General features: G+C 36.6%; 1 long non-coding RNA gene, 1 other non-coding gene and 5 pseudogenes across 5 annotated transcripts; 4 read left to right on the top strand and 3 right to left on the bottom strand.

Moving 5' to 3' along the window:
- Positions 1-28821: 28821 nt before the first annotated feature.
- LOC131039265 (NAD(P)H-quinone oxidoreductase subunit 5, chloroplastic-like) lies at positions 28822-30519 on the bottom strand (annotated as a pseudogene).
- Positions 30520-32354: 1835 nt separating this feature from the next.
- LOC131039234 (NAD(P)H-quinone oxidoreductase subunit H, chloroplastic-like) lies at positions 32355-33533 on the top strand (annotated as a pseudogene).
- A 1-nt stretch (position 33534) lies between these two features.
- On the top strand, positions 33535-34290 carry LOC131039266 (NAD(P)H-quinone oxidoreductase subunit 1, chloroplastic-like; annotated as a pseudogene).
- A 10268-nt stretch (positions 34291-44558) lies between these two features.
- Positions 44559-46048, top strand: LOC131039212 (NAD(P)H-quinone oxidoreductase chain 4, chloroplastic-like; annotated as a pseudogene).
- Positions 46049-49856: 3808 nt separating this feature from the next.
- On the top strand, positions 49857-60197 carry LOC131039267 (cytochrome f-like; annotated as a pseudogene).
- TRNAF-GAA (transfer RNA phenylalanine (anticodon GAA)) lies at positions 56012-56084 on the bottom strand. Its single transcript has one exon. It is a non-coding gene; the product is annotated as a tRNA-Phe (tRNA).
- A 6122-nt stretch (positions 60198-66319) lies between the features above and the next one.
- Positions 66320-129610, bottom strand: LOC131039298 (uncharacterized). Of its 4 annotated transcripts, none has more exons than XR_009104612.2 (9): positions 129203-129610; positions 125074-125144; positions 124845-124942; positions 121951-122021; positions 121722-121819; positions 118692-118810; positions 118498-118568; positions 118295-118366; positions 66320-66751 (listed from the first exon to the last, which is right to left on the bottom strand). It is a non-coding gene; the product is annotated as an uncharacterized LOC131039298 (long non-coding RNA). The 4 variants fall into 4 exon arrangements; XR_009359265.1 differs by having other exon boundaries at positions 121951-122009; XR_009359267.1 differs by lacking the exon at positions 118295-118366.
- Between the last annotated feature and the right edge of the window lie 14569 nt (positions 129611-144179).

The raw sequence follows: 144179 nt of genomic DNA, 5'->3' as shown, positions 1-144179 counted from the left end.
AACTTATGAAAGATGATGCTCAGACAATCGAAGTTGCCACAGATATGATGAAAATATTCCAAGAAAGGATATAGTTCATTTGGAAGACAAAATCCTTGACTACAGATGATTTCTCAAAAGTAGCCAGGATTGAGTCAATGCTCACGGTTTGTTCTAATCATCTGGAAGCGCACAAGGAAAGGGTGACACAAGTAAATATGGATAAGGAGGTTTGGAAGCAACGAATTCAGCATATTGGACTCCCCTATTTTCAAGTCATCCTAAACTTCTTGATGACACATTTAGAGTGGCATGGCATGCGCAGTTCTGCGACAAAGCAGGATAAGCCAGTGGCTTCCTTTGCCACGGTGGAGTCATGATCAATTAGGGGATGAGCTGTCAGCCTTTCTATGGTTGTTATTTTAGTTTCTTTTGTTTTAAGAAAATGGTTTCTTTAACCTCTAGTTAAAGTGAAGTTTTAATTATTATGTAACAAACTATGAGCCTGGAGGCTATTTAAGCTAGGAAGTAAGTTTATGTGACAAGCCGAAAAAACTATGATTTTTGAAGGAACAAACAAAAAATCTATTTTCGGTGAATTTATTAAAATGGGAATGACTGGTTTACCAATGAAATGTTATGGTTTGCAGTCTTTAAATTTGTGTGTTTGAGGAATTGGCGATCTTTATTGAGAAATTTGCTAATGTGCATAATATCATTTTGTTATCAGTTATTCCTATGTTTTTTGAATTCATTGTTACCATCATTTACAAGTAAATTCATTGTGGATTGAGTTGTGTTGATCCCCCTTGTCCTGTGATACATGAGAGAGAATCGGTCATTGTTCATACTACTATGCATTTGCTTTCCTTTGAATTTATGAAATGAACATGTGTGGAAATAGGAGTCTATGAGCTCTTATTTGGAATTGATCTTTAGAATATTCTTTTGGTTTTATTTTAAAAGCATTCCTTTGTGTTGATAGATGAATGTTGAAGCCTTTTCATGCTTTCTGGTTAAAAGTGTATTCATTTCAAAAAAATTTGCATAAAATTCATTGCAAATCATACGAGGAGCTACCCTCTAATGTAGAGGATTGATTTGTAATTGGTTCATCCAATTGTTGGCTTATTTGTTTTCTTTCATAAAGGGGTGTATAAGAGTCATATTATTATTCAAAGAAAGCAAACATCATAATTTGTAGAAAGGGGCAAATTTGTTAACCAACATAGGTTCAGAAAGATTATTCGCAAGTGCCACAGATTACAAGATATGGCATTTCAAAGTTTGATATTTTTTTGCACTTAGGATACTCGAGGGACGATGTCGGTAGGGTATGACCCTGAGCGTTTGATCGAGTGGGGGTGAAAAATAGGAGGATGCTTGGGGTAAGAATGCCTAAATGGATGTTTTAAGAACTGACAGTCCATGCCCATGATGAGCAGAATGAGAATTTGGCTTCGTGGCAACTTTTCATTGAATGCATCTGATGATTTTTGTATCAACTGAAAAAATGATGCCCTACAAAAATCGCTATTAATATTAAAAATCTGAGATAGAATATAGTAGATGGACCTCATGTGACCTTGTAGGTTCAAATGGATCATTCACAAGTTTCATAGATTCTGAGATACAACCTTTCAAAGTTTGACATTTTTTCACACTTAAGGCGCTCGAGGGACTACGTCGGTAGGGTATGGCCCTAACAATTTGACCAAGTGGGGGGGGTAAAACAAGAGTTTGCCTAGGATAAGAATGCCTAATTGGATGTGTTGGAACTGATGGTTCACACTCACAATGAGAAGAATGAGAATTTGGCTCTCTTGCAACTTTTCATTGGATGCATCTAATGATTTTTGCATCAACTAAAAAATGTTGCCCTATGAAAACCGCTATGAATCTTGAAAATATGAGACATGTTATTGTATATGTCCCTCACGTGACCTTGTAGGTTTGGATGGATCATTCACAAGTGCCACATATTTTAAGATACAACCTATCAAATTTTGACAAATTTTCGCACTTGGGGCACTCAAGGGATGACATCGCTATAGTATGGCCCTGAGAATTTGACCAAGTGGGGGGAAAAATAGGAGCATACCTAGGGTAAGAATGCCTAACCAGACATGTTGGAATGGATGGTTTGCACACATGATGAGAAGAACGACAATTTGGCTTTGTGGCAACTTTTCATTGAACGCATCTAACCATTTCTGCATCAACTAAAAAAATACTGCCCTATGAAAATCGCTCCAAATCTTGAAAATTTGTGACAAAATATTGTAGATGGACCTCACATGAACTTGTAGGTTCAGAAAGATCATTCACAAGTTCCATAGATTTCAAGATACGGTCTTTCAAAGTTTGACAATTTTTCGCACTTAGGATGCTCGAGGGATGACGTCGGTAGGGTATGTGGTGTAGGGTACCTCTTGGTTTTGGATTTTGTTTCTTGTTTGTGTGTTAGTAGATGGTTTTTGAATTAGTGTGGATCTTTGGAACCTATGAATGTAATAAAGAACCCCTTGTAAGGTCAGTTGGCTCTAGGTCATTTATAAACCTAGTGACCAAATATGACCATGGGTCCATCTAGGGTAGGAGGTATGTTGTTAAGTTGTCCCCTAAGTTTTTTTAGGCTTATTATTGGTCTAAAAGTCCATTAGGGACTTTGAAATGTCCAAATTGAAAAATTGTCAAAAGATGTAAAAAGTTGCAAAAGTTGCTAAGCAGCATTTCCCCACCAATTGGCAAAGAAGTTCCAATGGTCCTAACTAGTTTAAAATAAGTTGCATTCATTAGGGGAAGGCCTATTTGTTCCTTAGATTTCATCTATGAGCTAGTTGGATGATGAATGTAAGAAGTTGGTGGTTTGAATAAACAAAAAAACCTCAAATTTTGCCCATTTTCACTGGTTTTTTGTATTGTATGATCTGATAGAACATTGTTTGGCATGCAGTTTTGAATTGGTTGGATAGTGGTGTGAGTGCAGGTTCAAATGCAAGTGGTCTGACTTGAATTGGTGGAATCTCGAGCGAGTTGTAGGCAGTTTATCAAAAAGTGTCACTCAAGGACCTGGTACATAGGGTTTTACCAAAAACATGACCCTAACCTACAAATCCTATTGAGGAACTCATCGGACCTTTGGGAAATTCAGGTTGAGGGTGTGTATATTATGATTCCAAAGGGGTGGAATCTAGGAGTGATTTTTGGTGTGGTTTCCACCATACCCTGGTTAAACAAAACCATGTGGTTAGTCTAGCATTGAGGAGGAATGAGAGAAAAGTCACCTAAGGAGAGTTTGGGAACCGGTCTAAAGGTGATTTTGGTTCATTAGATACCTAAGGAACATTCCCAAGGGGTGAGTTAGATTGTGAAACCCCATTCTTAAGTAGTTTCTTTGGAAAATGGACCTAATTAGGCCTATTAGGTCTGTCAACCCAGTAGGTGCTTAGGGGTGTTGGAGCAAGGTCATAACTCTATATCTTAGAATTGGATGTAAGTCCCAAAAGGGTAATCTGAAATGTAATTTTTTCCTAGGCTTCTTTGAAGGAAATTTGAATTATTTGAGAAATACCGATCATATAGGGCTACAAGGAATAGGCCTAATTTGGGGTTCCTTGACCCGGGTGCAGTAGGAAGTCTTCAAACTTGGGTGAAAGGAAAAGGATGAGTGTCCTTGGTTATCAAATATCCCTAAACCCCCTTACAAAGTGTTGTGGTTGATTGATTACATTAGTGTGTGTGTAGAACCCTAGTTGTGGGTTGAGATAAGCCTTGTCTAGGCTTAAAAGGGTGAATTGGGTCATCTTACCTTCTTGTTGCCCACTCTGCATCATGTGGTATCAGAGCCTTAAAATTTCTTGAGGGTGGAAGAAGGAGGTTGGTAAGATGTCAGAAGGAGAAGACACTAGTGATGGAAGAAGGATGACCAACGTTGAATTGGCCAAGTTGGTAAGAGAGCAGGTGACAACCAACAAAGAGAAGGGGAAATAATTGGATAGGTTGAAGGGTAAGATGAATAAGAAGCAAGAAGACTTTGAAGAAGAAGAGGAAGAAGGGAATGATGATGATTCCCTTTTTCAAGCAAGAGAAAGGATACCTATAGATCAAAGAAGTTTCCTTGAAGCCCTTGAGAGAGTAGGTAGCAGAGATGACAAAGCAAGCCTACCTGTGTTTACTGGGAAGATGAACTTAGAGGAAGTAATGGATTGGTTGGAGGCCTTAGAGAATCAATTTGAGTGTGAAGATGTGCCTAAGAACCAAAAGATGAATACTGCTAAGTCTAAGATGAAAGGATCTGCCCTTAGTTGTTGGAACTTCTTGCAAAATGAGAGAGTGGAAGAGGGAAAGAACCCCATCTCATCATTGAAGAGGATGGTTGCAGAGGTAAAAAGACAATGTGTACCCAAGGATTATGAAGTGACAATGCACAAGAAGTTGCATAGCCTAAGACAAAAGGATTTGGATGTTAGTGGATACATAGAGGAATTCCACAAACTATCCTTGAGAGCAAGAGTGCCAGAGAATGGGAAGCAAAAGTTGGCAAGATACATGAATGGCCTCAAGTATTCCATTCAAGATGAATTAAGTCTCTTCAATCGGGAGATAGTTCACATATGCTATCAGATGGCACTGAGGATTGAAGAAAAGTTTAGAAGGAAGGGAGACCAGCAAGGTAGAGGAAGAGGAGGTAACTTTAGAGGAAAAGGTAGATTTGGTGGAAGAGGAACATCTCCTAAACCACAAGGAGAGTCAAGTAATCATAAATTAGAAGGAGAACCAAGTCATGAGGGTAGTTTCAAAGGAAGAAGACCAAATGGCCGAGGTAGATTTGGAGGTAGAGGAGCCAATGTGTTCACCGGAAGGTGTTTCACATGTAATCAAGTTGGCCATCAGTCATTTAGATGCCCAGAAAAACAAGGCTCTAACAGTCAAGCTGGAGAAAGGAGAGTTCATTTGGAACAGGAGGAGGACACCCAAAGTATGAAATCACCTTCAAGACATGCAGACCCAGAGCAAGGGGAGTGTCTGATGTTCCAAGGGACCCTCTTGAAGGTACCAACCATCAAGGAGCCACCACAGAGGAAGACATTGTTTAGAACTACTTGCAAGGTAAGTGGAAAGGTATGTAGAGTCATTATGGACTCAGGGCCAACGAATAATCTTGCTTCAACTAAGATGGTCGGCAAGCTTGGATTGAAGAAATTTCATCATCCCTGCCCCTACAAAGTCCCTTGGTTGAGCAAAGAGCAACAAGCCTTGGTAAGTGAACAAGTTTGGGTTGAACATCAAATAGGTGAATATAGAGACAAGATCTTGTGTGATGTTGTTGAGATGGATGCTTGCCATTTAGTCCTTGGAAGACCATGGCAATAAGATGTAGACTCAAGACATGATGGGAGGAAAAATGTCTACAACTTAACTAAAGATGGTGTGCAATACACTATGACACCACTACCAGATGATGGTAAGGAAGTGTCATTTAGTTTTATGTAGACAATCAGAGAGAAGGGTACCCCATGCTTTGTCATAGTGGTGAAGCCAAGAGAAGAAGTGAGAAATAAAATGGAAGACAAGGTGCAAGAAAGGACTGCAGGTCCTAGGGAAGTGAAGGAGTTGTTGGAAAGATACAAGGGTATAGTTGCAGGAAGCAAACTAGAGACCCTGCCACCTTTTAGAGATGTGAGTCACTGTATTGACCTTATACTAGGCTCAACATTTCCCAACAAAGTAGCATATAAATTGACCCCTGATCAAAATGAAGAACTTGCAAGGCAAGTACATGAGTTGCTAGAAAAGGGATTCATAAGGAAGAGCATTAGCCCTTGTGTTGTCCCTGTAGTATTGGCCCCTAAGAAAGAAGGTACATGGAGATTATGTATGGACTCTAGAGCCATAAATAAGATCACAATCATGTATAGGTTCCCTATGCCTCAGATAGAGGACTTGATGGACTATCTATCAAGAGCCAAGTACTACTCTAAGGTGGATTTGAAGAGTGGTTACCATCAAATCAGGATAAGAGAGGGAGATGAGTGGAAGACAACCTTCAAAAAAAATGAAGGACTTTATGAATGGCTAGTTATGCCATTTGGCCTCTCAAATTCCCCTAGTACATTCATGAGACTCATTAATGAAGTCTTGAAATCTTTTATAAATCATTTTATTTTTGTGTACTTAGATGATATTCCAATTTTTAGCAAGGATAGGGATGAGCATCTAACACACTTGGATTTGGTATTGAAAAGGTTGAATGAAGAACAGTTGAAGATCAATTTGGAGAAGTGTGTCTTCTTGCAAGAAGAGTTGGTGTTTCTTGTTTTTGTAATCTCCAAGAGCAATCTCAAGATGGACCCATCCAAGGTGGAAGCAATCCTCAATTGGCCTACACCTAGAAATGCAAGTGAGGTAAAGAGTTTTCATGGTCTTGTAAGCTTCTATAGGAAGTTTATTAAGAATTTTAGTGGTGTGTGTGCACCTATGATTGATACTATCAAGGGGGGTAGAAAATGTTAGTTTGTATGGACTAGTGAAGCAGACAAGTCCATTGAGTATTTGAAAAGGAGGGTAGCAGAACAACCTATATTGGTTTTACCTGATTTTCATAAGGTTTTCACCATACAATGTGATGCAAGTAACAAGGCAATAGGGGGAATCTTGAGCCAAGAAGGTAGACCAGTAGCCTTCTTTAGTGAAAAATTGAATGAGGCTAAAGTAATCAACCTATGACTTAGAGATGTATGCAATGGTCCAATCCTTAAAGAAATAGAGGCATTATTTGTTGCCAAAGGAATTTGTACTCTATACTGATAACCATGCTATAAGTTTCTTGAATAGGTAGGACAAGTTGGATCATCAGCATATGAAGTGGATGGAATACCTTCAAGCATTCACTTTCACCATCAAGCACAAGAAAGGAGTAGCAAATAAGGTAGTTGATGCCCTTAGCAGGAGGAACTTGTTAGTAAAAGAGATTCAGTTCGAGAGCATAGGAATTAATTCCATGAAGGATATGTACCAAGGAGATGAGGATTTCTAAGAAGCATACCAAGTGTGTCAGGAAAAGGGTGACAAGTACCACAATGAGTTCTCATATTTTATTTTGCAGGAAGGTCTACTTTTCAAGGGAAGTCAGCTTTCATTCCTAAAGGTTCCATGAGGGAAAACATTGTGAAAGAGAAGCACTGTGGGGGATTGGTAGGTCATTTTAAAATTGACAAGACCCTTGAGTTGGTCAGGAGATTCTATTTCTAGCCTAAGATGCAGACTGAGATCAGAAAGTATGTGGAAGGTTGTGTGATCTGTCAGAGGGCCAAGGGTAGCAGTTCAAATGTAGGTTTGTATACTCCTTTGCCCATACCAAGCAAGCCATGGGACTCAGTCAGCATGGACTTTGTATTAGGACTTCCAAAGACTAAACAGGGTCATGATAGCATCTATGTAATTGTTGACAGATTATCCAAAATGGCTCACTTTCTACCTTGTAAGACCACACATGATGCATCCCATATAGCAGGTATATTCTTCAAGGAGGTTGTAAGATTACATAGTTTGCCACTGTCAATTATCTCAGGTAGGGATTCTAAGTTTCTTGGACATTTTTGGCGAACTCTTTGGAGAAAGTTGGGTCCCAATTTGTCATTCACATCAGCCTATCATCCCCAATCTAATGGACAGATTGAGGTCATCAATAGGTCACTTGGAAACCTATTAAGGTGTCTAACTAAGGATCAAGGAACTACATGGGATTCAATACTTCCTCAAGCAGAATTTGCTTATAATGACTCAGTGAATAGAAGCACCGGTCACGGTCCCTTTGAGATAGTGTATGGATCACACCCTAGAGGTGTATTGGAGTTAAGAGATCTAAAATATTTGGACAAAAGAAGTGCACAAACAACGGACTTTGTAGAAGTAATGAGGGATATCCATCAACAAGTCAAAGATAGGTTAGAACAAACCTCAGATAAGTACAAGCATGCAGCAGATAAGAAAAGGAGAGATTTGCAGTTTAAGGTTGGAGATATGGTGATGATTCATCTCAAGAAGGAGAGACTCCCTAAGGAAAAATACACAAAGTTGATGATGAAGAAGATAGGCCCTTTCAAGATCATTCAAAAGTGTGGCAGCAATTCCTACAAGATTGATCTCCCACTGGACATTGGTCTCTCTAGTACTTTCAATATTTCAGATATCTATGCATATAAAGGTCCTGTTAGTGATGTGTGTGATGCAGGTCCAGATGATTCCAGTAGGGAAGAGATGTTACAAGACCTACCTAAGCAACCTAAGCTTGCAGTGGAGCATGTACTTGACAGGAGGGTGAGTAAGAAAACAAGGAGGCATACTTATTATGAGTACCTGGTACAATGGAAGGACAAACCCTTAGAAGATGCAACCTAGATGATAGAGAAGGCTTTGGAGAAGATTGGATGCAAGGTTCTAGATTTGCCAACTCAAGAGACTTGAATTTTTTCTAACCCCAGGAGTATGGTGCAGAGCACCTCTTGGTTTTGGATTTTATTTGTTGTTTGTGTGTTGGTAGATGGTTTTTGAATCAGAGTGGATCTTTAGAACCTATGAATGTAATAAAGAACCTCTTGTAAGGTCAGTTGGCTCTAGGTCATTTACAAACCTAGTGACCAAATCTAACCATGGGTTCATCTAGGGTAGGAGGTATGTTGTTAAGTTGTCCCCTAAGTTTTTTTAGGCTTAGGATTGGTCTACAATTCCTTTAGGGACTTTAGAATGTCAAAATTGAAAATTTGTCAAAAGATGTAAAAAGTTGCAAAAGTTGCTAAGCAACATTTCCCCATCGATTAGAAAAGAAGTTCCAACGGTCCTAACTAGTTGAAAATAAGTTGTAGCTATTGGGGGAAGGCCTATTTGTTCCTTAGAGATCATTTGTGAGTTGGTTGGATGATGAATGTAAGAAGTTGGTGGTTTGAATAAATAAAAAAAACTCAGATTTTGCCCATTTTTTATTGTTTTCCGTACTGTACGATCTGATAGAGCATTGGTTGGCATGGAGTTTTGAATTGGTTGGATAGTGGTGTGATTGCAGGTTCGAATGCAAGTGGTTTGACTCAAATTGGTGGATTCTGGAGCCATTTACAGGCAGTTTATCAAAAACTATCACTCAAGGACTTGGTACAGAGGGTTTCACCAAAAATATGACCCTAACCTGCAAATCCTATTGAGGAACTCATCGGCCCTTTGGGAAATGTAGGTTGAGGGTGTGTATATTGTGATTCCAAAGGGGTGGAATCTGGGAGTGAGTTTTGGTGTGGTTTCCACCATATCCTAGGTTAAACAAAACCATGTGTTTAGCCTAGCATTGAGGAGGAATGAGAGAACAGTCACCTAAGGAGAGTTTGGGAACTGGTCTAAGGGTGGTTTTGGTTAATTAGGTACCTAAGGAACATTCCCAAGGGTTTAGTTAGATTCTGCAACCCCATTCTTAAGTACTTGCTTTGGAAAATGGACCTAATTAGGCCTATTAGGTCTGCCAACCCAGTAGGTTCTTAGGGGTGTTGGAGCAAGGTCATAACTCTATCTCTTGGAATTAGATGTAAGACCCAAAATGGTACTCTGAAATGTAATTTGTTCTTAGGGTTATTTGAAGGAAATTTGAATTATTTGAGAAATACCGGTCAGATAGGGCTACAAGGAATAGGCCTAATTGGGGGTTCCTTGACCCAGGTGCAGTAGGAAGTCTTCAAAGTTGGGTGAAAGGAATAGGATGAGTGTCCTTGGTTGTCAAATATCCCTAAACATCCTTAGAAAGTTTCGTGGTTGATTGAGTACATTAGTGTGTGTAGAACCCTAGTTGTGGGTTGAGATAAGCCTTGTCTAGGCTTAAAAGCGTGAATTGGGTCTTCTTACCTTCTTGTTACCCACTCTGCATCAGTATGACCCTGAGAGTTCGATTGAGTGGGGAGAAAATTAGGAGTATGCCTAGGGTAATAATTCATAACAAGACCTATTAGAATCGATGGTTCATGACCACAATGAGAAGAACGCGAATTTGGCTTCATTGCAACTTTTCATTGAATGCATTTGGCGATTTTTGCATCAACTAAAAGTGTCGCCCTACAAAAACCACTCTGAATATTAAAAATTCAAGACATGCTATGTAGATGGTCCTTACATGACCTTGTAGGTTTAGACAGATCATTCGCAAGTGCCACAGATAATGAGATATGGCCTTTCAAAGTTTGACAATTTTTCGCACTTAGGATGCTCGAGGGACGATGTTGGTAGGGTATGGCCTTGAGCATTTGATAGAGTGGAGGGGAAAATAGGAGCATTCCTAGGGCAAGAATGCATAACTGGACATTTTGGAACCAGCGGTTCGCACCCACGATGAGAAAAGGATAGTTTGGCTTCGTGGCAACTTTTCATTGAATGCATCTGATGATTTTTTGTCAATTGAAAAATTGTTGCCCTATGAAAATTTGCTCTGAATCATGAAAATACGAGACAGGATATTGTAGGTGGTCCTCACGTGAACTTGTAGGTTCAAATAGATCATTCACATGTGCCATAGATTTTGAGATACAACCTATCAAACTTTGACAATTTTTTGCACTTAGAGAGCTCATGGGAGGATGCCGGTAGGGTATGGCCCTAGGCATTCGACCGAGTGGGGGAAAAACACAAGAGCATTCCTGGGGTAAGGATGCCTAACTAGACATGTTGGAATGGATGATACAATGCTTTATGAAGCATAATATGCCTACCTTAAGTGAGGGTGAAGATATTTTGCACATGATAATAATATAAAGGAAGGTAACATGTGTATCTTTCAGCAACTGGATGACAATCAAAACAAGTTTATGTTTAGAGTTTATATATTTAGGTCTTAAATTTAATGAGCAACATGTGGAAATGGACCTCTTCACAGTATCTCCTTGCTGAGATAGCTTTAATGATGGGGGATTGTTGCTAAATGTAGCCAATGAATTATGAAAAAATTGCATTCTATTGTAGTTGTCATTACTAAGCATCCATGTTATGATTAATAATAATTCCAATATGGTAATTAAATTTGGCGAAGTTGCCAAAGGCACCAAATTTAACACTTCGAATTTAGATGGAATAAATTATATCGAATCTCAAGATTATACAAATAGCATTCTATTATTCATTATTTAACCATTGTTAATTACTAAATTCAAGATTAAAGTTTCAAAGAATGAAGCCATGCACATGAGAAACAAGTTATATCAAATCTCAACTTCTATATATGAAAATGTTGAATAATTACAAGTGTATGCCCATATACAAAAATGGCATAGATGGCAACTCAAACAAAATGTATGTCCATATACAAAATATACATGCAAACTAGACATGTAAGTATCCCAAAATGTCTCTATTACATCCTAAAATAGTTATGGATCATCAAAATCGATCCTCTTCAAAGCACTCCTTGGCTTTGAAGGATCCTGCATAAGAAAAATCAAATCACAATTGAGATTATTTATATAATATAATTTACATTTGAAAAGTTAATATAAAAAATTAATATACATTGAACTATAATAGAACTTTAAAATTGAATTCTTGATTATCTTATCTCCACGTTTTCTCTAAAGATGGTCATGAGTCCTAAAATATGTCTTTGATCGAGCAAGGTTGTCATCAAGATTTTCGTAGACAACCTATGTATATTCACAAATATAACATTGATACAAGTTAGCATATAATTATCGATGAAGGGAGCAAATTATATCTACTAAACAAAAAATAAAATAAACACATGTACCTGAGGCATCTCTTCTGCTTCTTCAGGTATTGTGGGTCCAATCAACAAGGATGTGAATCCAACAGTTCTTTGTAGATAAAGACGACAAGTATATGAAAATATCAATCTATGTAGAAATGTATAATCATTATTCAATCATTTTTGCATTCAATTACCTTTCCCTTGTCTTTGATTGTGTTACCAAAGCCTAGATCGTGTGGCACCACACTCGTGCTAGGTGTATCCTACAAGAGTAAAATAAGATAAACATGCAAGTTAATATATAATTTAATTAATGACAATTTAAATAACAAGCATGTATACAATAAAAAATGTAAATGATTAGGTGCAATAATATATGTATCGTATAGCTATCAAGGTCAAATGAAATGGCTCTCAAAGTGCTACCATGGACCTGTGATAGCTCCTCCTCATACATCAACTATTAAATAGACCATGTATATAAACATTAGTACTCAATACTATGTCTTATAAATATTCATTTAAAATAAAATGTATTATAAAATTACAAGTTAAGTCTTACCACTATATCGTCAGTGTATGATGAAGGTACCTTATCGTATCTAGCATGCGAGGAATCCCCAGGGTGTGCTCCAGTCCCTATCATCACATCTAGTGCATCGGGCATATCATGCACCTTGTAATCAACAACGTCCATGGGAGGATCAACAAGCTCTCCAATATGACCTAAGCATACTTGATTGCACATAGCACAAGTATGTTACACACGAATATGTGGAGCTAAAGAGGATATGTCAACACCACCAGATCCATTGCTAGCATTACCAAAAGGCTGAGCTAGTGCCCCAGCTTGAGAAACCAAAAGGCTACGTAGAGAGTGAATAGTTGATATAGTTCGTGACACTACTTCGACAATAATATCTGGATGTTGTACAGGAGGTGGGGGATCAATGTGAGGAGGGGGAACACATGGGACCTATAATACTTGAACGACCTCAAGTCTATCTTGAGGCATACCTAAACCAACACCCTAGAAAGGCTTGATGTCAAAGTATTCGACATGCTTACCCAAAACAAACTCATCATACAATTTTTTGATAAAGTAAAATGGGACATCAAGATTTTTGTTAGGTGGTCTATCAAAAACCATCCTCTAATGATCCCCAAAAAATTTTACAATATCATCATTTTGACACCATTTGATGGAAATTTTTATTTTTTTCACATTTACGGGTTGTCGAGTGCGAGGATTAATAAACAAGGCAACACTATCAACTTTGGATATCTCAATCTCCTTCACCTAATCATAGGTCAAACCATCCACATATTTATTCCTCATGGACTCTCACCACTAAAGAATAAAATTGTGCTAAGTGGTGACAGTTTCTACATTATTCATTATGGCATTAAGTGCAAATAACATTGGGGCTAGACGAGGGATTCTGCTATAAATATTATGAGTGCCCCTTAATTAGTTCAAATTTTGATCGATTAAATCTTGAATTGAGGGGGGTTCGGTAACAAAGGGTTTGGTGACTGTGGTGGTTGTGGTTATCCCTCATTTTACCTGATTGAAGTTGAAAATTTGAATTAAATTAACAAATTTCAAACAACAATATATTTGAAATGAAAAACCTAATTTCCATCAAAAAAATTAAAAAATAAATAAAAAATATAAAAAATTGATGAAAAGACAAGAAAATTGGAAAAAATCTTACCTGTGAGGAAGATCTCACAAAAAAATTGCTTTAGAATTGGATATCGGATTCCCTTGTTTCGCGTAGTCCGTGTGTAAAAATGACCCACGACTTGTCTCAGCAGGGTATAAAAATACCCAAAGGGATTGAATATATGATCCTTGGACCTTTATTCCGATTATATTATATGATATATTATATTAAATATATTATATAATATATAATATAATGTAATATATATTATATATTATATTATATATTATATAATATACAATATAATATATCATATAATATAATCTATAATCTATAATATATTAAATAATATACTATATAATATATAATATATTATATATTATTCATATATAATATATTATATTATATAACTTATATATATGTGTGTGTGTGTGTGTGTGTGTATATATGTGTGTGTGTGTGTGTGTGTGTGTGTGTGTGTGTGTGTGTGTGTGTGTGTGTGTGTGTGTTTATATATATGTATATATGTGTATTTATATATTCTCACTTACATACTCTTATTTCAATAAGTCAAGAACGCAGCTTTATTCATCTGTTTGTTCTTGTATTCTCATAGCACCCTAAACTTTAACCTAACCCTTGCCACCTCATTATCTGTTTCTCCTTCCTCCCTTGTTCTTCCCCTTCCTCGCCCACTATCTTGAATTCTCTCCCTTCCTCGTTAAATTCCAATGTACTCTTCCGACTACCATCTCTTGCAATTATTTCAACTTTTGGAAATCCGATTGCACTCGCCCCGATATTAATACTATCTCTGGCTCCAAGGCTTCAAACATTCCTTCACACATGTCATTCATGCAAGGCCTTATTTATACACTAGGCCTGTGCGGCGCTGGATTATGGTACTCATGAGTAGGAAATGGCAATTACTTCTTTGTGAGTTGGTACTTTGGCTCGGTTGTCAAGTAACTCAATCCAACGCTTCATTATGATGGATAATTAATTTCGGCTTAAACAACCCATCCATTATTCGTGTCATGATTTTCTATCTTTTCGGTCGACTTTTTTGGCCTTTATTAAAGCTCCTTTCTTCATTTGCAGCTTGTAGTTTTGATAGAGAGCTCATATAGGTCATAATGGACACGATTCTTAAGCTCAAATGTTCAAAGAGACAAATGGTTGTATCTGGTGAGATTAAGGCAGCCCGTTTGAAAGGTATTGTCAATTCTCCTCATGACCTAGTTATTAATGCCATTCTGCAAATCATAGGGGAAGATTTCATTCACAATGAGGACGGAACCAAGCGAACTCTGATATCTTCTCTATGTTTTTAGCAGTAGTGTTTCATTTTGAGCCCAACAGAGAGTTCATTAGGAAGCTATGCTTAAAGGTTTTTAAGTGCAGTATCTTGGGAGAACTAGACTGAGTAATGGTAAACGTTACCAATGATCTTCTAGCCCCTAAGCCTCGGCATTATGATATCCTAATGTGGAATAATCATCACATTCCTTGATTCCCAATTCTGGCAATTGATGACCCTGCAAAATTCACAAACAACCGCCCTATCATTCAGAGGAATATTAATTTCCTTGTGGTGGCTTCATTTGAAATTACCCCCGTATAAGCATTGGTTGGTTGTTTACCTGCGGGACGAGGGACTAAGCATCGTACTAGCAAAAGGTTTCACAATGGAGGAGCCTAATCTGGAGTTTTCAGCCTCCCTAAAGATCTTACCCTTAGATCATGCAGGGAACAAAGGAAAATGGTTTTCCTCTTGTAGTTAGATTTTGTGAAAATGTGTGGGATTTACCTTTTTAGACATGTACCCAAACTCAGAATTACTTTAGTAATTATCTATAGTAGCTTGCTGACTCATTTTTGAAGTATAGTAATCTCCATGATGCTCTCTGTAACTATATATATGCTTCCTTCTGTTGATATACTTGTATTCAGACTCATTATATATATATATATATATATATATATGTGTGTGTGTGTGTGTGTGTGTGTGTGTGTGTGTGTGTGTGTGTCTACTTTAAATCTATCTTGTTTCGATGACTTTAAGCTTTATTAGATAAATTCAACAGTGTACTAGTACACCACTCATCACAATTACGATATGTATATATATGGGTATACATATATGTATGTATATATAGATTTCTATTTCATTAGTATATACATATATATATATATATATACACATAGATATAGGTTGTATATATAGTATTCTATAGAGATATATATACATCTGCATATATGTGGATATACATATGTAGATATACATATATATACTCATATGTATATATACATATAGGTATATACATTCTATCATTTTCAGTACCAATTCTGTCAGTTCAATCTTAGCTGTATCTTCATTTTTGGCTTATCTATTTATTTAGATCAACTTTTGCTCCTTATTCATCTTTTAATCTAATAATTTATAAATTTATACTACTCTCCACCTTTGCTATGCTATTTTCTTTATAAAATAGACATCCCTTCTTGTATTCTGAGATGGCTTTGACTTCGTTTTGTCTTTTCTGCTCTTCGAAATTAATCTTCAGCGGCCCACGGCTGTAAAGGCCCTAGTCCGGTTGGTCACGTTTATTCCTTTCTTTATAAGGCTCTTTAACAAGTTGTCGATGCAGGTATCAGCCTTTATATTTATTATCAGTCTGACTTAAAATTGGCCAGTTTTAGGCACTCAGGAAGCATTATTGGTAGACGGCTCTGTATCTGAGGTTTGCTTTATGAAGTTGGTTAGGCTAAGCTTATTATCTTCCCTTGTTCGACAATTTCATTCATGCTTTTCAGTTTAATTCCTTTCTAGATTAACATGAATATCCAGGCTGCAGGAGGAATTTTTTACAGTGATTCGCAAGATCCATAGGCAATTAAGGAAACCATGCTCTGATCAATGCAACCAGGTACAAAAGCATATGCTTTTTGGGGTTACTACAGAACCGACTCTTCCACAGATGGCAAGGCTCTCCTATTTGTTACTGGAATATCATCATAGAAGGTCAAGGTTAATCACGCTGTATGGGGGGCTAACACAATATGTAATCACGCAAGTAGCCAACCATTGGCCCATTTGGCTCTTCAAGATATGTATTGATGATATAGGATTTTATCCTTGGGCAAGACTAGAGGTTTTCTTCATTCGGTTCTTTCCTACCGGTGCCCACACTGAACTGAACTTGTATCAAAATGTAGTCATTTCTTTTAATTAATAAAATTATACAGTTACAGCCCATTATCGATCAAAAAAATAAAAAATAATAACCAATTTAATTTATTCCATCATTAAAAGGCAACTCAATTAGTTAATAAATAATGCTTTTATTTAATTTGTGTATACAAAGCACTAATATTTATTTATTTATTTAAAACCTTAGTATTAATTTATTACTCCCAAGTACAAATAATTAAATAAATTACTCTCAATATAAATAAAACTTATAATAATAAATCAATAATTAAACACTACCAACATAATAAAACATTAAACCCAAACTCAACACCTAAACAGACACATACAACATACCAAAGACATTGGACAATTATCTATGTGGCATTCTGACTAGATTAACAAAAGACATGAGACATTACTCTAAAACCAAGTAAGGCAAGGGTGACACTGACGGACCTTCTGACTATCTCCACAACTTCCATCGAGATAATGTAGGCATGCTCAGGACTTGTGAAGCTAGGTGGAGTTGATGTCTTGTACCTACAATCCTGTGTCACCAAGAAAACATACATACATATATCCAACATTTACAGGCACATCAGTGGAGGAGAGTCGTGACATTCCGTGTCTCTTCGAAGTGAGTGACGGAAGATCACCTCCTCGCACCCCACACATACATGAAAATGCACACATGATATATCTCATACATAAAGTAAATATGTCAATCCATGGTCAGTACATAAGCATAAAATCTACCATCTAAACATCCATAAAGGTATAATGCATAACCAACATTTATTAAATCCAAAACATCATAGCATAGTATCTTGATAGAAGTCATCACAACATAGAGTATCATCCAACCACATAATCAATAGAAAGTCTCAACCAGAGTCAAACTAGGTAAAATAAAGTTTGATCAAGGGAGAGGCATTACAAAGATAGGGAGAGGAGGGGAAAGGGATCTAGAGAGAGGGAGTAATTAGATTGAGGGGGAGAGGGGAGAGATGGAAGTTAAAACAAAGGGAGAAGGAGAGCAGGGGAAAAGGAGAGGGTGTGGGCAAGGGAGAAGGGGGAGAAAGTGAGAGAAGGGTCAAGGGAGAGGGCCTTGCCCACCATCTCTCCCTTTGCTAATAATTCCATCTCTCCCCTCTCCCCCTCCCCCTAATTACCTTTCTCTCTCTCCCTAGATCCATTTCCCTTTCTCTCTCCCTCTCCCTTTCTCTCCCTCTTTATTGATACTTCCATCTCCTCCCATCTCTCCCCCCACCCCTCTCTCTCTCTGTCTCCCCCAACACCTCTCCCTTTCCCCTTCTCTCCCTCTCTCTTTTTTGATACTTTCATCTTCTCCCATCTCCCCCTCCTCCTAATCACTCTCTAATTACTCTCTCTAGATCCATTTCCCCCTTCTCTCCTTATCTAGATCTCTCTCTCTCTCTCTCTCTCTCTCTCTCTCTCTCTCTCTCTCTCTCTCTAAACAAGGTATCAGATATCGAATATTATCCGCTATCCAATACCTTTGAGAAAGGGTGCCAACCAAATTGTTAGCGCCCATATGAAAATATATAAGATGTCAGACAATATCTGATATCCAATCATATCGAATATCGTATATTATCTGATATTCGATACCTTTTATTATTAATATATTAATAATATATAATAATATGTATATATTATAATATATAATATAATATTATATATATGTATTATAATATATTATATAATATATATAATATATTATTAATATATTATATATTAATATATATTACATAGTATACAATATATAATATATAATATATTATTAATTGATTATATATTATATATATTATAAATTATATTTATAGAAAAAATAATAAAAAATCGAATACAATTTATAGAAAAATAAACAAAAATAATCGAATATTCGATATTATTAGACAATATCAGATATCCATTACCTTTGACAAAAATTTGCAACCTTGGTATTTGCCTGGAAATTGCTTTGGAATTTGGCTAGGACATGCCAAACCTGGAAAGTCAATAGAAAAACATGTTTATGAGTTTTCCTTGCTTTTCCAGACTTCGCCCTGGTGGCTGACTAAAGTCGTGATTGATAAGCTAATTGAAAAACATCTATAACTTTCAAACAATATCACATTTTTTGAATCCAAAACATGCATCACATTTTATGCTTTGCATACTATAAGATCTAAAAAAACAAAATTCATAAATTTGACCAAGTTATGGTGGTCAAGCATACGAGTTTTTATATTTCTGAAAAGTTGTAGTAAAAAATTCGTAATTAATTATTTACTTCAAAAAAATTACAAAAAAATATGTCACATCCAGACATGAGTCTTCTACTTATATCTAAAATCTTATTAAAAAATATTATGATTTGATTATGGTTAGGGTGGTCAGACATACACTTGCTGCTTATTTTTTCCTAAAGTTTTAGTACTACATTGAAATTTCAATTTTTCAGCAAATAGATTTTGTATTTTTCAAAAAAAAACTAGTAACTTAGAAACTACATTCAATTTGCTACAGATTCTATTCTTACATATCTTTGAAATAATGTTGATAACTTATTCAAATTTTTACGTCAAGTTGCCTAAGTCTATTTTTCTAAATTTTCATTGCCACTTGAGGGCCTATTTGGCCCACCATGATCCTGCACATACCCTGCATTAGTCATTTTAAAATGTCTACAAGCATTTTTTCACTTTTTTCAAAAAAATAGTTTTCCACTTAGAAATATTAATAACAATTCATGTGCAAAGGCCCCTCCCTTATCTCTCCCAGGCATCCACTTTTGAAGAAAATAACTTAACTTTATAATATTTAACATTAAAGTAAATATTAAATTATAAATTTATAAATTTAGTGCAAATATTAAAATAATTCCAAGCACATTATGAAAAGGACAACTAAAGTATCTAAAAAATGAGACTAAACAAGTTGAGACATTACTAGTGTTGAAGAATGATGTTCGGTGTCAAAACGAGCACATACTATAAATATGAGTGTTCTATGAGAACCAAAGAAAACAAACCAAAAACATGCAAAAAGACAAGTGTCATGCAAGCACCTATAAATAAAATCTATTGTTGAAACATATTAAAACTAAAAATTGAACTTACTAAGAACATTGGAACTCTCCCAACACATCTAGTGACCTATAAAAAACCCAATAGAAAAAAATGCCATAAAAATCGGGACATTACACTCATGCATGGATTAGTTCCATCACTTTTCAAACATTTGATCATTTAGAGACTATTGATTTAATGGGATCAATAATGTTCCCTTCATCCATATCCATTATTGGAACCACAAATACATATTCATTTGCTTCTGAATCATACCTCATATGAACACAGGTCAGTTGATCGAAAATATTTTCATTTGAATTGCATGTAAGTTCACTAAGAGCATTTTCAACAATTTGATCATCTCTATAGAACTTATCATGTTCTATTTTGTATTAAGTTCTTTGTATACCCTCTCTATTTAACGAAAAATTATAGTTTGTTCTAGGTTGATCCTTTTTTCAAACAATAATAATCAATAAATACTTTATTCAATGTGGTAAAGTTTTAATTGTTTATGTTGTACTTTTGTGAAAAAACTTATTGTATGTCCTCTATATTTTACTAATCTTTGCATGTGAGAATTTGAGAATTGGGTAGAAATGTTCAATCAACATTTCACTTGTTTACATTAAGTTTGTGAGTTACAATGGTCATGGACTAGGATCGATGTTGTTTAATAGTAAAAATTAATGATCATGTTTCTCTTGTTGACATCTATTACAAATAGGACCTTCAATTACGAGTATAATGTTCATTGCATGATACCTTTCATGAAAAATATAGCACATACTTGGTGTAGCATGTTTATCTAGTACATGTCGAAATATCATTCCTAATGTATTCAAACAAATCTCAACATTTCCATCATTATTAATTATTCTTATATCACTTCTATTTTGTGTTCTTTGCAATTTTCTTCATCTTAGTTGAGATGTTAACTCCTCTTGTAAAGTATTATTTTCTACATAATTTTGAGTATCAACATCCATTGCATCTTGGACTCTATTATTTGTTGTTTGCAACACATTAATATTGTAATAAAATTCATCCCTTCAAAACTAACCTCAACATTCCCCTGAGATTGATGTTGTCTTCAAACTAATTCATGATCGTGCGCTTGTATTTTTTTTCCTTTTATATCATTCAATTGATATAAATGCATCTCTCTTTGCATTCTTCTTCTAAATATATATTGCTCTCCTTCAAATGTTTGTATACAATGTGTTATCATTTCATCTATGCGTTGTCTCGTTTCTACTTAAATCTATCCCCTATCATATCTTCCCTACGTTTAACACATTGTTGTCTGTTATTTTAGTTTCCATGATTTATTGTGAGATTTTGCCAAGATCAAGAGCTCAATGAAATGTACAAAATAGAGACATAATATGGGACAAGAATAAACTGTATTCTCATCAATGGAAAATGATCAATAATCAAGATTCAATAGTTACATACAATGTAGAAGAGTCTGCTTATATAGGCAAGGCTAGGGATATGTGAGCACACAAACATGACATGTGGCTCAATAAGAAACAAGGGTCGGTAGGAAATAGGTGTGGGTAGGTAGGAGAAATAATATAATAGTCCACATGAGGTGGATCACCCACTGAATGTGGAGTGTAACAACAAGAGTGGAGTGTAACAACAAAATCAACACCATAAAAGGTGGAATTTCTCCTACACACACTATCCCAATGTGGCACAAACACCCAAGTGTCTCATACCCAAACTACTATGAAATGCATTATCCTAAGTAAACTTAAGTAAAGTGTAATAATATCCATGATGAATAATAATTTACACCAACATTTATTACTTCCTATCTTTGTGTATCACTCATTTGTTCATATCGTTGTATCATATAATTTCAAGCATATTCTCTTCTTTGTTCTCTTTGTCTCTTTATTTTTAAGACTTCTCACTTTTTTTTATGCATCAAACATTTATTCATGTCATTGTCAAATATATTTTGAGCATATTCTCTTTGATGTTCTCTTTGTTTCTCATCTTCAAATTTTAACCTTGGGTGATGCGTGCTACAAATTAAATATATAAGTAGTTTAATTTTAATATTTGTATCATCAAAAAGTCTAGGATATATTAAAAATGTTAATTAAACTAATATGTAATAAATAAATTTTATTCTAAAATCTATTAAAAATAATGTTTCATAAATTTTTTAAAATTACTAAATATTAGTCACATCACCCTAAATCTTCATTAGAGTTTAATATTAAAAGATAATTATATTAAATTTTAAACATTTTATATATAATATATTTTTTTATAGAAAAAAAGTATTCCATGGTAGGTTTCTCTTGTGCAAACCATTTTTTTTATCAGCAAGCTACAACATCATCCTACTAATATTATATATTTGAAAAAGAAATTATATCAAAAGTTTTTCCCAAAAATAGCTTGCCATCTATGACCAACAAACTGCCATGTCTGCATGTTGCCTAAATTTCACTCACTCCATTTAATATGGGTCTTACCTCGTAGTTTTATAAGTTGAACGAGACTCATTTAAGTCGTCTTTCTAAGCTTGTTGGATTTTTGAGTCAGTTATTGAACCCCTGACAAAGTCCGACAAGTCATTTTGAACTAGTCCAAGCCCTTTTTCCTTTAGTCTTTTGAATTTTATTGATCTTGGCTGAGTTCCACTTCAAAAGTCGCTCCCTGACATCTACTTCGACCCTTTGTAAGTCTACTCCCTTTCTTATTCCAATTCTATCGCTTTTGTCTTAGTTCCAACATTGTTGTGTTGTTCCCCAACGCCCCATCTTACACTTAGTTCTAAGTTTCATCTCATTTGTCAGACTTCAACACATAAGTTTGAACTTAACTTTTGTTTTGTTTGTGAATCTTTTGTTCGAATCATTAAAGTCTTACGGTTCAACACAAAATGTTTGGCTCATGATGGTTCTTGAACCATTGTTAGAGCCCAATTGATCAAATGGTACAAGGCACAAAAGAAAGTAAAGTTCCAACACATTATAAACCAAGTTCAAAAAGAAAGGTCAGAACCTAATGACACTTTTAAAGATGTTTTATAGAATATTTCACCTTAAAGAAGAGTTCAAGCGCCAAGATCACTTCCAACAGAATATTATAAACTACTCTTTTCCAAGGCATGAAGAGATTAAAAGAAAAAAGACGTGTGAAGCACCGCTAAAGGTGAGTTCCAGAACAAATAGCAAAACCCAATAATACATTTTAAAACCTCATGAAGTAACATGATGGCACCACATTTCAAATTCAGGATATTTGATGTAGAGGCCGAAGTTGGTGTGCATTGATTAGACTTTTTAGACTAAGTTATTTATCTTCGTTTTAGCCCTCAAGAAAATCATTCGGAAGCTCAGTTGTGACAAGAAGAGGAATTTAGAAAGAAGATCGAGCATTGTGTGCAAATTCAGCAGTTCTGCCGACTTTTTTGAAAAAGGAAAGTAATCTGAAACTAGCAAGGTGCTCGCATTTCATTTAGAATTGGGTATCAAGAGTAGGGTGAAATAAGGTGGTTGCAGTTGAGAGGTTTTTTAGTTGATTTTTGTGGAAATTCTATAAATTGGAGAAAAATTAAATCTAAATACATAGGCTACGAGAATTTAAAGAGGTTGACTAGCTCATTACCAACAATAGTAGACACGAAGCTCAAGCATATCAATTTAGATAATTTTTTTGACCAAAAAAATGTGAAACCCTAACATGCATGTAATCACTCAGATGTTAATAGAAAGTGAGTTACTTGAAGCAACCGCTTTCCCAATTGCTACACAATGCACTAAACTGAGTGCATAAACAGATACAACCCAAATACTAGGGAGGTAAGAACAAAAAGATAACAAGGTTCTTATAACCCTAGACCGTGCTACCATATAAAACTATTTCCAGCTCCCGAATAGAGTGGAATACTCTCATTTGGACTTCATGTTAGCACACTGCGAGTTCAATGAAAAGAAAGGTCATTGGAGAAATATAATTTCAAAGGAATGGTTTGTCGTACCTAGGAGAAGGCAATCAAAGCTACCTAAAATCATCCATAAGTTTTACCTTAAAGGAGAAATTGTGGATATTATTGTCCATTTAAGGTTGAGAGGAGATGAAGATGCTCTAAACCTATATGAGTGGATATTCTTTTTTTTTTCTAGTTATCTGTGGTCCACAAATGTACCTCGATTGGGCAGAGTCAATTAGCGATCATATGCATACTATGTTCACCCAATTCAGATTGAATAGGTCCTCTAAACTTACCATACAATGATGAACTGAAATGGGATAATAAGTATCAAATGTTTGGCATAGGATTTACCAAAGGTTTATAGAATTTGGTGCTACGTGCCAGCTGAGTGTTAACTCTTGAATTTCATAGACACTTGCATTAAATTAGGCGGGATTAAGAGGGAATGATAGAGATTGGGGAAATTTAATATTTATTGCATGAATTTGGGTTCTTGATGTAATGCCCCGCCAAGAACCCTAAAAGAAAACCAAACAACTAAGCAACTAAGGGTGAATTTTTATTTTTTTATATAAGTATAAATCACATTAAGTGCATTAATACTACATTGCACAATAATATTACAAGCGGAAGACTAACACAAGAATTCCTAAACGGTTACCAACGAAGAATTAAACGATAGGTTAAATTCCATAATTAAGATTAATCCAATTAACCATCAATTACTCAAAGAACATAATAAACCATATACAAATAACGGATTTCATCATTTAAAGATTGAAAGAATTACAATATAATTTTCTCTTCAATAAAGCATACGCACAAAGCATAAGGATAACTGATAAAATAACATCCAAAACTTAAGATTACATTGCTCATAAAATACACAGCTTCCAATAATACATATTAAGCTTGCATCTTTACCAATTACAAGGTTACATAAATCCATAGATACAAATGACCACATAGGTCTCAAAAGGCAATAATCTTCAACATGAGATGATGCACGAATCACGAACCACAAGAACACCTGCAAAGTCAATCCCCGCATGAAGGCACGAACAAGAACATCCGATGGGAAGTGGCACTACCATCCGACCATGTGATCCCAAAACGGAATCACCCCACCGTGCTAGGAGATAGCAGAGGACCCTCAAGCAAGCATAAGCAAGATATGGACGACAATACAATACGACTCCACAATACTCTAGGTGAACTCGACATCACAATACACTAGTGACCCTAAAGAAAGAGTGTCATTGTATAGCTTATGATGGTTACCCTAAGTAGGCCTCCATAGGTCTCAGCCCCCATCTTGGGTTATCCTGATAACCTTTCCCGAACCCCCGATTCCATCTAAGTACCATGCGGACCCTACCAACCCTTCGTGAAGACAAGGTGGTCGGTTTGCCATTCCAAACCTTCCCACTACATCTTGAGCCTATACGAGCACTCAACCATGCACGGGGTACAATATCTTAATTAATATTAAAAGTACCCACCCCTTAATCAATTATTATGTTATCACTTATTATCTGACTTTCAAGGGGTTATCCTGCCAACCACTTCAGGTGTGGCGCCCACTCGAAAGCCACTCTCTCACAAGACAATAAACGAACATGCTCACTCTACAAGGACCTTATGGCGAAACAGACAACCATAACACCACTATCAAAATATAGGTGGCCAAAAACAAAGACTTACTAACCCTTGGTCAACCATAAGGAATGGACACAACATGGTTAAGACAACGAGGTCATAATACATCACCTGATCAAGAGGTACAAGATACGCCACAACAGGACGACTAAACATAGATGAGAAATTAGCAACAAAATAAATCCCTTGCAATAAAAGTTAAATTCACTAAGTTCAAACTCAGACAATCTTTGAGAATATCAACATCATAAACACTTGCAAATTCATCAATTGAGAATTAAATAAAACACCCCACATTTAATACATCACCCTAAAACGTCATTCAATTTTATTTATTTCCAATACAATAATCCAAACAAAATAATAAAATCCATATTAAATATATAACAATTGCAATATGAATTATATTAAAATATTTAACCTATTTCCAAATTAAATCTAATTTACCAATTAGATCACAAAACTAATGCCTTGATTGAAAGAAATAACTAGAAATATATATTAATAAAATAAAATGTAAACCGAAAATATAAATTTAATCGCATGTCGTTATTAACAGCAACCCTTTTTTTTCACTTAACAAAGTTGCGAGGAGGGAAAATCCAAAGGCGATGGCATTAGCCTACCCGCGGGTAGTGTTGCTACCGAATGGTAGCAGTCACTACCGTCAGTAGTGCTACCAACTGCTAGCAGTCACTATCGCCGATAGTGTTGCTACCATCCCACGTGGGGGGAGTTTTATATATATATATAATTAATTAAAATCAAAACCATTCCTTTTCTACACAAATCACTCGTAAAAAAATACAGTGAGCAGAATTTTATTCATGCCATGATATTCTCCAATAAGGGATTCTAGTAAACCAATAAAGCACAAAAGACCCAAATCTAAGGATCTTGGGCAAAATTTCAAAAGAATTTAAAGAGATAAGGGGGGATTTGATTTATTTCTCCATTTCTTCACACATAGGAAAAAATTGTGTATCATGCAAAGAGGCAAATTAACAAAATTTTGCCAACATAACCCCCAAATTTGGACAAATAGAAACTTGCAAACACTCAGAAAATAAACTCTATTCCATACTACACTAATAGAGGAAATAATCAAAAACCAATTTGTTTTGCAAGAACTTGAAAACACACAACCAACAGAAATTGGAGAAACTCTTCAACAAAACATATTGATTTGGGATTTAATTAAATCCAATAGAAAACTACTCTATTTTTCAAATCAAACTTTAAACAAGAACCTCCAACAAGATTTAACAATTTTAATCAAACACATAGGAAAAGAGCTCAAACATTCAAATTTTCATTGCAACACAAGAAGAAAACTACCCAACCTACAAAGCAATCCAGGAAGCAAATTTGTGGAAGTCATTCGCAGCATAAAGGGGCCGAAAGTCGAGACCAGACATCAGAAATTTCTTCCAATACAAACTAGAAAGACGGGTCGGTCTTTCTTGAAACCTTCCAAACAAATGAAGATAATCCAATAAAGGATTGTCTATTGTTATATCTTTGATATGCTCGAATCAATTGCTACGAATAGAACTAAAACACCAGGTCCTAGAATCACAAACTATAGGAGTTTCCTCTTCTTCTCCGTAGGAATTTATTAATTCTTTAGATAAAACGATTTTATCTAGTATAGAAGATAATCCTTTTTGCATCGTATCTCTTTTGAACTAAGGAGCAATTGTGATGTAATCAGAATTACCCCGATATATTGCCAACGATGGAAACTCTTCCAGAAGACCCTGTAAAAGACTCGAAGCTAAAATGAAATCATTCTCAATGAAAGGATCAAAAGGACTCCAATTCTCGTTATTTGATTCTGATCGAAACCAACAATCTTGAGCTATTGATCCGGCCAAGCAACCCAAAATATGATAGAATATGGTAAACTCTTTCACAGTTGTTCCAGCAATTGAAGGTTCTAAATACCATTGATGCAAATAGTTTGCCCTTCGACCCTGGAAATATAGAGTAAGCCTTAGGGAATTTTTTTACTACATTAATTTATTTTGTATAATAGCTTTCCCTATCTTATAGGGAATTCCTTTAAAAAATTCACTGAATTTCAGATTATAATTGCAAGGACCCCAATTTGATCTATACAAAGCTACCCCAATTATATCATTGTCTATAGCTGAAATATTTTGGCTCCTGCTAATTAGAAATATTTCATTAGCAAGTTTTGCTAGATCTCGCGTAGTAAAGCCTTTGGTAGTTAATCCAAATTCATCATAGCAGTTCCACTCTTTTTTCAAGTAGAGCCCTTTGTTACGTAAAAGCAAAGGAAATTATTTTTCTCGATGTGGGGCAAGCAACTTTTTAGTGTTAATAAATGTATCGAATCTTCGTTTACTACGAGGAGTTATTAGAACTGGATCAATTTTTTTTGGAATATGAGTTGAAGCAATAACAACAATATTTTGTTTGATGGTGGTTTATTTTCAACCATCAATCGCATTATATGGATCCCCGAGGAGTTCTATTAATAATGCAATAAGGAAGAAGTAATCATTCAGTTCATGAATGCTTCGAATCCATATGACGCAAGGAGACATCAATTTTGCCAATTTGAGTGCAAACACGAATTGGATTACTCTTCTCGCAAAATACTCTGGAGGGTTAGGATCCTCTACTCGGTCATACAAAAACTTATGAGGTTTTCTATCATAATGCGCTTTCTCATATACGTCTTTTGGCCTGCCTGACCAGCCAAGAGACCTAAGGATATTTTCATGCTCAAGGTATGATTTGTTAGCTAAAGATGTATACTCGGGTTCATAGTGAGACATAAGTTTCTGCTGCCTCAAAAAAATTTTAGGAGATATTCTTATAAAAGGTAAATAAGAATCTGCGAGTAAACTTTTAGCTAAGTACGATCGTCCAGTTTCCTTAGGCCCTACAACAAATTTCGATTCAAAAGGGACGGTACCGAGTAGAATGGGTAAAATCTCACTTGGTCAAATAAAGATGAGTCAATTGGCATCAAAGTAATCTTCTGATAAAAAGCTGCAAAGATCGGCATTTCTGCTAAAAACAATGAATTTAATGCGGAGTTCATTAGGCCTATTCTATGAGTTAGGCCTAGCTGAATAAATTCAGCTAAATATCGAAAGTAAAGAAGTCCCGACTGATCTCTTTTTTCAAAATATTCATGAAAGAAACCAATAGGGGGAGTTAACTTCGATTCAAAGTGAGAGATTTGTTCTTGTACTAAAAACAATCTATTTTCTCTCAAAAGGAAATCATCCACTTCAAATTCGTACAAAATTGTTTTTACAATTGAGTGAAATTGACTAGAGTCTTTTAAACGCCATTTAATATTTTTGACATACCAAATTTTCAATCGTAGCAATAATCCTATATCATCAGGATCCGATTCCATCTTGATATAGTCTAGAAATGTAAGCCAAGAACCATACCAATTTAAACTAGAAAAATTTCTAAGCATTCTAAAAGATCTAATCATTTCTCCTACTTCGTTAAAGCAGGAGTAATTATACTGCAAAACTTTGATGAGATAGAAGTTCCTATAAAACTAAACCAACAAACAGAGTAAATATTCCCAATACAACTAAAGGAAATAGCATTGCCTTGCCCGATTCTTTCGGATATGCAAAAGATCCTTTATAAAAGAAAGGATAAGTGACAACCAAACCTCTATTCTTTTTGTGCAATCCTTCCATCTTATTCAAAATTTGAAATGCTTCTTTGGAAAAAGAATTATTCCTTCCTATAATTTGATTCGACATAGAATCTGCTCTCATTCTATTTAATATCCTAGATTCCTCCTCTCCCCACATAGAAGTCGAATATAATGTAATATGGTTGTTATATGAATTAACTAAATTTACGCAGAAGTCCCCTTCAAAAGTAAGTAAATACATACGAAACATGTAAAAGGCAGTTAATCCTATACTGAACCAAGTTATCCCCAAAAAAATAGGAGAATATAACTTACTATCACTAAGAATTTGGTCTTTAGATCGAAAACAAGCAAAAGGTGGAATACCAAAAAGAGAAAGTGTCCCTAAAAAAAATGTGATTCCTGTAATTGGCATATATTTCCTCAAACCACCCATAAGAGCCATATTCTGACTTTTACGGGGGCAATATCCAACAATGGGTTCCATGGAATGGATAACTGATCTGGATCCTAGGAACAATAATGCCTTGGAATAAGCATGCGTAATCAAATGGGACAAAGCGATTCGATAGGAATCTATCCCTAGAGCTAACATCATGTAACCTAATTGAGACATAGTAGAATAAGCCAAGCCTCTTTTAAGATCTTTTTGAGCAAGAGCCATAGTAGCTCCCAATAGAGTTGTTATTCCCTCTATCCAAGAGATAAGATACATTATTAAAGGTAGATCTTTAAAAAGAGAAAACAATCGAGCTGCAAGAAAAATTCATGTTGCTACCGTAGTAGCGGCATGTATAAGAGCTGAAAAGGAGTAGGTCCTTCCATAGCATCAGGTAACCATACATGAAGTGGGAATTGTGCAGATTTGGCTATTGGACCTAAAAATAAGAGAAAAGCATACGAAGTAACAAAAAACAAACCAACCCCATCAATGGCAGTCAATTCATTTAATTTTTCAGACATATTGAAATTCGAAACTACCTGTTACCCAATAAAAACCTAGGATTCCTAACAAGAGTCCAAAATCCCCTGCACGATTAGTTATAAATGCTTTTTGACAAGCATTAGCTGCATTGGGTCGTGTAAACCAAAAACCTATCAATAAATAGGAACACATTCCTACTAATTCCCAAAATATATATATTTGTAATAAATTAGGGTTAATAACTAGCCCCAGCATAGAAGCATTAAAAAAAATAAGGTAAGCAAAAAACCTCACATATGTTTTATCATGAGACATATAATTATCGTTGTAGATCATAACCATGGTTCCAACTGTTGTGACTAAAACTAACATAATGGAAGTACGTGGATCAATCAAATAGCCCAACTCTAATGAAAACTTATTATTGATAACCCAGGACCAGAAATATCGATAGATGGGACCGTCGGTAATCTGTTGCAAGAACAAATTGAAAGAAAGAAACATAGCTACGCTTAACAGAAAAATACTAATAAGAGCCCATGTACGGCGAACACTCTTAGTTGCTCGTGGAAAAAATAAGGAGTCTAATCCGATTGGTACAGAAGCTAAAAGCAGAAGGAAAGGCACGATCCAAGCATATTTGTATATAAATTCCATAGGAAGATTAAATGATTATTCTAAATATTTTTATATTCCACATTCTTGGTTTCCAATCCACTAGATCCTGAAGAGAACAAAATAAAAATGATAGATCATGAATAAAAAAGAACGATAGAATATGGGATGGAATTCTATCGATTTCATATTGATTGACCTTTTTCATCTTTTTTCTACAAATACCAAATTGGAACCGATCAATACTGATACTAATCAAATATTTGTAAGATGAGCAAGAAGGAACTCTTTTTCAGTCTAGGTACTGGGCTATTAGTCATGTACACACACATTTTTATTTTATGAAATTTTCTATTGTCGATGAATAGTAGTGTTAAGAATGGAACTTAATAGAAAATGAAACCAATTGGAATTCTTAAGATAAGAAATAATTGAATCTGTTAAAATGACATATTGGCTTTTCATTTACTAAAAATTTGTGAGTATATACGTATGTAAGAATTGATGATTATTATCAATTTGTATCGTGGATCCCCTATTGCTAATCAATATTATATAATAAGGTTGCAAAATGCAAGAAAAATGTGATATAATATTCTAAAAAATGAATTTAAAGATATAATAAGTTTGCAAAATAAATAAGAAAATAGTATATAATATAAAATATTATATCTTTTCTAAATAAAATCAAGGTATAAAAATGGATACTATTCTTATGGTTGTACCAAAAAAACGCACCTCTAAATCAAAAAAACAAAATTGTAACAATGTTTGGACGAAAAAAGTGTATTGGGCCACAGCAAAAGCTATTTCTTATGTTAAGAGTGAGTATATTTATTATGAGTTTGAGCTTTATGATGATGGTGATTGGAAGATATTCCCTGCAGCTAATTCACCAGGAAGAAAACTCGAGGGTTTTCTTTCTTCCACAGCATCCTCCATAGCAGAGGAAGAGGATAAGCAGGAACGAGAAGAAAGAGGATGAGAAGAAGTCCTCTGGCTCGACCCAATTTTCACCACTATTTTCGACCCTCGATTTTATTGTGCCCAAAAAAGAAGATTATGAAAATGATAGACAAGAAGATCCCAAAAATGATGAATAAATTAGAGGAAGTGGTGTACACCCTCCAAGAGGAGCAATGGGAATCTCTAGGGTCTCTTGGAGGTACTTGGAAAGATGGTCGGGCAGAAGGGACACAATTCTATAATCCACTACAGCCCTTTCTCTGACCTTCAAGATGGGAAATTTATGAATCATTTCGTCATCTTTTTTTTCTTTCCCAATGGAAAAGAAAAGTGCATCATTCTTTTTAATAATCCCGGCTCCCACATTAAATCTTGCTGGTATGGTCGCTTTATTCTATGAAAGTTGTATTTTATTTTTTTATGTCGAAGATAAATTTAATCGAAACGTAGGAATATATGGACCATGAACAAAAAGAAATGGATCTCATTCTTTTTTCTTACTCTAAATGAAATAAATAATATTAAATTTCAGAATATTTTTTTTTATGATCAAAAAATTGTCCGTTCGCCCCTCTTTGATTCCTAGAGAACAAAGAGGATCTGTTGAATCTCAAGTATGTTATTTAATCGGTAGAATTAAAAGACTTACTGAACATTTGGACCTACATGGAAGAGACTACTCGTCCCAAAGAGGTTTGTGGAAAATTGTGGGTAAACGTAAACGACTTCTGATTTATTTGTTCAAGAAAGACAAACTTCGTTACAAAAGTTTAATCGGTCAATTAGATATGCGTGGACTGCATTAATTTTGAACGAAATTTTAAGATCCAATTATGGTTTATTAAATTCCGGATCTTAATGTCATTCTTTCTTTTGTTCTCATTGATTTTTAAAAAAATCGGGGAAGAGTTATGATTATGGTTGCTAGGGAGAAAGACCTCATGATGGTAAGTATGGGTCCTCATCATCCATCAATGCATGATGTTCTTCGAATGATTGTTACTCTAGATGGTGAAGATGTTATTGACTGTGAACCTATATTAGGTTATTTACATAGAGGGATGGAAAAAATTGCTGAGAACCGAACAATTGTTCAATATCTCCCCTATGTAACATGATGGGATTATTTGGCTACTATGTTCACAGAGGCGATAATGGTTAATGCGCCAGAAAAATTGGAAAATATTCAAATACCTAAAAGGGCTAGCTATATTAGAATGATTATGCTAGAGTTAAGTCGTATATCTTCTCATTTGTTATGGCTTGGACCTTTCATGGCTAATATTGGTGCGCAGACTCCTTTCTTTTATATTTTAAGAGAGAGGGAAATGATATATGATTTATTTGAAGCTACCACGGGCATGCGAATGATGCATAATTATTTCCGTATTGGAGGAATAGCTATATATTTACCCTACGGTTGGATAGATAAATGCTTAGATTTTTGCAATTATTTCTTCCCAAAAGTGACAGAATATGAAAGGCTTATTACATGTAATCCTATCTTTTTGAAACGAGTTGAGGGAGTAGGCATTATTAGTAGAGAAGAAGCAATAGATTGGAGTTTATTAGGACCCATGCTACGAGCTTCCAGAATCCAATGGGATCTTCGTAAAGTGGATCATTATGAATGCTACGATGAATTGGATTGGGAAATCCAATGGCAAAAAGGAGATCCGTTAGCTCGTTATTTGCTTCGAATCGGGGAAATGAAAGAATCTATAAAAATAATTAGACAGGCCCTAGAAGTAATTCCGGGAGGTCCCTATGAGAATTTAGAGGTTCGACGTTTCAATAAGGGAAAAGATTCACAATGGAACGATTTTGAATCTCGATTTATCAATAAAAAACCTTCCCCTACTTTTGAGTTATTAAAACAAGAACATTGCGTGAGGGTAGAAGCTCCCAAGGGGGAACTAGGAATTTTTTTTATAGGAGATGATAATATTTTTCCCTAGAGATGGAAAATTCGACCACCTGGTTTTATTAATTTGCAGGTCCCTCCTCAACTGGTTAAAAGGATGAAATTAGCCAATATCATGACGATTTTGGGTAGTATAGATATCATTATGGGAGAGGTTGATTGTTAAAATGGTGATTAATATAGCAGATCTCGAAAAACAAGCTATCAATTTATTTTCTCGATTGGGATTTTCAAGAGAAATCTCTAGTCTTATATGGATTATAATCGACATAATTATCCTTCTATTGGGAATTACAATAGGATTATTAGTTATTGTATGGCTCGAAAGAAAAATATCTGCGGGAATACAACAACGCATTGGACATGAATACGTCGGTCCTTTGGGAATTATTCAAGCCTTGACGAATGGAATAAAACTACTGCTAAAAGAGGATATTATTCCATCTAGGGAGATATTTGGTTATTTATTATTGGACCAGCGGTAGTGGTCATACCTATTTTTTTAGGCTATTTAGTAATTCCCTTTGGTCGCCACATTATTTTAATGGATCTTAGTATAGGTGTTTTTTTTTTTGGATTGCAATTTCAAGTATTGCTCCCCTTGGACTGCTTATAGCAGGATATGGATCAAATAATAAATGTTATTTTTCAGGTGGTCTTTGAGCTGCTGCTCAAGCTATTAGTTACAAAATTCCTTTAGCTTTATGTGTGTTATCTATATCTCTACGTGTGATTCGTTGGAATATGAGATTCATTTTTCCCTCTTTTTATTTCTACTAATAACTAAAAAGAGGGAAAAACAGAAGTGAATGGGATTTCTTCATTCTAATCAAAAAACTAGATAGTCATATGGGTGAGATCAAACAGTGTACAAATCTTGCAGTAAGATGATTAAGTCCTATCCCCCATGTACGAGAGTGAGAGCATGCACAATCAGTGAAAACTGTGTACCCCAGTTTATATATTAGCCATTGGGGCCCAACAGCGGGGAGGCAAAGGAAAAAAGTATGAAGTTACTGTCATATATGTAAAGTTATTTCAATTTCAATTAAAGAACAAGTTATGAACTATGTATGCTATAAATGTATATGAGGAATTATGTTGAAGTCTAATAATTCTGATTTTATCTACAGGTCTGAAAGAGAGAGATCATTTTATGTTTTCTATGTCTCCTCCAAATGAATTCAATTGGTATATATATCATTTAGGTAACCGGTCAATTGGTGTATTGACCGGTCATGCCTTTTATATCATTTAGGTAACCGGTCAATTGGTGTATTGACCGGTCATGCCTTTTAGGCATGACCGATCAATGCACCCATTGATCGGTGCCTTTGTAATTATACTATTAACACAAGGCTGTTTATCGGTTCAAAACCTCGATAGCATATTGTAATATAATATAATGATTGATCAAGATAATGAATCGGTTCATGTAAACACCGATAATTCAAAATGCACGATGTATGTAATCCAACCGGTGCAGTTGTTAACCACTGTTAATTCCAAATGAAGCGGTGTATGTATTAAGCCCGATAACAAATATGCCCGATGATTAAGCCCGATAACAGATGTGGATCGGTGCCAATAGTTATGCACCTGATAGCAAGTATGTATCGGCTAATAACCCGATAACTTATAGCATTTAATATGCTAAGCAATGTTTGTAAAATCCGATAATCATATGCAATATAAGTTTAGACATGAAGCATGTAAATAACAGAACAAGGAAGGTTAGAAATATCTTATCTTGCATACGCTACCATGCATTAACACTCCCTCTTAGCTTTGGAAGATAGATAAGGCAACCTGCATCACATTTCCTTTTCATAACTAAGATAATGTCAATCAACAAAAATCATTTATACATGAGAAGTACCATCAAGACATATGATACAAAATAGAAGAACATCACCTGAGTATGTGACATAAAGTATTATTTTAACATGTGATAAAAGTAAGAGAATCATCACCTGATCATGTGAGAAATCACCAAAACATGTGATTTGTAAGATTCATCAAGATATCATCTAACACGTGATTTTAGTATTGCCTAATACGCAATACTTAAGGATAAGAAAGGTTAGTTTCTCATCATATCCAAGTTGTGATAAGTGCAATAACATTTGTAAATGTTTATCACAACATAGTCATGGCAAATCCATGACTTACCAGAGATCCAATCATGATCAATGGTTGAGATATCACCTACACGTGATATCAGTATTGCCTAACACGCAATACAAGGATAACCATATGAGAAGTGTTTAATTTCTCATTATATCCAAATTGTGATAATGCAATAACATTTGTGCAAATGTTGTATCACAACATGGTCATGGCACATCTATGACTTACCAGTGATCCAACATGATTACTGGTTTGACTATCATTAGATCGTCACCTTATGATGTCTACATACAAGTGTTCAGTATCTGAAAGATCGTCACCTCTTAGATATGAACACAGGTGGCAAGAAGCCAAGAGATAGTCCAGACATGACAAAGAAGTTTACACATTAAACATCTTAAATATATGTAAGTATAGATTACAAAGCAGATTACCTTTCTATCATACCTAAACCCTTTCTGAAGTGATCAACCTTCACTCTGGAAAGTGGTTTGGTCAGAATATCTGCAGTCTGATCTCCTGTACACACATATTCTAACTTTATCACATTCATGTCAACCATATCTCGTACATAGTGATATGGAATCTCAATATGTTTGGACCTGTCATGAAATACTGGATTTACAGAAAGTTTTATACAGCTTTGATTATCACACTGAATAACTGTAGGTTTCATAGGTTCTCCAAATAATCCCACGAGCAATTTCCTTAGCCATACTGCTTCTCGCGCAGCCATTGAAGCTGCAATATATTCAGCCTCTGTGGAACTCTGAGCTACTGAAGATTGTTTTCTGCTGATCCAGGATATCATGGCTGACCCTAAACTGAAGCAACACCCTAAAGTGCTCTTTCTGTCAGTCACACTGCCAGCCCAATCTGAATTTGTAAATCCATGTAGATCTATGTCAACCTTTTCATATTTAAGACCAAGCTTTAGGGTACCTTGTAGATATCTCATTATATGCTTTACTGTAACCAGGTGTATCTCCTTAGGTTCACACATGAACTGACTTAAGACATTAACAGCATAGCAGATATCTGGCCTTGTATTTACTAGATACATCAGGGACCCAATCATCTGCCTGTATTGAGTGGGGTCAGTAGGTCTTGATTCTGCTGCTGCTTCTTTAAGTTTATGGAAGTTGGTTTCCATAGGAGAGGTCATGGGTCTGTAGTTTAGCATTCTAAATCTTGTCAATATGTCCAAGGTGTACTTCCCTTGGCTCAGTACAATATTATCAGAATTCTGCCATACTTCCAATCCTAGGAAGTAATGAAGAAGCCCCAAGTCTTTCATATCAAATTCTGTGGATAGATCTTTCTTGCATTGATCTTTTAGGTGATTATCTCCTGTAATTAATAAGTCATCAACATATAAAATTAAAATTAACATATCACCTTTATTTCTTATGAGGTAGAGATTAGGATCTGCATCATTCTTAGAGAAACCCAGCTTTGAGAGGTAGGTGTCAATTCTTTCATACCAAACTCTGGGAGCCTGTTTGAGCCCATAAAGAGCTTTCTTGAGTCTACACACATAAGACTTTGCATCATGAATTTCAAACCCTTCAGGTTGCTCTAAGTAGACTTCTTCCATGATCTCGCCATTTAGGAATGTTGTCTTAACATCCATCTGATGTACCTTCCACCCCTTTGCTGCTGCAATGGCTAGGACAGCTCTTACTGATGTGTACCTGGCAACAGGTGCAAATGTTTCTTCGTAATCTATTCCTTCCTTCTGTGAGAACCCTCTAGCTACAAATCTGGCCTTGTGTTTTTCAATACTACCATCTGCAGCATGCTTGATTTTAAACAACCATTTAGAAGACACGATAGACTTCTTGGTTGGCCTAGGAACGATCTCCCAAACATCATTCTTCATAATGGATTGATATTCTTCAGTCATGGCATCTATCCATACTTTATGTTTGAGTGCATCTGAAACATTGTTAGGTTCAGCTTTAGAGAGATCATTCATAAGTGCAACATAGTTGACGAATTTATTAGGCCTCTTGCTTTCCCTGAAGGTTCCTGAAGGAGCAGCGAACTTCTGAGCTTCTGCTATAGTTTTGGTGGCCCATAGTGGTCTTTTCTTGTGATTATCTATAGGTGGGTTTTGTGTTTCACTTATAGTTTCCTCAAGATACTCCCTCTGAAGCTCAGGAGTAGGTTCTTCTTCTAGGTTAGAAGTAGGATTATGAATTTCAAGTTCTATTGTATTTTGAGCCCTTTTGAAGGCTAAATCTTCTTCGAAGATTACATCCCTACTGAGTTCAATATTTCTTTGTCCTTGTACATAGATTCTGTAGGCTTTAGAAGTTTCACTGTATCCTACAAGTATTCCCCTTTTTCCAGAGGGTTCTAGTTTTAGTCTTTTCTCTTTAAGTACATGAATATAGACCGGACACCCAAATATCCTAAGATGGCTGATATCTGGTTTTGTTTTGGTAAAGACTTCCTCAGGAGTTTTATCTTCAAGGTGTGAATGAGGACATCTATTTTCTATGTACACAGCAGTGTTGGTTGCTTCTGCCCAAAGGTTCAAGTTTAGATTTTGATCTAGTATCATGGCTTTGGCAGCTTCTACTATGGTCCTATTTTTCCTTTCAGCTACTCCATTTTGTTGTGGATTATGAGGTATTGATAACTCCCTCTTAATCCCAAAATTTTTACAAAAGTCTTTAAATAGTTCTGATGTGTATTCCCCCTCATTGTCAGTTCTTAAGGTTTTAATTTTGTTTTCAGAGAGATTTTCTGTTAATGTTTTAAACTCTTTGAACCTACTTAGGATCTCTTCTGATTCTTTACATTTCAGAAAGTAGATCCACGTCTTCCTAGAGCAGTCATCAACAAAAATTACATAGTACAAAAATCCCCCTAACGAGGGTACGGACATAGGTCCACATACATCAGAATGAATTAACTCCAAAACTTTGCTAGTTTTCCTAGTACTATTCTGAAATGCATTTTTGGTATTTTTACCTAAGGCACACCCTTTGCAAGCCTCTGAATGATATTGCTTCAACTTAGGTAGACCTGTGACAAGGTTTCCCATGGTTGACAAAGCTCTATAATTCAGATGACCTAATCTCCTGTGCCATACTTCATTTGCATTAGTTGCTTCATGGATCAATGCTAGATTGGGCTCTGTACATAGCTCATACAAATAGCCTTGTCTTCGACCAATGACCTTAGCGTCTTTGATGGAGGATCTCTTTGGCCAAGCCAACACCTTGTTTTCCATGAAGGTCACTCTGTATCCTTGATCTTCTAGTGCTGATATGGAGATTAGATTTCTTTTGATGCCTGGAACATATAGTACTTCTTCAAGTCGTAGTGACATGCCTGACTTCAGTTTGATGGTGCAGGTTCCAATTCCTCTGACTGGATGTGAAGAATCGTCTCCGATGGTTACTTCCTCATCATCTTTCTCTATCATGGAATCTAGTATTTCTCTAAAGCCGGTGATGTGTCTGGATGAACCACTGTCGATCACCCATGAGTTAGATTTGTTTGAAGTATGGCTTGCAAGTGCTGAGTAGAGGACATAGTTCTCGGAGTCATTTTCTTTTCTAGATTTCTTCACTTTTGCAAATGTGGCTTCCTTCCCTTTCTCTGGACAGTTTGCAACATAGTGTCCGAATTTGTCACACCTATAACATTGAACCTATGATAGGTCTTTCTTAGAAGTGTTCTTGCCTTGTTTGGCTTTTCTTTTCTTGAATTGCTTCTTTTTGTACCTTTTATTGATGTTTGTATTTAGGACTTGCAAGTCTTCATCTATATTCTTCTGTTTTATTCCTACTTTGTTCAATCGGGATTCTTCTTGTAGACAGTCATCTCTTAGTCTTTCAAACTTAGGATATTTGGACCTTGCACTGATGCCTTGGACGAATGTGCTCCATCCACTAGGCAACCCATCTAAAGCAATGAGTGTTAGTTCTTTGCCTCGGATCTCGTAGTCCAAAGTTGCAAGTTCATCTTTTAGAACTGATATCCGCATGAAGTAGGCGTTGATTGTCTCCCCTTTGTTCATGGTGATATGATTTATTTCTCGTTTTAGTGCTAGAGTACGACTTGCATTTGATATCTCAAATGTCTTTTCAAGTGCCTTGAACATTTGATAAGCTGTCTCCTGCTTTCTAATGATGGGCATTATATTATTTCTTACCCCATCCACTATTATTTTAATAGCCTTATCATTTCCCTCGATCCATGTGGATTTCTCGGTTTCAACATCTGGTTGTGCACTTTCAGTTTGGACATATGAATCAACTTTGTTTTCTCTTAAAATCATTTTGATTCTAAACTTCCAAGCTGAAAAATCTTTGCTACCTCCGAGTCTATCTTCGAATCTGATAGCGTTGGCCATTATGGAAATGTGATGTAGTTTGTAACTTAGTCCTTGAATTTTATCAAAATTGAATAGCCTTAGGTTCGATTACCTTGGCTCTGATACCATGTAAAGTTATTTCAATTTCAATTAAAGAACAAGTTATGAACTATGTATATAAATGTATATGAGGAATTATGTTGAAGTCTAATAATTCTGATTTTATCTGCAGGTCTGAAAGAGAGAGATCATTTTATGTTTTCTATGTCTCCTCCAAATGAATTCAATTGGTATATATATCATTTAGGTAACCGGTCAATTGGTGCATTGACCGGTCATGCCTTAAAGTTATTTCAATTTCAATTAAAGAACAAGTTATGAACTATGTATATAAATGTATATGAGGAATTATGTTGAAGTCTAATAATTCTGATTTTATCTGCAGGTCTGAAAGAGAGAGATCATTTTATGTTTTCTATGTCTCCTCCAAATGAATTCAATTGGTATATATATCATTTAGGTAACCGGTCAATTGGTGTATTGACCGGTCATGCCTTTTAGGCATGACCGGTCAATGCACCCATTGATCGGTGCCTTTGTAATTATACTATTAACACAAGGCTGTTTATCGGTTCAATACCTCGATAGCATATTGTAATATAATATAATGATTGATCAAGATAATGAATCGGTTCATGTAAACACCGATAATTCAAAATGCACGATGTATGTAATCCAACCGGTGCAGTTGTTAACCACTGTTAATTCCAAATGAAGCGGTGTATGTATTAAGCCCGATAACAAATATGCCCGATGATTAAGCCCGATAACAGATGTGGATCGGTGCCAATAGTTATGCACCCGATAGCAAGTATGTATCGGCTAATAACCCGATAACTTATAGCATTTAATATGCTAAGCAATGTTTGTAAAATCCAATAATCATATGCAATATAAGTTTAGACATGAAGCATGTAAATAACAGAACAAGGAAGGTTAGAAATATCTTATCTTGCATAAGCTACCATGCATTAACAATATATACCAAAAATCAAGCAAAAGTAGATGGTGAGAAACACCAAGATATAAAAAATATTTGTGAAAAAAAAAGAAACTAATATCTAGACCAGAGATATTTCCATAGAAATGGGATAACAATAAGGACTTGACATTGGTAGGGATGATCAAGTAGTACTTCTCCAGAACCCCGATCTAGAATATCTTTCTATCTACTTAAAAAAAATGGCTATCCAGAACGAAGTAATCCTTTCCACAATTTTCTTTCTCCCACAAAAAAATACTGAAGGTTGAGATAGGTTCAAAAGCTCCTATTATTTGTAGCAAACAGAATCTCATTGGTTCGATTTATGAATATTCTAGTGCTTTTTTTCATTATGTTCTTTATTTCTTAATGACCATTGAGAAGCAGGTATGAAGTGAGAGTTTCACGTACGGTTTTGGAATAGAGATGAAAACAGTGATGTTTCTGTCGACTATAATTATCCAATAGTTCAAGTACAATTGATATAGTTGAAGCACAATGCAGATATGGTTTTTTAGGATGGAATTTGTGGCGCCAACCTATAGGGTTTCTACCTTTTTTCATCTCATCTCTGGCAGAATGTGAGAGATTGCCCTTTGATTTACCAGAAGCGGAAGAAGAATTGGTAGCAGGTTATCAAATTGAATATTCGGGTATCAAATTTGGTTTATTTTGCGTTGCTTCTTACCTAAATCTATTAGCTTCTTCATTCTTTGTAACAGTTCTTTACTTGGGTGGATGGAACTTATCAATTCCATTCATACCCATTCTGGAACAATTTGAATGGGATTCTATTTCTGGAATTAGCGGGGTCGTTAATATAACAATCAGGATCCTAATTATATTAGCTAAAGCCTATCTGTTCTTATTTATTTCTATTACGGCAAGATGGACCTTGCCTAGGATAAGAATGGACCAATTATTGGATCTTGGGTAGAAATTTCTTTTACCTATTGCTTTGGGTAATCTATTACTAACAGCGTCTTTTCAACTTATTTTATTGTGACTGACTCTCTTTTCTTCTTCGTGAAGAGGGTTGCAATATATCCAAATTTGATAGATCAAATCTATGAAGAGAAAGAAATTTCTATGAAATGATTATTCAAGGAGATTTTACACATGTTCTCCATGGTAACTAGGTTTATGAATTATAGTGAACAAGCAATACAGGCTGCAAGATACATCGGTCAAGGTTTTATGGTTACCTTATATCACATGAATCGTTTACCTATTACTATTCAATATCCCTATGAAAAATTGATTTCATCAAAACGATTTCGCAGGAGGATCCACTTTGAATTTGATAAATGTATTGCTTGTGAAGTATGCGTTCGTGTATGCCCGATCAATCTACCTGTTGTGGATAAGTCAGAATAGATATTGGGAAAAAACGATTGGAAAATTATAGTATTGATTTTGGAATTTGTATCTTTTGTGGAAATTGTGTGGAATATTGCCCTACAAATTGTTTGGTGATGACTAAAGAATATGAACTTTCGACCTATGATCGTCATGAATTAAATTATGATCATATTTCTTTAGGACGTTTACCAATATCGGTTGTTGAAGATTTAACAATTCAAACAATTCCAAGCTCAAACATATTAACTTAGTATGTCTGAAGAAACTACGAACAAATTTTATGTTTTAATCACTTCTACGATTATTCAGATTGAGCTCTGATCAAAGAGTATCTGATAAATAAAATAAAAAATTTGAGAAATTGGGAATTAATAATATTCCATTAATAATGTCACATGTGTGATTGATCGAAATCTATTATTGATCTATAGATTAATTAATCAGTGCCCATATCAAATGAAATTATAAATCCAGTATAGCATATAGGTAAATGGGGTAACTTTTTATTTAGTGAATGGAAGGAAATAATATTCAAACTTATTGTACACATAATGAATCAACCTGAATCGATATATGATCTTCTTTTGGCTCCTCTAACACTAAGTCTTATATTCGGAGGTATAGGAGTAGTATTACTTACTAATATAATTTATTCCGCTCTTTCATTGGGGCTAGTTCTTATTTGTATATCCTTTTTCTATATTATATTGAACACGGATTTCGTAGCTGTTGCACAAATCCTGATCTACATAGGAGTTGTTAATATCTTGATTCTATTTGTCGTGATGTTGATGAATAATCCGAAATATCCTAATCATGCCCTTCCCTTGACCGTCGAAGATAGCATTAGTTCAATAGTTTGTACGAGTCTTTTTTGTTCATTAATTACTATTAGCTTGAACATGTCATGGTTTGGAATATCTCTGACTCAAAAATTAGATCAAATGTTAGAACGAGATTTAACAAACAATATTCAATGTATTGGGGCTCATTTATCCACTGATTTTTTCCTTCCATTCGAACTTATTTCTATAATTCTTCTAGTCGCTCTTATAGGAGCCATTACTATAGCTCATTGAGAAGAAACAGTTTGAAAATGAAAGCTCTCCTGCGCATTAGTAGCAGAAATACGATGTTTTATCTTCATAGATCGTGAAAGAATCATTTTCTTCTTTCGATAATGGAAAATTAGAAACTTATTATAACTTTTGTTTGTATCTGAAGAGGTTAAGGTATGAGGAGTTTATTTATTATGCTCGAACATGCACTTATTTTAGGTGCTTATTTATTCTCTATCGGTATTTATGGACTAGTAACAAATCGAAACATGGTTAAAGCACTTATGTGTCTTGAGCTAATACTCAATGCGGTTAATTTAAACCTAGTAACATTCTCAGATTTTTTTGATAGTAGGCAAGTAAAGGGGGATATCTTCTTGATCTTTGTTATAGCTATTGTTGCTGCTGAAGCAGCTATTGGATTAGCTATTGTTTTGGCAATATATCGTAACAGAAAATCAACTCGTATCGATCAATTTAATTTGTCAAAATGGTAATAGAGATCTCCTTCCATATGAGGAATTTGTATACCTATTTCTATTCAAATATATACTAGACCTATCTCTCTAAAAATAGATCTAGATCTCTGTTTTATCTTTATTTTGTAGAGATTTATTATAAGTATTACAATCAATCAAGAGCATAATTCATATTGAACTCATTATCCAAATTCTCTGGATAACACGATTAGACCAGACTTGGTCAAATCTGTTTGTTTTATAAAACAAACAGCTAAAATCTGAATCTATTCATTATATCACTGATAATACAATTATTGATTTGCTTGATATTCATTCATAATATATCATCATTGACCATATATTAAAAAATATTATTCAATTAAAATCTTTTTATATAATAATGGAGTTCTTAGATTCAATGGCACATTCAGTCAAAATTTATGATACATGCATTGGTTGTACCCAATGTGTATGAGCGTGTCCCACAGATGTATTTGAAATGATACCTTGGGAAGGATGCAAAGCTAAGAAAATTGCTTCTGCTCCAAGAACAGAAGACTGTGTAGGTTGTAAGAGGTGTGAATCGTCTTGTCCAATAGATTTCTTAAGTGTACGTGTTTATTTATGGCATGAAACAACGTGCAGTATGGGTCTAGCTTACTGATCCATGAAAAAAGAAAGATAGTTAGATTCATCCCATACATATTTTTCATTCTCCTTTTCCTCTTTCACTGATCAAAACCCATACTCAACCCAAAATTGAAAAGCATGGGTTTTGATATCGAAAGTCTCTTTTCTCTTCATTATGAGTAATTTACCTTTGTTAACAATAATTGTTATTTTGCCCATATCTGCAGGGTTATTAATCCCATTATTTCCCCATTAAGGAAATAAAATGATTCGATGGTATACTCTAGGTATTTGCTTATTAGATCTTCTTTTAATGACCTATATATTTCGTTATCATTATCATTTTGATAATTCATTAATCCAATTGGAGGAGGATTATAACTGGATAAATCTTATCCATTTTCATTGGAAACTGGGAATTGATGGATTTTCCATTGCACTTATTTTATTAACGGGATTTGCAACTACTTTAGTTTCTTAGTCAGTTACTTGGAATCCGCGATTATTGCATTTCTTGATGTTGGCAATGTACAGTGGCCAATTGGGGTTATTTGCTTCTCGAGATATTCTTCTTTTCTTTCTCATGTGGGAGTTGGAACTAATTCTTGTTTACCTACTTTTATCCATGTGGGGGGTAAAAAGACGTCTATATTCGGCCACAAAATTTCTTTTGTATACTACCGGTGGTTCCATTTTTATCTTAATAGGAGCTTTAAGTTTGGGTCTCTATGGATCTCATGGACCAACCTTCGATTTTGAATTATTAGCTAAAAAAGATTATCCCATCACACTTGAAATACTATTATATTTAGGGTTTTGATCACTTATGCAATAAAATTGCCAATCTTCCCTTTACATACCTGGTTACCAGATACTCACGGGGAAGCACAGTATAGTACATGTATGCTTTTGGCCGGAGTTCTATTGAAAATGGGGGGATATGGGTTGATTCGGATCAATATGGAATTGCTACCTCATGCTCATTCTTTGTTTTCGTCATGGTTGATAATACTAGGAGCAGTGCAAATTATCTATGCAGCTCTAACTTCTATGGGTCAATGCAATTTGAAAAGAAGGATAGCCTATTCATCAATATCTCATATAGGTTTTGTAATTATAGGAATTGGTTCCATGACATATATAGGTCTCAATGGAGCCATTTTGCAAATGATTTCTCATGGATTAATTGGTGCTGCACTTTTTTTCTTGGTAGGAACAAGTTATGATAGGATACGTACTCTTTTCCTTGATGAAATGGGAGGAATCGCTATACCAATTCCTAAAATCTTTACTATGTTCAGTAGCTTTTCAATGGCTTCTCTTGCATTGCCAGAAATGAGTGGTTTTGTAGCAGAATTTATGATATTTTTGGGCGTAATTACTAATCATAAATATTCTTTGACCTTTTGGATCAATATTACTGCAATAGCGGCAATTGGAATGATATTAACTCCCATTTATTTGTTATCTATGTTACGTCGAATGTTCTATGGATATAAGGTTTTGAATGTCCCGAATCCTTATTTTAAGGATTCAGGACCACGCGAACTTTTTATTTTGATCTGTCTCTTTCTACCAATCATAGGTATTGGTCTTTACCTCGATCTAGTTCTATTTTTATATAATGCTAAGGTAGAAGCTATTTTCTCTCAATCTTTCTATTAAGAAATAATCATTTTTTTTACCTTCCAGATGGATTGGAAACTATCTAATAGGCTTAGTTCTGATTAATTAAAAAAGCAGGTTTTCAGGACCCGAAACCTTTAACAAGAGATATTAAGATAAGTCACCCACAGTGCTTAAGAACCGCATACAAAAAGACTGGCAAAAAGCCAGTAAACCGAAAGGACAACAAAACAAACAATAGCAAAGAAACTGAGAGGGCACTACACAGTAATTTTCTTCAATAAGTCCTCTGCCTTCATCACCAATCGTCGTAAGTAGCCCCGACAACTTTAAGGTCTTCCATATCCTTGTTTGGTTTTTTGTCCTTCTTTTTGCCTTTGGTACGGGTTATGGGACCTTGAACTTCCCCTGTTCCTTTCATTTTCGAGTTAATGTCCAGAATTTCCTTATCATCATCCAGCTTGCTGATGAGAGTGTTGGTGTTGTTGGTAGAAATCTTCAAGATGTTGAGGCTCTGTTCGGCAATGCTCTTCAGACACTCCTCTATTTTACCAATTTTGCTAACAGTATCCGTGAGAATGTGGTCGTTGGTGTCAGCAAGATTCTTTCTTTCCAGCAAATCCTTCTCAATTTTTTTGAACCTGGGATTGAAAGCATCTCTTATGTCTTCAGCTTTGGCGATGGTACTTTTCAGGTCCTCAATGAAGTTCGACATGGTTTTCCCTTCCCCTGTATTAATGGTTTCAAGGATCAAGATTCTGTTACAGAGTTTTTTATTTTCATCCACAGGTTTCTTGTTACCATTGATGAGCCACTTGATTGTTTCCATAAAAACATGCAAACCCTCGAGGGGAGGATTAGATGGGTGGTCAACTTTTTCAGGGGTAGCCATTTCCACTTTAGGGGTGTGCAGGGTGGTGGTGTCAACAGCCCTAAGAGCCTCTTCCAATGTCTCCTTTTTCGGATTCTGGTCGTTATCTAGGTCCCTAACCTGCTTTTGAACTTCCAGTTCCTTAATAGTCTCCTCTTTCTTCTTGTGCATATTTCTAGCCTGGGTGTGAACTTTAGTCCTCTTATTCAGCCGCTCTTGAGGGTACTCTTCCTCAAAGTCGTCTGAAGTCTCCTCTTCACAAGAAATGCTAATCAGGGGTTTACCTTTGGGCTTTTTGCCCTTGGAAGATGAGGGTCTGCTTTTGTTGTATTTCCTCTTCTTTCCACTATCATAATCTGAGACATCCATGTTGTCCTCAGTGTCAGTTGTGGGGTCGCTTTCAGATTCCTCATCCTCTAAGAAGGCAGGGTCAGACCCCTCATCCTCAGTATCCGCAGAGGGTTGCATGCGAGCAATTTGGTTGGCCTTAAGATGGTCATAGATGAGGACCATCAGGCCTTGGTGCATGGTCGTATCACCCCATGGGTTCTCTTTGTGGGCCTTGAGAGACGCATTCATCGAACAGAGCAGAAAATAAGAAAAATTTACCTTATCATTGTGCCTAAAGTGGTTCAGTAGGACAAAGTGATAACCATAGAATTTGGTGAACCTACCATCTAGCGTGATATATCGCATTAAAACAAAGAGAACTTCCCGCCAGGGTTTGGCAAAAGCCATGGGCGGGTAGTAGGTTTTGCTCAACTTTACCAGTCGTTTCTTCTCTTTCTCCGTGTCCGGGTATCTTTCTATAGCTTCCCTGCTGACTTTCCTATCTCTGTAGAAGTTGCACCCATCTCTTGTGAGGCCCATAGCTTGAGCAATTAGATCCTCGTCGATTTCCACAGTCTGATCTCCCATTCTCAGCATTCCCTTCTTCCATTTTTTACAGAAAAAGCTTGTGACTATAGCGTCGTAAATTGTACGCACTTGCTAAGGAAATACAATTTCACACCCAGTTTAGCACCCGCCTTGGCGCGGTTTGCATTTTTCATTGCATTTCCCCTTTAGCACTTAATTAATCCAATTAATTAGGTCTAAGGTCCTATTTCATCATCCTTCACATCATAAAGTCGGGCCCTTTCATTAAAGTGTGCCCCTTTTCATGTTATTCCTCCAATACATCATCTAATCAAAAACCCTAATTAAGTCCTATTTTGAACTTGGGGGCTTGATTTCGGGGGTCAAAACATCTCGAAATCACTTGTAACTTCGGGATTCTCTCTAAAATCATCATATCTGACGGCCCTGAAAATTTGGTGAAAAGTTGCCGGGACCATGGCGCCCGGAGTGCACACGGTCCCGGACATTTTTCCCGAAATTTTAGGAGCACGATCCAATCATAAAATAAAGCTTAACCCCAAGAAATTGGCGGGAGATTCAATCTCTAGGTCGGCCAAAAGACGAAATTGCGACCTAGGGTTTCATACATAAGAGCTCTCTTTCTTCATTTGAAGGGATCCGAATTTTGTTTTCAGGAACCTCATATGCAATGAAAGAGTAGATCTTTGAAGACTTCAACAACTTTCAACATCCCTCTATCAAGCATTTATAAAATCCATTCATCCATTTAGGGCTTGGAAGACATTGAAGAACAATAGGAGATTACCGACTGAAGATTGGCTTGTACCTCTCCCTTGGGGGTTGGGTATGATTTCGTGTTGTTTTCATGTCTTTGCATAAGCTTCAATATCTCATTTATTCATGCTTTAGATCACTTTGCATCTTGATTTAGAGCATTTACATTATCATTTACAAGCAATTAGGGTTTACTTTCTAGGTTGCTCTAGTTTGCTTACTTGCATTTTAGATCTTGCACACACACAAGGTCTGCACACACATTACTTTTACAATACAACTTGGCTATTTGTTGAGGTGGAAATCACCGAAGCGGGGGTTTGACTAAGGCAAAACCCTATATAGCCGCCCAAACACCTTTTTCAGATACAAGTGCAAGTTTCGGGACTCGGACGACGCCGCAGGTTGCAGATGCAGGAAAAGCAGGTCGAGACAGCACCCCACACCAAATTGCAGAGCAAAATACCAGGACAGGGGCGTGGGGCGCCCTGGTCCTGCCAGGACAGGGGCGCTGGGCGCCCTGGTCCCTGGGACAGAGGCGTTGGGCGCCCTGGTCCTCCTGACAGACAGCATTTCAGACAGTTTTCCAGAGTGCAAAACAGAAGTTTCAGGTGCGGTTCCGGGACAGAATCAGGACAGTGGCGCCCGCGCCCCCGTCCCGAACATTTTCAGTCAAATTTTGACTCCGGGTACGCATCTGCATTCTTGTTTTATCCTTGTGTTTACAGCTTTCCATTGTTTAAGTTCAATTCTGCAATCTTGTTGTTAGCTCATACTTGCATTTTAGGGTTAGGAATTAAACTTGCATAATCTTACCTTTCAATTACAACGAAGGAATAGAAATCCTAATAGGTAGCCCGTGGCTCTCTCTTTCACAAAAAGAAGTAGCCAATTGTGTGATACCTCTAGGCTCTTTCGTATTCCGTAATGTGTGTCAAAAGGTAGGATTAGGGCATGATAACCTAGTCTCGCTTTTTCTCCCACACAGTGACCATGTCATCATGACCATGGAATCTCTCCATGAATTTCAAGAGGCCACCCTTCTGCAGAATACCCCAAACCTCCTCCTTCGGTTTCCATTATTTACAGCTACTTGGTTCATATCCCCTCCTGTTGCCACCCATTTTGTCGTTGTTCAACACCAGATTTCGAAACTTGCAGAGCAAATTAGCCGGAAAGCTTTTCAAAACAATAAGAGTCACCCAGAAAGCGTGGGAACTTATTGCGATGAAAATATAATTAATGAATATCTCATTATTACAGTGACTCGAAGTACTCAAATCAATTCTTTTCATAATTTTCTTGTCCATCGATAATCTTAGGAGTACTTCTATAACGATCATGACAAATGATTTGCCTGACATCATCAGGGAGTACATGTTCTCTCGTCCACGTGGTCATTACTTCCTTATTAACTGTCGCGGTGGCGGCCCAGTCAACAGAACCGTTGGCCTCCCGGCAAATGTGGGAAATGTAGCTTTTTTTGAACGTACAAATGAGGTCTCTAGCAGAGGTAATAATGTTGTTGATCGACCAAGAAGGTTTTGAGACCCCCTTAAGACAATTTATGATATTGTTTGAATCCCCTTCGATCCAAAGGTAGGGACAATTCCATTTTTTGGCTAGGAGGATACCTTGGAGAGCAGCCATTGCTTCGGCTTTATGGTTAGTTTGAACCCCAATAGGGACAGCAACCATTTCCTTGCACATTCCTTTGTCATCTCTTTGAACAGCTCCACAACCTGAAGGACCCGGGTTACCTTTGGCAGCACCGTCAAAATTAACTTTGAACCAGCCTTGGGGAGGAGTTTGCCAAATAGCATCAAGCCTTTTATTATGAAAGAGGTTAGAGCTATCAGAACACTTAATGTTCCAAGCCCTAAGAATGATAGCTTCCTGAAGGTTGTTTGCAACACAAGGACCCTCATTGATCTCTATATTCTCATGAATAGCCCATTGGATTTTCTGGAAAACAATATCCTGGTTGAGTGAAACATCCCTGAAGATTTGGTTATTTCTTTCTTTCCAAAGACCCCACTGGATGTGAGGAAGCGAGAGCTGCCACAAATAACTCAAAAAAGAGTTAGACCATTTTATGTTCCAGGAGGAGAACAAATCTGAGATGGTTTTGGGGAACACCCAGATAATACTAAAACTAATGAGGAACCTTTCCCAAATGGAGGCTGAGAAAGGGCAGTGGATGGCCAAGTGATCCACAGACTCTTCTTCCTGAAGGCAAAGAGCACATATGTTGGGGAAAGCAAAGCCTCTACATTTCAAGTTGTCAAGGGTTAAGATTTTGTTGTGAAGGACGGTCCAGAAGAAGAAGTTGATCTTGGGGGTAAGGCCTCTAATCCAGACTTTAGACCAGATGGGATTCACTGAAGGATCAGGGGTAAGGATACCAAACATGGAAGAGACAGTGAGGGTACCTTTAGGATTATGTTTCCATATCAAGGAGTCAGCTTCATTGTTCAACTAGACCGCAAACAGATGAGTCTTAAGCTTAGAGAGGCTTGGGTGAATGCTTTCAATATTCTGCCATTCATTGCCAATCCAATACTCAGCAACTAAGGAGCCATAAGATCTAATACAAGAGGGAGCAAAGGGGGCCCATTCATTGATTTCTATCAGAGGTTTTTCAAAAAGCCAGGAATCCTCCCAGAATTGAACTTTCCTACCATTTCCAACTTTCCAGATCACTCCTTTAGCTATACTTTCTTTACATTTTGAAGCATAATTCCATATGTGGGAAGCATTAATACTAATGTCTGAGTTGATAAAAGAAGACAAGGAAGAGGAAAGAAGAGAGTACTTACTTCGCCAAATTTTACACCATTCAGTATCAAGATGGAACATTCTCCAGACTTGTTTGGACAGAAGTGCTTCATTCAGAGTACAGATCCTTCTCAGTCCCAACCCGCCATGTTTCTTCAGTTTACAAACTTGATCCCAAGCCACTAGGGACATTCTTTTCTTGTCTTCAACCCCAGACCAAAGGAATCTTCTTTGGATTTTCTTAATAGCATTAGCATACTTCACAGGAATTTTGAAAAGGCTAAGCGCATATATCGGAATACTTTGAAGAGAAGCTTTAAGAAGTTGGAGCTTGCTAGCCTAACTAAGGAGAGCTCCTTTCCATCTAGCTAACTTTTTCTGGAATTTGTCCACTAGAGAGCTCCAAAATGAGTCAAGAGGAGCAGTGCCCATAGGGAGACCAAGGTAATTTACAGGAAGATCAACAATCCTACACTCCAGGATTCTACCGATTCTTTGCTGTCTTCTCTCGGGAGTGTTGATGAAAAAGACTTCGCTTTGGGTCCAATTGATAAGCTGACCAGACGCAGAGGCAAACTTGCAAAGATTACTCTTCAAAATTTTAGCTTCAGAGATACTAGAGTCCCCCATGATAATAGTATCATCAACAAATTGTTGATGAGAACAAATCAGATCAGTAGAGGATGGGTGGAGGCCCTTAAAGGAGCCTTGCAGCACCAAATTATCCATACTCCTTCCAAAGCATTCTACCATAATAATAAAAAGGATAGGGGAAATAGGATCCCCTTGCCTCAGACCTTTGGAAGCTTGGAAAAAAGGGGAAGGTGAACCGTTGATAAGGACAGCAAAAGAAGAAGAACAGATAAGATGGGTGATGAGATCCACAACTCTGGAGGAGAAACCAAAAGACCTGAGGACCTTCAAGAGAAAATCTCAGTCAACCCTATCATAGGCTTTGGAGAGGTCAAGCTTAAGAATAAGACCCTACTTCTTAGCTTTAACTAGAGAATGGATGTTCTCATGGACAGTGATAATAGAATCTAGAATTTGACGACCAGGGACAAAACCAGTTTGCTGGTGGCTGATAATAGCTGGAAAGACGGAAAGCAATCTGGTCGTAAGAACCTTAGATATTATCTTATAAAAGGAATTGCAGAGACTGATAGGTCTGAATTTGTCCATGGAGTCGGCCCCTTGAGATTTAGGAATGAGAGCCAGAAAAGTGTCGTTGATTTCTTTCAGAAGTTTCCTAGCCCCCGAAAAATTCCTTGACTCCATCGGTAACATCTTTCCCGACAATGTCCTAGAAATCTTGGAAGAAGAACATTGGAAAACCATCCGAGCCCGGCGCTTTGGTACCATCAAAGGAGAAGACAACATTTTTTATTTCTTGATTAGAAGGAATGGAGGAAAGGGAAGCGTTCTTATAATCATCTATGAGACAAGGGATGTTAAGGAGAAAAAAAGATTGGTCTTCAGCATCCAATCTGTTATCCCTCTTTAACAGGTCCGAAAAAAAACTTTTGGCTTCCTTTCTAATTTCCACCTCCTTAGTAATCTCCCCTTTATCCACCACGAGTTTGGAGATCCTGTTAACTGCTTTATGCTTGATAGTCGACATATGGAAGAATCTTGTGTTTCTATCGTCTTGTGTTTCTATCGCCTTCCTTAAGCCAGATGCTTCTTGATCTCTGCTTCCAAAAGTATTCCTCTTTGGCAATGATGTCCTGATATTTTTTGAGAACCTCATTTTCTTCAGCAATGGACACAGTTCTGAAACCATCTTTCTGGATTTGAGTTTGAATTTCTTTGAGATCCTCCTAGACTTTACTTTTGGCCTCAAAAATGTTCCCAAAGCTGGATTTATTCCAGATTCTTATGTTATCCTTAATACTCTTAAGCTTCTTAACAACTCTATACATTGTAGTTCCTTCCACTTGGATGCTCCACCATTTCTGGATATTACTTTTGATGTCTGGGTGGAGGGTCCACATTTTTTCAAATCTGAAGCAGAAGTTTCTCCTTCTATTGATGGATTCAGCATTAAAGGTAATGGGAAAATGATCCGAGCCAACCCGAATGTGAGCCGACAGAGAACAGAAATAATGACTAAACCAGTCATCGGAAATGAGAGTCCTATCTAGGCAGACTTGGATGAGGTCAGTACCAGTTCTCCTGTTAGTGCAAGTATAATTACATCCCTGAATTTCCAAATCATTGAGGGCCTGAGAATTTATGAAGTCCATAAGGGCCAATATGCTTTCCAACTGGGGGGGCTTCCTCCATATTTTTCCTCTTCTCTCAAATGAGTGTTAAAATCTCCCATAACCAACCAGCTAAGATTCCTAAAGTTGTCCCTAGCTTGAATAAGATTTTTCCAAAAGGAATTTCTAGCCTTTAAGGTGTTGGGAGCATAGATGTTAGTAAGGACCCAAGTAGTACGATCTTTCAGATGCTTGAATTTGATACACAAGAAATTATTGTCCTGGATGATAATTTTCCCTTTGACAGAATTGAGATTCCAGATGGTAGCAATGCCTCCTAAAGCACCTTCAGAACTTCCACCACTGACTTTTCCATTTTTGAAAAACTTCAAAGATTCAACTTTCTCTTTACTCATTTTGGTTTCTTGAATTAGAAAGATATCAGGTTTACTATCCTTTATTATATTCCTGATAATGTCTTGCTTATGGGGGTTATTAAGTCCCCTAATATTCCAAGAAATAATCTTCATAGGTACTCACCAATTCCTAACTCCTTAAGAGTCTTATGGGTTCCATCTGCAATGTTCTTGTTGGCCTCCTTAATTCCAACTGTGTGGTTAGAGGGACGGCCTGGGGAGGAGGTATACCCGACATCCACTCGAGCAATTCTGCTGGATTTTCTTATGAGAGAAGTCGATGGAGTTGATCCTTTCTTATTCCTTTGCTTTGGTATTTTCCATTCGGCATCTGTCTCAGGATCCGATACCGGGTTGGATAATATTTTAGAGATTTCTTCTTCATTTCCCCATTTAGGAGATCTAGAAGCATTTGAGTCATTAAGATCATTGTTGGTTGATTTTGAGCTCCAGACTGAATCCGAGAGGTTCAAGCCCAAAATTGCACATTTTTGAGCTTCTTGGATTCCGAAGCTAGGCATGAGCGAAGAGGAATCAGTATTTTCTTCTTGGGAAACAGTGATTTCCCCTTCCTCTGGTTGATAATTTTCCTCTTGCAGCTCATTTCCTTCATAGGTGTCAGTCACCACTCCTGAAATGTTGATAGGGTGGTTAGTCTGGTCTTTCTGCTCCCCCGCTTGAGAAGTGATCGGGAGGTTGACTTTGTCTGGATCATTTCTCTGAGCTTCATGCATAAGAGGCCTGGAGATAGAGGCTGCTTCTGTCTTCTCCCCCAAGGGGTGATTGGGGATTTCATCTTGTCTGTCTAAGCTTTTCACTTGCCAAACCTTTTTATCTGGGGTCCTTTGGTTCTCAAAGGGGGGCTTGGATTGCCTGGATTCTGCCTTTGGGTTTGGTGGGACAATGACTTCGCCTAGTGCCCCGCTTGTTTACAATGGAAGCAAGCAAAGGGAATAGATTCATATTCAATATGTTGTTTCCATGTTCCCAGCTTTGAAACAAGATCTATCTGATCTGGCATATCTGCATCGTGGGCTACCCCTACACAAAACCTAGCATGAGTGAGTCTCCTTTTAGAGGCTGTAACTGGGTCTATAGAAAGTAGTTCACCAAAAGAGTTTGCAATTCCAGAGAAGATACTTTTAGCCCAATATTTAAGAGGCAGGCCTGGCAACTTAACCCAGACAGGAATTTGTGATAGAAGAGAGTCTTTCATATTCAAATTCGGTTGCCATTTACGGAGGACCAAGCCTGTCTTTCCACCCATCCAGGGACTTCCGCAAAGAATAGAGAGTTTATCTTCTCTGCACGAAAAAGAAAAGGATAAAAGGCCTTTGGGAAGGGCCGAAATTTCAACATTACCCTTAAGGGCCCATTTTCATTTGACATAGGTCCTAACAATTTCAATATTAGGACGCTACCCCATGAATTTACCTACCAAAGAGTTCGACATACTATTAATGTTGTGATCCAAAACCAGATCCGGAATAGAGATAGTGAACTTACCTTCAGAAGGATCAGATAAATTCTTGACAAGAGGGAGTGAGGATTTGCCAGTTGGTTTAGTTCCAAATAGAGAAGACCATTTTTTAGATTCTATTCCTCTCACCCCGGAGCCATCACATGGAATGGGCCCCCCGTAGTTCCCTTCCCCCAAGGGCCCAAAGGGACCCTCAGTCTTTTCTAGCAAGGTACCGCCAGTCTACTGAATAGCAGCAGCTTCCAGAGAGTCCGGAGGCTTATCCTTCTCCCCTATGGGACCAGATACCTTCTAGCCACTCCCATCATTGGAACCAAGGTTCCCGCCTTGCGGAGAGTTTGAATTTTGAATTCCCCTATTGTTGCTTCCTTCCCCCATTTTCCCCTAGTCAAAATTATTTTGTTGCATCTCATTGAAAAAAATCTAATAGGCCTAGTTATGCCCTTTTCTTTACGAGATATAAATAGAATGAAATAGAGAAAATTTCTCTCTAGTTCGAGTTATTTCAAGTAGTTTTTATTCTCTTTAAAATAACTTGGACAAACTCCCTATTGATTCAATAACATAGAATCACTACTGATTATTCTAAATCAATCAATCAATATATATATATATATATGCCAGGAACCAGATTTGAACTGGTGACACAAGGATTTTCAATCCTTTGCTCTACCAACTGAGCTATCCTGGTTGTTCCCCTGTGCATCATACTAGCACAATAACCAAACTCTTGTCAACTAAAAACAAAAAAGGTAAAAGACAGCATTGGAAAGAGTAGAAGCAATTATGCAAATAAAAACACAACATATATAATGTTGTGTACAATTATATACAAAGATAAAGATATATATATATATATATATATATATATATATATATATATATATATATATATATATATATATATATATATATATCTACAAAAGCAGACACAAATTGATCATACAATTAAAACTTCTGATGTTCTTAGTAACACGCCTAATAAATAAAAAATAGAAAAAAAAAAAAAAAAAAACTTCTTTGATGGGGATAGAGGGACTCGAACCCTCACGATCTATAAAACCAGCGGATTTTCCTCCTACTCCAATTTTCATTGTTGTTGACATTGACATGTAGAATTGGACTCTATCTTTATCCTCGTCCAATTATTACTTCCAAAAATTGAAGTAAACACAAATCTCTTTCTAGAGAAGCTCTTAATTGGAAAAATCCTTCAATTTCAATTTGAAGCTAGGCATAACAAACCTAGAACAATTAAAGCTCTAATCATTATTTTTGTTTATTGGTGATATATAATGCTTTTTCAAGTGTTAAATAAAATACAAAAGACATTCTATAAATAATGTATTGTATCCAATTCAAATTATGTTGATTCGTTAGAATAGCTTCCGTTGAGTCTCTGCACCTATCCCTTTCTCGGAAAGGAAACTATTGTCTCTATAAATCGGATTTGGCTCAGGATTCCCCATTCAAAATATCCCAGGGTTCCCTGGATTTGGATGCTATCACTTGGTAAGTTTCCATACCAAGGCTCAAAAAATTTAAGTTTGTAGCGTCTACCGATTCCGCCATATCCCCTTCTTGTAGAACGAAATCATAAAACAATAATTGCATCTCAATTATTTCATTTGCATTCGCATTATATTCTTTCTGCACTTTTTATACAATGTTCTTATTTGTATCCCCATCGTACACCACAAAAATATCCCTTTCTATACTTAGATCTTATTGAAATCATATTTCCGTTCTATAAGTATAGTCTATGAAAGGATGAGAAATCTAAAAGAATTTTTTTCTTCTTATTTCTTTTTTCAATAATATTGTTCTGCCTGGGACGGAAGGATTCGAACCTTTGGAATAACAGGACCAAAACCTGTTGCCTTACCGCTTGGCCATGCCCCATTGTTGCTTTATTTTAAGCAATTAATATCAATTGGCGCAATGTTTCATTTTAATTCATTCTTATCTGGTGCTATGCAATTATGCATAGAAAAATTGAAGGGGCATTTCTTCAGATCTATATTTATAGGGGGACCTAAAAAGAAACAAGAATATACATTCATTGGTCATTCTCTATCAGAATGGTTAAAATATTATATAAATAAATGATCCCTTCCAACTCGAAGACTAAAAGTCTAATCTTGCCAAAGAAATTCGATTGATTGGCCAAATACTTTTGGATCTTTACATCATTTTTATTCATCAGAGAATCAAAATGCTAGTTATCCTCAACCTCCATATTTGTCTAGACGATGCCACTTTTCATTTGAATAATCCCTTTTTTTCCAAATTGCCTAAAGCTTATACGATTTTCGATCCAATTCTTAATGTAATGCCAATTATCCCTCTGTTCTTTTTTTTATTAGCCTTTGCTTGGCAAGCTACCGTAAGTTTTCGATAACGAAAATCTTACAAAAAGTTTCTTGTATTCACTTGATACAGAAACAATTTTATTGTTTCAATAGTTACGTTCTAACTATTTCTATTGGATCATTTTCATTAACCAAATTGGTGTAAAACTCTTTTTCCTTGTTCTGATGTTTATTTGTGATACATCAATTGTTCTCAACAAATAAAAATACCTCGGATTAGTCAATATCAACTGCATCACAGTTGGTATTTGGGTTATTAGGTATTGATTATAATATGTTATATTTATTAATAGAGGTGCATATCTTTGATATTTATTTAAAGAACGAGTAAGGATGAGAATTTATCTATGTATTCCAAATTTTCTTCTATTTTAGACAGTTTATATACTTGTTTCTATTTTTTGTTTGAAAAGATGATAGATAAATTTATTAATTGTGATAATCGTAAACAAGTTTAGGATAGTTTAATTGGTACTTGAGTTCCTATTTATCCTGTTCAATTACGAGCAAAGAAGAAAAGAGAAACAGGATAGATTCAATTCTGAATCTGCTTTTTTTCTTTGCTCGGCTAATAAGTATATGATACAAAAATTGATGATCTATTCTGTTTTCTAATAAGAATCTCGGAGATTACATAATGCTTACTCTTAAGCTATTCGTTTACATAGTAGTGATATTTTTTTTTCTCTCTTTATCTTTGGATTCCTATCAAACGGTCCAAGACGAAATCATGGGCGTAAAGAATAGTGATGAAAAAAGATTAGAAAGTATAATAGTGATGAACAGAGAGAGAGGGATTCAAACCCTTGGTACAAATAGTTTGTACAACAGATTAGCAATCCACCGCTTTAGTCCGCTCAGCCATCTCTCCTAGATGGGAGATCTAAAATTTGAATATAGCATTTCACTAAATAAAGACCAAGATTTGTGAGAATCCGATTTTTTTTCTTTATTTCGTTCCAAACAATTTTCTGCTTTCTCTAGCTCGGCCAGTATCTGGCCAGGCCATTATCTTCCCTAGATAAGAATAATTGACCAAATTATGAAGCATACAGTGCTCTAGCTAATCAGAAAGCTAAAAATAATACTATAAAAGAAGCTAAAAGGGCTATCAAAATTTGACCTAGTGATATCATTTCTTTATTTCCTCTCCAATCACTTTTTATTATATAAGATAATAGATAAGCACTTCTAGTTATTTATTTTAATGATTCCAATTGTTTCAGGCTATAATCTGGATGAAATGTTCTAGATTGAAAATGGGTAGATCATATTGGAAGGGTAAAAAAGAGATTTCAAATACTAAGAGTGGATCCTTTTTATGAAAATGATCATAATTTTCATTTTCTATTCATAAAGAAAAACTATGACAAAATCACTTGAACCATTCTAAGGAATGTGTTAATAATTCTAACAGCTATTATAGAATGGTTACTAAAAAAAATATTACTTAAGTAATAGGGTATTATTTATAATATGCATAAAGGATTGTTCTTGCAAGAGTAAAAACAATACTTGGGGCGGATTTAAAAGGAACCATCTCCTATTCAATTTCTGTCTTAATAATGATAGATATAATGACTCGCACATCTATTGCAATTGCACAGCAAGCTTAGGAGAATCCTCGAGAAGCAACTGGGCATATTGTATGTGCCAATTGTCATTTGGCTAAAAAACCTGTGGAGATTGAAGTTCCACAGTCTGTGCTTCCTGATACCGTTTTTTAAGCAATTGTTAAAATACCCTATGATAAGCAAATAAAACAAGTTCTTGCTAATGGTAAGAAAGGAACTTTAAATGTAGGAGTTGTTCTTATTTTACCCGAAGGTTTCGAATTAGCTCCTTCAGATCTTATTTAACTTGAGATTAAGGAAAAAATAGGTGATCTTTATTTTCAAAACTATTGTCCCAATCAAAAAAATATTCTAATAATAGGTCTTGTTCCTGGTCAAAAATATAGTGAAATTGTATTTCCCATCCTTACTAATAAAGAAGCTCACTTCCTGAAATATCCCATATATGTAGGTGGTAATAGAGGAAGAGGACAAATTTATCCCGATGGGAGCAAAAGCAACAATACAGTCTATAACGCTTCAGCAACGGGTAAAGTAAGTAAAATTGCACATAAAGAAAAGGGTGGATATCAAATAACTATTGATAATCCATCAGACGGTCGACAAGTGGTTGACTTTGTACCTCCGGGACCGGAACTTCTTGTTTCAGAAGGCAAATTCATCAAGGCGGATCAGTCGTTAACGAATAACCCTAATGTGGGTGGAATTGGTCAGGAAAATGTAGAAATAGTACTTCAAGATCCTTTACGTGTTCAAGGTCTTTTATTATTCTTAGCATCCGTCGTTTTAGCACAGATATTTCTGGTTCTTAAGAAGAAACAATTTGAGAAAGTTTAGTTGGTCGAAATGAATTTTTAGGCGCATAAAAGTGAGTCTCCATCTTATGGATGATTAGTGCAATTATGTAAATAAAAATTACAATAATAAAGTCATACTTTTTCGGAGCCCTTCATTTGCCCCTTCCCTTTGTTTGAATATATTGATTGATTGTGAAGAATGAGGAGATATAAAGAATATGTGCATCTTTAATAATGAGTGATTCTGAAACAAACTTGTTAAACAGTGAGTTCCCTAGTTATGCACGACATTCAATATTATATACATGTTATCTTTTCTCACCTTGATTTATCATATTCCAAATAAATAAATCAAAGCATAAATAGAAGGAAGGAGAGAATTTGGTAATCTTGGCTTACTATTTTTGCTGATTTTATAACTTATCCTACTCCTTGAAAAAGTAAAAAGTAAATTATATATATATATATATATATATATATATATATATATATATATATATATATATATATATATATATATATATATATATATATATATATATATATTACTTTTTACCATTATCTCACCAAAATCAGAGGAGTTCATTCATTTTCTAATTTTATTTTTCCTTTTTGGACTGAAATGATAAAACGATAGTTCTGCAAAAACATTAAAAACTTTAGTTATGCGGGGAAAACTATAGTTCTGCAGGGGAAACTATAGGTCTGCGAAAAATTGGATTTGTTTTTTGCTGAGTTCCCGATTCTCCCCCAGTAATATTCTATTACCAGCAATAATACCGATTCTTCTTCCTTCCTCAGGAAGACCTGCAGTAATGCCGACTGCTCTCCACCGTTCCATAAGAACGATTGTATCCTCCTAAGTCAAATTAAATAATCTATCTACTCGTAATTCGAGTACATAAATAAAAAGGTGTAGTTTTTTTTAATTTCTACTAAATCAACCAGCCATAGCTGTGTAACCCTATTCCTAAAAAATCAACCCCTAAGTAACAAGTCCAAACTAGATTAAATCCTAGAGAAGCAACAATTGTCGGTTTTTCCCCTTTCCAACCCCTGTTTATTCTAGTATGTAGATAAATTGCAAATATAATCCAAGTTATTAGTGCCCAAGTCTCTTTTGGATCCCAGCTCCAATAAGATCCCTATGCTTCGTTGGCCCATACTGCCCCGGAAAGTATACCTATAGTTAAAAGAGAAAATCCTAGACCAATGGCACGATAACTCAATTGGTCTAATTGGTTAGCAAATAACCATTTACGATAATTTATAAATGAAAGGCCAAAAGTATGATTCAATTCCTTTTTTTTCTTGGTCGTGTGAATTCCCATTTTAATTGAAGAAAAAGGAATTCTTCACATTAATAAAAATCTTTTGATTTATTTGGGACTTAATGACCAAAAAAGCTATTGATGATAGGGATCCACATAAAAGAGTTGCATAACTAAGCAATATCATACTTACATGCATCATTAACCAATGAGATTGTAAAGCGGGTACTAACATTCTAGATTGTTGCATTTATCTGGAAGACCTAAAGTAGCAAAACCATGAGTTAACATAGCACTTGGCGCGGTGATTGCACCTAACCACCAAGCATCCTGGCCCCGTACTTCTATAACTATATGAATCATGGAGGAAGTCCATGAAAGGAACGTGAATGACTCATACAAATTACTTAACGATAAATGCCCCGAATAGAGCGAATGAGTAACTAATACTCTCGTTATACAAATACACGTCACTATCATGCCCTTTCCTCCCGAATTACTTAGTTCTTCACTTTTATAAAGTAAGGTTCCCCAATAAATGAGAGTGACAACAAATGTAAGAGAAAAAGAGACATGAGCTGATATATGTTCTATACATATGACCAGTGATTAGAAAAAAAACTGCAATAGCCAAATGGTGGTGTGCAGTATCGGTTAGCCACAGACCCCCCGTTGCATTGGATCAAGAATAGGATCGGATGGATCAAAAACTGCTAATTCATAAAGAGCCATCAAACCGGCCCATCCAGAAACTACAGTTGTATGCATTATATGCACAACGATTAACCGGTCAGGATCATTCAACACGACGGTATGGACACGATACCAAGGCAAACCCATGAAAATACCCCTTTATCAAAAAAAGTAGACACTAAGTAACTTTCTCGCATTAGAGATAGATTATGCTATGGAATTATACCTTTGTCTCAAAGGTGAACATCTATCTATTAATAGAACAGTTTCAAAAAAATAGAATTGAGAAGCGGATATATTTTATCATTTATGTATCAATATACAATGTGGTAATTGGTCCCATTTGTTTTGTATCAAACAAAGTAAAGTAATTAATTACTTTACAAAACACCCAATGAATTAGCTATTTTACGAAGAAAGGTACGTCTGCTTATTTGGTCTTATCACTCATTTGATCTTATAATCTATCTTTGTAATAGAAAAAAAACACTATTTAATATACTTTTGATATGATAATCAACTTTGATATGATAATCGACAGCTTACCCTCTTTTTTAGTCCCTTTGGTGGGCTTGTTTTTTCCAGCAATTACAATGTTTTTTCTTGTTTTCAATACTCAAAATGACGAAATTTTATGAATCTGATCAATATATCATACATATATATGTATATATTTATATTTTATAATATAAGATAAAACCTTGTTTAAATAGATCTAAATAGATTATTTTCTTTATTTAGATCTATTCATATATGATAAATAACAAAAAATGTAAATGTATATGGCATCATATGTATGAGACATATTCATACAGACCCGTGTGTGAAAGAATAAGTCTTTCTTACTTCTACTTCAAAATATGTTTATATACATTTGAATAGAGAGATTCATATTTTTATTTGACTGATACAATGAAGTATTATTTTGATAGTCAATAAGTTAAGGACAAAATTTCCATGTTAAAAAAGAGAAGATGAAAAAATAACATGGAAAAAGAAGAAGAATATATATATATATGTTTTTTTTTTGTTTTTTTTTAATGATTATATGTATATGGCTAATTTATGAATATAGCCAATTTATGAGAATGACTTCGGGGTGGGAGTCAAAATTTGTTCAATCCCTCAAATTAAATAGGACGTAATTTGTTATGAATCATCAATCCAAATGGCTATGGATAGAACCCATAACAGGGTCTCAAAAAATAAGCATTTTTTTTTTTTGCTTGTCTCCTCTTTTTGGGTTCACTAGGATTTTTTGTGGTCGGAATTTCAAGTTACCTTGGTAGGAACCTGATACCCTTGTTGTCATCTCAACAAATACTTTTTGTGCCACAAGGAATTGTGATGTGTTTTTATGGTATTGCAGGTCTATTCATTAGCTCTTATTAGTGGTGCACTATTTTGTGCAATGTGGGTAGTGGCTATAATAAGTTTGATGAAAAGGGAGGAGTTGTATGCCTTTTTTGCTAGGGATTTCCCGAAAGAAATCGTCGTATTTTCCTTCAATTTCGTATGAAGGATATTCAAGCGATCAAAATGGAAGTTCAAGAAGGTATTTTTCCTCATCGTGTTCTTTATATGGAAATAAAGGGCCAACAAACATCCCCTTAACTCGTATTGAAGAAAACTTGACCCTGCGTGAAATGAAACAGAAAGCTGCCGAATTAGCCCATTTTTTGCGCGTATCCATTGAAGGATTTTGAAATGAGGGGGGAAAGTCTTCTTAATATACAAATTGATAGATCTCATATCAGTAGATACCAGAAAAAGTTTTGACATAACATTTGTCTGGGGGGAAAGACCATATAGTCAATATATTTCCACCAACACGAAATGTTACTTATGGAACCATACCGATATTCTTTGGCAGTTCGCAAACACTCCATATCATTCTTTATCTTTTAGAAAACACGGATATAATATCTTAAAAGAATACAATGAAGTAGATGACTATTGTTTTTTACACCTTTTTTACATATGCGCCTGAAATATTATCATCTCCTCTATGTACCAAAGGGTCCAGAATTGAACTTAAATTTTCATTTATTTGCCACTCAAATTGAACTGACTCTTTGGGTCAAGAGTTAAATAAAAAAACAATAAATAGAAAATGAGTCCGGATCCAAGCAATTTTCAAAGATTGATCCTTTCTTTTTTACTCTACTTCTCAGTCGAAACAAATCATCTTTCATTTGAAAGATATTTTCTCTCAAGGTCGAAGAATTACACAAAAGATCATTCTATGGATCTCATACCTCGTTCTATAATTCGTACTTTGTTCAGATTTTGGACAAAGCTAACGAGTCAATCGAGCTCAATTGCGATTCACGAATTGGAAGTCGCCAAATATAAAACATTCGCTTCTCTACAATATCTTACATGTTTAATAGTATTGCCTTGGGCAATTTCAATTTCATTACAGAACAGTTTAGAATCTTGGGTTACAAATTGGTGGAATACTGGTCAATCAAAAAAAAAATTGATTATTTACAAGAAGAAAACGCTATAAGAAAATTTGAAAAAATAGAAGAACTATTCCTGTTAGAAATAATGGTGGAAGATTATTCAGAAACGCCTTCACACAATATTTGTGTAGAGATGCAGAAAAAGATGATCCAATTGGTGAAAATATATAATCAAGATTGTATCCACATCATCTCACATTTATTAGCAAATCTAATAGGTTTAGTTCTTCTAAGTGTTTGTCTCATTCTGGGTAAGAAGAAACTTGGCATTCTAAATTCTTGGATCCAAGAAGTCTTCTACAGCCTAAGCGATACAATGAAAGCTTTTTCTATTCTTCTAGCAACTGATCTATTTATTGGGTTTCATTCGCCCCGTAGTTGGGAACTGAAGATCAATTGGATCTTCGAAAATTATGGATTTGCTCATAACGAACGAATAATATCTGGTCTCGTTTCAACTTTTCCAATCATCTTAGACATAATTTTCAAATAGTGGATCTCCCGCCGTTTAAATCGTATATCTCCTTCACTTGTAGTAATTTATCACTCGATGAATGAATAACCAATGGTTTCTCCCCCATTTGACCTCCCCTCTTTTTTACTTTTTTTATTCCAAATCCAAATTCCTCCTCCCAAATGGATTTCCAAATTTTTGAATTAAAAAAAAAGCCTCCCCTCTTCCCATGAACTCACAAGCAATATAGCCAAAAATATTTCAACCTAAACTTTTAGGTTAAAAAGTTTTTCCAACCAATAAGAATAAACTATTTTTAAAAGTACAAGAAATCTAATTCCCTTTTCCATGCCACATTCCCTTTTTTTTTTTTAACATTTTTTAAACAAAATAAAAATCTAAAAGTTAAATAAAAAGGTAAAAAAGGAAATGCCTTTATTTATTTTCATTTTATTTTCCCATGAGACTTTAACTCAACATTAGCATTTAAAATCTAAATAGCAAAACATTTACTTATTTCTTTTTCCAATAATTTAATACAACCATATCACAATATATCATGCAAATTTAACCATTTAAATCTAGCAACTCCATTTATTTAATTAAATCAATAAACTCAAGGGCATATTAAATAACTAATTACACCAACACAAATAACATCATTCACTCAATTTAAAATTATTCAAATAATCGGAAGCACACAAAACGAGGAATGATCAAACAACGACTCACAAAACGAAAATACCAAAGCACTATGACTCGCATACTGGTCAGACAGGAAGGACGACCGATTGACAACACTCACATGAGTGTAACTGTAGATCAAATTAGGGTCCAACAACTATCTCCTCCACTCCCATTGAACAAATAAGGCACGCTCAGACCTGTGAAACCAAGTGGAGTCCATACCACGTACCTACCTAGTACTTGTACCTACAATGTCTTGCATCAACGAACCACACGTGCATATAGACAAATATATAAACAGACACGACACGCACACTGATGAAGGAGAATCGTGACGTTCCATGTCTCATCGGAGTGAATAAAGGAAAATCATCCCCTCACATCCCATACACTTGCAAACACGAAACATGTAAATAATGCATCACACATATAAAGTAAATGTGTCAGTCCATGTCAGTAATCCATAGTGTCCCACGGATGTTGGGGACGAGGACACGGGGGGACTTGGGCCTGGGAGGGGGAAACGCGTTTCCGTGGAACACTGGACTGGTCCATAAAAATCACATTTAACATAAGTAATGAAATGCTGCATGAAAGCATACACTACATATCAAGTTAAAGCATGTAATAACATCGTATAGAGTCTGAATAAAGTATAACAATAATGTATCCACTGAACAATTAACTGAAGTCAAACATGAGTCCAAAAAGTCTAATCGAGAAGGGGTACTACACTTGAACTTCCAAGCTTCTTCTTTGGATGGTAAAACCCAAATGCAAAAGCAATCTCATTCTCAGTAATATGAATATGAACATGGAATGATGATAGCAGAGAAATGTAGTAGCCAAGATCCACATCATACTTTCAATTCGAAAGAATCCAATGCAAGACCATTAATGCATTAGCTCCAATGAATTCAACGCCCGGCAGCATATTGAAGATGAAGGTCTTCAATCCCAAACAACACAGGAAAAATGGGAGTCAATGTCCCATCTTCACATCCCAATATGTGTCTAATTCGATCATTCAGATTTTCCAGCCCTGTCAATAGCCAAAGCATCAAATGCAGTTCGATTTTTCAAACACAACAGTAGCGTTTCCAGCCTCTAATAATTATTCAGATCCAACAAAAAACAAGTACTAAAGCCAAGTTTTGTGGCACTAGTAGTTGGCCAACCTCTTTACTTGTATACCTTGCATCAAGAGCTTGCATTGAATTTGACATTTAAACAATTAGGAAGATTGCAGGTTGCCCCTTTTCCATGAAGTCCTCACTTGTTATTATCTTATAAGCTTTCTTACTCTTTAATTCTTTGATTTTTAATGATCTGAAATTTTGGAGAGAGAGAGAGAGATTTGTTCAAGATGGAAACAACTTTGGAATTAAGTTTTGGTTTTTATGTTTTACATATTGAACGAGATCCAAGGTTGAAACCTAATGCCAATGCTATACCAAGAACAAGAAATCAAGAATTGCATAATTATAAAGATGCCTTTTTAAGGACAAGTGGGCTGACAACGCAAAAACAGGGAAGAAGAACTTGGCATTAAAAGCAAATGCAAATAAAATAGGAGCTGAGCCATGTATGCCTGTGCCAAATTTCAACCTTCAAAGAGAAAATCATAAAATAATAATTTTCCTGCTCCAAATTAATGAGCTTATGTTAATGATATACAATATCACAAGGCAGTTGTAGGAAAAGTTCAACGTGGTCCTATGTCAATCCACAATAAAACCAGATTCACAAAATGATAGCTCATACATATGATTACTCTAGTTATCCAGTCTAGTTCCTCCATCGGTTGAATTGCAGCATTTCTTTACTTTCAGTAAGTGTATGTGTTTCAATCAAATTGGACCCATAATTCCATGTATTGTTTGTCCATCCGTCCCTTCCCTCCTACCCTCTATCTCTCTGCCCCTCCCTCCTTTTTCCTGTGAGAATGATTATAATTAGAAAGAATTTGCATGGTTGAGTTGTTGCACTTGACTTGTTAATTCATACTTACTACTTCAAGTTATCTTAATGAGGCTTATTTCAAATCCGGAGAGGGTAAACGTTGATTAATTGTATTTCTTATTTTGGATAATAATTTCTCTCCTGATCTAGTTTCTGGGTAATCATATTGCTGGTATGCTACGTAGCTGAAGAGATGATTTCAGGATGGGATAAATGTATATATGGAAGCAGACTTATAAACCTTTCATTAGTGATATACCAAGAAGATGATACTATGACTGTTTGACTTTAATAAATGGTGCTTTCTGCAGAAAGATAGAATCTGTTCATTCCTTGGAAAAAGATTTTGGCTTCCCACCAAGTTGTGAAATCAACTAGAGGAGAGATCCTCTGTACCTATATGAGTTATATATGAGTTCTGTATGAGTAGCATAACTGGTGTAATGATGGCCTAAGCTTATCTCTGTTCCAAGATTGTAATTGGTATGAAACTGGTCAATCATGCTTTAATGTTGACCTATATCAACCAATGTAAGATGAGTCGTATCTGCAGAGTGAAAACAAAAATGGATTTGGGGTAACCATTACGGTGCTCTTGTAATGAAAACCTTATACATTTTGTTCTCCAAATCAGATGACCATGTTTGGTTTTGCCAAACCAGTGTAGGATGCATTACAGTGATCTAATTAAACCAGTGTAATTATTGGTAAGTGTGCTTAAAGGCAATACCGATTCTTATTCCTTCCACTAAACCCATTAAAGTTGATTTAAATCTGCTTGAACTAAGAGAAAGGTTAACCACCATAGGTTTCACTACATTGGTTTAGCATAATGCATAGAACACAAGAAATAAATTCTTTGAACCCCATAAAATTTCCTTTAAGATATAACCAACCTATGGTTCACCATGTCAGGAATTTCCACTAGTATAAAACAGTATCAAATGTAATATAAATTGTAATTTGTCAAACCATCTGCCTAAATAATATGGCTTCTGAAAGCATTGAGAAACCTCCATCTGATTAGAAATGGTATGAATCCATTACTTGATATTGGACCATGTTGTGATAAGTTCAGTTTCCATAAAAATAATATTTTCTCTTATGGGCATATTATGAATAAGCCTGCTATAAATGAGTAACCACTATGATGAAATGTATTCATTATGTGCTTTGTACTGAATTATGTTGTTCTTGAGCTCTGTTGTTTAACAGTCTAGATGATAATAAACTACTTAATGACGCAGGCTCACATATAATGTCGTTCTGCATCTTTCCAGGATTTTCACCTAACATGGGCGAGTCTGAGATGGCAATTCAACCCCCTGCATTCTCAGGGAGCTTTTTCCTAGTGCCACTACAAGAACAGTTCTCTTTTGTGCCAGTCAACAAGTGAAAATTACCATTTAAGTTAAGAGGAAAATTTGCCTCCTGATAATCTGACATTAATATGTTTGGAGAAGGAGAAATTCTAGGTTGACATATGCATTAGGGAAGATAGCACGAATAAAAAATGACTGAAAGTCACTGTCAATGTTCATGTCCTATTTAGCATCTTTCATTAACATTACCATGATTCGATATGCAGATTATAACAATACACTACAATGTGATATGCCAATAAGCTTGTATGAATATTGTAATGTCCTCTACTAGATATAGGCCTTTTTAACAACAATTACCTAATTTCAATACACTTATGACTTAATTAATTTGCTTGATTAGGAGGCAATTTCTATTCTTAACTTGCTAACAGTATATCTGAAATAGATATTTATCATAGTACTCAATGCAATTATCCTTCAATCTAATATCCTACTGCAATCAAGAATTCATAAATTTATAAATTAGAATTAGAAATTGAGACTTACCTTGTATTAGAGGAGTGGAGACTTATAAAGATAACCTGCACCCACAAGGAAACGCAAACACCTACAAGCATATCCATTCTTAATCAATCATAATCTACTCTAAGGTAACAACAGAGAGAGTGGGTATACGAGACATGAAAGGGTTGCTTGGGTCCGTTGTCTACCAAGTCCAAGGAATGGTTTCTTCTAACCTCCTTGCTAGATTTGGCAGCCCATGTTGCTGTCCCTTCCAAGCCCATTACCTATACACTGAGACATGAAAGGGTTGCTTGGGTCCGTTATCTACCAAGTCCAAGGAATGGTTGCTTCTAACCTCCTTGCTAGACTTGGCGGCCCATGTTGTTGTCATTCCAAGCCCATTACCTATACACATCACCATCTTTGTGAGTTTGGCATAGAGGTAGTAACTGGTTCCTTGACTCCATTGGTCCGTATGACCACTTGTGAGCCCCTCGTCACCACTAGGTTACTCCTCCATCCCTCTCCCACAAAATGGACTATCAAACACAGTTTCTAATGTATCTCTTAGAACAACTATCGTACTGATAATGTAATGTCTGCAGTAAGAGTAATGAATCTCCAATAACAATAGTGATTCTGCTATAAACCAGTAATGCAGATTATTGACATTCCTTAATAATATCTATGTTGATTATATAGTTGAAACCCTGTGTTAATTTTATATATATATATATATATATATATCATAATAGACTGACAGAAGTTCCATTATAACTATAATTTAAATAATATTATGGACAAGATTGGATATGACATACCAGTCAGTAACGATGTCTGCTATCCTTCTCGATGTTAGCAGATTGCCTTTTCCGCTGAAAGATAATCCACTCAGATCTGCAGGTCCGTCTTATTCTTATCTTCTTTCCATGTGCTTCTTCTATCGTGTTTCTTTCCTTTGAAACTTCGTATGAGTTTCAGAAATCTCTAATGGCTGAATTCAATCAATGGTTCTCTTCCAAGGTTGTTCCATGGTTTGATCTGGGTGCTGGCGTGATCCCTTATATCCTTCGCTAGACATTGGAGAGTCATGACCCTTCCCACGGGTTGCATTGATTGTGAGGGATGCGCCTTTTCACAGTTTGACCGTTGCCCCTTTGTTAATCCATGTGGACTAATCAGTTGTTAGGAATGTAATCGCACCTCTATTAACAAATCATTTATGATGAATATGGTCGCTACATTATAGAAGAGATCCGATCCTTTAGACTGATGCTAAGCCCGACTTTATGGGATAAGCAATTGTGTTTGATTCATGAAATTGTGAAGTCTTACTTTGTAAGACAATTTTAACGATTGGTTTGCCGTTCACCACGTATCAAGTCGAGAGCATGACAAATTAAGGAATGGGCTAGAAGTGTACTAACTTCAATGTATTATGAATGTAGATGGAATTAAGTATGATGGTCATTCATATTGCAGTCTATATTAATATTACTATTAAATTCTGCATAAGAATATTATCGGGCTTCATATATTAAGCAAATCCCCATGCATACCACCAAGAACCAGGATGTTAATCCCTGTAACTTAATAACAGTACTGATCTGGTCTGATCGTTGGTGATCTCCCTGGAGGCTTTAGATTCCTCTCCATTATATCTCTCCAAGTGGGGGAGAGGTCACATCCCTTTATTATGTATATCTTTTTGCAAGAGACGCACCCTTTCACCGTTAGCACCCTTTGAAAGTGTGCAACTCTTCATTCTGCCCTTTGAAAGGGACACAACCTTTCACAATTAGATCATCACTTCTTATTTAAATCAAATCTGCAATTTTGATTCCAAAACTATCCCCTTCAAATGAGTTCTCTTCTCCCTTTTATACCTCATATTTGGGGAAGTCACAACTTATCATTTCATACCTTTTGGCCATTCATTAACTTAGTTAAATTTTAATCATGTTTAATTATATAATTTTATATTTTAATTTTATTATTATTTATTATTAAATCATATTTCAAAGTGGCGACATTACAAATATCCTTGTTCCATTTTGATTTCATTCATTATTACAATATGTGACTAAAAAGTATCCACTGTACCTTGTGATGAGTAGAGGATTATCCATGTAGGAAAGTTACGAATTTTTGTCCACAGCTTTGATGAACTCTGCTATCCTTAATCTTCAATGAATTTTAAAGTGTTGGTAGAGAAATATAGTGATATAAGCATAGATAAGTTGCTCAGATTGATTATCGCCCTATGTTGAACTTCAGAGGACATGTTCCTTGAACGAGTATTACAGAATTTTCCTTCTTATAAATTCAGAGATGTCTTTCCATACTACTCTGCTTAGGGGACAGATCTGAGATATGTGCTTAAAGAATAATTAAGGTAATGACTAGATACTGTGAATAAATAACTTTCATGAGGTTGGAGTAGAAGGCAAGCCTTTCTCAATTTCTTCATAAATTATTGAATAACCAAGGCCTGCATGGGTTGTCGATGAGGTGACGTGAAGATAAACAAGAGTTCTCAAATGAATGAGATATTGGTAAGAAGGCAATAGTAGTAAAATGAATGACCTATAATAATAAGAGTTTTCAGACAACCCTAACCCTACTAGGAGGTCTATATAGTTGTGATTTGGAGCATACTAAATCAGGAAATGCATCATCAGTCACAGTACCAAACTAGGAATAAATAAGATAGAAGTTTCCTATGAGCAAGAATGTCTTCTGCAATATGTGAGAACAAACAGACCTCTCTATTAATACAATTGTATTCTGAATATGAAGATATTGTAATGTAATTACTAGAGCAAATGAGCTTGCTTAATTATGCAGGAGCATCCCAAATCAGCTCAAGAACCCTCCAAGTAGACAAAATATGAGGTAGATGTTTTTGGGTTCTCATATCCAAGCCATTAAGGAGCACACAAGGCAAGCTTGGTCCCAAGACAAGAATTGTGCATATGGACTTTGGAGGCACACATGGACATTGGAGGTCATGGCACAAACACTGAGTCATGTGAAAGATGTGGAGGAGAAAGAAGGAAGCACACAAAAATATCAAAAGAATTGCACAATGAAGGAGATTGTGCAATGTGTAGGTAGAGATCACATGGAGAAGGGAGAATTCTAGTGTGGAGATAAAGGAGTACATGAGCCTACATACAAGTACCATTACAAGGTATGCTTGCTCATCCTGCATAAATGAGATGGCATAAGGAGAAGAAACAGCAGAAAAAGCACAAGATATTGATGGCCTTCAGATTGACAAAAGCATTGGGATTGACACCCATGTTAGATAGAGAAAATCAACGAGACAATTAGTGTAGGTTGGTGCTTGGCAATATGACAACAATGAGTAAGAAGTAGATTTTTGAAATCCCAAGTGACTATTTAACTTGAAAAAAACAAAAAGGGGCTTGTTGAGCCATTGGGTATTTAGCCTTTTGGATACAAATAAGAAGGCCACTTGGCTTGGTGGGTGAAGGTTCCTTGGTGCCACATTCCCTTTTTCAAACTAAAAGAAGCATTTGAGGACCTATAGCCTAATCTTATTTCCTATGGGCAAGGGAAAAAAAATTAATAATAATATTTTATGCTATTTTCAAAATGGTGATATAAAAGAACAATTGATGAGGCTGATGGTATGTGATTAAGTTACCAATTTATTTCGGGTTTGATGATTCGGTTCATAGATTTGGGCAAAATAATTTTGGGGTTGGATTTTGTTGATGTGTTTTTTATGCACATGCAAACACAAAATAAAATACCCAAAAGTATCTTATCCTCTCTTGATCAAAGTCTCTCAAATGCTGAAGATTCGCACAAGGATCACTTGAGAAAACTCCAAGGTTCTTCAATGTCGGGTCACAACGTGTGGATAAGCACAGTTGGTCATTGTGATTGTTGTTCCTCCAAGGGGCCTTACATTGAATACTTCAATCATGAATGTTTGAATTGCTGGGACTTAGATTATAACTACTTGCTCGGAAAATAAAAAAAGGGCAAAAGGCATAGGGTTTAGGAAGATTACGCTACTCCTAAGAATGCAAGAGACAATGGATAATCTTTGGCGAAACCCCACTAAGCCTTGCTTTGACATGCAAAGCAACAACTCCATGAAGCTTAGTGCAATCTTCTAAGAAAATTAGATGATTTTCAAATCATTATCAAGCATAGACACCATTAATTGAATGCATATCAATGATTGAATAACAATTGAACTTAAGCTCATTCAAGTATTCCAGTTGACCACACAAGGCGAATTTGCAAATCAACAAACTGCTAGTGGTATGGATTAGGAGTTTCACCATGAATCATACACAACGCTCTATCATTCAACTTCCTTACGCGAAATTTATATGTATGCTCAACTTCCTTACCTTTTCATCAATCTCACCAAGTCTGGCCTTGTCCAAGGCAATCCCAGAGGATAAATAGGTCGTCTTCATGTAAAATCATGCCTAGGACCTCATCTTCCACCTATTGGACCAATCTTAAACCCTCAAAGATGATACTCACTCACAAAGCTTCATTGACTTCCTCAGACTCAGACCAGTCATCACCTAGCAACAGGAGCAAAATTTGACCTAAGGAAGACTTTCAAAGAGACCCTGACTTGGAGCATCTACTGACTCACCCTAGCTCAAGCAAAGCCTGCTATCCTAATGATCCCTCTGACAACTCACAAAATGCAAAGGCTAATAGATAAGAACCTAAAAGACCAAGAAAACAAACCCTAGAAAGCAAAAAAAAGGGGTACCCATTTGCAATGGGGCGATGTGTGAATACGTCACAACAGGTCCCTCCTCTTCTAAAACTGTTTTGAATCTGCCTTATACAACTTACATGTATTCTTTCATGAATAGAGACGACTTTTCAAAAGGTGTCTCAACCAATATTAATTAGTGTTATTATTTCTTACACTAATCACTGCCTCACCTTTAATTATAATTATTGCTCATTACCTCATTAATCATTTGATTAGGATAATCGTTGCATTATGTCATTCTGACTTTATCGACTCCCTCAAATAATTCTTATTGAATGATAACCTCTTAAATCGTAGCTCTCCTTGTATTAATCATTGCTCTATCGTCAATTCCAAAACATAGATGTTTATTCCTGAAATCATTCTTCTTGTATATCGATGTCGATATGGTCGCTGGTTCTTTATGTCCATCCTTGATTCTGCATGTATCGATAATGACTTATGGATAGTTCTTATTGAAACGTTCCTTCTTGTTCAAGTTCGATGATTCACCTTGGTGTATTCTAATTCGTAAATGAATAAGATTCTTCCTCTGTATATGTATATAGATCCTTGGAATAGCAATTCATGATCGTCCCTTCAGATTTCCTGGATTATGTTCATGTGATTTGTAACTTGAAGGTGTCGCTCTTGATAACTATTTCTTTCTAAATCATGCGTCCATGACTTCATAAGTCTACCACTCCATCTAAGCATTTAGTTCGAATTCCATATTAGAATGAAATCTCCCCTAGATTGCCTATGAAATGAATTCCCATAATAATCGATTGATCATATCAAATGGCTGATGTTGAACATTAATCCATTCCCGTCAATTCCTTATGCTTGATCCTTGCATACTCATTCTTTGAGATGATTCTTTTTTCCGAGCTTCCTCCTTGGCATATATTTAGTCAATAGTCAATTATATCATTCAGTCAATATACTATATCTCCCCATCGACTCTAATTTGCTTGCTCCTTTTTGAATAATAAGTTTAAATCTTTAATTAAAACTCGTTCAATCGTATATTGGCTCCTATTGTCCCCATGTCTTGAGTGGGCACATTACACATCAATCACACCCATGTTGTTACTGTTGTTATTGTTTATACCCATTTGATGAGCCATAACTTCTGCTATTTAGTTTGTCTCTCTATTCTACAGTCCGTTGCCCTCTAAGAAGGACATCAATCATGTTTAGAAAATGCTCCCCCTAGATCTCTATTACTAATATTTCTTGTTCTCTATGCTTCTACTACTCTATGTTCTACATACAAATTAGGATAAGATTTTTTCCTTTAGTTTTATATTATCCTTCTAATCCATATATTTTATTTCCCTTTCCATCCTCCTTTGTATGGCCAATATATTTTTTAAAATTTTAAGAAAAAAATTCCTTCGTGTTATGCTTTTCATCATTAGTTTTTTCACCTTCAGCCCTTTGTTAAAGATCTTACCTTTAAATTTCTTCAAGTTTATGTGACTTGTGCTCACCTCCCCTTCTACTTCACTTTTCTGTTTTTTTCTCATTTTCCTTTTTAACTTTTTAGTCCTTGAGACTCCATAATATTTTTTTCCTCTAGATTTGATAACCTTGCCAACTTTGCATATTTCCTCTTATGTCTTCTAGCTTTTGGTCTGTATGTTGCCTTCATCATTTGCTTTTCTCTTTGTCCCCCTAGGCCCCTCGTGGGATCTTACCTTGATCTTAGAGTCAAACTACCACCAACAGGTGAATGGCAAACATATTGTGACCTAATCACACATCACCCCATTCCAAATGGGGATCCCCCTACATTTTGGGTCCTCTTGGTCTGTTGATTGTGGTTCTTTGGATCTTTTCGCAGAAATCCCTTTAGTCTCCCTAGGTTGAAATGACCACCCCTATTTTCATTTTGAAAGAGACTTGCAAACTACTATGTGATATCAATTAAATTGCTTAATAATCAACATGGCATTTTATCAAACAGTTGACAAACATACAACAATATATGCAAAACCCGAAACTTCTTATTTGTTGTTAAATACTGATTTGCAATATAAATGTGCACATTCAACTGCCTTATGGGCTGGACAATTATTCAGGTTTGTATTCAACAATTACAATGCTTAGTTATGAAAATATGATTAAAAAACCCTGGAATTGAATGTTGTAGTGGTCTGCAGATGTAATGGTAGCCTTCCAAACTTCTAATCAGCAGGAAAAAACAAGTAAACTTCATACCAACATTGTTCATGCACTATAGCAGCACTATTCATGGCACTGTAGCATTTTTACTATTCAAGCGGCACTGTAGCAAAACACTATTCACTCGGTACTGTAGCAAAAACACTATTCACGCGGTACTGTAGCAAAATCACTATCTTCAACTCTGCACTTTCAAACCCCTGTAAAAACTTCATGCGAGAGCACCAGATGAAGCCCAATGTGTTTCCTGAATGAAAACACCATTAATCCTCGTGACTGTGTCTTTCAACAGCGAAGAGAATGCTAGCAAAGAGGGATTCTGTCCTCCAAGCCCAATCAGATCTCTACGAAATCCAACAACATAACATTAATCTCATCCAAGCATACCCAAAAGAGAGCTCTCAACCTCAATTTATATCTTCTTCCTGGATGCAAACACTTCATTTCCTAAATGTGGGATAATACATTTTAGAATAAAATATTATTTCCCACAATGCACACATTAAAGGGAACTTTTAATATTTTAAACATTACTTTATATTCCCAACCTTATAATATAACGATAAAGTGAAATATTTAATTTAACTAAACACTTTATCATTAAATATTAAAACATTGTTGATAATCCCTTTAAATCATTGTCGCCTTCAAATATTTTTATTGATAATTATGCCAACCAGGGAAACACTAAAACTTTCAAGTCACTGCTTGGAGACTAACTTACTATAAATAGTAAGTGTCTAGAAACCCTGTCAAAGCAGCACCGATTGGCCTGAAACTGAAAACACCTAGGCCAAAACACCTTAGGATCCCACCAATGTCCTTGTTAGCCTTCGGGACCGTGTCAAAATAGGCTAACGACACCCCATATCATGTTGTGCTAAAAAGGGGACATTGCATAGGTTCACAAATGTTTTGACAAATTTTGATCAAGTTTGGAGCTTGTTTTGTCTATTTTAGGTCTTTTGCCCTTCAGACTTAGATTTGAGGTCATTTTCTTAGGGTTTTGGAAAATCTAAAAGTAGCAATGAAGTCAGAGCCCTTCAAGAAAACTATCGGTGAAATTTGAGCAAATTCTAAGCACTTACTGTTTTTAGTAAGTTTTACTGTATCTCGGATTGGCCTAATTTTGCATTTAAACAAACTTACTATTTTTAGTAGTTTCTATATTTAGTAAGTCTATTTTTAGTAAGTGTCACCCTGTCCTGGTTTGCCCTAATTTGATGTTTGAAATTACTTACTACTTACTATTTTTGGCAGGTCTATCTTAGGCAGTTGACATGATACTGATGGCAAAGCATTCCTGAAAAATCTAAGTCCAAATCCGTAAAGTTGAAAAAGCAAGCAGTTGATCAAAAAATGGTTGTCTAGAATTCTTTCCTAAAAGTGGAAAAAGCATGAAAATTTACTCTTAAGACATGGAAAGTTTTCCCTCCCATGAGAAATCTTCCCCAAATCCAAAGACGGCAGTCAAAACTGGAAAGAAGCCAAATTCCACAAAGCAAGAAAGAATTTCCAATATTCAAAGAATTCCTTCATCCTAGTCAAATTGCGCCCGACTAGGATAAGGTGCCAAAGTAAGGGCATAGAGGAAAAGTTCAAAAATCTAAAATTCCTTCTTTCATGGAGAAATGTGCTTCAAGGAAGGTAGAGGGCGCTAGAAATGGGTTGGGGAGGAATTTCAAAAAATTCCAAATTTCCTTCTCCATAGTGAAATAGCGCCCAAGGATGAAGTAGAGCACTAAAGCATGATGAGGAGGAATTTTCCTCCAAGTGGAAATTCCTCCACTTCCTTAGAAATGCGCTCCAGGAAGAGACATGGCGCCAAAAGCTAAACAAGGAGGAATTTCCTCCCAAAGTCAAAAATCATCCTCCACAGGGAAAATGCACTCCAAGCTAGACTTGGGCGCCAAAGTGAAGTCAAGGAGGAAAAGCTATTTCTTCCAAAATTCCTCCATCCTAAGGGAAATGTACTCAAGGAGAGGTTTGGGCGCCAAATTTTTACTAAGGAGGAAAATACAAAACTCAAGAAATTCCTTCCTCTACACCAAAATGCTCTCCAAGAAGAAGCAGAGCATCAAATGCTAGTCCAGGACGAATTGTTTCACATTGTCCAAAATCCTTCACTTCCTTCAGAATATGCTTCTAGACAGGTGATAAGCGCCAAATGCTAGTCAAGGAGGAATTTATCCAAGCATCAACAATTCTTCCACCATAGCAAAGAATCCTTCACTTCATGCAATTTGCACACAAGAGAGAGAGCACTAGGATGGCATCAAGGAGGAAATTTTCACGATCTCGAAAATTCCTCCTTCTAGTACAAAGCACGCTCAAAGACAAGTAGAAGATGCAAAAAACGTGGTCTATGAGGAAAATTCAAAATTAAAAAAAAAATTCCTTCTCAAGGTGGAATTGTGGCCAAGGTGAAGAATTTCAAGGCATAGAAAAAATTGGTTAAGTGAGAATTTTCTCTCTCCAGAACTTCAAACAAGGTAAATTCCTTAGATATGGAAAAGTGGTTTGTTGATGGAAAAATCTCTCTTCAGGACAAGATGTGAACAAGAACGCGAAAAAAAAATTCCTTCAAGACAAAAATCTCTCTACAAAGGATTTTCTCTCTCCTAGAAATCCAAGCGTATAGGATTCCTTCAAAGGTGGACAAAATTGTTAAAATTCTTTCAAAGAAAATCTTTCAAAATAGCTTTTTGTGCGACCAAAATGGAAAGATTCTCGCAATAAATGAGTTGGCGACATGCAAAAAGAATATTCCTCATTTTTGACAAACAACTCGAGAGTTTATAGAAGTTTCCATTTTTTGAACTCAAAATGATGGCGTCTGTTTGCATAGCGAGTTGTCGAAGGAAACATGACGCATTTTAATGCAACTGCCAATTTTAACATCTCACCAACTTAGCATCATAGTGGGAGACTTCTATTTAAACAATGAATTGGAATTCAAACCTAGAGAGAAGTGGAGAAAGTCAGAAGCAGAGTTTATTATTTTTTAGAAGTTCTTGTTCTTGGAGGTTTTATCTTATTCTAAGTCTAGAATCACAGCATGGAATTCTTTCCTCAACGGATTCACTGAATTTATTTATTACGAATGTAATGTTTATTATTTTACTGTGCAAGAATGGCGGAATCCAGCAAGGCTGCGAACACCTCCCGACAGGCACAAATCAAGAATAAACAAAGAGGATTTCTTCCAAAATCAAAAGATTATTTCGAACTGGAAAGAGGTCAGCAACACCAACCAGGGAACTTTCAAGCTAGGAGAATTTAGAAGAAGAATTTATGGAACAACTGGACGTGCTCCGTCAGCCATTGCTACATCAAGAGTGGAATTGTTGCAGTTTTCGGCTTCCCTCCAGCCATCCAGTGTCCGAAGCTAATCATGGAGTGTGCAAAGCATTACAATGCAGAAAGAAGGGCAATTTTGGCACCAGATGACAAACTCCTAGTCAACTTCACAACTGAAGCAATTGGAGAAACATTTGGAATTCCAATGTACTAGTCCATGACGTACAAGAGCAAGGAAAGAGCCACAATGATATATGATACTGGCCTCGAGAGATGTGTTGGAATAGTTAACAAAGTCTGGATGCAGAGGCCAAAACTACATATTTCCAAGTTGCCCAAGCAGATCACCAACATGGATTTTAAGCAAGAGTATGTTGACCTTGTCCTGATGTTAAGCAGAATTATGGGATGTTCGCAGGCCTTCATGTTTGAACCTTGGATGTTTTAATTCGTAGGCGAAGTGGTGGAAGGTGATGGAATTATAAATTGGGCAAAGATGATCAGCCACAACTTGGACGAGCAACTGAAGAATTTAAAGCAATCCCAATCCTTTTATATGAGCTCATATATTATTTATCTACTGGCAAGAATGGGCAAGTTCAATGGATTGCCAGAAAAGGGACCCATGGGATGTGCACCAAGGCAACTAAAAGTTCATGAGTGCTATCCACGATTGCAGTTGTATGAAACTACTTCTTTCAAAATGGTAAGCAGCACCTTCACAATGTACATCACCAGATTATTGCAAGGAGGACTTCATACAAGGTTGTCGTAGGAGGCTAGAAAGTTAGTAAAGAATTACGAAGCCTGGTATATCCAATTCCTGAAGTTCACTTACATCCGGGTCCAAGGATTCTCTGACCAGTCGTGCAAGCTATCAAGATATCCAACGAACAAGAGGGTACTGTTGGAGGTTACCAGACAATTGACCGCCTATGACAAAATCCAAAAGTAGAAGAGAAAGTGGTCACTCGAATTCCCAATTGTCATAAGGGATTACGAGATGTGTCCAACATTGGCAACAACAAAAAGGTCAATTGATGAATTATTGTTCTATCACTTAGCACCTTATATTGCAAGGACATTCTTTGATCAATACAACAAAATCGAGATGGCTGCTGGAGTAGGACACAAACACAAGATTCGGCTAGACAATTATTGGGCCAAAGCCAAGGATGACTTTGAAGTCAGAAGGAGGATGTTTTCCAAATTGCTTCTCAATATGATAAGAATTTGTGAAGTTATGTAGGTGCCAGACCAGGTTGAAGAGGATGAAAATATGGTTCAACCAAAGTATGAAAATCTAAAGGATATGCCCATTCAAGCTCCAAATTGGTCAAATCCGGAGGTTGATGATTTCAATGTGCTAAGCAAGCCAGTCCTGAAATTCAGTATGGAGAAGAAAGCATCTAGGAAGTTTTCAAAGATCACGAGAGATGAGTCAGGATACATGACATTGCACCTAGCTATGCCCAAAATTGACAAAGATAGGAATGAGATCACACCCGAATATAAGATCACAGAGATCAACTTAGGGCGTTCTTCCAAGGCACAAGTGGTGGACTTTGATGAATCTTCCTCAGCACTGAAGGAGCAAATGAAAAGAATGGAAGAGAAGAATAAGAAGTTAAAGAGAAAGAACAAAGCCTTGTGTGAGTATCTGCGGTAAATTAAAGCACCCACTCAAAGAAGAAGATTCATCTTTAATTCCTTCCTCTTCTCTTCCCAAGGAATCTATTGATGGTACTGAAGAAATAAGGAGAAGAGCTCAGTGTTCTAAGGAATGGGTGGAGGATGTCTTCACTTCAGCTGGTAAATTTATAGAAGACTTGGCTCACTTCCATTGGAGAATCTTGGCTATCCTGAACAGGCTTGAAACTATAGATAGCTCATGGGAGGATGTGCATATCTATCAAAACTTAACAATTTCGCGCTTGAGAAAATTAGTGGGAATTCCCAGGCAGACTTTGATTGATGAGAAGGTCATCTAGGAAAATGAAGTATATGACTTCCCTTGGTGGTTTTATGCAGTTTGCACTCGGAAGGAATTGTTTGAAAGGTTCAACAAATCATTGAAAGAATCAGTCAGGAAAGTTTAGGAAGAAATCCATAATGCAGTTGAAGTAACGTTTGCAAGAAGGATGACTGATGAAGAGCTGACAGTTGACTATTTGAAGGATAGGTTCTACCCTTCTCAAAGGTACATTTGGAAAATGTTTCCTTGTTCTCCAGCACAATGCGAAGGACTCAAGAAGCAGCATCAAGATGGGAGAAGTTTTTTTCTAAGTGTGAAGAGGACATTTCATTGCTGGAATTCAAGTTGGAGACTGTGCCAAGTGTTTCCGTAGTAGAGCTAGAAGTTGTCATAGCCAGGTTCGTTGCATTCGCCATAAATGAATGGGATAATGGTCATCCAATTTTGGATGACAATCTATTAATTGCATGAGGGCATGATGGCTCATTTATTGCTAGTGGACATTTTGACCAAGTGGGGGCATATTCAATGCATGGAAGCCGTCATATTTAAGGAGGTAGTGGCTCATTAGTGCATGATGGGCGATTTTGAATGTATTGGTGCATTCAATGCATTATGGATGCCATTTTTGGGAGAAAAGGGTAATTAATAGCTAGTGGCATGATTCCTCATTAATGATTATTCCCACTACTTGGTGTCATATTTGGGAATCTCTTGGTCAAACCCTGATTAGGGTTTTGCATGTTTAATCTCAGCCATTGATTTGATTGTAATTTGGGCCGTCCATTTTCCACCTGGAGGCCTATAAAAGGGGCCCACCCCTTCATTTGTAACAAAGGGAGAATTGTATGAGATTGTTGCGATAAGTTTCTGAAGTAATAATAGTGATACATTGGCTTTAAGTGTTCACTTATGTTGTTTCAAAACTTGCATGTTTTCGTCTTCCTCACTTAGTTTAGATTTGTTTCAGGTAGTTAGATGAATGAGATAGATTGCATTGCTTTGTGGTGAGATCATACGCTCATACCTTTTGCCAATAGATGATTTCTATCTACAATGTAAGGTTGGACTGAGCTATTATATGAGTGTTTTTAAACTTAGATTGTTGATGAACATTGTTCTTTGATGGTATTCATTTATGGTCTAAAATCTTACAAGCACAACCTCTAAAGATTGCACCTCCTTTAAGTAGTTGTCTGATAGTGGCGAAGTAAAGTGTGGTAGATCTTGCCTAAGATTTGTTGTTTGTTAAGTTTTAAGATTTAGATTAGACCTTCTAAACCCTTTCCCATTTTATTTTCTGCATTATCCTATTGAAAAATCCTAAAAAAAGAGAGCCATCAATTGACAAATCATTCACAAAGTCTCCTTGAAAGTTTTAGAATTTGTTTAAGTCTTCTTCGGTTTGCATAAGTCCCCTTGGATTACCAACAACATCAGCCAAACGAGTCTATGCCCATCATAAAGTCACTACTACGCAGTTGGAACCTTGGGGTCAATGAATGATCTCCCTGCAATCTTAGTATACATATGATTTTGATCAAGAGATGATAGAATTACCGTTGGGAACTTTATTCTGTGTTGGTATGGTCACAGAACACCCATCAACAAGACGCTTATAGCATTCCTTCTCACAACATGTGCCCACATACTCTAAATCGAAAATTTTATCCAACAAGGGTGCCAGCCCAATATCTTGTAGGGCCCTTTGAGCATTGTTGATGTGTATTTTGTACACGAACAAACACAGAATAAAATACCCAGAGGTATCTTATCCTCTCTTAAGTAAAGTTTTTGAATGCTGAAGATATCGCAAAAAGGATCAATCGGAGAAACTTCAAGGTTCTATTATGCAGGTTCTCTACCCGTGGATAAGCTCTTCATGGTATGATGTGATTTTGCTGGAATCACAAGGGGACTTACATTCGATGACCTGAACATCTGATTTGCTGGAATCACAAGTCCTATTTACTAACTGGAAGACAAACAAATGGCAAAAGATACAAGGTTCAAGAAGTCTACTCTAAGACCTAGAATGCGAGAAGATGGATGAATGACTAGGTGGAATCCTACTGGGCTGGGTCTCACCATCAGGCTTGAACAATCCAACACCAACTCGGTGCGATCTTCTAAGGGATGCTTCCAATACGTTCAAATCGTACACCATCAAATACTGATCACCTTTCAAGATAATGCATGAACAATAGACGTGTAACGACTTAAGATTAAGCTCATTTTATGCCAGTTGACCATGCAGGGCGCACTTACAATCAGTGAGAGGCTAGTGGTATGGATTAGACGGATTCCACACAGGTGCATTCAACAACTTTCATTCAATTTAATTATCTATCATCTAAAATGAAGATTCAACAAGAGACCATGCATATTGCAACGAAACAACACACTTCACCATAACTTCAATGAAAATGAAGTTTGTTTACAATCACTGGCAACAATTTCTTGCCTTGTCCTCCTAATTTATTCTAATTGCTATTCTATCAACTGACTATTCACTATTATCTAACTATTCACCCACTATCAACTATTGACTAACTATTAGCCTTTACAAATGAGGAGCCAGGGCTTATATAGTGCTCTCAATACAATTCAATGGCTCAGATTAATTTGATATCAATGGCCGAGATTTTACAATGAAAACCCTAATTAGGGTTTGTTACAACAAACTCAATCCTAGCCAATGAAATAATTGCATTATTTGGACACGTCTTCTCTGGAATATTCGACCAATGGATAACCGAGGTAGGTACATTGAAGTTTGTGTCATCCCCGATGAGTCAGGTACATTGAATCTGGACACGCTGAGGTGGACCAATCCAACTGGAGGAATGATGATTGGGACGCCACCCTGTCTGACACTTGTAACTTGGTTGATGTTTCAATTTGATGATGCTAAGAAGATAACTTTAATTAACCCTTCTAAAACTATTGGCGTCTTCAACGGACCCTTGCTTTAACCTCCTTTGTCTTTGATGTGCAGGATGGATGGTGTACCTTTCCTTGAAATGCTGGACTGGAAGAGGTCATCCTTGATGATGCTGGACTGGAAAAGGTCGTCCCTGATGATGCTAGACTGGAGGAGGTCGTCCTTGATGATGCTGGACTGGTCTTCTTTCATCTGCAAGACAAACCAAAAGATAATTAAGGTCATATAACAAATTCATTTCAACATAGCATTTTCTACCTTAAATCATCAACAAGAAGATATCAAAATGAAATTTGCTCAAGATTTTTTCCAGGGACAGGCTCTATAAGAATTTTGCCCTAGACCCTTTGGAAGGGTCAGAGGCGAATTTTGCATTCCTGGCTCATTTAGACCTCACTTTGCAACTACGCTTGCTTGGAAGCATGCCTAAGGATCCCTATATTCTCAAGCAATACCAAGTTTGATGTAAATTTGGGGCAAAAGAGAGGTTTTAAGAATTTCGCTCTGGACCCTTTGGAAGGGTCAAGAGCGAAATTCACCTTTTAGGACAAAATCTATCACGCCTCTACTCCAAAATGCCTTTCAAGGCAAGCATACACTAGTCTTCTCTCCACCAAGGTCTGGGAATCCATCTCCTGATCTTCATCATGAGCAATTTAGGTGAAATTGGGAATTTCGCTCTGGACCCTTTGGAAGGGTCAAGAGCGAAATTCAAGTTTTAGGTCTCAATTCCTCATCTCCTTCACTTCAATTCATCTTACAGGGAAAAGTAACATCATTTCAACCTCAACCACGCCTTAGGACTCAAAGTCTCGACTTGACACAAGGCGAAATTCTCTTTTTAGCTCAAAATTGGCATTTTTAATGATCAAAAATCTTTCCAAGGCATTCCAAATAGATTCTCTTACCCTAGTCTAGTCTTGACTTTATTCAAAATTTGGAGAAAAGGATGGTTTTAGTGTTTTTCGCTTTGGACCCTTTGGAAGGGTCAGGAGCGAATTTCTTGTTTTGAGCTCATTTCTTCACATTTGATGACTCTTGGCAATTCAAGGACATGCCTAAGGACACCTTCAATCTTGATCCACACTAGACTTGGCATAAAATTGAGGGAAAAGATAGGTTTTGCACAATTTCGCCCTAGACCCTTTGGAAGGGTCAGGAGCGGATTTATTCCTCTAGGCTTGAAATTTCATTTCTTGAACTCCAATCTACATCGCCAAGCAAAAATACATCACTCCACTTCCATATACACCATAGGAACCAAAGTTTTGACCTCAAAATGACTAGAAAAGAGAATTTTGCTAGAAATCATGGCCAGGGACAGGACCTATAATGAATTTCGCCCTGGACCCTTTGGAAGGGTCAAGAGCGAATTTCTTCCTCTAGCCCAAAATCATCATTTTTGGAGACAACAATCAATTCAAGGGTGATCTCCAAGGCATCTCTCACCTTGGTCTAGGCCTGGCTTGGCACAAAATTTGGAGGATAAGATGGTTTTTAAGATTTTCGCTCTGGACCCTTTGGAAGGGTCAGGAGCGAAAATCTTGTTTTGAGCTTATTTCCTCATTCTTTCAACTCCAATCCACCTCCAAGACCAAGGACACCTCACCTCACTCCTATCTAGGCCATAAAAACCAAAAACCTAACTTGTCTTGCAAAGAAAATAGGTGATCCTAGGATTTTCGCTCTGGACCCTTTGGAAGGGTCAGGAGCAAAATCTTTGGTTTGGGCTAATTTCCATCATTTTTCAACATCAATTAACTTCAAAAGACAAGAACATGTCTCCTCGCACCCATCCAAGCTATGAAAACCTAACGTTTGACTAGACCTACAAGGAAAATAGGTGATTCTAGAAATTTCGCTCTGGACCCTTTGGAAGGGTCAGGAGCGAATTTCTCATTCTTGACGTGGTTCTTCATCCTTTCCATCTTATTCTTCATTACAAGACAAAAATTCATCGCCTTTACCCAAGGAACAAAGTCTAAAGCCTAAGCAAGGTCAAAAAATAGGTTTGCAAGGAATTTCGCTCTGGACCCTTTGGAAGGGTCAGGAGCGAAATTCACCCTCCTGGACAAAATCCTCACTCTTCAACGCTTCAAACATTCTCAAAGGCAAAAAACATGTCCAATCTTCCTTTCATCATGCCTTGGATGTCAAAATTTGGTCAAAAAAGGAAGGGAATGAGGTCTAGGAGGATTTTCGCTCTGGACCCTTTAGAAGGGTCAGGTGCGAAAATCATGATTTGGGCTATATTGTTCATTTTTCAAACTTCAATCTTGCTTTGGGGGCAAGCATAGATCATTTTCCACTTAAGGAACAAGGTTTTAAGCCCATTCAAGGTAGCAAATGAGGTTTATAGTGAATTTCGCTCTGGACCCTTTGGAAGGGTCAGGAGTGAAATTCATCTCTTAGGCAAAATCTTGATCATCCAAAGCATCAAACTCCCTCTCAAGGAAAGAACATACCAATTCATCCTCCATCATGTCAACACCTAGCCAAAACAAGGAAGAAAACAAGAGCTATAAGGATTTTCGCTCTGGACCCTTTGGAAGGGTCAGGAGCGAAAATCATGTTTTTGACCTTGATTCTTGATTTTTCCAACTTTAATCTTCTTTGGGAGGCAAACATAGGTCGCTCTTCTTGCATCTCCATCTTGGTCCTGACTTTGGCAGGGGGGAAAGGAGTGTTTTCAAGAATTTCGCTCTGGACCCTTTGGAAGGGTCAGGAGCAAAATTCATCTTTTATTCTAGAATCCTTCATCTCATCCACCTTTTCTCACCTGTTAAGACTTAGAACAAGTCAAAATACTTCCATACATGCCTTAGGACTCAAAAATTGGCCTTGATAAGTGAGAAATTGAGGTTTAAGGGGATTTTCGCTCTAGACCCTTTGGAAGGGTCAGGAGCGAAATCCCTATCCTTGGCTAGTTTCTCACCTACGTTCACTTCATTCTCCTCCAAACTTGATCAAATCAACTTCCTTCTATTGCAATCCAGACAATCCATCATCCAACTGGGTCTAGGCAAGGTCAATCTCAGTTTTTAAGGCCAAAGGAAGGCAAAATGGAGGATTTCGCTCTGGACCCTTTGGAAGGGTCAGGAGCGAAATTCTCCTCCCAGGTTGATTTTCAACATTTCAAAGCCTTAAACCTCCTCCTCAAGGAAAACATGCGCCCAAGGCCCCCAAACCATGTCTTAGAAGTTACAAATTTGGTCATGCCAAAGAGCAAAATAGAGGAAATATGAATTTCGCTCTGGACCCTTTGGAAGGGTCAGGGGCGAAATTCTCATTTTAGGCTCATTTCTTGATTCCCTTCTCCTTTCCTTGGCTTGGACATAACTTGTTAGGCCTCCTTTGATCTCTATCAAGTTCACCTTGGCATCCATTTGGAGATTTTGTGAAGAAAATAAGGTTTTATATGAATTTCGCTCTGGACCCTTTGGAAGGGTCAGGAGCGAAATTCACCTTAGGCTATGATCCTAACTTCATTTTTTCGCATTTCTTCATTCAAACAAGTTCTTTTACCTTCACTCAAGGCTAGTAATGGGTTAGCTCATAGTTTGGGTCAAGGTGGAGTGTCCTGTGGAGAAATTCGCTCTGGACCCTTTGGAAGGGTCAAGAGCGAAATTCCTCTTTTTAGGCTTAATTCACCCCCTTTTCTACTTGACTTTGCCCTAGGCTAGATCCTTGATTCATTTCCTTCCATGTCCTAGCCAAATTTGCCCAATTTAGACCTTCAAAAGAGAAAATTCCCCAATCAAAATTCAATGACCTCCTGACACCATAAGCAACAAGAGCAGAAACTAAGCTTAAGGGAGACTTTCAAATAAACCCTAATTCTGGAGCATCGCGGACTCACCCTGACTTAAGCAAAGCTTGCTATCCAGTGATCCCCCTGACAACACTCATCATGCAAAGGCTAATAGACAAAACCCTAAAAGACCAAGAAAACAAACCCTAGAAAGCAAAAAAGCAGGGGTCCCCATTTGCAATGGGGCAATGTGTGAATACGTCACAACAAGTATCAACCTCGCTATTGTTGTTAGTAGGTCACATCTTCTCCATTGACTTGCGATGCTCGGCTGGATTACGGATCCCTCGCCATAGCGAGTTGGATGCAAGTGTCACACCATCAAAGTGCATTTCTTCCACAAAGCAATCCTTTGCCTTGATTATGATTTTTAGACGTGGCCCAATAGTCTCCCCATATTCTACCAAATCAGTTTCTTCCTCCCAAACCTCATCATGTTCGGCTTCTTGTGTGGCTTGTTCATCATCCTTTTTTTTCCTCTTTGCTTCTTCGTTAAGGTTGTACTCCAAGTACCCTTGGCACATTCCGTCGTATGGTGCTTTCCGTTTCTAGTATCCACCAAGTAGCACCCATAATGTTGGTGTACCAAAATAGGCATTTGTCAAGTTTTTATGTGTGGTATGGCAATGCCTTCCACATGCTTCATTGCTAACCTTTTCTCAAGTGATGTTAGAAGTTCGGCCCAGTCCTCATCACATCTATACGGTTGCTCCTTGATTACCAAGCCTTCTTCCAGTACCTCCTTCCTTCCAACTATCCAATCACTATGAGTAGCGTATCCCATCATGTTTACTCCGACTATATGTCCTTCCTTTCTTGGCAGATCTTGAGATTAGAACCGTTTACTAGGTCTTGTTGTGACCTAATCACAAATCATCCCATTCCAAATGGGGACTCCTACTTTTTAGGTCCTCTTGGTCTTTTCATTTTAGTTTGTTGGGTCTTTTCGCAGCAGTCACTTCAATCTCCTCAATTTGTAAGTGTTTTGGGGTGAATTTGATCAAGTCTACAAGTCGTTTGAGCAAATTGGGCTAAGTTTGGAACTTGATTGGTCCATTTTAGGGTTTACCCCTTCTGACTTAGATTTGAGGTCTTTTCCTTAGGGTTTTGAAAAAACTGAACATTGCATTGAAATCGGGACCCTTCAAGGAACATGCCAGTAAAATTGGAGGTTCCTACTTTTTTGGGATTTCACTGCCTTCACTTCGATCTCCTCAATTTGCAAGTGTTTTGGGGTGAATTTGATCAAGTCTACAAGTCGTTTGAGCAAATTGGGCTAAGTTTGGAACTTGATTGGTCCATTTTAGGGTTTAGCCCTTCTGACTTAGATTTGAGGTCTTTTCCTTAGGGTTTTGAAAAAACTGAAAATTGCATTGAAATCGGGACCCTTCAAGGAACATGCCAGTAAAATTGGAGCGAATTTTGAGCAACTTTCTATTTTTAGAAAGTTCCTACTTTTTTGGGATTTCACTGCCTCCTAGACTGTCTTTATTTTGCCAAAAATCAAACTTCCTATTTTTAGTAGTTTCTATTTTTAGTGTCATCCTGCCCCAATTTGCCCTAATTTTGATATTTGAACTACTTACTATTTTTTTGTAAGTCTATTTTTGGCAAGTTCTTCACAAGCAGGGGTCCCGACACTGAAGACTGAGCATTCCTGAATATTTGTCTAAATCCAGAAAGTCGAAAAAGCGGGCAGTTGATCAAAAATGGTTGTGTGGAATTCATTCCAGAAGTGGAAAGGCATTGAAAAATCTCCTAAGGCACAAAAATCCACTTCAATCCAAGATGGCATCCCGATCTGGAAAGTGCAAAAATGGCTAAGTCTAGAGAAAAGCCATGCAAGAATCCTTACCATGACAAGGCAACATGCAAATCTGGAATAGAGCGCTAGATTGGGGTCATGCAGGAATTTTCCTCCATGACCAAAATTCCTTAAGCACAATAGATTACATGCCCAAGCTTGTGGTAGGGCACCAAATAGGGCTCATGGAGGAATTTTCCTGAAGCACATGTGATTAGAGCCCAAGCATTAAGGGAGAGCGCCAAATTTGGGTTGTGACGAAATTTTCCTCCATGCTCAAAATTCATGTTCCATGTGGTTTTGGTGCTCAAGCATAGGAGGTTGGCGTGAGAATGGGGCACTGGAGGAATTTTCCTCCACCCCCAAAATTCCTACAGGCTAGTGTTTTGGCGCCCAAGGATAGGTAATCAACGCTAGAGAAAGGTTGTGGACGATTTTTCCACCTCAGCTAATATTCCTCCACACCATGGAAATGGCACCCAAGGTAGAAATAGAGTGTTGGATAAAGGTAAAGGAAGAATTCCTTCCAAACAAGACTAATTCCTCCAAGAAGTCAAAATTCCACTCATGGATGGATTGAAAGTTGAATTCCAAGGCAAGGTAGGATTCGAGCCCAAGGAGAAGAAAGGAAATCCTGTCAAGGAAAAAAAGGTCAAAATAACCTTCTCAAGAAGAAATTTGGAGGCAATGGCGAAATTGGTCAAGGAAGAGAGTTTTCTCTCACCTGAACTCAAGAACTCAAATTTGAAAAAATTCCTAAAAATAGGAAATGTGACAAATTGATGAAAAAGCTTCCTTGGAACAAGATGAACTCAAAAAGCACAAAATCTTCCCGAATAAAATTCTCTCTCCAAAATCCAAATGATCACAATTTCTTTCCAAGTGGATAAAATTGTCAAATCTTTCAAGATATCCTTTTGAAATTCGAAATAGAAAGGTTGGCGATTGGCAACATGCAAAGAAGAACATTCCATGCTTATGACGCATAACTTAAGAAGTCATGGAAATTTCCATTTTTGAACTAGACAATAACTGCGGGACCCATTTGCATGGCGAATTATTAAGAAAAGTATGACACATTCTTAATGCAAATGCTAAGATTAGTCTCTCGCCAACTTGGCAGCTTGGTGGAGAAATTCTATTTAAACAATGAAAGTTCAAGAGTTCCGTGACTCACGGCGAGTCACACGAGTCACGCAAGTCAGCGGGCCGGGTGACCCCTATCGGGTCACGGTGACCCCTATCGGGTCACGGTGACCCTGACCTGGGCTCGGACGGGTCAGGGGGCATGACTCGCCGAGTCAGCGAGTCACTCCCTGACTTGCCGAGTCCGCGAGTCACTCCCTGACTCGCCGAGTCTGAGCTAACAGTTAGCAAGCATTTTGAGATTATCTCAGTGATCATTTGCAAGAGGTATTGATTAAGAAGTTCAACCATTTTTGAAACTCAATTATCATTGATAAAGAGATATTATCAGATTAAGGAAGTATGCCAAGAGATGAAGTACATATTGATCTGTATTACAGATCGATCATGCATGAAACAAGGATGTGAGTAATTGATGAAGACACCATGGGGTCAATTTGATCAAGAGACATGATCGTGGCATAAGGAGGAACGATTAATACAAGATTGGTGATTTCAAACAGTAACTAACAGCAACGATTAAGAGGATTATGAACACATAATGATAGCGATCAGACAAAGCATGGAGATGGTGCGATTAAGGATGACCAAGTTAACTGCAATTAATTAGAGAAAGGGGTGCGAGTGCATTAAGAGAATCCATGTTATGAAGAGGTGTGATCTAGTTATGAGGAAACATGATTAATAAAGGACATTTCTCTTTGAATGCAACCTTTTCCAACATATAAGATGAAAACTGAACTCCTCCTCCAAAGCATTGAATTGGACTTTGTCTTCTTTATTTGTATCCTATTTGGATCGGCTCTCTTGAGCATTTTTCCTTTGGCATAGCGGTTGCATACATCAAAGTTTATATCAGAAATAGCACCAAGACAATTGCATATTTATCAAGTATAAATCTGAGACAGCAATTCATCCTTCATCAATAGACGTGAAAGGGAAAGTTTATCAGCATAATACCATTGTCAAGTCAGACATACCTTGCAAACATTATTTCTATAATTCAAGAAGGAGATTCAAAGCATATATTCAACAATTGCTATATCAGAGAGAGCAGAAATCTCATCTAAATTTGCAGATTGAAACATCTAATTGACAGTATATTCCACACTATTATATCAGACAAAGCGGAGTTGCAGATCAGAGCTTGCATAAGCATCATCGAACATATTAGGAAGAGCAGAGATAATCCATCTATACATAAGATTGGTTGCATTGCACATAGTATATATATATATATACTGATCAAGATCATTTTGCATACACCTAATTGTCAAATCAGAGATAGCAGTGATATTGACTTAATATTATCATATTATAAGTGGAAATCATTGTGTATCAAATCATTCTTACATTGATTATCCTTATTTATAAGTAGTAATAGCGAAATTGAGAAAAGAAGTCTCTTGCAATTGATTTTAATGAGTTAAATGTTCCTTTTTCATAAATAATAACTGAAGGGCACAATTACAAGTGTTATCCGAACACATTACATTTTGTGGTTATTTTGCATTTTCCTTAAAATGGGACATTACATACACATGCATATATATGATATGTGTACATAATGTGTGTGTGTGTGTGTGTGTTTGATATGTGTATATAATGTACACATATATACACACTCCCTGACTCACCGAGCTACAATTTACATTTCTACGCATGTGATGGATGTATGTTTATGTATGTGATCAAATTAGCTTCTATTTGATGATGTTATAGTGTCTTTAAGCTTAATTCAATAATGGGTGTATGAAACAAGTTTTAAATCGTTAAAAATCTCTAAATTTCAAAGGTTTTCTTATTTTGTCGAGTCGTTGCCGAGTCATTGCCGAGTCCAAGCCGAGTCAGCCTTGCCAAGTCAGAGCCGAGTCCGAGTCTGGGAACTTTGAATGAAACACAATTCAATTCTCACGCATGATTTTGGAGAAAAGTTGAAGTTGGAAAGAAGTGGCAAAAAATCAGATTCGAAGAATTTTATATCTTTTCAAGAAGTTCTTGATCGTGGAGGTTTTATTTTATTGCTAATTAGGAATTCATCAACTGGAATTTCTTCTCCACTGGATCTTATTTAATTCCTTAAACCGATTTTTAATGTTAATTTATTTTGTTTTGTAGGAATGGCGGAATTAGGCAAGGTTGTGGCTACTTCCCAGCAAGCACAAATCAAGAATGAGATGAATGGATTCCTTCTAGAATCCAAGATTATTTCCAAGTGGAAGGAAATCAGCGACACCAACTTGGGAACTTTCCAGCTAGGAGCTTTCAGGCACATGATTTTTGGAACAGCTAGATGCAATCCATCACCTACTGTTGTTTAACTCGTCAAGAGCGAAATTGTCTCAGCTATAGGCTTCCCTCCAGCCATTCTATGTCCACAATTGATTTTGGAATGCGCAAAGCACTATGATCATGAAAGAAGAGTGATTTTGACATTGGATGGCAAGTTGTTGGCTAACTTGACCGCCAAAGCTATTGGAGAGACTTTTGGAATTCTGACGTATCATTCCATGACTTACAGACTTAAGGAAAGAGCAGCAACAGTGTATGAAGATGGTGTTGAAAGATGTGCTAAGCTTATTAAGAAAACCCGGATGCAAAAGTCAAGACTGCATATTTCTAAGATGCCTAAACAGATCACCAATTTTGACTTCAAGCAAGAATACGCGGATCTTGTAATGATGCTGAGTAGGATAAAGGGATGTCCGCATGCTTTCGCTTTTGAAACTTGGATGTTCTTCTTTATTGGCCAAGTTATGAATGCCAATGGGATAGTAGATTGAGCGAGATTGATTAGCCATTATGTGCATGAACAGTTGAAGAATCTAAAGGAGAAGCGTACCCAATCCTTTTACGTGAACTCGTATGTGATTTATTCGCTGGCAAGGATGCGCAACCTCGACGGCTTACCAAGAAAAGGGCCCATGGGATGTGGGCCAGGACAGCTAAAGGTCCATGAATCATATCCTCAGTTGCATCTGTACGACACTAATTCTTTCAAATTGGTGAACAACACTTTCACCATGTACTTAACCAAACTATTGCAGAATGAACTTCACACGAGAGTGTCGCCAAAGGCAAGGGCACTGATACAGAAATATGGAGCCTTGTACATTCCATTACCGAAATTTACTTATATCCGAGCCCAAGGATTTTCCTTTTAGCAGCACAAACTTCCAAGGTACCCTACGGACAAGATGGTGTTATTGGAGCTCACCAAGCAATTGACTGCTTATGACATGATTCAGAAAATTCCCTATTGTCCTAGGCGACTATGTAGAATTGTGTCCATTGGCAGCGGCTGAAAAGTCCTTAAAGGAATTGGCATTCTACAACTTGACATTCCATACATTCAGATCCTTGTTTGATCCATATAACAAAATCCGAATGGTTGCCAAAATGAACTTCAGGCATAAATTTCACTTGGAATATTTTTGGGGAAATGCCAAGGATGATCTTGAGATCAAGAGAATAATGTTTTCCAGATCGCCCCTTGACATGATCCAAACTGGTGAAATTATTCAAGTGCCGAATCAAGGGAAGGAAGATCAGGGTGTGATGCAACCAGAATTTGAAAAGGTGAAGAATACACCCATCCAGGCTCCAGATTGGTCAAAAAATGAAGTTGATGATTTAGAAGTTTTGGCTAGGCCAGTTCTGAAATTTACCAGGCATTGGGTGGATTGGCACATCAAGGCGCTGAAGGAAGCAAATGTTCGCCTGAGCTACCAACTAATGGGAAACTTGGATTCCCATAGTGACGCCACAAAAGGATTATGGCAAGCCCAGGCTGAAGAAGGAGAAGTTCCGCAAGGAGTTGGACACAACAAAGAAATAGATGTTCCAAAGAAGTCCAAAACAAGGAAGAGGAAAGATGCCCAGCCAAAAGTCCAGCCAGAAGTTCAGCCGGAAGAGCCTCAACAGGAAAGGCCAAGGGTAGAAGAGGCACAATCGCTGACCAGTTCCTCTAGTGTGCAGGAAGTGGAGATGTTTTTCACAGGAGATTCCACGAAGTCAGCCTCAAGATAAGATTCTTGGCAGTGTTCCAGCATAGGATTTGCTTAGCGCCAGCACTTCTCTCGAACCTGTTCTGCCAGAAATTCAAAGGCAAGAAATTCCTCCCAACACAGAACAACAAGACCAGGATGTTTTCATTGATACAATTCTTAGAGACATGGAGGAAGTTTCGCAAGATCAAGAGCACACAAATATTCATGATCAACTAGCCGCTGCTCCCGATTAGCTCAGAGAAAGGATGAGAAGGGATTCAAAAGAAGAGATAGATCCAGCACAAGAATTAGAAAGAATTCTGAGCAGAATGGACAAGCTGGTAGAGAAAAAGGCAGCCAGGAAATTTTCAAAGATCACAAGGGATGAATCTGGATCCAGAACGTTGGACTTGGTTGAGCCTACGATAGGCAAAGACAGAAATGAGATCACACCTGATAAATACGTAATTAAAGAAGTTAATTTGGGGCATGCATCCACAACACAGGTAGTGGAAGATTTTGAAGAATCTTCCTTGACCATGAAGGAGAAAATGATGAAGATGAAAGAGAAGTGCAAGAGGCTAAAGAGTGAAAATCAAGTATTATGTGAATATGTACGAAGTTTCAAACATCCACTCAGAGAAGAAGACACGTTATTCATCCTTCCCTCCTCTCTTCCTAAGGAATCCATTGATGGCGCTAAAGAAGTTAGGAAAAGAACTCAATGCTCTAAGGAGTGGGTAGAGGTTGTTTTCACTTCAGCAAGAGGATTCATTGAGAATTTGACCTGCCTTTATTCTAGAAGTCATACAAACCTGAATAGGCTAGAAGTCGCAGATAGTTCATGGGAGGACATGCACATTTAGCAAGACTTAACTATTCCGCGACTCAGAGAGTTAATGAAAGTTCCTAGGGAGACATTGATTGACGAGAAAGTTGTTCAAGAGAATGATGTTTATGATTTCCCGCGGTGGTTTTATGTTGTTTGCACTGGAAATGACTCTTTCGAGAGATTCAGTAGGGAGTTTGCTTCGTTGAAAGACTCAGTCAGGAAGGTACAAGGAGAAATCCTTAAGGCAGTTGAGGCACTGTTTCCCAGAAGGGTGACTGTAAAGGATTCAACAGTGAACTTCCTTAGGGACAAATTGCATGAATTTTTCTTTGTGGATTCATTTTCCACGGTACACTTGGAAAATGCTTCTTTGTTCTTCAGCACCATGCAGAAGACACAGGAGTTGGCGGCGGATTGGGAGAAGCTTTTCTCCAAGAGCAAGGAAGAAATTGCCTTGATGGAATTCAAGATGGAAAACATGCCAAGTGTCTTCGTAGGAGAATTGGAGGTCGTCATCGTCAGGTTCATTGCATATGCCATTAATGAGTGCGATAATGGTCGTCCATTTCTAGACAAGTATCTTTTGACATAATGATGCATGCATGGCTGGATTATTTGACCAAGTGACGGCTGGGTCAACACAAGTCGAGGTAGTGGAGCATCTTTTGCATGTAGCCATCACATTTAGGAGATGATAGGGCATTTATAGCATCATGGGCAATTTTGCATGGAGGAATATTTATTGCAATTATAAGTATTGAGCAGATTTGATGGAAAGTGGTGCATTTAATGCACAAGTGGATGCTAATTTGGGCATGCAAGAATTAATTGTTAGTGGGTATAGTGGGCATTTAATAAATATTCCCACCTTGTTGCATCATGTATGTGGAATCTTTTAGGGCAAAACCTAATTAGGGTTTTGCTTGTAATCATGTCTTGAGGCCTATATAAAGGGATGATCCCCTCATTTGTAAAGCGAGGAGAGATTGTCTAAGATTGTTGCGATAAGCTATTGAAGCAGCCAACTGTAATACATTGTTCTTTGATGGTGTATACTCATCCTGTTTTGTAGCTTGGATGGTCTTGCTTTCCTCGCTTAGAGTAGATTTGTTTTATGCATTTTAGCGAACAAAGTTTATTGCAATGTTATAAGGTGGATCGTTGCTCATACCTTTTGTTAATAGCTGATTTTTATTAATAGTGTAGGTTGGTTTGAGCCATTATATGTGTGCGTTTAATCCAAATCATTATGTGGATATTGTTCTTTGATGGTGTTCGCTGATGATTTGAAATCCTCTAAACACACTCCTTGAAGATTGCACCCACTTCATGTAGTTGTCTTAACGTGGTGAAGTGAAGCGTGGTTGATCTATCTGAAGCATTGCAGTTTGCTAAGTTCTTAGGTTTTAGCATAGCTTCTCTAAACCCTCTCATTTTACTTTCAACATCTTCAAATCCAAAAATCTCAAAAAAGAGCTTCTCATTGACAAATCATTCGTGATTGAAGTCATAAAATTGTTTAATCTTCTTTAAGTGTGTGCAAGTCCCCTTGGATTACCAGCATATCACATCAAGCCAATTGAGTCACGTCCATTGCAAATTGGAACCTTCGAGTCAATTGTCTGAACTTATCGCAATCTTAGCATACAATTGAACTTTGATCAAGAGAGAGTAAAGTGACTGTTGGGCAACTTTATTATGTGTTAGACGTAGTCATAAAACGCATGTCAACAGATCCCAGATGGGATTATCATAAAACGTTGCTAGTTCAATGGCTCCATTCTGACCAACTCCCCTCACCTTATAGGGTCCCAATCAACAAACTCTACACTTTCTTCGTTTGAGTTCGTTGCGATCATTATACTTCAACACTAACTACCTCAGCCAAAAGTCCATTCGTCGGAGATGTTTGTTGGGCCATAAATTTTGCAAGCGTTGTACAACCTTCGTCACCCATTGTGCCATCACCCAACTCTCATCTAACTTAGTGAGGTTAAGGGGGCATTCCTTCAAGCTCTCTATGTCTCCAAGGCAATTGTCAACTGCAATTCGCAGACCCGACACCATGTACTTTGTTGAGACCACTGCCTCATTTCTGTACATGAGTTGGAATGGGGTGTGTCTCATTGTCACCTTGTACATGGTGCAGTACGCCAACAGTAATGTCAAGAGTCTCTCTTCCAGTCTTCCTCTGTAATATTCCCCTTAAAAAAAAATTGATTTTCCAGTAAGATTACAATGCAAACACAATAACCCATTAAGGTTAGAGAAATAAGCTAAAACAATTGAAAGGGAACCATTCCACCTTTTGTTCACCGAGAGCCCAAACTAGGAGGGTGAGAACATACGGTCTTCTGGGGATCGTTAGCACCATAAACTGAACTGAAATTACAATGCACGGGTGGCATGTCACATCCCCTCCTAGATACTCTTATTTTGATACTTAGTTGTGTTGATGCCTTAGATGGATATTGGTTCCTAAAACAATGATTTTGATGCCCTACAAGATTTTGGTTTTGCTAACAGTGGTATTCGATTAAACAATGATGCCCTAAATGGTATTGAATGCTAGAAACAGTGGTTTAGCCTAAATGATGCCCTAGTTGAAATTACTTTATTTCTTATTTTTGAATATTATAAAATATATGAAATGTTGTGATGTTTCATTTACGTAAAGTAATGTTGTAACTCATCTTTTGATTTAATGAATATAAACATTAAGGTTGAAATGTCGAGATGTCAGACTAACTACTCTAGCTTGGACAAGTGAATGCAGGAATGACTTGGCCTCCAAGAAGAAGGGAAAAAGATATCACCGGGAAAGAGGGACGAGAGATGGTTATACTCAATGATTGTATAGAATACAAAGACTGGTATGTACTACCTGATGTCAGTTAGTGTGACCTTGTCAACCTAGGTTACCCTACTAGGACCATGGGAAATATGTTCGTTAGTGTCTCTGACTTGCTCCATGCTCGTTTGTCTAACCTTGGTACTGGCATTGCATTATCATTAAATGTACCTTCTAATATTGTCTTAATTAGTACCTTTATTTGACATGTTTTCGACTTGAGAAAGTAGACTCTGTATATGTTTACGTTTAAAATATATATTTTGATCTATTGTAAAATGATTCTAATAAAGGTATTTAATTAATTAAATTTAAATTGATATTGTAAAGGAATATTTATTTACCTTATTATTAATTTAATGTTATTATTAAAAAAAATATAATGACTTAGTTATCTTAATTTCTCTTTAACTTATTTACGCTTCTCATTAAATTTAATTCTATATAACATAAGTTCGATTGGCATTATAATGTTTTATTACCAAGTTATTCCATACTCTTTATCGAGGAATCATTCATTCTTTTTGAAGGATATATCATATTGATTTTTGGGGTATGACTTAAGAAGTTTGAGATTTTCTTTTCTTCTTTCTTCCTCAGATGCGGATATTGCTTTCCGGAACCATGACTGGAGATGGCGGATTTGGTGCAACTCCTCCGTTAAACATTAGTGTGGTGGGCATTATAGGAAGTGGAAGGATGAATCCTCATCATCTTTTTTTTTGGTGTTTTCTTTTAGGTTTTTATTTGGCTCTGGGAAAAGAACGGGGAGGGGTCTCTGGAAAAGATAGAGGCTGGAGAATGAACAGCAGCTACTGGAAGGAAGCCAAAACAGTCCACCGTAGCAGCTAGATCTTACAGTGGGTTGAACTGATACTACTTCGTCTCAATTTCCAGGCACGTGGACTCTCTGTTAATTTTTTGTTTCAGTAAGATGCATATATACTTTCTGCAAAGAAACATTAGATTATGACTACGAAGAACTTTTCAGTTTAGTGTTGTGTTTTCCTGGAAACTTGCTAGAAGAAAATTTCTTTAAGCAGCTCAACAAAAGCTCTTTCTTTCTTTTTCTGCATAATTATTTTGAAAGAGTCATTTGGTGATATCTATTGTTGGTGTTTTTATTATTTATTTATTGTACGGTAGGGACTTCGGTTCCCAGCATTTCAGATAATGAGAATATAATTAATGCAGAAAAGAGTGTCAACCTCACCAGTAAATTAGGAAGAATCCTTATGAGTTATTGTTTCTATTTTTTTTCTGTTAATAAACCTAGGAGTGCAAGTCGGATAGGGTGGAACTGGTCCACATGTAATCTTGTAGACAAATCCTTGGCCAAGGTACACTAGCTACATGTAGTGCTTGTCAATTCTGAGATTCCGGATACAGTCATAGTCAGGAAATTATACCAATTAGCAAGTAGCTATAAGGTGTAATTTGATTACACCTGTAGGATCTTACACCAGTTCTAGCATGACTTGACGTAACCATTTTCTTTACCCTTGCAGAGGGTCGGGCCACTTCAGTTAGAAGTGAGCAAGGGGGATCGGAAACGATCTAAGGATGGGCGGATAAATGCCCTGGTGATATCTTTTTCCCCTCCATGATTCAGAGAGAATTTAAAGATGAGCAAGTTTGTCAGATAATTAATGAAAAGTACATTCTAAACCCTTCATCTTTTCCTTTATATAGATATTAGTTGCAAAGGTATTTCTGTTTATGTTTCCAATGAACTAATGTTTGTTTTATTCAATGAAGAATATTTCCTTCCTGTACTGAAATTAAAAAACATATGATAATGGTATCAACTTTTCATGTTCATTGTTTTCTAAAAAAAAAAATGAGATTAAACTAACCGTTACTTGCTTTCATGTTATTTATTGTTCATAAACTAGCCGTTATTTGTTGAGTTTTTGGTGCATACTACATGGCAAGCCAACCCCTTCTACTTATCCAGTAGGATAGAAACTAAACTACTTGGTGGTGAACCAACCAAGGAAACAACAAGGAATTTCAACTCAATCACTCTACCGCATATTTCAGTGAGAGGACAATACATTACAACTATCACTCTACCACATATTTCAGTGGGAGGACAATACATAACAACTATCACTCTACCGCATATTTCAGCAGGAGGAAAATATCACTCAACCACTTACTCAGTGGGAGGACAAGAATTACAAATATCAAAGTAGGCGGCAAATATCAAAGTAGGCGGCAAGCCAGCCTCTTCCACTTTTCAACGGGTATGCTTTACAATCCATAAGTGGTTGATAGTACTACTATTCAACCTTACAAAAAGAGAGGAAAGATAGAATAGAAGAGCAATGCTGATCGCAACTAAAAACTAATATCAAACCCAACTCAAGCATAAACAACTACTGCTATTCTTAATTCTAAAATTGCATAACATGCAGACCAGCTACTACCGGAAACACCAAAATGCTCATAACTAAATCAAATCAACTCGGAATCACACCAAATCAAAAGCAAACGAACTAAATGACTTAAGCGAATATTTTAGCACCTCAAACTTGCAACTTCAAGCCCAAACGACAGCAGCACACATCCCAAGGCAGAAATAAAAAACATCCTAGCTGAAAAAGTTCGATTTGCAACAATAATTCCAAATCAGCGAACTTGCGGCTATAAATTGGTAGACCCCATCGCCTTGGTGGTAGGAAACTTCAGAGCCAATACCCAGAATGAGATGGTCAACAAGCAAGGAGATATGAACAGAAGATCGCTTCAGCCACACCAAAAACCAGCAACAACAAAAAGCACAGCAGCAAACAAACTCCTCAAATCCACACAAAACGCAATCCACAAGAACACCAAGCAATCCACAATATCGAACCACAACTAGGAGTGATGTCTCACACTCGAAACTGCAAAGGATAATCTAGGAGGTTTTCACCCCCGAAGAAGTCTGGAGTCATTCCGATAACATAAAAATATAATTTCTTCAAGATATCCAAAATGAGAGCCCAAGGCTCTTATTTATAACTTTTTTCCAACCAAATTCAAATGCAAATGCACACCAAATACGCCTAAATCACATGTCATTTCATTTCATTTGTCCCTTCAAAATGGCGTCCCCTTCCATCTAGGCAAGTTCGAACTTTGCCTTGGAAATAACTTGCAAATATAAATATAATAAGCTCATGAAATAAGCTTTATTTCTCTTATGCCACTAACTTAGGAAAATTAATAAAATCATTTAAATAAAATAAGCTTCTATTTCCCAAAGTCGTCCAAATAATAATAATTAAATATTAACCTTAGAATGCAGTGTTAATATTTAATAAATCATTATGCAAGCCAATTACTACTCAATACCAAATATATCGAGGACTGAAGTGCTGGACCAACAACTAGACTGAACTGGAGCTCTGAATTGCCCTGCTAAAAATAGAACGACTTGAACTGATACTTACTAAAAATAGTAAGTCATGAAATCATCTCTGAAAAACATGCTCGTCGAACCCAATGAGAGAGCTCAAAAAACCCAAAAAACCCTCAAAATCTAGTCAACTGCCACCAACTTACTAAAAATAGTAAGTTTAGAATTCCCCTCAAAACTGAATGCATGTCATATCACTAAGTAGCTCTCTAAAAACACAAAAAAACTTCCCTAACAGAAGTTCCAAACTCCAACTACTTCCCACTCAAAATCCACCCGAAAGATGTGTTGTGACCATTTCACACATCGCCCCATTGAAATGGGGACCCCCTCTTTTTGCTCGGTTTTGCCTGTTCTTCTCTCTGCTTTTAGGGTTTTGGGTAAGTGAGCGAGTCGTCTGGACTAGGGTTAAGCCTTAGGGTTTCCTTTTTGATATTTTCAAGCCGAAGTCCAGTCAATTTTGAAAGTTTATTGAGCATTCTCGTATGGATTGCAATTTTGAAATAGGACGAGTCCGTCAGGATGTCAGGTGTGTCTGTCTAGGTTCAGTCGAATTTTGAAAGCAAGTCCAAATTTTGCCTAAGTGTTAATGATGGAATTATAAGATTTTGTCCGGGTGATTTTCAACCAAATTTTGGAAAGTTTGATTATTGACCCCTGGCCTCGGAGATGACCTAGTAATGCCTTGTGAAGTGACTGAAAGCCTAAATTCTTGATATTTTGGCCTTTAGGGGTAAAATCGCTCCTGTCCTTCAGTCAAGGACCAGGGCGAAATTGGTATTTTATGCATCTTGGTTATTAACTTGTTTCATTTGTCTTGTGCAGGGTCGCCAGGAGATGCAATCGAACATAAATAGGGGGTTTTTGAAGATTTTGAGACTCAAAATGGCAAATTTTTAAGGTTTAAGGCCAAATCGCTCCTGTCCCTCTCCCAGGGACCAGGGCGAAATGGCTTACTTAGGGCATTTTGGGCCGGCCTTGATCAAATTGAAGTGTCAAGAACGCAATAAGAGATGAAATCAACATAATGGAGCACCTAGACTTAGTCGTTTGCAATGAAAAGTTGAACATTTGGCCTTAAGGACAAAAAATCGCTGTTGTCCCTCACTGAAGGACCGAAGCTTGTTTCTCAAAATTGCACTGTCTTTGCAGGACCAAGACGATTTTTGGATTGGAAGAGGTCAAGGAGGGCATCTTTTGTCCATTGAATATAGTTTGAAGTAATTTGCAAGCAAGGAAATATGCTAAAATGACAAAATCGCTCCTGTCCCTCACTGAAGGACCGGAGCTCGAACACCAAGTTTGCCTTATTCTTGCAGGATTAAATGATTTCGCAATGTGGAAGAGATCAAGGAAGGTGCGTTTTGCCTATTGAATATAACTTGAATGGATCCCGAAAGAGAAAATTTACCCAAAAAGTCAAGTTCGCTCCTGTCCCTCTGTCAGGGACCAAGGCGAATTTTAAAGATAGCTCCTGTCCCTCTCCAAGGGACCAGAGCGATTTTCTCAAAGGACAAGTTTTGGACCAAGGAAAAGCGAATTTCAAGCTAGAGATGAATGAAGGGTGACCCAACCAATCCGTCAAAGATGAATTTTGAAAGTTGGCGAAACACAATTGAGCTAATAAATACAAAATCGCTCCTGTCCTTCAGTCAATGACCAGGGCGAAATATACATTATCTAGCATTCCCTTCCGAATTTGGTTAAGTCCAGGCCAAAGGGCAGGATGGTAAAGATGTTTGGAATGCCTCAAAAAAGAACGAAGTTGTAAATAACTCGAGAACTTGATGAAATTGCCCAAGGCGCTCCTGTCCCTCTCCAAGGGACCAGAGCGATTTTCTTAGAGGACAAGTTTTTGGCGAAGAGGAAGAAAGTTTTAAGTTTGAGGCAAATAAAAGAAGGCGTAGTCGTTCCATTGAAGATGATTTTGAAGGTTGCAAGACGCAAAGTGAAACATATTTTGTCCTAGGCGCTCCTGTCCCTCTCCAAGGGACCAGAGCGATTTCCTCATGAAGCAAATTTCCCACAAAGTTAGAACAAGTTTCATGTTGGAGATGAGTGAAGGGGAGCATAATGAATCCATTGAAGATAGTTTTAAACGTTGGCAATGAATGACTTAGCCTATAGAGGTAAAATCGCTCCTGTCCCTCTGCCAGGGACCAGGGCGAAATATAGATTATCAAGTCGTCCCTTCCAAGTTTGGTCGGATCCAAGCCAAGGCATAAGGTGGCGAAGATGTTGGAGGTGCTTCGAAGGAAAGCAAGGTTACAGAGACCACGAAAAGTGATGAGAAATGACTAAGGAGCTCCTGTCCCTCTCCAAGGGACTAGAGCGAAATATGCAAGTGTGTCCAATTTTGAGGTGTCACTTCCGTTTCAAACGTTCAAGAAGGAGTAAGAGACACTATTTTACATTTTGAAAGCAATTGAAAGTTGATATGATCAAGGATTAGCACAAGGAACAAAAGTTCGCTCCTGTCCTTCACTGGAGGACCAAGGCGATATTCATTGAAACAATCATTTCCTTCCTAGACCACGTCAAGGCAAGGACATGCAAGATCGAAAATGTCTTTAGGAAGATGATGAACAAGGGGTTAACGTCGAAAGTCAACAATTTTGAGCTCAAACACAAAATTCGCTCCTGTCCCTCTCCCAGGGACCAGAGCGATATTGTTAATATTCCAAAATCCTCCCATGATTAGGCGCCAATATTTTCGAAACGCATTAAATGCTAAAAATCGATAAAACTTGAAATATTTAATTGAATTAGCATTTAAAAATAGCGCATGAGGCATTTAATGATTAATTTAGCCTTTTTAAAAATCGAAATTATTAAATACAAAGGCATTAAAATTAATTAATTATTAAATTAAATAAAAAGAGAGCGCTTGGGTTTTATTTTAATGTTTTTACAAAAGTCGGCCTCCTCTTTTTATTTAAATTTTGTTATTATTTGCCTTATTTCCAAGTCGGCCTATAGGGATTGCAAAGAGGTGAGCGCCTATATAATGAAGGTATGTGAGCATGTTTTAACCATCATTCAATCATTGTTCATATGCGATTTGGAGAGGCGAATAAGGAAGTGCGAGATCTCATCAAGAGTGCGAACTTTGTTTATGGTGGAGCGAATTTGCCCTCAAGGTGGTGAAGTTAATAAAGGAGACGCATTTCCTAGAGGAGGCTCACGTTGAAGACTTCAATCTTCATTTTGCCTAGGCGAATTTCCTAATTTTGCATCCTTTTGTTAAGTTAGCTCTCAAAGTGAGGTGTCACGATGGCGACCCCGAAGGCAGGAGCATCTACCAGTCGTCCAGCCCTCATGAAGGAAGATCAGAAGAACGAAGAATTGGAGACCAAGATTGTGTCTAAATGGAGCAACATTGGAGATACCAACTTGGGAAACTTCAGTGTGAAGAAGTTTCGAGAGGTCCCTTACATTGGCAAGCCATCACCTATCGCGAGAAGAATAATTGAAAGTGGCATTATCAAGGCGGTCGGCTTCCCTCCAGCAATCCAGTGCCATGAGTTGATGATCGAGTGTGCTCGCCATTATGATCCACAGTCCAGATCGATCGTGTCCAAGGAAGGAAACACTTTGGCTTATCTTTCAGAGGAGGCTATCAATGAAGCTCTTCACCTGCCAGAACATAAAGATATGATTTATAAAAGCTTAGAAGGAGCCAGGTCCATGTACGAAGATGATCCAGACACTTGCTTGAGCATCATCAACAAGAATTGGTTACTCAAGAGTCGTCCTCGCCTGAGCAAGATTCCGAACACACCACATAGGATCGACTTCCAGGAGGAGTACAGAGATTTGATAACATTACTCAACCGAGTTACTGGGGCTCCTCAAGCCTTCTATTTTGAGAAATGGATGTTCTACTTCATCCAAGTGATAGTTCAAGGAAAAGGAACAATTCACTGGGCTAGAATGATTAGCCATTGCTTGGACATGCAGTTAAGAAGACTGAAGGCTACCAAGTCTTTCTACATGAGTTCATACATCATATATGCCTTGATCAGGAGTTTCGAATATGCAGGACTGCCTCACAGAGGAGTGATCGGAAGAGGGCCCGAGGAAGTCAGAGTTTGTGATTCCTATGTTCATTTGCATCATCCTCCAGGAAGTGACTACAAGTTAGTCAATGATACCTTCACGATGAACATCACTAGGACATTGCAAGGCGGGATTCACAATCGGCTATCTCAAGATGCACAAGAGCTTGTAAAGAGGTACGGTGCTTGGTTCATCCAATTTCAGAAGTTTACATATATTAGAGTTCATGGATGTCCTTCACCTCCCTATATGTTGCCGAGATATCCGACAGACAGAATAGTGTTACTTGAGGTAACTAGACAGTTGGCAGCTTATGCGAAGGCATTCAGACACAGGCATGGAAATGGAGTTCCTGTTCCTATCATACTAGGAAATTCAGTTGAGGTATGTCCTAATACTCTAGCCATGGATGATGCAGAAAAGGAGTTAGCTTTATATTCATTTTCATTCTTTGCCATGAGAGAGAGTTTCGATCCTTATGGGTATATAGAAGAGACAGTCGGAAGGAAATACAGACATGAGTTTCAGATAGAGGACTTTATGATGAATCTCTCAGATGATCTTGAAGTAAAAAGAAAGATGCATTCCAGATTGCCTTTAGACTTCATCAGGAAATGCAAAATTTATAGAGTGGCCGACCAAGCTCAGGACAGTGGCAGACATCTCCAATCATCTTATGACCGAGAAAGCAAAGCAGTGAGGCTAGATTGGAATGAACCTGAAATTTTGGATCTAGATACCTTGATGGCTCCAGTTTTGTCTTGTACTCGCAGATGGGTTGATGTGCAACATCAAAAGTTGAGAGAGCAGGGCATATCTATGACTTTTACTTTGGAGGAAAGGCCAGGCGAAGGAGGAGCAAGTGTAAGTGAAGGTAATCCTAATCCCAGAAACACAAGTGAGGGCAATCTTCGAAGTGTAAGTGAAGGCAATCCTCATCCTAGAGGATCGAAGAGAAAGGAGAGACCTGAGAAAAGAGAATCCTCCAAGAAGAAGCAAGAGGCCAATCGAGATCGTTCATCCGGCACATCTTCTCAACAAGAGAAGAGGACACTTGAAATGGAGGAATCTATGGAATCAATGGTACAGAACGATAAACAGGAAGAAGGACAGGCACCTCAACGTTCGTCAAGTCAAGTCAATGAGTTACATGAAGACAAGAATGATGACGAAGCGACATCTCCTCTCAGAGAAGAAGAAACATTGCCTAAGGAGATACAAGTTAGAGAAATAAGATCTGCCATTCCAGATTGGTTGAAAGAAAGACTAACAAGGGTGATTGTGATTGAGGACGAAGATAATGTGATTGATTTAGAGAGCCTTGTTGGAAATTCTCAGGAAGTGACAGAAAAGAGGAAAGCTACTAAGATGTCCAAGATGATCAGAGATGAGACAGGATCCAGGAAATTACAGATAGCTACACCAGCAGTGGACAAGTATGAAGGTGAAATCCTTGCAGAAGAATATGATGTAGAGACATTTGAGCTTGGTCCACTCACAGCCGAGCAGACATTGGATGATGCCACTGATTCATTTGAGGCACTTAAGGACAAGCTTAGAGAAGAAATGGATAAGAATAGAAAGCTTGAGTGAGAGGTTAGTGCTTGGAGAGGCTACTTTAGCCATCTCAATCAGCCTTTGAGGCGTCAGGACCCAGCAGTATCTCCTACGCAGGCACTTCCCTTTGAATCAATTGGTGAGGCAGAGAGAGTCAGGAGTTTGGTCCAGCTTATGAGTTCTTGGATTGACAAATCCCATACAGTTGCTATTGAATTTGCAACAAGAATGATGCAGACTATTCATCGGGCTATTCAGGTTCTTGAGATTATCCACAACCTAGTGATAACTGTAGCTGCTTTTGCTCATACTAAGGATGTTATCATTCCTGTCCTGCAAGTAATCAGACAAACATCAAGGAAGGTCCTAGCACAAGAAAAGATAATGGATGGAGGACCTCATAGTTTACTTCAATGGTCAACTTTACTCCAGATGAAGGAATTCCTTTTTGAGGACATCAGTAACAAATGCAATCAAGTTGAAGAGATTATCCATCCGATCCAGGACAAAGTGTTTGAAGTATTATGTACTATTCTTGGCAGGAGGATTGCAGTTGAGACAGATGTGGATTTGCAAGAATTAGAAGATAGAGTCAAGGTCATCTTTTGCAAAGATGAGAATGTTATCACAGATGAGCAACGGGATCAGATGTTTGCTACCATGCTCTTGATTGAGAAAATCAAGGAACTTGAACCTGGATGGGACACTGCTCTTCTCAAGGCTTTTGATCGGGTCATCCACTTGGAAGAACGAATGAGGAATCTTCCCGAGATTCCAATTGCTGAGATCGAAGGAATCGTGTCTAGATTCATTGCATATGCTAAGAAAGAGCATTGGAAAGGGAATAAGATTCTAGAAGAAAGGTTGTTATAGATAATGTGGCACCTTAATTTTCATTGGTCTATGTCTCCTAGGTTTTTGTGCCAAATTTAATATTTGGCTATGCATTTAATATTGTTCAATAAAAAGGGGGCTATTTGTAATAAACCCTAATTAGGGTTTAGGTGTCATAATCTTGGCCATTGATCTTCTTCTGATCTGGACCGTTCATTGTAATTGAGGATGCTATTTATACCCTCATTCATTTTCATTTTGGGATATATATATATAGATAGATAGATATAGAATTCAGAGAGAGCAATAAGAAATAGTTAGAGTTTTTGAGAAGCAAGTTATTTTGTAGCAAGATTGAGCTTTGAAGAAGGAATTTCAAACAATTGTTGTTCATGATGGCTTTGAGATCAATAAAATATTGAAGTTATGGTGTTTTATTGCAATTCTTGTGGTTATCTTCATGGTTGTTTACTCTCTTAAATCATTCTCGGTCAAAATAGTATTTAAGTTTGAAGGACTAAGTGTTGGGCTTGATCTTTGGTGAGATTCATACTCCAAACCACTAGCTTCTTACTGATTGTAAGGATGCCTTGTGTGGTCGACTGGAAATATTTGGATTGCATAAACCTTCATTCATTATTGAGTCATTGGTATGTACCTTCATGGTAGTACTTATGATTCTTGATGATTTGAAAAATCATTATTCACCTTAGAAGATCGCATCAGTTTCAGTAAAGTAATTCCTTGGCGATACTGAAGTTGGTAGAATCTTGCCAAGATTAGTCCACGTTGGGTCATTCTTAGGATTAGATTAGAGTTTACCTCTTGCAAACCCTACTCTTTTGATCTTTTTTGGAACTCATTAGTATTAGGAAAATCTTGTTCTTGCAATTCGGATACGTAAGTCCCCTTGATGACACAGCAATCACAACGACCACTGGTGCTTATCCACACGTAGAGACCCTACATAAAAGAACATTGGAGTCACCCTGATTGATCCTTTTTTGCGACATCTTCAGCAATCAGAGACTTTATTCAAGAGAGGATAAGGTACCCTTGAGTATTTTATTCTGTGTATGATTGTGTACAAAATACACGTCAACAAGATGGAAACCCTAATTCTGCCAAAAATAGCCTACGCGCCTCCTTAATAGGCTATTACCCACCAGGAATGATCACTGGCTAGAAGGGGACATTACATCCTCCTCCACACCACACGACTTATATATGATAGAGACCAGCACTTTGTTTGTCGACTCGGCCTGACCATTGACTCGAGGGTAGTACTGCTGGAAAGGTTATGAAATATCTTAAACTCCGTTGTCATGGCTCTAATGACATGGTTCACAAAATCTACTCCTCGGTCACTTGTAATCTGGATGGGGATTCCGAACCATGTCACGATCTATTCGCAGATGAATCTCACCATATGGATGGTGGTATTGCCTAGAAGTTCTCTCGCCTCCACCCATTTTGTGAGATACCACGTTGCCACTAATGGAAAGATTGCAAAAACCATCCATTAATAAATCTTATTGCAGTGTTCCCTAAAGGGCCAATGTTTTTTAGGACAGTTGATTGTGAAGGGCAATTCAAAGATGCAGAGTTCATTTCCAGAATCCTCTTTGATTCCACAAATATGGTGGGACATGAAAATGTTTACAAACAATGCAAAGGTTTGTAGGGCTCCAAGTGCTTTAGTTGAGCAAAGATATTCACACATTTTTTGGACACCATGCACCGTACACTCCCTCAACTTAGTGATGCAAGCAATTGGCACTCAAATAGAGTGGCTAAGGGAAATATACCAAGAGGATGAGGAGATCCAAATGTTTGTGACAAACCATCATATGTCATGAGCCATTTTCAAGAGTTTCTCAAAGTTGGAATTGCTGAAGATAAATTTAATTTATCTATTTAGTTTTATTTATGTCATGTTTAATTTTATTTTGTATTTTTTAATGTGTTATTGACATATTTTTTACATGAACCTGGGTTGCTAAGACCCAATTTGCATCACATACAATAGTGATGAGACAACTTATGAAGGTCAAACAAGCATTGAGTGCCATGTTTATTAGAAGCCAATGGGATGTTTGGAAACAATCAAATTCAAAAAGGGCCCAAAAGGTTAAGACATTGATCTCGAATGACTTTTGGTGGGATCATGTGGAATACGTATTGAATTTCACTAAGCCTATCATGAGTATGATCAGGTATATTGATATAGATGCAACATGTTTGGGGGAAGTCTATTATGGTGTGGGCACCATCATTGAAAAAATCAAAGTCGTAATAGCAAAGAAAGAGAATGACCCCGAAGAAGTATTTTTCAAAAGGGTGGAAAAAATCATTCTTCATTGTTGGAACAAGATGACCATGTTATGCACCTCCTTGCACATGCATTATCTCCCATGCACTATAGCAATGAAGTGTTTTCTTTGCCAGGGAGAACTAAACCATATAGAGATTTTGAAGTTGCTACTGGATACAAGCGAGCATTTGCTAGACTCTTCACAGATCCTAAAGTAGTGGAAAGTGTTAAGAAAGAGTTTGGTTTGTTTATCTCAAGAAGAAGTCATAGTCCTTGTGCCATTAATGGCCAATCCAAAATGGATGGTACTACATGGTGGTACCTCCATAATTAAGATTACATGTTCCTCCAATCTCTTACAATCAAGATTCCATCACAAGTATGATTTTTTACTTTTAGTTTTTATTTTTAACATTTGTATTGTAGACTTTAGCATTTAACATTCTTTAATTTATTTTGTATTTTTTAATTTTATTTTTTGTTGTTTTTCTCTCCAATTTCAATAGGTCTCAAGTTCTTCCGCTGCTAAACAAAATTGGCGTACATACTCCTTTATCCACTTAGTGAAGCGTAACTGGTTGGCCTCAAAAAGAGAAAAAGACTTGGTTTATATTCATTCCAATTTGTGTCTTCTAACACATAAAGAACACCAATATAAGGAGGGGTCAATGAAGCATTGGGATGTAACCCTTCAATGTACCAACTTGGTTGCAACCAATGTTCCACAGGGACGCATCTCCCCCCACCCCCAAGCCCACGTACCCCCGTCCCCGAAACTCGTCCCGAAAACTTAAGCCCTTTGCCCCCCCGTCCTCGAAGCCCGTCCCCCCGTCCCCAACACCCGTGGAACATCGGTTGCAACTATTGATGATATGGCTAGAGTCACTATGGATGATGATGATGAGATACCTACAACTAATGCACCTAGTGGAAGTGGGAATGGCACTGCTTTGGGTTCAAATGATTTTGACTTTGAACTTGGAGCAAATGATGATGATCTTGATCTAGATCCTTTTGATGATTGATGAAGATAGAAGACAATTATTATTTTTCATTGTCAACCTAGACATATATGAATCTACGATACATTGATATATATTATATAGCATATGACATAATATGATATTATTCAAATTCTGAACTATCAATTGGCATTTGCCATTGATCCATGATGAAGTAGCATACTACTAAATGTATTTAGATTTATGATTTTGTATATTTCTTTAAAATTTTGCATATAATATATATACATTTTTACACACACACACACACACACACACACATATATATATATACGGACAAACCTGACCCACGAACCCAAAGGGCAAAAAAAAATTGCCCAAATCCACGAACTGGCTTTGCATCCTGTTGATGTGTTTTTTATGCACATGCGAACACAGAATAAAATACCAAAGTATCTTATCCTCTCTTGAACAAAGTTCCCGACTGCTGAAGATCTCGTTGAAGGATCAATCAGAGTAACTCCAAGGTTCTGTTATGTAGAATCTCTACGTGTGGATAAGCTCTTCGCGGTATGATGTGATTTGCTGGAATCACAAGGGGACTTACACTCAATGACCTAAATGTCTGATTTGCTGGAATCACAAGTCCTATTAACTAACTGGAAGACAAACAAATGGCAAAAGATGCAGGGTTCAGGAAGTCTACTCTACTACCTAGAATGTGAGAAGATGGATGAACGACTAGGTGGAGTCTTACTGGGCTGGGTCTCACCATCAAGTTGAACAATTCAACACCAACTCAGTGCGATCTTCTGGGGGATGCTTCAAATATATTCAAATCAGACACCATCAGATACTGATCATCATTCAAGTTAATGCATGAACAATAGACATGTAACGACTTGAGATTAAGCTCATTTTATGCCAGTTGACCACGCAGGGCACACTTACAATCAGTAAGAGGCTAGTGGTATGGATTAGACAGATTCCACATAGGTGCATTCAACAACTTCTTTCATTCAATTTAATTATCTATCATCTAAAATGAAGATTCAACAAGAGACCATCCATATGGCAATGAAACGACATATTTCACCATATCTTCAATGAAAAAGAAGTCTTTACAGTTAAGGCAACAATGTCTTGTCTTCTCTTCCTAGTCTACTCTAATTGCTATTCTATTTGCTATTTTACTACTTATTCACCAACTATCAACTATTTACTAACTATTCTTTATTAGCTAACCATTCACCTTCTAACTACTGACTATTGACTAACTATCCATTGATCCCTCTAGCAACACTCATCATGCAAAGGCTAACGGGCAAAACCCTAAAAGACCTAGAAAACAAACCCCAGAAAGCAACAAAATCAGGGGTCCCCATTTGCAATGGGGCGATGTGTGAATACATCACAACATCTAGTGCCACCTTGAATAAATGTTCTTGAATATTTCAGAGATAAAGACTCAATTGACACTTAGAAGCTCCAGAAAATTCAACCCAACTTATCAAGAGACTAGAAAATGCACTCAAAGTGGAAGGAAAATCCTTAACCATATCAAAAATGCTTAGTCTTTGATTACGCATGTGTGTGCAAGTGTATTTATTCCTCTCGACAAGACATTTATGACCTTCAGGTTCTCCTGTGATCGGCTACGTAGTATATCTAAACTTCATAGCCATCCTGGATAGAGCCTCACTGCCAATCAGACGTCCATAGTCCCGATGAGGTTATCGCCGCAAGCTCACGAACATTGCTCCATTGCTAGCTGGGCATCCATAGCCCCGATGGAGTTATCCGTATATCCTTGTTATCCAATTTTGGTATTTCTTTTCATTTCATTTTTTTCTTGATTTTTCTCTTTCATTTTCTCATTGTTTCCTTTTGATATTGCTTCTTCATTCCGTCAATTCCTTTGGCTCCTAAGCAGTGAAGCTTACTAGGTTTTGAGGATTGCGGTGGCACTGAAGTCAGATTTTAGATTTTTCACCAATCACAGCTTTGCCTGAAAACCATAACGACTCGGAGTCTATTAATGTGTGAAGATATAGTAATCAACAGATGTCGGCATCAAGACACAAAAAATGATCCCCTTCCAAGTCAAATACAGGTCCTGATCAAATGATAAAGCTGGGGAGGAACAACCTCGGATTCTGGGTGCTTCATGAATAGATATCTAGGAAATGAGTCTAACATAAGATCCAGGATATTGCCAGCGTGTGAGAAACAACACAAACACCTTTCTCACAAATGAAGGCTCCTACTCAGGACACCTAAACTAAAGCAAACAACCGATGGACTGACCCAAGGCAAACTAAGCTAAAGCGCACACCAAAAGCAAACAACTAAACTACCTGAGCCACACTAGATCATGAGTCAAATGACTCATGGCAAATTAAGAACAAGGCTCAAAAGACCTCTAACTAAAGACATGAAAAGAAAACCTACTCTAAACCTAAATACAAGACTCCTACACTCAACACGACTGAAGGAAGCGAAATATGTGCACGACTTTACATGGTTTCTCAAGTTGTGCAACAGGAGTATGGCAAACGTGATGGTTCTCAGTCGGGCAAATTCATCCTTAAATACATAAAGGCAAATTCTCACCATGCATATCTCATACTCAGGCAAATTTTCACTCAAAATGATCAACTAAGGCAATTCGTTAGGACCATGATCAATCCAAATGCAAGTCGTTTTCCCAAAATCCCCATAAAATCATAATAACTTTCAAGGCTAGGATTAAGGAAAGAGGCAACCTGGCATTGTTCGTGCTTAGATGGAACTGCATTGTCGGAAGCGAGATCACCAGCTGCTTCAGGAGGTCGCCATTGATGATGAACTATTCCACGAGCATCCACAGTGTGTTGATCTTGATTAGGAAGTTCCTCTTGAAACAAGCCCAGCGCCCCTTCGAATAGCTCAACATTCTTTGCTTTCACTAAGACATCTTGCATAAACCAAGCATCTTCATGGAATTTTGTGAGCATATCATCAAAACCCAAGCACTCCCTGATGGATTGAGCCTCAAACATTTCCTCTAGTTGATCAAAGATAATCTCAGGTGGCATTTCTTCTTCAAGCATAGTCTCAGGAGGTCGGAGCTGATGATGGATCATATCACTCACAGTAACTTGCTTATCTTGAAAAAAATTTGGCAGTGATTCCATTTGTACTTCTTCTATAAGATCCTTCAACACCCCTTCACATATTATGAGAGTGATGAAATCTTTAAGCGCCCCTTTGAATTGTTCTTCGTATCTGGGCTCACTTATGATGATTTGTAATTCTTCATTCAATATGTCAACTTGATTGTCCTCTTTAAGAATGCTATTTGAAACCTCCTACAATTCAATCTCAAGGATTTCCTTTTGTAGCATAAACGAGAATTCTTCAAGGAATGAGTCATCTTCTCCTCTAATTGCTTGTTCAACTCCTGGATCTTCCTTTATCACTATTTGAGTATTCTCAACTGATTCTTCAACTTTTGTTTCATGGTATTCCTTTTCAGGTGCAAGATATGGTGAGCTATCCATACATTGATCATCAGGTGTATTTGTATTGTCAACCTGCAACTGGTTCTTCTCACAATCAGGGGCTGGAGCGATGTCCTTTTCATAGGTTCTCCTAAATTCAACTGCAAGATGTGCACCCCAAGATCTATTAATAATACATTCTTCCTCGAACAAAGTTGGCATTCCAAACTGGTTTCTGACTTGATTGATAGCCATTTCACATACTGAGCAAGTAAATTCAGAGTGAGGTGAGTTGTGAATTCTACACCACAATGGTAGCAATATGTTTTCTAAACGCATTGATCATCCACAAGAAGCTTAGAAGAGGATCCTTGCTCTCTGGGACACTGAAGCTGCCTTCATCTGTTTCTGGCCTGGGGACATCCCAAAAGATCTTTCCCTGTGCTGTCGATTCCATCCTTGATAAGTACTTCAAGCAATGCATTTCATCATGTTCTTCTGTCTCATGGACTCGACACTGCCTTGGTCTTGCAAACTCAGACAATCTGCGTCGATAAAACTGTGTATCTAATCTCCACCAAAGTTCAGGAAAATCAACTTGTTGCTGTTCGTGAAACTGTTGCCGCTCCATTGAGAAATCTTTTCTTTTTGATTTTTTTTTTTTTCTTTTTTTTTTTTGGATTTTCACTTTTTCACTTTTTTGGATTTTCTATTTTTCACTTTTTTTGGATTTTCTATTTTTCAATTTTTTTTGGATTTTCTATTTTTCACTTTTTTGATTTTCTGGAATAAGAGAGATCTTGAATATCTCGGATTCAACTTGAACATTCAATTGGTTCCAGCTTGCTTCCTTGTTTTCGCAAGTCCAACTGACGACCCAGCGATCACCTTCCTTCTTTGTATCACTTCCGTCGAGTGTTTGAGAAAAGGCTTTCCACTGATCTTCCTTGGATTCAAGAGTTCGTATTCGCTCACCTTTCTTCTGCTTCAATTTTGTCAAGCGTGGAGGAGGGTAAAAAGCTCTGGATAAATTCTTCAAATGCGATGTGACTTGACAAGATCCGACGTTCAAATGCTCAGCCCTCCTTCTAGCGCCAATTCTGTTGAGCGCGGGAGGAGGGTGAAAAAAAAAGTCTTTAAGATTACTCATGTAAACATGAATTGATAGAATCTGAAGTCTAGCTGTTTAGGCATTCATTGCGATCATGCCCTCCTTCTAGCGCCAATTTTGTTGATGTGTTTTTTATGCAAATGCGAACACAGAATAAAATACCGAAGTATCTTATCCTCTCTTGAACAAAGTTCCCGACTGCTAAAGATCTCGTTCAAGGATCAATCGGAGTAACTCCAAGGTTTTGTTATGTAGGATCTCTATGTGTGGATAAGCTCTTCGCGGTATGATGTGATTTGCTGGAATCACAAGGGGACTTACACTCAATGACCTAAACGTCTGATTTGCTGGAATCACAAGTCCTATTAACTAACTGGAAGACAAACAAATGGCAAAAGATGCAGGGTTCAGGAAGTCTACTCTACTACCTAGAATGCGAGAAGATGGATGAACGACTAGGTGGAGTCTTACTGGGCTGGGTCTCACCATCAAGTTGAACAATTCAACACCAACTCAGTGCGATCTTCTGGGGGATGCTTCAAATATATTCAAATCAGACACCATCAGATACTGATCATCATTCAAGTTAATGCATGAACAATAGACATGTAACGACTTGAGATTAAGCTCATTTTATGCCAGTTGACCACGCAGGGCACACTTACAATCAGTAAGAGGCTAGTGGTATGGATTAGACAGATTCCACATAGGTGCATTCAACAACTTCTTTCATTCAATTTAATTATCTATCATCTAAAATGAAGATTCAACAAGAGACCATGCATATGGCAATGAAACGACATATTTCACCATATCTTCAATGAAAAAGAAGTCTTTACAGTTAAGGCAACAATGTCTTGTCTTCTCTTCCTAGTCTACTCTAATTGCTATTCTATTTGCTATTTTACTACTTATTCACCAACTATCAACTATTTACTAACTATTCTTTATTAGCTAACCATTCACCTTCTAACTACTGACTATTGACTAACTATCCATTGATCCCTCTAGCAACACTCATCATGCAAAGGCTAACGGGCAAAACCCTAAAAGACCTAGAAAACAAACCCCAGAAAGCAACAAAAGCAGGGGTCCCCATTTGCAATGGGGTGATGTGTGAATACATCACAACACATCCCTAAAGCCGAACCAGTAACTTAGCCAAAAAAGGATCCATAAAACTTAAAACTGAAATTTATATGCTGAATCATAATTGTTGAAAAGGAATAAAGTACTCCAGAGCAACAAGAGTAAAGCACAGATGTGCAACTATTGCATACTCACTTTTCTGCACTGCAAGCAAAGTCTTTCAAAACTTCCTGGAAATGACCAAAAAAGTCATTCTAGGTCTGAAAATGGGTTCAACATCATATTTCACCATGAAAGCAAGGGCTTAAACTACATTTGTCCAAGTTTGTATGAAAAAAAATAATAATAAATCTGCAAAAGAGGAGAGTCATCTTACATTATCAGAGAACAAATTCACTACAGGCTTGAAACAAATGAGACAGTGGACACCTCAGGTGCATCCAAAGATCTGCATTTGCCAATAAGTTAAGCATAGCTCTAAAACAGTTAAATCTATGAGATAATGCCAAAATCTCATGACCACAAATATAGCAACTAAATTCATCAACTACAGATGCCAACAAAATACAATTAACTAACCTTAGTTTGTACATATAATCCCAAGGAACATTTGCAAAAAGATGCATTGGATAAGACACCTGCTCATCAAACTAAAATGAAACAATTGAAATACAGGTTAACGGAAGGAATAAACATCATATACTCTTTAACTTTGTCTATATTGTAGTCTAAAAATATTATTAACAATTCAAACAAAACAAGAAAATCCTTACTTCTTAAAATGCTGATTCAATGCATTGGTAGGCATATATGTGAATGAAGCTCGACTATCAATCAAGACTTTGAAATCAGAAGTTTTTAGAGATTTTGAACTCCAAAAAATTATCCTGATCTGAAACATGGTGAAAATTTTATAGTTAAGCACCATAAAGAGTTTCTAATCAAAGACAAAAAATGATTCTAAACTATGGCTGAAAACAGCATTCTTGCATAGATGGCACATAAAAACTCAAGCAGTGTTTCCAAATTTAAACCCAAGAAAATATTAAATAATGCACCAAGAAGCAATATCAATTCATGAGTTCAATAAATAGGCAACAACATTTACCCAAACACCAGGGATGACTATACACAGTGAGTAACATGAGCAACATGCAGTTTGCTGCTTTTCTCCTTTACAGTTTGGTATTCTTCATCCACACACCTCTGGTTGACAGAGACACATATTAAATTGTAGTTGTGACTGTAAAGCTTGTATTTTTCATCACATATTGATGTTGGTCATATATTTATAATCTACACTTGTCAAATATTCATGGCAGATAGCAATGTTACCCCATTCCAATCTGAGTTAAGAAAGCTGTGAGCTGCTGTTTTGAAGCTCTCTTATCCCCAAAGAAAATACTTCGAGCATCATCCAACGGAAAATGAATTTTTCCATGTCAATAGTAGCATGCTCTATTGCCTTACAAACAACGACATTTACCCAAACACCAGGGATGAATATACACAGCAAGTAACATGGGCAATCTGCAGTTTACTGGTTTTCTCCTTTACAGTTTGGTATTCTTCATCAACACACCTCTGGTTGACAGAGACACGTAGTAAAGTGTAGTTGTGACTGTAAAACTTCTATTTTTTATCACATACTTATCTACACGTCAAATATTCATGGCAGATAGCAATGCTACCCCATTCCAATCTGAGTTAAGAAAGCTGTGAACTGTTTGTTTGAAGCTCCTTTATCCCCAAAGAAAATACTTAGACCATCATCGAACGGAAAATGAATTTTGCACAAATCCTGCTTTTGCTTGCAAACTTGGGACTGAATAATTTGAGAACCCTGAACCCAGAAACCACGTGAAGCCCTACCAATAAAAAAGTCACCAGTCTATATTTGGCCACAGCTGTCAAAAAATCTACCATATAGTTAAAATAAAGAATATCATAGATCTCTGCAAAAGCTATACATGTTGGTGTTGGAAATAAGCCACACCCGGACCGATGATGGACTGGTCCAAGAGGGGCCAGTAGCTCAGTGGTAGAGCACTCCAGCAGCATATGGAAGGTCCTAGGTTCGAGTCCTAGCTGGTCCATGTCTCAACAATATATATTATTAATGTTTGATCAATTTCAGTATTACAAACAATCATTTTATACTGCATTAAATGATATCAAAGTCGGATAAATAATAAAACTAAAAAATGCACCCAGTTACAAGTTGTGTTTTTACTGACTAGCCAGATGCAAACTCAATTCCAAATGCCAAATTCTTGACATTCTCCACTAACGATCCAGAACTATTTGTGTTTTCAGATAGACATGACAAAGAATAAGGGCATGCCTCTCTCTTAACTTTGCAATTGTGGCCTGGCTCACATAAACTGCTGCTGCAAGATAAATGTTTGCTAGTGCTAGAAATTTTCACTGTGTACATGCTCAAATCTTTATCCTACATAATCAAATGCCCCAAACACCAGAGAGTTCCTGCCAATCAATCATCGGTGATAAGTTTCAAACCTATTATTTGACACACTAATTTAAAGTAATCTTGCTCTATAGTTATTAGAAAGATTGGCCTTTTTGAAGATTCGGCATCCTTTCACTATGAATGACTTTGAAGTCATCTTTTTGTACAATGACATGTATATGCTTGCCACTATCATACTGCTTTCCTTGGGGTAAATTTATTTTATCTCATAAATGACATCTATTTTGAGAAACTTGATTTTGTATTGGGTCCGTAGATTGAATACCTATTTTAGATTTATAGCTTTCTATCCCTTGTCAAACACGGTATGTAGAAGTTTCCTATTAATAATGATTTTGTATTTAATGGTTAGACACCTTCTTTCATATCATTTTATATTGTAGCCAGCCACACTTTGCGAGAAGTAATTTGCCTATGGTTACACTGTACACATGCATCAAATTTTTAGAAAACTTGATGTAGTATGGTATGGAAAATATATAGTAATGCCTTAAAAAGTATGTCCCAAAAAGAATCCATAAAACATAGAAACTTAAAACTGAAATTTATACACTGAATCATAATTGTTGAAAAATAAATATAGTACTTCAAAGCAACAAGCGTAAAGCACACATGTGCAACTATAGCATATTCACTTTGCTGCATGTTAGTGTAGGTTTTTATTTTCTCTTATGTTAGGGGATATTTATTTTTCCTACACACATTATTAAGCTTGCTTAGGTTATATTAGAATGGTTAGGATGTGGAAACGTGGCATAATCCTTCGATTACATTTGACACTCACAGCCACATTTGGGTAGTTGAATGTCACACCCTCTTCTAGATTTATTTGCCACCTTCCATAACCATTTGTTTGTCTTTACCTGAGTTGACATAACCATGTATTTAGCATTTACCAAGTAGGTAAAATCTCTCCTATTTTGGGCAATTAGGAGTTATTATTCCTCTTGGAATTTATTTGCCCATATTTTGTTATATAAATAGCCCTCACCTCTCCCTATGCTAGAGGTCACTAGTTCACTTGATTTGAGTGCTAGTACAGTGCTAAGGGTGTGCTGAGTTTTGTTCATCTTTGGATTCTTGTTTTGTTTTCCTTCAGTCATTTTGATCTTGGGTGGCTTCACAACTAAATCCAACACTGTACTCTAAGAAAAATCTTTCAAATCTTCATTCAAATGACCAATAATGTCATTCCATGGTCTGAAAATGGGTTCATATTTGACCATGAAAGCAAGGGCTTAAACCATATTTGTTCAAGTTCGTATGCAAAAAATAAAAAAATATAATATACAAAAGAGGGCAGTCAACTTACATTATCAGAGCACAAGTTCACTACAGGTTTATAGATACAAAGTTGCTTCCACCTTTGAAACAAATGAGACACTGGGCACCTCCGGTGCATCCAAAAACCTGTATTTGCCAAAAAGCTAAGCATAGCTCTAAAAAAATTATATCTATGAGATAATGCCAAAATCTCATGACTGGAAATATAGCAAATAAATTCATCTACTAGAGATACCAACAAAATACAATTAACTAACCTTAGTCTGTACGTATAATCCCAAGAAACATTTGCAAAAAGATGTATGGGATAATCCACCTGCCCATCAAACTAAAATGAAACTATTGAAATACAGGTTATTGGCAGGTGTAAAAATTCATATTCTCTTTAATTTAATCTATATTATATTATTAAAAAAATTATTAATAACTCAAGCAAAACAAGAAAACCTTTACATCTTAAAAAACTGAATGAATGCATTGCTGGGCATATATGTGAATGAAGTCACACTATCAATCAAAACTTTGAAACCAGAAGTTTTTAGAGATTTTGATCTAATATGAATCCCTTCTACTACAAAAAAAGGTATCCTGATCTGAAACATGGTGAAAGTTTTATAGTTAGGCACCATAAAGTGTTTCTAATCGAAGACAAAAAATGATTCTAAACTATGGCTGGAAACAACATTATTATATAGATGGCACAAAAAAACTAAAGCAGTGTTTCTAAATTTCAACCCAATAAAATATTAAATAATGCAACAAGAAGCCATATCAATTTGGGAATTCAATAAATAGGCAACAACATTTACCCAAACACCAGGGATGAATATACACAGCAAGTAACATGGGCAGTCTGCCGTTTGCTGCTTTTCTCCTTTACAGTTTGGTATTCTTCATGAACATGTCTCTGGTTGACAGAGACACATATTAAAGTGTATTTTTGACTGTAAAAACTTCTATTTTTTAACACATACTTATGTTAGTCATATATTTATTACCTACACTTGTCAAATATTCATGACAGATGGCAATGTTACCCCATTCCAATCTGAGTTAAGAAAGCTGTGAACGTCTGTTCTGAAACTCCTTTATCCCCAAAGAAAATACTTCGAGTATCATCCAACGGAAAATGAATATTGCCATATCAATAGTAGCATGCTCTCTTGCCTTACAAACAACATTTACCCAAACACCAGGGACGAATATACACAGCAAGTAACATGGGCAATCTATTTTTTAACACATACTTATGTTAGTCATATATTTATTATCTACACTTGTCAAATATTCATGACAGATAGCAATGTTACCCCATTCCAATCTGAGTTAAGAAAGCTGTGAACGTCTGTTCTGAAACTCCTTTATCCCCAAAGAAAATACTTCGAGTATCATCCAACGGAAAATGAATATTGCCATATCAATAGTAGAATGCTCTATTGCCTTACAAACAACATTTACCCAAACACCAGGGACGAATATACACAGCAAGTAACATGGGCAATCTGCAGTTTGCTGCTTTTCTCCTTTAGAGTTTGGTATTCTTCATCAACACACCTCTGGTTGATAGAGACGCGTATTAAAGTGTAGTTGTGACTATAAAACTTCTATTTTTCATCACATACTTATGTTAGTTATATATTTATTAACTAAACTTGTCAAATATTCATGGCAGATAGCAATGTTACCCCATTCCAATCTGAGTTAAGAAAGCTGTGAATTGCTGGTTTGAAGCTCCTTTATCCCCAAAGAAAATACTTCGAGCATCATCCAACGTAAAACAAATTTTCCAGCAATCCGGCTTTTGCTAGCAAAGTGGAACCGAATAATTAGAAAACCCTAAACGTGGAAAACATCTGAAGCCCAACCAATTAAAAAGTCACCAGTCTATATTTGGCCACAGCTGTCAAAAAATCCACCATACAGTTAAAATAAAAAATATCAAATTGCTCTGTAAAAGCTATATATTTGGTTAATGTTTGATCGATTTCAGTACTAAAACAATGATTTTATACTTCATTAAATGATATCCAAGTCAGATTAATAATAAAACTCAAAAATGAACCCAATTACAAGTTATGTTTTTATTGACGAGCCAGATGCAAGCTCACTTCCAGAGGCCAAATTTGAGACATCCTCCACTAACGATCCAGAACTATTTGTGTTATCAGATAAAACATGACATTGAATAAGGGCAAGCCTCTCTCTTCACTTTGCAATTGTGGCTTGACTCACATAAGCTGCTGCTGCAAGATAAATGTTTGCTGGTGCTAGCATTCTCCACTGTGTACATGCTCAGATCTTTATCCTGCATAATCAAATGCCCCAAACACCAGAGAGTTCCTGCCAATCATCCATCGGTGACAAGTGTCAAACCTATTATTTGGCACACTAATTTTAAGTAATCTTGCTTTATAGTTAATTTAAAGATTGGCTTTTTTTTGAAGATTCAGCATCCATTCCCTATGAAATAACTTTGAAGTCCCCTTTTTGTACAATGACATGTATATACTTGCCGCTATCATACTACTTTCCTTGGCATAAATTTCCTTTAACCCATAAATGGCATCTATATTGTGAAACTTGATTTTGTATTGGGTCAGTAGATTGAATAACCATTTTAGATTTAAGGCTTCAGATCCCTTGTCAAACACGGTATGTAGAAGTTTCCTATTAATAGTAATTTTGTATGTAATGGTTATACGCTTTCTTTCATATCATTTTATATTGTAGCCATCCACACTTTCTGAGAAGCAATTTGCCTATGGTTACACACGACACAATTTTAGAAATCCAGATGTAGTATGGTTTGGAACATTTATAGGCATGCAATAAAATGTATGTCAGAAAAAGAATCCATAAAACATAGAAACTTAAAACTGAAACTTACACGCTGAATCACAATTGGTGAAAAAGAAATATGGTACTTCAGAGCAACAAGAGTAAAGCACACATGTGCAACTATTGCATATTCACTAAGCTGCACTTCAAGCAAAGTCTTTCAAATATTTCTTCAAATAACCAAAAAAGTCATTTCATGGTCTGAAAATGGGCTCATATTTGACCATGAAAGCAAGGGCTTAAACTATATTTGTTCAAGTTTGTATGCAATAAATAAATAAATAAAATCTACAAAAGAGGACAGTCAACTTACATTATCAGAAAACAAATTCACTACAGGCTTATAGATAGAATGTTGCTTCCACCTTTGAAACGAATGAGACACTAGGCACCTCAGGTGCATCCAATGACCTGCATTTGCCAATAATCTAAGAATAGCTCTAAAAGAGTTAAATCTATGAGATAATGCCAAAATCACATGACTGGAAATATAGCAACTAAATTCATCAACTACAAATGCCAACAAAATACAATTATCTAACCTTAGTCTGTACATATGATCCCAAGGAACATTTGCAAAAAGATGTATTGGATAAGCCACTTGCTCATCAAACTAAAATGAAACAATTGAAATACAAGTTATTGGCAGGTGTTAAACTCCACATACTCTTTAAATTTTGTCTATATTAAAAATTATTAATAATTCAAGCAAAACAAGAAAACACTTCTTAAAAAGCTGATTGAATGCATTGCTAGGCATACCAGAAGTTTTTAGAGATTTTGAACCAATATGAATCCTTTCTACTTCAAAAAAGTATGTCAAAATTTTATAGTTAAGCACCATAAAGAGTTTCTAATCAAAGAAAAAAAAACGATTCTAAACTATGGTTGAAAACAGCATTCTTATATAGATGGCACAAAAAAACTCAAGCAGTGTTTCTTAATTTAAAGAAAACAAAATATTAAATAATGCATCAATAAGCCATATCAATTCATGAATTCAATTAAAAGGCAGCAATATTTACCCAAACACCAGGGATGAATATACACAGCAAGTAACATGGGCAATCTGCAATTTGCCGCTTTTCTCCTTTACAGTTTGGTCTTCTTTTTACTAATAAGTTAATAACCTGTACCGAGCCTTAGAGAACTTTTTTCTTGAAGAAGTGTTATGGAGTTATCTTTCTAATAAATTTAGAGATGTTTATTTCAAGTGCTCTCATCAGGGGATAGACCTGAAAATGTGCTGAAAGACAGATCAACGCAGTAACAAGATAACTTGAAGAACTAACTTTCATGAGGTCAGAATAGAAACCAATTCTTCTTTTTCAATTTCTGCATAAATCGTTGAGTAAATGAAGTCTATACATGTTGGCGATGAGGAGTTCTCAAATAAATGAGATAAAGATAAGATGCTAGTAGTAGTTAGTTTTATGAAAATTAAATTTGTAACAATAAGAGGACTCGGTCAGAACCCTAACCCTGCCAGGAGGTCTGCATGGTTGATCTCGAGCATTCTAAGTCAGTATAATTGTTTTTAAAACGAGGAGATTGTAATGTAATTACTAGAGTAAAGGAGTTTGTTTGAGTTCTTACTGAAACTTCAGTGTATATTGTATTACGAGCAAAATTTATACCCTGTTTTCCCACTTCATGGGTATGCCAACTGGTTTAAGACAAGATATCACATCAATGTCGCTGAGTTTTAAGAAATATTTTACTTCAGTCTTGAATTTAAATGATGGTAAAACTGCATCAATTTTTCTGAGACCTTATAATGATAATGATTGTACAATTAGTTGACATAAACTACAGGTGTTCAATATGTAAGGACTAAAAGATTGTTGATGCAAAACAAAGTAGTAACCCTAAAATGATTTCTGTTGAAGATGCTATGTTAATGGGGCAATGCATGCCTAAGCCAAATGAATTCATTCAAGACAGAAAAAAGCACAAAGTAGCATTACTATCTGACCATCCATCCCTCCTCCTTATCCCTTCTTTCTGACACCCCCTCCATTCATTTTCTGTGAGAAGGATTGGAACTACAAAGAATTTGCAAGGATGAGATACTGCACTTCGACTTGCCAATTCATACTTATGACCTGAAGTTATCTTCATGAGGCTTATTGCAAAACAAGAGAGCATAAAAGGAGATTAATTTTGCTTCTGAAGTTGAGTAATGATTTCTCTCCTGATCTACTTTCTGAGTAACAATATTGCTGGTTATGATATGCAGTCTAGAGATGATTTCCTGATGAGATAAATGCCTCTATGGAAGCAGACTTAAGACCTTTCATTAATGATATATCAAGAAGATAATACTATGACTGCTTGACTTTAATGAACAATGCTTTGCATAGAGATAGAATCTTTTCATTCCTTGAAAGAAGATTTTGGCTTCCAACCAAATTGTGAAATCAACTCGAGGAGATCATCTGTACTTATACTAGTTCCTTATGAGTATCATAACTTTGTAATATATGGCCTAGCTTTATCTCTGCTCCAAGATTGTAATGGTATGAACTTGATTGCAAATGCTTTAATGTTGTATTATAATTGCCAATGCACTTAGAAACAATTTCTGTTTTTTATTAAAAAACTGATAAACAAAATCACGGGGATGGAATCACCAAACTGATGCAACCAAGTGAGTTAGTGTGTTGGCAAAACAAATGTCGTTCACTATATACCAACTGATGTAAGGTGAGTTGTACCCATGGAATGAAAACTTGAATGGTTTTGGGGTGACTGATTGGTGCTCGTGTAATGAAAACCTACAAGATTCCGTACTTCAAATCATACAACCATTTTTGGTGTTGCTGAACCAGTGTTGGATGCATCAAAGTCATCTAATAACTACAGTGTAATTAAAGGCCATTTGAATTGTTTTCCCTCCACTAAATTGATTGAAATTGATTTTAATCTACTTGAACTAAGAGTAAGGTTAAACCCTGATGGTCTAAGTACCACAGTTTAGCATTATAGAGAAAAGACATTAAGCCTTTTTCTCAAAACCTATAAAATTCCCTTTAAGGCAGGACTAGTTATGGTTCACCATCTGAGGAATTGATAATGGTATAAAACAGTGTATCGTTTAGCACTCTATGCAGATATCAGGAATAAAGAATGAATAAAGTCATCATCAATTTTCATGTACTGTTTAGCATCTTCGCTTAACAGTACTGTGAATATATATGTAGAGAAGAGGAATATATTACAAAGTGATATGGCAATAAGCTTGTATAAATATCCTTGTTCCATTTTGATTCCATTCACTACGACAATATATGTAATAAGTATTTACTGTAGCCTGTGATGAGTAGAGGATTATCCATCTAAGCAAATTATAATTTTTTGCCTACAGCTTGAATGAACTCTGCTCTCCCTTACCTTCAGTGAGAATTAATTGATTGCTGGAATAATATAATAGATATAATCATATAAGCATAGACAAGTGGCTTAGATTAACGATAAACCTGTGCTGAATCTCAAATAACTTTTTCCTTGAAGAAGCGCTATGGAGTTATCATTCTAACAAATTAAAAAATGTTTATTTCAAGTACTCTACTTAGGGGATAGACCTGAAATATGTGCTGAAAGACAGATCAATGCGCCGACTAGATACCTTGAAGAACTAACTTTCACGAGGTTGGAATAGAAACCAATTCTTCTTTTGCAATTTCTGCATAGATCATTGACTAAATAAGGTCTATATAGGTTGGCAATGAGGAGTTCTCAAATAAATGAGATAATGATAAGATGGCAATAGTAGTTAGTTTTATGACCTATAAGTTTGTAATAATAAGAGGACTCGGTTAGAACCCTAACCCTTCCACGAGGTCTGTATGGTCGTAATCTCTAGCATTCTAAATTGGCATAGGCGTTATTAATCACAGTAACGAGCTAGGAATGAATAAGATAGAAGCTTTTCTGTTAACAAGTGTAACGACAGCAACATCTGAGAGCAAACAGACCTCTTCATTAGTATAAACGTTTTGAATATGACGATATTGTAATGTAATTACGAGAGTAAATGGGTTTGTTTGAGTTCTTATTGAGACTTCAGTGTATTTTGTACCGTGAACAAAATGTATACCCTGTTTTCCCCTGTTATGTGTATGCCAACTGATGTAAGACAAGATATCACATCAGTGTCGCTGAGTTTTAAGAAAGATTTTAATTCAGTCTTGAATTTAAAACTGCATCAATTTTTATGAGGTCTCGTAACGATAATCACTGTACAATTGGTTGGAATAAACTACAGGTGTTCAATGTGTAAGGACCTACGCCTAAACTATAGGCTGTACATAAGAAACATCTGGTGGAGGAAAAAGAGCTTAAAGTTCTTAGCCAAATGACTTCATTCCAGACAAAAAAAGCATAAAGTACCATTTCATGACAAATTCCCATCTATTATTAAATGCAGAATACTGTTTGGTTAGACATGCTAACTCAGAGAAGGAATTGTGTGTAGGTGCCTACATCCCAAATTCAGTTTTGGACCAAATTGCAGTATATGTATTATACCATATAAAATAGACCAAGAAATTACAGTGATAATGACAGAAATTTAAAATTACACACAAACAAAAAAAAATATCACCAAAGTTTTTAAAATCAAAAAAATCGCATCTAGTCGAAACATAGTAACAAATAAAGAAGACTTACCTCTAGACTGCGCCCTTTGCAGAATAATTTAGAAGCTCGTGACAAATTCTTATCTTCTGTCACTCCCTTTCCAAACTCATTTTCAGTCTGCTTTGATTCATATGATCCAGATAATTACCCAAGAATTCGAATTCTTCTTATTTTAAGAACCACTACATCACAGAAAATTAAACCCTCTTCATTTCATTCTATATATACCTCGAAACTTATGGCCGTTGGTAAAAATTCAAATTATGGTAGTTGGTAAGAATTCATCGGCGCCGTTAGTAAGAATTCAAATTATGGCGGTTGGGAAGAATTCATCGGCGCCGTTTGTAAGAATTCAAATTATGGTGATTGGTAAGAATTCACTGGCACAACTGTATATTTGCTATTTAAAGAGGTATTTAAGTTTTGAAATATGTTGATCCGCAACATAGAGCGAGGGTAAGAAGCACAAAACCTTTATTTATATTTTATATTTAATAATTTGACTAGAGATAAGATTCAAATTTATGTTTTTTTCTTAATGGTTTTATTGAAAATATTAGTGATGTCAAATATATGTACAGGCATAGGCTTGAATCTTACTTTTATTTTACTTTTTTCTTCATTCTTATTTAAGAGTGGACAATCAATTAAACTTTAAAGTTTTGTTACTATAAAATTTAAAAAACAAATTTATCTAATGTGCTTAATCAATTAAACTACAATCCTTCGTATTATATACTTTTAAAACAAATATATTCTTTGACTAAGCATACCAAGGACTGTGCTAAAGGATAGGCTGAGCATGATTAATTTCAATAAAAAGAAATGAAAAAAACAAAATTGTGTGCCAGTATGGCATGAGTTTTTAAGTCTCCCCTTGCTTTGTTGGCATTTTTTTGCATTTCATCACTTCCTCTTTATGGAAAGTTATTTGTAATGAAAAGATCGTGTCTTCAATCTTGTCCTCGGAAATGTGTTTGTGTAGAAGTTTATTTATATAAAGACTTAAAAGAGTCGATAGATAGTCAAATAAGCAATCTATGTCACATGGAACAAGTGTTTTACCTTAATTTCCCAATACTTGCTTTTAGTGTCAATCTTCTAAGCATAAAATCAAGGGTTGCCCTTTCATGGCTCCTCGAATTAACTCTACTCCTCAAGTTGCTAATACTCCTCAGCCTTCTAACCACCTCAAAAGCTAACGAAAAATGGACAATAGTGTCTTACTAGAAGAGTAAGAATGTTGGTTTTGGAGGAACCAAGCTACTCTCGAGATTCTTTTGCTACTAGCACTAGCTTCTAGTTGTTTCAATACCTTCCAAAAAGGGGAAAGAAGTACTTGTGTCTTCAGTTGATGCACCTCCTCAACCAAGGTTTTCTAGGATGCCTCAGTCAACATCAATGCTCTCTTCACATCCAATTATGCTAGCACACTCCCTTGTATTACCAAAGCATGTGTGGCATTCAAACATTTCCCTCAAGTGTTTGGAGGACGGAGAATATGTGTCTAAGAAATGAAAAAAATCTTCACCTAACATTTAGTTGGGTTCATCTCGGGTCTTACTAATCTCTCTAGAAAGTCTTCCATGCAGGATACTCATCAAAAGCATTTTGGTTTAGAAGTATTGTGTTTGTAAGAAATTAAGATCTCTAGCTTCATGCATTCTGCAACATGTCATGTTATTCGTCTATTTGGTATTACATTCTATACCAATCACAATGTGGTTTGTGGAGTAATCACTTTTCTCTCTCCACAATGACATTCTTATGTGGTGGACCATGGGTCTAATCCAACTCATTGTTTGATCTAGATCCAAGTGAATGTTGATAATCATTCTTTTAGGATTGGTAATATTTATGCTCCCAATAATGTTGTTGAGAGATCTCTTTTGTGGTGATAGATTGTAGATTTAATATTGACTATGACTTAGATTTTGTGTGGTGATCTCAATATGATTGAGATGACTTATAACAAAGGGGACATTGTTTTTTTATTGGATAGCAATTGAGAAAGAGGCATGGTTTTATATGCATAATAAATTGGATCTTTATGACCCCAACCTAGGCTACTTCACACACAACCTATTTGGAATACATGGATCAAGTTTTAGGTTGGTTCTATAGGGTTTTTAAACGCCTTGATTGTGTGATGATTTCCACACAAAATTTGTTCTCCTTTACCAACTACTTCCCTTTCCTGGTTATATTGTTTGCTAATGTGACCTTATTTGGTCACTTTCCCATCAAGTTCAACATTGAGTTGAAAGTGGGCTCCTTTAGGACTCGTAAGTCCTATTTTTTAACACTTCCTTGGTGAGTCATTAACCTACACTAGCTCATTTTAGAAAAATATGGAATCTTAAATTTCATCCTACACAACCAATTGGGTGGATTGTGTGGTAGAATAGAGCTATCCAACGTATGTCTTATTTTTCTCGTATTTATAGTTGTCAATTGATCATTTTTAGGAGGTGGTCATATGAAGCTACTATCTTGGATCTTTTCTATGCCATGGAGGAACTTGCTACCAACCTTTTCTCTACTACTTTGTAGGTTCCAATGGTAGTTGAGGCAATAAAAATATGAAGCTAACAATCATTATGTCAAAGGTGTCCAAATCAAAGTTAGGCTCCATTGGCTTAAAGTTGGTGATAGGGTATTGACAGAATTTTTTCAAGCTCTCAAAGCTCATCATATTCTCATGGCATCAAAAATATCAAGGACAACAAGTTCTTGTTGAGCTACCAAATATTCTATAGGCCTTAATCAAGCATTATGAGAAGGTTTTCACTACTGAGGACAATTCTCTTGAGTGAAAGCATGCCCTTCAAGAATTCTTCAAGTTGTTTCCTATTGGTTTTCTTTAGCTCGAAGAGAATTTTTTGATCAAATTCTCTCAAAGGAGGCTTTGAGGACAATGGCTAATGATAAAATGCCTATATGTGATGGGTTCCTTGTGAGTTCTATAAGGCTCTCTCTGACTATGTTGGAGAGGACCTACATGAGATTCATATAGAAGATTTTCATTTCAATTCTCTAGGGAAAATTTGTTGGAAACTTGACTTGTTAAGTTGTGTTGTTATTGACGTCAACATGTCTAGTGTTGTCATTGACGTCACTATGTGTTGTAGATGGTCCAAAAGTGAGTGTTTTGATATTGTTGAGTAGTCTGATGGTGATGTTGAGGTGTTTTTGGATGGTTGGTGTGGTGAAAGTTTCAATATTTAGGAAATGTTTGAGATTGTTGGTCATTGTTGCTGCTAGGATATGTTGTTGTCATTGATGTCAACATATTCCTGTGATTTGCTCTGGTCTGTTTGGGAAGATCTTATGATTCGGTTTTGCAGCTTTTTTTTTTTTTAATCACTGTTTTGTAGAATTCAGTATTTCCTCTGGTATATTCTGGTGTGATAGATATTGTTTGGGATGGTCTCGTGTGTCTTCATTTCAAATGGATCGTAATTTGGTGCTCCACGAGTTATCTTTCTCATGACAGTTGTTGATTGGTTGTGTTCTTGGACATTGACAAATGAAGATTTGATAAGTGGTGTTGGTGTTGGCAATATGAAGGAATTGATTATGTGTTGCATTGATGTTTTATCATTGATGTCAACACTAGCTGTTATGATTGGTTATCGGCAGACAGATTTTGGTTACTGGTAGAAGAAATAGTGTTACCGACGGAAGGCACTATCAGTTGGATACTATCGACATGTTTGGATCAATGGAATGTGTTTGGTTTGATGGTTCTAGAGTATGTTTTGGTCAGTTGGTATTGACTTGATAATCAGATGCTATCATACACTCTAGTAAGCCTATACCGGTAAGGGTTTAAGGTTTTACCGGCAGAGCTTTTTTTGAGAATCTTTGACAAGATGCATAAGTGGTGTTGGTGCAGCTTCTAAATGGAATTCAGGATGTAGAAGGTGATCCTTGATCATGCCTCGACTGACTGGAGACATTGTTTTGGCATGGTGGACCCAAATTAGGTCTGGTACCTATCTAGGTTATGGACTGATATCATGTTACGTGTTCTCTACACGTTACAGGGATGATTTATGGATCGGTTAATGTTGCTTTAGTCTAAAGCCGACATGGCATATCATTGTAATATGGATGTATGTAATGATCTTATTGTAATATCTTTTAGGTGGCCGACCTAATTGGTTTAGGCCTTAGGGTTTGTATAAATTGATCTCATTGTAGATCATGGTCATGGTCAAGGAATGAAATATCATATGCGAAGGAGATTTGGTCAATCATAGGTGATCAAATTGGGTTTATGTAAGAGGTCAAAGGCCTTTGGTATTGAGCATAACCGGGACTGTAATCAGGCATGGTAGATGTTATCACTGGCAGTTCATTCTTCTGGATTGTTGTCCAATTATATTGAGGTGGTTATAACCTCTCTATAGTCAGTGAGACTCCTTTGTAATGAGAAGTACGCTCTAGGCAATGTGCCTTCCTACATGTGTAGGCCCCGGATTGTATCACATACTTTCTGTAGAAGTATTATCTAACTGTGGGTAGAATTCCCACCATGGTTTTTCCCTTTACCGAGTTTTCCACATACAAATCATGGTGTTATGTGGTATGGTTGCACCGTGTTAATTCTCTGTTTCATTCTTAAGTTTTATTGCTTACTGGTATTTGTTTCTATTATTCCAGTATTCAATGTTTATGTGCTCTGGTTAAAGGTTATAAAGTGGTTTGATTAATATAATTTGTTGACAAATGATTCACCCCCCCTCTCAATTGTCCATTGGTTATTCTAACAGTTGGTGTAGTTGTTTCTGATGAATCTAATGTGCTTGTTGGTGTTTCCTAGTCGTGTCCTATTTGTTTTGGTGATCCGCATTGATCTTGTGTTAGTTTTTGGTGGTTTTAATGAACCGATGATGATTTTCATGTTATGCGATATTTCTGGTGGTGTAGTGTGTTGCGATTGATCTTGGCGTAATTTTTGGTGTAGTTGAGCATTTGGGAATTTGATTTAGGTCCATTTTATGTCATGTAAATCATTATATTGGTTCGGTGGTCGATCTTTGTATCACGTGACGTAATTTTGTAATTGTGAGATGAGGGCTTAGCTGACCTTGTTATCAACGTTGATGGTTTGTATATATGGGTGATATTGTCATGTAATTTAGTAGTAGTGGTTGTATTTGTATTATTAGAGAGTGGTATATGTGCCATCAAATGATTCATACTTCAGTGTTGTGATTGAGGAGAGATTAGCGTTGCTGGGAAGACAATTGTGTTTAACCAGAACTGTAATTAGGCATTTGGAGATGTTATTCTTTCAATTCATTTCTCTTGGATTGTAGTCTGAATCTTATTGTAAGTCAGTGACACTTCCCTGAGGGTTGTAGCCTTTCGGGCCATTATCTTTTGAGCAGTGAGCTCTAGGCATTGTACCTAAATGCATGTGCATTCCCCATTCTAATATTTTCACATACTACTATAGAGTATCATCTTACTATGGGTAGGTTCCCACTGTGTTTTTTTCCCTTAACCAAGTTTTCCACATCAAAATCTTGGTGTTGTGTGTTGTGTTTTCAATTTTCTTATCTTTTTTGTTACTTTAGTTTATCATATTTGTTTTTGTGATTAGGTTTGATGATCCAATGAAGACTGATTCATCCCCCCTCTTTGTCTTCCTTGTTTATTGTTGCGAACGATTGGTATCAGAGCTAGATCCTCCGATAGAAGCTTAACAACTTGAGGAGATCCAGGATGGTAGCTCAAGGTGTTATCTTTAAAAAGGACAATCCGAGATTTGATGGAAGTAACTATGCTATATGGAAGAACCGGATGGAAGTGCACTTGAAATGTCTTGGTGAAGATTACTGGAAGATTACAAAGAATGCCTATTCTACTCCTCTGAATGGACCGATTACTACTGATGAAATCAAGGAAGGTGAACATAATATTAGAGCGAAGGAAGCATTGCTTAGTGCCCTAACTGATTATGAGATGACAAATGTAATGGGACTTCAAACCGCACATGAGATATGGGAAAAGCTTGAAATCTTGTATGAAGGTGATAAACAAGTGAAAGTTGCTAAGTTACAGAGTTTGAAAGGAAAGTATGAGATGTTGAAGATGGGAGATGATGAGAATATACACTCTTTCATGGCTAAGGTGAATGATTTGGTTCTAGGTATCAGATGTGTCGATGGAACCCTCAAAGAAGATGAAATAGTTGCTAAGGTGTTGAGATCTTTGCCTCCTGCTTATAAACATAAGGTTGCTACTGTTGATGAGATCCGGAGTGTGACTATAGCTACAAGAGATATGTTGGTTGGAAAGATTATTACATTTGAGCTAAGCGAATTTAGAGAATCGCATGGAAAGTCTAAGACAACATTTAGAGCATCAACATATGTATCTAGTAAGCAAAAGTATGATCCTAATGAGTGAAAAATATCCAAATATGAAAGAGAGAGAAGAGAGATGGAAGAGCAGTAAAAGGAGTTGGATGAGCTTGAAGCATTGATTGCCCGGAGATTACCTAAAGGAGTCGGTAAGTATGATGGAAAAATGCCTCTGAAATGTTTCTCTTGCAATAAGATAAGACATTTTTCTTCTAGATACCCAGAGAGAATAGATAAGTATGAAAGGCATGATAAGTTTGATAAACATGATAGGAATGATAGATATGAGAAGCATGACAAGTATGATAAGCCCTACAAGCCTAACCAAAAGTATAGGAATCAAAAGAACTATTATTATGTTGTTGATGAAGGTATTACAAATGAAGAATTAGAAGGAGATGAAGTTGTATTTCTTGCCATTAAGGAAGATGGACCCATACCTATTGATTCCACAAGTTGTACTATTGAAGAGAAGGCTTTAGCAGCTAAAGTTGAAGAGAAGGATGAATGGGTAATTGACAATGGTTGTTCACATCATATGACCAGTGATAAAATCAAATTTGTGTGTATAGAAAGATATGATGGTGGAATAGTTAGATTTGGAGATGACAGAGCCTGTGTAATCCATGGGAGAGATTCTATTTCTTTTGATGGTAAGCATAATACTAATGATGTCTTTTATGTTGAAGGTTTGAAGCATAATATTTTGAGTGTTGGACAGATGGTTGATAAAGGTTATGGTCTACAATTCAAGGATGGAAAATACAAGATCCTAAATGCCTCTGGTATAGAGATTTCATTTGGAACTAAGTATGAAGGTAACATTTTTCATTTGATTGTCGGTGAGAAAATTTGTTTGATTGCTCAGATTGATGAGAGTTGGTTGTGGCATAGGAGAATGTGTCATGTGAATTTTGATTCAATGATGAAGATCTATTCTACACAAGTTGTTAGAGATCTGCCTAAGATTGTTAAGCCTACTAATCCGGTATGTAAGGAATGTCAATTGGGTAAGTAAACAAGAATTTATTTCAAGAGTAAATAGTATATATCTAATGGATTGCTAGATCTTGTGCATACTAACCTGTGTGGACCTACAAATGTTAGAAGTGTGCAGGGTGATAGATATTTTATGCTTCTAATTGATGATTATTCCAGGATGATGTGTGTTGTCTTTTTTAAGGAGAAATCAGAAGCATTGGACAAATTCAAGATATTCAAAGCTAAGGTGGAGACTGATTCTGGTTTGAAGGTAAAGTGTCTAAGTTCTGATAGAGGTGGAGAATTTTGTTCCAATGAGTTCAATTCATTCTGTGAGAAGCATGGAATTAGAAGACACTTATCTGCTCCTAGAACCCCTCAACAGAATGGAGTTGTTGAAAGGAAGAACAAAATTGTCTTGGATGTTGCAAGGACTATGCTAATTGAAGGGAATGTTTCGAAGAAATACTAGAGAGAAGCCATTAGCACTACTATTTACACATTCAACAGAGTTCATATTAAAGGTGATACCAGTAAGACTCCTTATGAGTTATGGTTTGGTCATGTTCCTACTATTAGATATTTCAGAGTATTTGGTAGAAAATGTTATATCAAGAGAGATGAGGATATAGGAAAGTTTGATGTTAGAAGTAATGAAGGAATTTTCTTGGGATATTCAACAAAGAGAAAAGCCTATCGGTGCTACATTAAGAGACTGATAAAGATAGTGGAGAGTGCAAATGTGAAGGTGGATGAGAACCTTGGGAAAGAGATCAGATCATGTGGATATGATGATGGACAACATATTGTTCTAGCCCTTGTGCAAACTGAAGAACCTAAGCAGAATGATCTGGTAGAGATACTTAACCCAGATGTTGTTGTTGCTGGTGAGGAGGTGCAGGAACCTAAAAATCAGAACAATCAAAAGACTCTGAGGTATGTAAGATTGAATCATTCTAAAAATCATATCATTGGTGATAAGAATAAAGGTGTGATGACTAGAAGAAGGTTAGTTGTTGAAGAAGTATGTTTGATTTCTAAAGTTGAACCTAAAGATGTTGAATCTTGTAAAGATGAAAATTGGATTAGAGCTATGGAAGAAGAATTAGATCAGATTGAAAAGAATAACAGATGGGAGCTTGTGCCTAGACCTAAGAATAAGAATGTTATTGGCACTAAATGGGTATTCAGGAACAAATTGAATACAGTTGGTGAAGTTGTCAGAAATAAAGCTAGATTGGTTTGCAAAGGATACTCTTAGAAAGAAGGAATTGATTATAAGGATACTTTTTCTCCGGTGGCCAGACTTGAAGTTGTTAGACTATTGCTTCCATATGTTGCTTATAAAGATTTCAAGGTATATTAGATGGATGTCAAATTTGCCTTTTTGAATGGTGATCTTGAGGAAGAAGTCTACATTGAGCAACCTGATGGATTTTCATTGTCAGATGATGGAGACATGGTATGTAAACTGAAGAAAGCTCTTTATGGATTGAAGCAAGCCCCTAGAGCCTGGTATGCTAGACTAGATAAGTATTTATTGAAATTGGGATTTAGTAAAGGTGCTACTGACAATAATATGTACTTTAAGATTGAGAATGATAACATCCTAATTGTTGAAGTCTTTGTTGATAATATCTTTGGAGGTGATGATGACTTGAGTATGAAGTTTGTCAGTGATATGGAGAAAGAATTTGAGATGTCTATGAATGGTGAGATGAAATTCTTCTTAGGATTGCAAATTTCACAGACTGGAAAAGGTATATTTATATCTCAAACTAAGTATGTGAAGGAATTGCTAAAGAAGTTTGGGTTAGATGACTCCAAACTAGTTGGAACTCCTATGGTGACTAACTGTAAATTGTCTAAGAATGATGAATCTCTAGAAGCTAATCAGATTTTGTATAGATCTATGGTTGGTGGACCGCTATATCTTACTCAGACTAGACCGGACATTATGCATGATGTGCGCATGGCTGCTAGATATCAATTTGACCCGAAAGAAAGTCATGTCACTGTTGTGAAGAGGATATTCAGATACCTGAAGGGGATTGCGGATTATGGTTTATGGTATCCGAGGAATGATGATTTCATGCTATGTGCTTAAACTGATGTTGATCGAGCTAGTGATATTGATGACCCAAAGAGCACTACCGGTGGAGCATTCTTTTTGGGAAAGAAGTTAGTTTCATGGGCTAGTAAGAAACAAGATTTAGTATCCTTATCTACTACTAAAGTTGAGTACATTGTTTACGCTAGTAATTGCACTCGGGTAGATTGGATGAAGAAAATGTTGAAAGATATCAGAGTTACCTATGATGAGCCTACTATCATCTACTATGATAATTCCATTGCTATTAACATGTCAAAGAATCTGGTGCAACATTCAAAGACTAAGCATGTGTCAATCAAATATCATTACTTGAGAGAGCAAGTCAGTGAAGAGAAGGTGAAGCTGAAGTATGTATCTACAAAGGAACAAATAGCTGATATTTTCACTAAGCCTTTGCCTATAGATACATTTGTCTATTTGAGAGATAAGTTAGGGGTATCTACCCCTCCTATTGATAACTAGATGCATTGAGTTGCATCAATCCGGTGGACTTAAGAGCCTTATCTCTTTATCCGGATTGATGAGTTGGTGTTTCTCCTCTGGTGGAATAGTCTATGTTCTAGGGGAAACGATTCCTAAGATTCATGTTTTTGTTTTGGGGAGAGAGAATCATGATTTGGCTATCTATTTTTATATATTTGGAATTGTTGTTAAAAGGGGAGAGAAATCATGTGAAAAATCACTTTTATATGTCTTGATCTTAGGGGGAGTTTGTTGGAGATATCTTATTTCTTTGCATTGATTGTTTTTCACATCCATATGTTGCCATCAATGCCAAAGGGGGAGATTGTTGGTCATTATTTCTGCTAGGATATGTTGTTGTCATTGAAGTCAACATATTCTCATGATTTGCTCCGATGTGTTTGGGAAGATATTATGATCCGGTTTTGCAGTTTTGTTTTGTTGATCACTGTTTTGTAGAATTTAGTATTTCCTCTGGTATATTCTGGTGTGATCACATCTTGTGCTATAATTTTGGAATATTGTTTGGGATGGTCTTGTGTATCTTAATTTCAGATGGATTGTGATTTGGTTCTCCACAAGTTATCTTTCTTCGTGATAGTTGTTGATTGGTTGTGTTCTTGAGCTTTCAGACATTGACAGATGAAGATTTGATAAGTGGTGTCGGCGCAACTATTCTTGATGATTCTAACGTGCTTGTTGGTGTTTCCTAGTTGTGTCTTATTTTTTTTGGTGATCCACATTGATCTTTGTATGATTTTTCGGTGTTTTTAATGAACTAGTGATGATTTTTGTGTTATCCGATATTTCTAGTGGTGTAGTGTGTTGTGGTTTATCTTAGCATAATTTTCAGTGGAGTTGAGTGTTTGGGAATTTGATTTAGGTACATGTTATGTCATGTAAATCATTATATTGTTTTGGTGGTCAATCTTTGTATCATGTGATGTAATTTTGTAATTGTGAGATGAGGGTTTTGCCGACCTTGTTATCAAGGTTGATGGTTTGTATATATGGGTGATATTGTCATGTAATTTAGTAGTAGTGGTTGTGTCTGCATTATCAAAGAGTGGTATATGTGTGATCAAATGATTCATCCTTCAGTGTTCTAACTAAGGAGAGATTGGTATTGCTGGGCAGACAACTATGCTTAACTAGGGGCTGTAATCAGGCATTTGGAGATGCTATTCTTTCCATTTATTTCTTCCAAATTGTAGTATGAATCTTAATGTAATTTAGTGAGACTTCCTTGAGGGGTGTAGCCTTTTGATTCTTATTGTAAGTCAATGAGACTTCCCTAAGGGTTGTTGCCTTCTGAATCTTATTGCAAGTCAGTGAGACTTCCCTGAAGGTTGTAGCCTTCTGAATCTTATTGTAAGTTAGTGAGACTTCCCTGAGGGTTGTAGCCTTTTGGGCCATTATATTTTGAGCAGTGAGCTCTAGGAAGTGTACCTGAATGCATGTGCATTCCCCATTGTAATATTTTTATATACTACTGCAGAGTATCATCTTACTGTGTGTAGGTTGCCACCGTGGTTTTTCCCTTAACCGTATTTTTCACATCAAAATCTTGGTGTTATGTGTTGTGTTTTCAATTTGCTTATCTTTGTTGTTACTGCAGTTTATCAGATTTGTTTTTGTGATTAAGTTTGATGATCCGATGAAGACTGATTCACCCCCCCCCCCCCCTCTTGGTCTTCCTTCTTTACTGTTGCTAACAGGAAAGAGTATTTAATGTCCCAGTGGAAGAATTATTTGCATTTCTCTAGAGTGTGAAGATGATGGATTGTGGTTTTGGATATAATGTTTATGATATGTATGCATGTATTGCGCTATCAAATTTTTAGGTCCTTTGTTGCCTAGATAGTAGAGTTGGTTGTTGTTGTTCTTGACAGTGAGATTGTCTATCAAATTTGGTTTGGAGAATGCTTGGCAATTCTTTGATACGTGGATTCAAGTGTTGCAGCTTGGAGGAAATTTTCATTTGGTTTGTGCAGTGTTCCAATTCATTTTGTAGTGTTTGTTTGATTTTCAAGGTGAAGTTATGTTCTTTTGAGTTTAGTGGTGTTAGCTATTTTAGTCTATGGTTGACTGATGTAGGGTAACTTGTTTGGATCATACTCTTTTGGTCCGAATATGCATTGAAGGTTGAGTTTAGATGTTGATATAGGTTTCACCAAGGCATGTGTAGATTCACATTGTATATTTTACATTGAAGGATGTTTTTGGGCTAATCAATTAACATGCTTTATTGTTTATCTACATGTTACAATCGATGTCGACTTTGGTGGATGTTCTGACATGTGCAATTCATTGGAATCAACTTTGTAAGATATGTTATGATGTGCTTAGGTCCCCTCTATCTCCTAGAGTGGACCACATTCAATATTGTTGGTCAGAGAGGCCTAATCTATGTAATATTGTATATTTCATCTCTGGTCAACCTAGTTGAGAGTTTTTAATGAATAATCTTGTATATATAGATGTGTGTCTGTATAATTTGAGTCATGGAGTGGGTGCGAATGATATGCAAGTATATTTTGAATTCAATTTGTGAAGAGCTTAGATGATGGTATTTTCAATATGGCACATGATATTGGCTGCTTGACATGGTGGTTCAAGGACAATTTCATGATTAGGAGATCTTGTTCATTTCAATTCATTGATTCTCTACACCTTCCAAAAGAAGGTGTATTCCTTTTGATATTTTGCGCAATCATTTATATCTTGCCCTAAGATAGTGAGTCTCAATAATGCAAGTCTTATTTATCTTTCCCTAAGGTCGTGTGCCTTAGTCTTGCAATTCCTATAAGGTGTTGTGAGCTCCTTGGTCTTGAGCCTAAAATATTATAATTAGTTATTCATATTGTGAGTGTGATTCTCATCGTAGTTTTGTCATGTTTATGTTTTCCACGTAAATTAAGTGTTAATGTGGTTATTGTGATGTATGCTTTCATATTTCTCAATTGTATTAATAAGTTAATTGTGGATTGAAGTTTGATAGATCAGAAGTAAAGTATTTTAAGGTTTGAACTACTTCACTTCCCCTCCCAATCTTATGATATTATCAACAATTGGTATCAAAGCTTGGTTCCTCTTAAAGAACCTTAACAACTTGAGGAAGATCTAAAAATGGCACATGAAGTTAATTACAAGGCACCAAAGTTTGATGGCACAAATTACTCTTATTGGTAGGAAGTAATAGAATATCAATTGAAATATTTGTCGACTAGAATATGGGATATTATCAAGACTGGATATACTCCTTTGACAAATGGTCCTCAGACTCCGAATGAGGTGAAGGCATATGAGAATAATTCATAGGATAGAGTTGTTATTATCAGTTGCTTGAGTGATCTGGAGTATTTTCTAAAGTTATCAGGTTGAACTCTACTAAAGAGATCTAGGAGAAGCTAAGTAGTATATATGAAGTTGATTTGAAGACAAAGCAAGCCAAGTTGACAAATTTGAAGCACAAATTTGAGAACCTAAGGATGTCTGATGATGAGAACATTGAAAGTTGCCTACACGGATTAAATGAGATTGTAAGTGCAATTATGGGTATTAGTGAAAAATTAGAAGAAAGTGAAGTTGTGAGAAAAGTGATGCTAACATTGTCGAAATGCTAAAATGCTAAGAACTATGTCATTAAAGAAAGTCATGATATGGACAAATACACTTTGGATTAGCTCTAGATGGCTCACTCTCTACCTTTGAGATTGTTGAGCTAGATGATTTGCGGAAAGAGAAGAAAGAAGTTGCATTCAAGATTACCAAGAGGATTGAAGATAAACCCAAAGTGAGTAATGAAATGGATGAGATAGAAGCAAACTTTGTGAGAAGACTGAAGAAAGGATCTAAAAAATATGAAGGTAAGTTACCCTTCAAATGTTTCAATTGTGGAAGAATTGGTCATTATTATTCTAGATTTACTTATAAGGAAGATTAAAGTAAAAGACCTAATGATGATAATAAGGGAAAGGATATTTACAAGAGAATAGATGACAGAGACAAGCCTATGAAGAATTTTTGTTTGATGGACTTATTCATCTGAAGATGAATAGGGTCATGACTAAAATGAAGAATCCTTGTTTTTAGCTACAGAGGAGAAGAATACTAAAAGGTTTGACAATTTAGAAGGCGTGGAGAAAAGTGAGAAACCAATGAGTGTAAAGACCACACTACATGAAAAAGTAGAGCTTAGAGTGTGGATAATTGATTCTGAATGTTCTAATCACATAATAGGTGATAAAGGAAATTTCAATGATTTTGAAAATTATGATGGTGGTTCTATAAATTTTGCAGGTGAGGAAGTTGCACTTATTTGTGGTAAAGGTGTTATTTCCATTGATAGTAAGCACAAGATTGATGATGTTTTTTATGTCAAGGGTCCGATACATAATCTTTTGAGTGTGAGTCAAATGTATAATAAGGGTTATAAGCTTATATTTCATGGGTCCATATGTAAAATAAAAAAAAGGAAGTTTCGAGAGATTAGTTGTAGAAGATATAAGTACTAATGACAATGTCGACTATGTGAAGGATACCAGAGGAATAAGTTGTATGTTGGCATAGAGAAATGAATTTTGGTTGTGTAACAAAGGAACGAGACATATCAATTTTGACAATATGGTGAAAATCAGTTCTACTCATGTTGTGAGAGATTTTCCAAAGATTATCAAACTTGTTGATATTGTGTGTAGCGAATGTCAGTTGGGAAAGAAAACAAAGAGGAGATTCAAGAATAAGGAGTATTCAACTTCAAAACCTTTGGAGCTAATTAAAACATATTTATGCAGACCTACATGGACAAGATGACTAAATGGTGACATATATTTTATGTTGTTTATTGATGATTATTCTAGAATGACATGGGTTACTTTCTCAAAATAAAAATTTGTAGCACTAGAAAAGTTTAAGGTATTCAAGTCTATGGTTAAGAATCAAGTAGATGCAAAGATCAAATGCTTAAGGTTTGATAGAGGAGGAGAGTTTACATCAAATGAATTTGATAGATTTTGTGAAGAGCATGGTATTAGAAGAAATTTTTCTGCTCCTAGGACCCCTTAGCAAAATG

The sequence above is a fragment of the Cryptomeria japonica genome, chromosome 10 (genome assembly GCF_030272615.1).
Source record: "Cryptomeria japonica chromosome 10, Sugi_1.0, whole genome shotgun sequence".
Classification (NCBI taxonomy): Eukaryota; Viridiplantae; Streptophyta; class Pinopsida; order Cupressales; family Cupressaceae; genus Cryptomeria; species Cryptomeria japonica.
The sequence above is the reverse complement of the archived record's forward strand: the minus strand, read 5'-3'. Positions and strand labels throughout refer to the sequence as shown.